The sequence below is a fragment of the Caretta caretta genome, chromosome 1 (genome assembly GCF_965140235.1).
Source record: "Caretta caretta isolate rCarCar2 chromosome 1, rCarCar1.hap1, whole genome shotgun sequence".
Classification (NCBI taxonomy): Eukaryota; Metazoa; Chordata; order Testudines; family Cheloniidae; genus Caretta; species Caretta caretta.
In genome coordinates, this window is record NC_134206.1 from 11,047,938 (window position 1) to 11,192,116 (window position 144,179).

The following is a 144,179-nucleotide window of genomic DNA, read 5'->3' on the forward strand; positions in this document are numbered from 1 at the left end:
TCACTAAGGGCTACTGTAGATTGAACCAGGCTCTTGTGTGAATGTGTAAGGGCATGGGGAAGGCACACGGAGCACCTGTGTTCTCCTGAGCACTGGAACTATTCCCTCCTAGCATGCTGGTGCCACAAGACACACCACAGGTAGAGGGAGGAAGAGATGGGAGAGGCCATCCCACAGAGAAAGGAGCAGGCCAGGCACAGAGAAAGGAGCAGGCTTCCTGAAGCTTGGCTATAGCTTGGAACTGGAACCCCTCCCCAAGCCCGAGGCTTTCACAGATGGGTGCAGGAAGCACCAACCCATGAAAGCAGGTATCTCAAATGAAAGCTCAGTCCCTGGAGCTGTTGTTTCATCAGGAGCCATTATGAAACAAGTTGCAACAAGCCTTAGAAAATCTGTATCTGCCAATATCATAATCTTTGGTAACATCACTGACCCAGATCTGATGGGACTCTTTTGATCTCAGCCACATCTGGTTCCAGCTGGGAGAGCGGATGAAGGAAAGGGGATGCCAGGTGCTGGCAGGAATGTGTCTCGGTGACAGACATGGCCAGCAGATGTAATAGTGTTTTGATCAGTGGATGTTCTTTGGCACAGATTTTGGAACCTATTGGTTTAGCAGATAAGGTCTGGTCCCATTTCTCACACAGATAGATCAAAGGGGTCGGATTCTTGCTCTATGGTCTGCTGCTAACCCTACCCTGCTATGTGTTTATGGTTTCCTCACCATTTTCTCCTGCAGATGCACCATAGAGAAGATTGTGACATTACGAGCCTATCGGAGCAAGGTACTTGCATTGTATATACATGGCCTTGATGTGTCAACATCTTGGAGTGAATCCCTAGGGGGAAAAAACCCTCATCTGCATACTGCAGCATGGGCCACATTCAACCTGGCTCTATCTCCCCTTTGCTTCAATGGCATTACAACAGGGCTTAGTTTGGCCCTATAAATGTAGCTGAATTCAGGCTTTGGTGGTGGAATTCCCCATTCAGCTTCCAGGGCACAGCTGCTATGCAGCCACTGAGTCAAGTTTTAAGGCCTTTCAGTATCTCCTGTCTCTGACAGTTAGACTCAGGGCTACATCATTATCTCCCAGTTAGAAACATCCATATTGGAACAGTCTCTCCCCTGGGATCTGGGGTCCTGGCTGCAACCCTGGCCTATACCAGCTGCTTCAACGAGAGGTACCACGCCTGCAGAGAGCACCCAGACAGCTGGAGATTGGGGGAGAAGGGACATTTGTATCTGATCCAAACTGAGGATCGGTTTGTGTCCTGAAGCCTGAGGACCAGAAGCCCTTGACATTTTTGTCCTAGCTAGTGTAGGGCCAGATGCTCAGCAGGTGTAATTGGTGTAGGTCCATTGAAATCAATGGAGTTACAGGGATTTGCATCAGCTGATGCTCTAGCCTGATGGCTCAACAGCGCAGGCTCAGAGGGAACTGGCAGGAGGGGAGTGCAATTGGCAATGGCAGCACAGCCAGCCCCCTTTAAAGGTTTTTCTTTGCCCGCTTGCCCTCCATCCAATATTTCCAGGCTTGAAACGATGGGTCTGACAAGATGCTGTGTCGCTCTGCGTGTCTCCAAGGGCTGATTGTGGCAAGTAGGGGAAATCAGATCATTAGAGGCTCTTATTTCCAGCCAGCCAGGCAGTTTCTGAAGCCCACAGTCCATGAGCAACATCTCACTTCTCCTGAGCCCTACAGGTAAGTGCACTGCTGTGACGTTCCCCTCTGGTGTTACTTGGACTGGTGATCTGCTACGTCACGCCAATCCTTGACTTCTGGGAGCCAGCCTTGCCCTGCTCTGCTGTGAGAACCCCCACTCCTGGGCTGTTCACGCACAGCCTCTGGCATGTAAGCTGCTCCTTGGATTGTGCAACCAAATGGCACTAGTCCCAAACACAACCTTAGGAACCTCCATCTTGCAGTGTCCAGTTATGCCTGCTGGACTCTGCAAGCTTATATGAGTTCATTAATTTAACAAAGAAATGTATATGTACCAGGCTTGTTATCCCAAGGGGAGTCTCTGACATGCTTCAAACCAAATGCCCTGCTTCAGGTAGAACAAACAAACAAATTTATTAACTATAAAGATAGATTTTAAGTGATTATAAGTCAAAGCATAACAAGTCAGATTTGGTCAAATGAAATAAAAGCAAAACACATTCTAAGCTGATCTTAACACTTTCAGTGCCCTTACAAACTTAGATGCTTCTCACCACAGGCTGGCTGGTTGCCCTTCAGCCAGGCTCTCCCCTTTGATCAGTGCTTCAGTCGCTTGGTGGTGATGTCTGTAGATGGAGGTGGAAGAGAGACCAAGAGCATGGCAAACGTCTCTCCCTTTTATCATGTTCTTTCTTCCTTCTTGGCTTCCCCCGCCCCCTTCAGAGTCAAGTGAGCATTACCTCATCGCAGTCCCAAACTGACCAAAGGAAGGGGGTTGACTCACTTGAGAGTCCAACAGATCCTTTTGTTGCTGCCTAAGCCAGTGTCCTTTGTTCTTGTGAGGCTGGGCTGGGTTTGTCCCATACATGCCCTGATGAGGTGTGAACTGCCCCTCTGCTCTTGGAGAGTTTTTGCCTGGGCTCATTTTAAGCCATGAGGATACATTTTCAGCCTCATAACTATGTACATGAAATTATAACCTATAATATTACTAGAACATTACTGTAACAACAATAACTATAACATCACTATAACAATACTCAGTGCATCATGAGCCTTCCGAAGACACCTGACATGACAAACTTTGAATTGGATACCACACAATCATTTTATAAGGATGAACATGGGGGCATAGGGCACTCCCATGAGGTACAGAATGTCACAACTGCATACTCTGTCTTGTTCATAGTTTGGAATGATGCTGCCCTCACTGTTTGCTCACCAATCCAGGATGGTTGATTCACCCTTTCCTGGTGCCGTTTGTTTCTTATGTGATTATTTTCCATGGGTCTGGTCTAGATAATACTTAGTCCTGCCATGGGTACAGGGGACTGGATTAAATGACTTCTCGAGGTTCCTTCCAGTCCTACGATTCTATAAGTGGTAAAGGTTCTCTTTTTTGGAGCATTTACATGCATCAGCAGATGCAATCAAGTGCATAGAGATATCTAGCAAGGAGCCAGCGCTGGCTGAAAGGAAGCCTTTCGGGGTTACCGAAGGAAGGGTATTCACAGTATCATGAAGGCCGTTCATCTAATCCCATCACTTCCTGGCACATATGCTCCAGGGCTTGGATCCAACCAATTTACAGGCAGCATGCCATTCAGGCAGATGGGTCAGAGGATGTGTCTTCGCTAATCCATCTCTGATCTGGATTATTTTTCAAAAAACTGCTTTCGTGGCCCCACTAAGCATGTTTTTTGCACATCTGGAACAGGTGGAATTCTGGGATATTGTGAGGACGGATCCTGAGAGAAAGAGGAAAATAATCTCCTGTCTGCAGGTATGCTTGTTGTTTTATTTCGGTTCCTCCAACCCTGTTCTGGAGACTCCATCAGGCGTGAGTTTTATTGTCCTCATCTGAAAGGGTCTAATTCTTTTTGAAGAGGGAGTTAAAGATGATTAGACGTAGTTGTGAGCTAAATTGTCACAAATGATGGGCATAAAAGTTAGTTGGATTTTCACAACTGCAGGGAGCAAGTTCCATTTGCCTTCGGGTTGCCAGGAGGTGGCTGGGTTTGTCCCCTCCCCCTCCTCCCCCCATTTCTATAGTGTTCACCTTGCTGCTGGCCTGTTGTGGCACGACTAATGTGTAGCATTAGTAACTCCCCTGCACCTCCATGACCTTTCAGTACATAAACAGAACAAAGCTAAATACAGATAAGACAATATACTTGGTTCACCCATACAGTGTTAGATATGAAAAGAACACCTTCCGTTCTCTCTAATTTGTCAGGCACTCAGATACCACAATGATGGGTTCAGAGGAAGAGCCTAGATGTAATAAATTAGATAGGGTAACTGGCAGTCTGGATAATGCATCTGTCAATGGATATTTGTAAGTTTGTGGCAGCTGTTTTTTACCTGACGTTTTCTGGTTTTCACCTCATGTTCAATTTTTGTTGATTTCTCAGACAGAGAGATCAGAGGTGTTCCGTCTTATTGTGATGGGTGTTCATATAAGAACATTACTGACAGATATGACTCTCTGAAAGGATTATCCTTCAGAACCATTCATTCAGATATATTCACATTTTCCAACAATTCACCAACTTGATTTTTATCAATATCTATTTTTAGAAGATCTTTGTCACTTCTAATTATTCAAACTCCTTATCGACTCAGTGGAACAGATTCTGATCTTAGCGGGACATAAATCCAGAGTAACTTCATTGGGATGCATTATCCCAGATTCATGCCAGTGTAACTGAGATTAGGATCTGACCCACTTCTATAGAGTTTTTCATTAGTAGATTCCAAAGTTCTTTAAAAAGGTAGGTAAATATCATTATCTCCATTTTATAGCTGGAGAAACTGAGGCACAGAGAAGCTAAGAGACTTGTCCAAGGTCATATAATAGGTCAACAGAGCCAGGAAAAAAACCCAGATCTGACTATTCCAGAGGTTTTTAAACTTTGGGTGCTCCCCTGTAGGGGGGCACGGAGGAACATTTTGGGGGGGAAGCAGCAACGACAGGTGGTCTCAGGCTTCAGCCCGGTAAAGCAGGGCTCAGACTCCAGCCTGGCACAACGGGACTCAGGATTGCCACCTCTACCTCCGACCCACCTCTTTTAGTCTGGCTTGGGGGACCGAGACCAAAAATTGTAACTCAAATGGGGGGCTCAGCTCAAAAAGTTTGAAAACCGCTGGACTATTCCATTGCAACAGCACATTGTTTAACATTGAAAAAGAGCTCTTTTGTTCAGCATCTTGGGATTCCACAATATGACAACCCCACGAGGTGTTTTCCATACAGCGTTCATTCTATTCGGGCAAATGTCCCTGTGAGCTGATTGACTTTCATTCAATAGGAGTCATGCATAAATGAGACGCAAAAGTTATAAGAAGCCCTTGCAACTCGAAACATGGATCAGGAACTTACTAAAGTTCTGAATTCTGCTATTAATATCGTGAACTTTATCAAGATGCAGCCCACAAAGGCATGTCTCTTTGCAATGCTTTGTGCAGAAACGGCAGTGCAGCACAATGCTTTGTTGTTTCACACAGAAGTCAGGTGGGTAGCCAGGGGAAAAGTGTTGCAATGTGTTTATGAACCGAGAAACGAAGTTCAACTTTTCCTAATGGATTTGAATTTCACCAACACAGAGACACCATGTGATTCCCCGCTGGCTTGTGCTTTTGGCTTACCTTGCTGATATTTTTGACAAACTGAATTCTCTAAATGTCTCACTGCAAGGAGCGGAAAGTACCATTTTTGACTTGCACAACAAGATATCAGCATTCAAGAGAGAGCGAGATCTCTGGAAAACAAAGATCGAAACTGTTTAAGCGTTACCTTCCCGTTGTTAACTTGACACTGTCAATGAAACAGATATTGAACTATTGAGTGTGGGAGAGCCAATCAAGAATCATTTGACTTCTCTCAGAGCCAGTTTGGATAGATATTTTCCCGAAGGAAATGTACCCCTGAATGACTGGATTATCCAACCTTTTGTAGCTGAGGCAGTGACCTGGCCCCATCTCTCTGACATTCAGGAGAAGCTGATTGAACTTCGGAGTGAGAGGAAACTGGGCATTCAATTTAAAAAACAGTCTTTGGGGGATTTTGGTTGAAAGTTGGCTCAGAACATCCTGCTTTGTCAAAGTGTGCGATCAAAGCTCTTTCACCATTCAGTTCAGCTTATTTGTGTGAGATTGGATTCTCTCCGCTGGATGTGCTAAAGACAAAGTACCGTTCGAGCCTGGAAATGGAGGCCGACCTCTGAAAGTCGGTTTCAAAAATCTATCCACACATTGATAAACTGTCTGCACAGAAAAAGCCACACCCTTCACATTAATTGGTAAGTATCTGTGTATTTGAAACCTACATGTGTAGGTAATGTAATTAAAGTTGTTTTAAGGTCTCTGTTAGGTTTATGAGTAGGCTATCAAGCACACTGTTGCATGTGTCTATTTTCATCTGGGTTGGGGGGGTGCAACCAAAAATTGTAACTCAAAGGGGGGCGTAGCTCAGAAAGTTTGAAAACTGCTGCATTAAGGCAATAGAGCAAAGCTCTGGACATGTCTGAAGTACGTAGCGTCTTTTCTCACGGTGTCATGTGTGGCTTCGGGAAGAAGACAGGCAAGTAAATTGACTGGGTCAGGTAAAATTCTGAGACCACTTTAGGGACCAACTTCAGGTGTGGTCTCAACACCACCTTGTATCTCTGGAAGGATGTGTAAGGAGGTCTGGTCACAAAAGTTTTGAACTCGATCCTTTGTGCTAAAGGTAATATATAGTCACTAGAAATACCATCTTGAGTGTCAGGTGGGGTACTGAGCAATCGACAGCAACTCAAAAGGAGAACTCCATGAGCATTAGGAGGACAATAGTAAGGTCCTACGTGGGAGTTGGGTCTGTTACCAGTGGGTGAGTATGCAGGAGGCTCTTGAGGAATTTTGATATTATTGGATGTGAAAAGATAGATCATGACTGTACCAGAGAAAACATGCCAATATTGCTGCAAGATGGATCTTGAGAGCTAAGTGCTAGTCCAGAATGTTTCAAGTGCAGCATGTAGTCAATGAACTTTGGTATCAGGCCCACTACTGGGTCTAGATTGTGTTGGGCTGCCTATTGGGAGAATCTTTTCCATTTCGAGGAGTAGGTCTTCTTAGTGGAAAGTTTCCTACTGGGTATGAGACTCTCTTGAACCTGTAGGGATCAGTCTGTTTCAGTAGTGCTCAACCAGCCATCATCCAAGCTGTCAAAAGTAATGACTACAGCTCTCGGTGCAGAATCTGGCTATGGTTCTGAAATATGATGTCTGGACAGGGTGGGATATGTATGGACAGCTGCCTGGACAGCTGCAACAGGTGTGACAGCCAAAATTGTCTCAGCCAGTAAGGAGCTATCAGGATCATTCTGGCCTTATCTCATCTGATCTGGGATATTTCACTGGGGATCAGAGGAATTGGATTTCTTCTAGTTAACGAGGAGGCTGAGCTTGGAGAAGACGTACTCCAGGGCTTTTGCAGTATCTTGATGGGATCTGCCACTGATCAGCCTGTCATTTAAGTACGGGTAGATGTGAATGACCTTTCTACTTATATGCACTGCCACCACCATCAGTGATGGGCGGGAGGAGTAGACTTTTCTGTAGGAGCAGTACCAAAGACTACCAGGCTCCACACCAATACCAGTATCCTCTTGGTACCAAGGTCATTGACAATTCTTTTGGAGATATGTCCAGCAGCACCAGCAAACTCTGCTGGCAGCACTGAGGTCAAAGGTTGCCTCTCCAGTGCTGGAGTCATTGCCAGGGACCTTTTTCTCTGTGCTGTGATGACAGATCATAGAATCATAGAATATCAGGGTTGGAAGGGACCTCAGGAGGTTATCTAGTCCAACACCCTGCTCAAAGCAGGACCAATCCCCAACTAAATCATCCCACCCAGGGCTTTGTCAAGCCAGGCCTTAAAAATATCTAAGGAAGGAGATTCCACCACCTCCCTAGGGAACCCATTCCTGTGCTTCACCACCCTCCTAGTGAAAAAGTTTTTCCTAATATCCAACCTAAATCTCCCCCATGGGAACTTGAGACCATTACTCCTCGTTCTGTCATCTGCCACCACTGAGAACAGCCTAGCTCCATCCTAGCTCCATCCACTTTGGAACCCGCTTTCAGGTAGTTGAAAGCAGCTATCAAATCCCCCCTCATTCTTCTCTTCTGCAGACTAAGTAATCCCAGTTCCCTCAGCCTCTCCTTATAAATCATGTGCTCCAGACCCCTAATCATTTTTGTCGCCCTCCGCTGGACTCTTTCCAATTTTTCCACATCCTTCTTGTAGTGTGGGGCCCAAAACTGGACACAGTACTCCAGATGAGGCTTCACCAATGCCAAATAGAGGGGATTGATCACATGCCTCGATCTGCTGGCAATGCTCCTGCTTATACAGCCCAAAATGCTGTTAGCCTTCTTGGCAACCAGGGCATACTGTTGACTCATATCCAGCTTCTCGTCCACTGTAACCCCTAGGTCCTTTTCTGCAGAACTGCTGCCGAGCCATTCGGTCCCTAGTCTGTAGCGGTACATGGGATTCTTCCGTCCTAAGTGCAGGACTCTGCACTTGTCCTTGTTGAACCTCATCAGATTTCTTTTGGCCCAATCCTCTAATTTGTCTAGTCCCTCTGTATCCTATCCCTCCCCTCCAGCATACCTACCACTCCTCCCAGTTTAGTGTCAACTGAAAACTTGCTGAGTGTGCAATCCACACCATCCTCCAGATCATTAATGAAGATATTGAACAAAACGGGCCCCAGGACCGACCCTTGGGGCACTCCACTTGATACTGGCTGCCAACTAGACATGGAGCCATTGATCACTCCCCACTGAGCCCGAAGAACTAGCCGGCTTTCTATCCACCTTATAGTCCATTCAGCCAATCCATATTTCTTTAACTTGCTGGCAAGAATAATGTGGGAGACCATATCAAAGCTTTGCTAAAGTGAAGGAATAACACGTCCACTGCTTTCCCCTCATCCACAGAGCCAGTTATCTCATCATAGAAGGCAATTAGATTAGTCAGGCATGACTTGCCCTTGATGAATCCATGCTGACTGTTTCTGATCACTTTCCTCTCCTCTAAATGCTTCAAAATGGATTCCTTGAGGACCTGCTCCATGATTTTTCCAGGGACTGAGGCGAGGCTGACTGGCCTGTAGTTTCCCAGATCCTCCTCCTTCCCTTTTTTAAAGATGGGCATTACATTAGCTTTTTTCCAGTCATCTGGGATCTCCCCCGATCGTCATGAGTTTTCAAAGATAATGGCCAATGGCTCTGCAATCATATCCACCAACTCCTTTAGCATCCTCGGATGCAGCGCATCTGGCCCCATGGGCTTGTGCTCATCCAGCTTTTCTAAATAGTCCTGAACCACTTCTTTCTCCACAGAGGGCTGGTCACTTCCTCCCTATACTGTGCTGCCCAGTGCAGTAGTCTGGGAGCTGACCTTGTTCGTGAAGACAGAGGCAAAAAAAGCATTGAGTACATTAGCTTCTTCCACATCCTCTGTCACTCGGTTGCCTCCCCTATTCAGTAAGGGGCCCACACTTTCCCTGACCACCTTCTTGTTTCTAACTTACCTGTAGAAACCCTTCTTGTTACTCTTAACATCCCTTGCTAGCTGCAACTCCATGTGTGATTTGGCCTTCCTGATTTCACTCCTGCATGCCCGAGCAATATTTTTATACTCCTCCCTAGTCATTTCTCCAATCTTCCACTTCTTGTAAGCTTCTTTTTTGTGTTTAAGATCAGCGAGGATTTCACTTGTAAGCCAAGCTGGTCACCTGGCATATTTACCATTCTTTCTACACATTGGAATGGTTTGTTCCTGCAACCTCAATAAGGATTCTTTAAAATACAGCCAGCTCTCCTGGACTCCTTTCCCCCTCATGTTATTCTCCCTGGGGATGCTGCCCAACAGTTTCCTGAGGGAGTCTAAGGCTGCTTTTCTTAAGTCCAGGGTCCATATTTTCTGCTGCTCTCCTTTTTTCCTCATGTCAGGATCCTGAACTCATCTATCTCATGGCCACTGCTGCCCAGGTTCCCATCCACTTTTGCTTCCCCTACTAATTCTTCCCTGTTTGTGAGCAGCATTGGTTCACTGCATTGCTTGGGGCTCAGTGGCTTTGTCCCTGGAGGCCTAACATGGCATGGTCTTTACAGGAGGGAAGGCACTGAGTTCCATCTCGAGTCTCTGACCCTGAATTCAGGGTGGCCTCTCTCGGTGTGGGGCTTCAGTACTGGAGATGTTGACATCTGCTTCAGTGAGGATGTTGTTGGTTTTAATAGCATTTATTTTGACACCTGGTCTTTCAGTGCAGGCTTCTCTGCACTGGTTTTTGGAATCGAGTGTCCACCAGACGTTGTCTTGTGTGGTACCTGGAGTCAAACTTGTCTCTTCAGGATCTGAAGACAGCTTCATAGATTGCTCCAGCAGGTGACGCTTCAGTGCAGCATCTTGTGACTTGCGGGTCCTGAAAGAGAACAACCAGCTTGTCAAGCATCTGTCCAGTACACGGCTCTCTGCTAAACAGAGCAAGCATCTGCTGCGCCCATCTTTTAATGGGATCAACTCGCCACAGAAAGGGTAGGGCTTAAAACCCACAGGTTTAGAATCAGCCATGTTGAGGCACCCTGAACAGGGGGGGTCTGTACAGAGAGGTCTGACTGTCAAAACCAGACCATACAGGTCAAGATCTTTGCATCTGCTGGGCCTCCGATAGGTTGTAGCAGACCTTCTGTAGGTTGAAATTGAGGAGTTCTGACCATTTTTGCGGGATTTAGAGATTAGCCAGTGCCAAGGACTAGCAGGTTGGCCACTCGCTAGGTTCCATCTCACTGCCACAGGCAGCAAGAGGGAACTGGAGAAAAGCAAGAGGGACCTGTTCTGCCCTTTATGCCCTCACGTGCGAGTACGAGGACGTACAGGGTGCGTGTGCAGCTCTGATGGCCGCTGCTATTGAAAAGCCTCCAATCTTGCGTGAACGAGACACATGTGCACCTATCACAGGATCCACACGGACATGCCCTCCAAGAACTCTCTCTACTGCAGGCATCAGGGGGTGAAATTATGCAGCCTGTGTTATGCAGGAGGTCAGGCTAGGGAATCATAATGGTTCCTTCTGGCCTTAAAAAGCTATGCGTTAACATGGATGGAGCTGGCAGATCAAATCGAATACAGCTCCTGGAGAACTGTTCATACCAAAATGCTTAACAAATTATGCCCACAAAGGACCATTACAAATATGACCCTCTTGAAGGCACAGTGCCCACTGGGCAAGCTCGTATCATGTGCAGCATGTCCCCCGCCCTCTCAGCAGCAGTCTGCACTCGCGATCGCCTGCGGAAATGGCCCTCTGCCCCTGCAGACTGCAAGCTCTGTGACGTTTAAAGGGGCACTGTGCAGAGCAAAAGTCACAGCAGACAAGCTACAGCCACCACAGTCTGAGACACCTCCTGACCCTGTCTGGATGGAGCCTGGCTCATCTGCCTTGGACTGATCTGATGCGGCCAGTAATTGAAGCCAAATGAGACGTACTGGGCCAGCTTCTCGGGCTTGTATTTTAGTGCTACTGTGTTGCTCACAACTGGCAGCTGACAGGCCTTCCACTTCAAGAACATTTACTGCATCTTCTGCTTCACACTGCCCCGTGCAGCTGTGTTCGTTCACCATGTCAGTGGATGCCAGCTGGGAGTGGACTGAGATCATGCTTGGCGCCGATACCCCAAAACTTTCTCCTCCCTCCCCCTTGGATGACAAGTAGACTGTGCCACGTACGCTGGCTGAATCAGAATCATGGGACTCCTAGCTACTGCCTGTCTGTGTCATTCTGTTCACCCATGTCAGGCGATGGATATAGCCTGAGTTAAAGGGGGCACCATGGACCCCCAAGTGACTCCTCTCCTCCCTAGATCTGGCACTGACAGCTGAGCAGTGACTCCTGCCCTGTTCCCCGCTGCTCATTGCTGTGCTGGTGCCCCTTCCGCCTCTGGGTCCTAGACCCCAAGGATCTTGCCTTGGTCCTCTCTTGGTCCCTCTGCTGGCTCATGACTGGGATGGAGAGTTGTAAGGCCTGGCCATGTGAATGAAGGTGGAGAGATTAGCATTCGATCAGCCCACGAGGCCAAGTGCCAGGGGTCGGGCTCTGGATTATGAAAGCACATAGCATGTGAGCACATGGCCAGACAGCTGGCCAGCAGGGCCCAGCTTCTGACAAGTAGCGACTGTAGGAATGAAACATTCCTATTTCATGAGGATGCCAACGCAGAATGAAAGCCTGTGACATCCTTCCCACTAGCTGGCATTAGGATAGCCCTAGACAGTGAGCCAGGAAGGATGGACACATGAATTGCACCTGCTGATTTACAGCATCTGTGCTGAACTTGGCCCATAATGTTCACCTGGTGATTTGGGTTCAGCTCTCAGTGCGAACAGGGCCAGCATGTCATTTCACCTCGTCACAGACCCAACCGATCACTCTAACCTTCTCGCCAGTCTCCCCCCTTCCCCCTACTCCTCCCATTCAAATCCTCTTCTGTTGCTCACACCAGACTCGTGCATCACTTTCATAGGCAGCACTGATATGGTTTTGTAAGAAAACAAGAATACATTTATGAACAAAGAACAGAGATTTAAGTGATACTAAGCAAGAGAAAAAGAGGCAGGTCTGGTTACAAACAAAACAAAACACACTTTCTAATGACTAAAACTGAATCTTAGCATGTTACAATCTTTTCTGAAGCAGTTTTCTGACTTACATTAAGTTACCAGCCTTCCCTAGTGCTACAGACTAGGGCAGCCAACTTTCCTAGGCTCAGAGGGTGCTGTACCCTATTGTCCCCTTAGTGATGGATAATTAATTTCTCCCCTTATATTATCCAAAGTCCATTGTCTCTGCTTCTAGAGCCAGGAAGGATTTCTGGGGTGCAGACTCTGTCCCCCAGTTTGATTGTTTAATGGTCTTCTCCCCTGCTTGTTTAGCCTGATGGCTTTGTTTATCTTGTATGTAAATGTACTTTCATTGTTCTCCGCCTGTAACCAAGCAGCTCAGAGAGGTAAATACACATTCCTTTATCTAGGGCAGGCTGGGTTTCTGCACTGCCTCCCAAACACATTTTAAGACACACACTTCCAGCACACATCTATAACGCTTGCTACACAACCCATGCATACATCACGCAATGATTTTTGGGACCAGCTTGTCACCACTTTACATATGACACCTTACATGACACCTTTGAGATTCATATTAGGACAACAGTGTGTTGGGGCAGTGAGTGTGTCAGGCCAGATGTGAGTGATATTATGGGGAGCCCTCTGCCAGCTGGCACTGAGGGGCTCCCTGGGTCACACCTCCAAGATCGTCCTGGTTCTGGCCTTGATAGAATCTTATCTACGTTAGACTGTAGATTCTTCAGTGCAGAGAACCGTGCTGGCATAAACAGTCCAGATCTTCTGCTGGCATCAACAAGCTCTGATCCATTGACTCTGACTTACACCCACTGAGGATTTGACCTTCTGTAAAATCTTGTATTAATTTACAATCCTTGTACGTGATTTGTAAAATCAATAATATCGTATCACCCTGCATTACCAAGACAGTCACGCAAGCCCTTTCTGAATCGCTTCCCTAGCCAATGCGGGTGGAGTTAAATGGCTTGATAAACCATTTTACAAACACTGTTGTAGAGTTCAGGCAGGGCCGAAATTGCTCCCTGCCTGCAGGTTACTTTTATTGCAATAATTGGGCAGCGCTGTGTATGAAAGGGTTTGAGAGTTCAGACACGGTTAAGTACCAGTGTCCTGTCCTCAGAATCATTAACCAACCCGTATGCAGTTACGCCTAGTGGATCCAGCACTGGACTAGGACACAGGAGATTTGGATTCAATGCCTGGCTCTAGCCTGCTGCGTGTCCTTGGGCATGTCACTTCCTTCCCTGTGCCTCAGTTTCCCCCTCTGTAAAATGGGGAGAATGGTACTGGCCTCCTTTGTAAAGCACTGTGAGATCTAAGGAAGAAAAGTCTGATATAAGAGCTAGGCGTGGTTATTTATTGTAAGTTGGGCTGATGACGTAATGTTTCCATCTTACGTTTCATTGGCTGAATGTACTGTCATTCAATATAAGAAACCCCGACTATTTCTGCTTTTTCCTATGCAGATAGTTGAACACAGTTTTTAACAGAGCCGGCCTTTTCCTAATTGGCCTCCACACTCCTGCTATTCATTCAGACCCACCAGGCAAGTCCCCTCTCCCTCCACATGACAGCACCCAGTTTGGCAGCAGGCCACTGGGCCCCAGTGCTGATGTGAAGAGGGGAGCGGATTGCCGTGCTCGTAAAATGCCCTTTGCAAATATAATTGCTCATCTGCTAAAGCAGATTTCCCTCAGTGATTTTAGACTCACTGGAAATGGAACGATTGAAGGGATTATTTCATTAACTAAAGCAGGCTTGCGGCATTTCAAAGCACATCTTCCCCCCACAGAGGACACGGGGAGCTGGAGAGAGCTCGAGGGGAGCTGCCCTTGCCAACCCCGCTGGCAAATGGAGATTACAATCTCCAGCGTTGTGGTTCTCCAATGGCCAGAGCCTGCATGGTGCTGAGCAGCCACGGCTCCCATTGGCTTGAGTGGGCTCCAGGTGCTCAGGCTCTGCTCCCAGCTCAGGAAGACAGGGTTATGCTTGCTGCATCACTACAGGCTGACGGAGTCATTTGCAAGTTGCCTGGTGAATGCAGGAGGCAAAACCATCACTGTAACTCCTTGCTCTCCAGTGGCATGTGGGAGAATCAGCTTGGTCCATACAGGTAGACATATGACCAGCAGGATCATACCCCAAAGCACCATCGGGGACCAGACTAAAAGCCATTCCTGGACCCTGCCAGTACAATCTAAAGGGAAAGTCTTGGCTCTTTGGAAATTCAGCCTCGAATTGGGCCACAGCAAAGCTGAGCCAGAGGGAGAGGCCACGCTGGCCAGAGTTGACCCAAAATTCATTTAGTTGCTAAATTAACACTTAAAATAATAAGGTCTGAATCCAGCTCTGGCCTCTGCCTCCAGCCTGCTGTAGTGTAATGCTTCCCACACCTGCGGGGCTCCGAGCGGCGCCCTGAGTTGTCTTTCAGCTGAACGGGAGAGTCCTCTAGGCTCCCCCTCTCCCTGGCCCAGGTAACCGCACATGCTGTAAAGATGGGCTTGAGGGGCGGTGGAAACACGGCCTGGTCTGGAGCCACGCCAGAGAAGAAGGGCTTGGAAGGTGGCTGGTTTTCACATGGACACAGTGGAAAGAAGCCTCGCCCGAGAGCAGCCCAGGACCCCTGTCGGGGCAGGGCGTGAATAGCCCCAGGCTGACTCCCTGCTCTGTGCACTTTCGAAGCATCCCCACATGGGCCCGTGCGACATTATCTGCTGCAGCCATTAATAGGAGACCTGAGCTTTCACTGCTTCCCTTGTAGGATTGTTATTGCAGTCCAGCCCCAGAGGTATGCCTGGCATGTACAGTCTAGGCATGATAGTGCCCTGCCCCAAGATGCTTCCACTTCAAGGGCCCAATCCCACTCGTCACATGATTTCAATGAGGCCACTCCCGTAAGTAAGGGCTGCAGGATCAGGTAGTAAGTTAGACATGACACCCCACAGGAGCCAGAGGGCAGCAAGGGGACTATAGGAACTGGTCCCCCAGGTATGGAACATCCCACCGGAGACTAGAGCGAGTCTGGCCCTAACAGATGCAAATGCTAGATTCCCCTTTCTGAGTCCTTCTCCCAGGAGCTGTCTCTCTTTCAGCCCGGCCCACAAGAGGGCCAAGAGGAAAGGAAAACCGGAAATCGTACCAGTGGGAGGAAGAGAAGAAGGAAGGGCAAAGGAATATACCAATGGCTGTGCTGCTTAATGGGTATATGGTATTTAGATCTATCTAGCTTACCATAGTATCTGGGGGCCTCACAAATCTTTAGTGTGTTTCTCCTCATAGTGTGCAGTAGGGAAGTGCTGTTAATCCCAATTGTCCAGAGGGGAAACTGAGACACGGACAGGCTAAGTGGCTTCAGGAGGGTCACGGAGGATGTTTGTGGCTGTGCAGCATTGACCCCAGGTCTCCTGCAGCCCAGTCCCCTAACCACTAGACTGTCCTTCCTCTGGCCACACAGGGGCTCTGATGTCCAGGGCACAGATTACTTACGCCAGTATCCTAGGCAGACACAGCAGAGCGGGGGGCAGAAGCTGGTGACTACAGGCTGTTTGTAACCCTTCTGCCAGGCAGAGCCGGCAGCAACCAGGGACAGGTTCAATATCTAGAGGTTTCTTTCCATTGATACAACACAGAACCGGCTCGAACCCCCACCCAGTAACCTGGGAAAATTACACACCACCCCGAGTGCCTCTGAGAGGCAATACTTCCCCACTCATCAGCACAGAGTGTAGAAAAGAAACTTTTAATAAAAGGAGGGAATTAACTCAGTGTTAATTTGGGGAAACACCGCAAACAAGGTTCATAAACATAAACCACGAGCAACAGACCCACCCCCAAGTAGTTTTTCCATCAGGGTCTTAAGTTCAGCAACTCAAAAGTCCCTTTAATGTGCCCATCCCTTCTCTGCACCCCACTCACAGTTGCTGTCCTTGGTCAGTGCAGACCCAGAGTTCAGAGGTTCATCCACAGAGATCACCTCCCACCCTGGGTGGAGGTAAGGAGGCACCTTGCTCCACTGCTCAGGCACTTGCTTGCTGCCCCTCTCTGCTAGCCCCGGGCAGTAGCCCCGAACCCCAGAGCCCCACCATGAGGGGCTGACTGGCTGCCCCAGAACTCCAGCAGCCCCAACCCCAGACACACAGCTGGGGCAGGGGATTGGTGTGTGGGAGGGGGTGAGGGGTGCAAGCTCTGGAAGGGAGTTTGGGCGTGGGAGGGGGCTCAGGGCTGGGGTAGGGGGTTGGGATGCAGGTGGGGGTGAAGGGTGTGGGCTCCAGCCAGGAGGCGCTTACTTCGGGCAACTCCCAGGTGACGGCACATTGGGGCTAAGGCCAAGGGCCGCAGAGACATGCCGACCACTTCCAGGAGCAGTGCGGGGTAAGGGCATGCAGGGAGCCTGCCTTAACCCCGCTGTGCTGCCGGACTTCTGGCAGCCTAAAATCTCCTGGTTTGGCTTCAGTAGCCTCTGGGAGATAGAGCCTGATTCCGGGAGACTCACAGCGAAACCAGGAAGGTTGGCAACCCTACCTACAATGAAAGACTGAAAAAAATTGGGTTCGTTTAGTGTGGAGACAAGAACACTAAGAGGGGACATGATAATGGTTTTCAAGTACATGAAAGGTTGTTACAAGGAAGAGGGAGAAGAATTGGTCTGTTTAACCTCTGAGGATAGGACAAGAGGCAATGGGCTTAAATTGCAGGCAGGCTAGTTTAGGTTGGACATTAGGAAAAACTTCCTAACTGTCAGGGTGGTTAAGCACTGGAATAAGTTGCCTAGGGAGGTTGTGGAATCTCCATCACTGGAGATTTTTAAGAGCACGTTAGACAAACACCTGTCAGGGATGGTCTTCATCACCGTTTCTCAAACTGGGGTCCGCAGACCCCTGGGGCTCCCCGAGGGGACCTCAGGCCCCACTGATCAACTCCCCCCCCCCATCCCTCCCAGCGCCTCCTGCATACTAAAAGCCTAGCGGCGCAGAGGGACTAAGGCTTCCTACCTACCCTGGCTCCACGCTGCTGGTACGTCTCTGCAGCTCCTGGGAGGGACAGGGGGTCGCCGCACGCTGCCCCTGCCCCATAGCGATGACTCAGCAGCTCCTATTGGCTCGGAACTGTGGCCAATGGCAGCTGCGGGTGCCGTGCCTGTGAGCAGGGGCAGCACACGGAGACCCCTTTCTCCCGTCCCCGACTGCGAGAGAGAGGTGCTTTCAGGAGCCGCCCAAGATAAGCGCCACCTGGCCGGAGCCCACACTCAAACTCCCTCCCAGAGCTCGCACCCCACACCCCCTCCTGCATCTAAACTCTCTCCCAGAGCCTGCACCCCACACCCAAACTCCCTCCCAGAGCCCACACCCCCACCCCCTCCTGCACCTCAACCCCAGTCTGGTAAAAGTGAGTGAGGGTGGAGGAGAGCAAGCAACGGAGGGAGGGGGGATGGAGTGAGTGGGGGCATGGCCTCGGGGAAAGGGGCAGGTCAAAGGCTGAGCAGGGGGACTTGGGGGTCCCTGAAAAAAAATAAAAATGGGGGTCCTCAGGTTACTAAAGTTTGAGAACCACTGATCTAGATAATACTTAGTCCTGCCATGAGTGCAGGGGACGGGACGGCACTAGACAATCTCTCGAGCTCCCTTCCAGACCTATGATTCTATCTAGACACACAGGAGCCAGCTGGTCTGCTGTCAGGCAGCATTGAGGGGAGAACTCAGCACCATCCGTTTCAAAAAGACAGGCTCCTGCAAGTTCAGAAGTGTTCAGTCCGTTTGCTGGAGGACATGATCACACACAGCTAGCAGGGTTGGCGTTCCATCCAGCAGCGACACACATGCCCCTTATTACCTAGCCCCTGCAAACTAGACCACGGCAGAGCACTGAGCAGAGGCAGTGAAGCAGACCCAACAACAAGGGGGAATCCAAGATGCTGTAGCAAAACCCAGTAAAATCCAGAACCAGGGGAAAACTCAAGAGAGCCAAGCGGCTTGATTAGAGAAGTGAAACCTCATTATCAGCAGAACTGTTTTAGGGGAAGCTCAGCAATAAATAAAGATTAACAGGAAAATGCTGGTTAAACGACTGCCCAGGGCTAGGAAACCTCATCTCATCTCTTCACTGAGAAATTCATTCTTGGGAGCAGAAGTAATTCTGTAGCTACTGGGGTGCCGGCCCTCAGAACCAGCAGTTGAGTTCCGGATGTGCCACTGAAAGCCCATAGGAACCAGAATGCCCTGGGGACATCCAGCCAGCATCCCTGGACTGTGGAAGAACCCCAGGAGAATTTGGCCTCAGAAGATCCAAACCATTTTACACAGCGCGCAGTGCAAGCTAGGACAGGCCTAAAGGGAGTGCTATGCAACTGCTTGTAGAGTGCAGACATGGGCAATTAACTACTCTGTGATGTATCTCACTCTGGGGTCCCAGTGCTTCGACTTACGGCGCTCCCAGTCAAGGGGGTCGCAACCAGTAGCATAGCTGGGGGGGAGCGGGGCAGCGGCCGCTCCCCCACCGAGCAGACGTGGCGCCTTGTTAATTACTTGGCGCCTTTTACATGTTTACTCCCCCGGCGGGGCTCCGGGTCTTGGGCGGCAGAGATGAAAGAAGGCCCCACCCCCTGGTACTCACCCGGCAGCGCTCACTTCAGCGTCGGGCCCTTCACTCGCTCCGGACTTCAGCGGCATTGTGGTGGTGGCGGCGGGGGAATGGATGGATCCTTCAGTGCCAAAGACGGGAGCGAGTGAAGGACCCGATGCCGAAGTGCTGCTGAAGACCCGGAGCGCCGCCGGGTGAGAAGTAGGAGGTGGCGGCTTTTTTAATCTTCGCTCCCCCTGTTTTTTCCACCTGGCTACGCTACTGGTCGCAACAGGAACGCGGTCATTAACTGGGAGGAGGGGCAGCATTAGAGGGGTATTTTGGTGGATGTACTTTGTGTTTTGGACACCAGCCGGGTGGCCAATGAATCCTATTGACACGGGTAGTTGCATTGTCAGGGTTCTTTCCAGTGCCCTCCCAGTGCAGCTTTGGGAAGAGACATGCAGAGGTGACAATTAAAAGGACACTGTCCACTGGGGGGTGGGAGGTTGGTCACACTTCTCTCTGAAAACCTTTACCTACAGTTGAGTGGATAATGACCATAAGAACGGCCATACTGGGTCAGACCAAAGGTCCATCTAGCCCAGGATCCTGTCTTCCGACAGTGGCCAACACCAGGTGCTCCAAAGGGAATGAACTATTAAACGTACCCATGGTGTCATCATAGTTTTCTGTATTTCGGTATATTCTCAGCGACTATGTACCGCTGATCTATGAGGAGATGGAACTAGGCCTTTAACAGGGACAGGGAGTGATCTCAGGAGAGACGGCTGGAGCCCTCTAGTGGCTGTAGTAGGGAAACAAATTGTAATCACGCCGGTGCTACGTTAGGGATTCTTTCACAGTGTGGCTACGACAAGTTCTCTTTGCTTGTGGCTCAGACCTGAGCTGGGTTCTCATGAACAAAAAATAATATGATCGGAGAGAAGTTAGAAATACACATTTCAGACACAACTCAAAGTAAAAGACACTCCCCCACCCCTTCAAGGAAAAAAGTGTTCTGAAAATGTGCCCCTTTATTTAATACCCACGTAAGCAGGGTCTGCATGAGCTCTCCCCTGACTGCTAGCTGGGAGTGGGGAGAGACTTCAGGAGCAAACTGTACTTACATGAACACACCTACTCTGCCAAGATATCCAGCAGGTAGAGCGGTATTGCTCAAAGTGATCGACTTTGGCTGGTGTCGGGTTACAAATCACTTTAGTACAGAATGCAGGGGTAGTGGATGCTCCCTACGGGTCCCTGGTCTGGTTTAACCTGCTCCTCCGCACTGTTCAAAGATAAAGCTAAATAGGCTTCATCAGGAGCCTTTTTGTTGTTTTAAATGTTCAACCAGAGTTGAGATCACTTGTGGTGGGGCGGTGTTTCTGCCCAGCCTGCTAGGAACTGACAACCACTAAGAGACTGACCTGCAGGGTCACAGCAGAGAAGCAGGGTGGCAGCAGCAGGTGGGAGCGGCAAGCAGGCGGCTGGGGAGCGGGCGGCCGGCCGGCGGGAGCAGCGAGTGGGCAGCTGGTGGGAGCCCAGCCGGCAGAGCAAACAAGGTGGCTTTCACCATCCCCCACCTGCCCACCTCTGAATTCTGAGTCTGCACTGACCAGGGACAACAGCTGTGAGTAGGGTGCTGAGGAGGGGGCATACTACAGAAACTTTGGTGTTGGATTCAAGAACCTGAAGCAAAGGATATCGCCCCGTGTACTCTGGGGTGGGTGTCTTGCTCATGCTTTTATGTTTATGAATAGCGCTTGTGCTGTTTTCCCAGATTAATGCTAGGTTACTTTTATTAAAGAAAAACTCTTTCTACCTCAGACTCTGTGCTTGCGATGGGGGAAGAATTGCCTCTTAGAGGCGCCCAGAAGATAGCGTGAAAATTTTCCCAGGTTACTGGGTGGGGGCTAGAGCCAGTTCTGTGTTGTTGAAAAGGAACCCGTAGGTATTGAACCCGGCTCTTCTTGCTGCCCACTCCACCTCGCAGAAGGGCTACACACAGTGTCACAGTACAAGAGATGCACATAAGGAATAGGAGAGGGCCACCTGCCCTCAATGCTAGCTTTTCAACTCACTAACCTTTGAGCTGTCGTTTCATGCACTGACTTTGTGTGTGACCGTCACAGCCACTCTATCTGCGGCACATGGGTTTGTTACAGCTTCACAAGCCCGAAGAAGGGTCTCTAGTACCCAGCCCCTTCTCAGGACATTGATGACTTCTGATGACGAGAACAGACTAAGGTCAGATTTACAGTCCCTGTCAGCCAGGAGACTCATGCCCAGCAGAGGTAGAAGTGGAGCAAGCTTCCCCCAAACTGTCCTTCCAAAGAGGAGTTCAGTCTTTCAGGCCCAGCCAATCTGGGCTTCTATCCTGAGACTCTCTGACTGAGACTCTGAGTCTTGTGAGAGGGAAACTTTCCATGAAGAACTACACTGAGACCCACCAAACTCATGTCACACAAGGCCTCTGAACAGTAACAAGTTTCATTCGCTGCCCACCTAAGCAGTGGAACCAGAAGTGAAAGGCCCTGTAGCTTGCTCCCAATCCTTTGGTTCATCCAGTCCTGCCTCCAACACAACACAACACCCTTACACCCACCAGGTGGCATTTCCACTGGTCTTCTCCATCCCTTCTTCCTGCAGAACCAGACTTTGGTATCTCTCGAACCTGTTTGTATTCTTTGCTCCAATCACTTGTTTCAAGCCTGAGCTTGATAAGTTTATGGAGGGGATGGTATGATAAGGTCGGCTGCAATCATAGAAATATAGCCCTGGAAGGGACCTTGATAGGTTGCCTAGTCTAGTCCCCTGCATTGAGACGGGCTAAGTATTATCTAGACCCTCCCTGACAGGTGTTTGTCTCACCTGTTCTCCACAACCCCCCAAGGCAATTTGTTCCAGTGCTTAACCATCCTGACAGTTAGGAAGTGTTTCCGACTGTCTAATGTAAATCTTTCTTGCTGCAATTTAAGCCCATTGCTTCTTGTCCTGTCCTCAGTAGCTAAAGAGAACAATTTATCACCCTCCTCTTTATAACAACCTTTTACATACTTGAAGACTGTTATGTCCCTCCTCAGTCTTCCCTTCTCCAGACTAAAGAAAAACAGTTTTTTCAATCTTCCCTCATAGGTGATGTTTTCTAGTCCTTTAATCATTTTTGTTGCTCTTCTCTGGACTTTCTCCAGTTCGTCCACATCTTTCCCCAAGCATGGTTCCCAGAACTGGACATAATATGCCAATTGAGGCCTTATCAGCGCGGAGTAGAGTGGAAGAATTACTTCTCACATCTTGCGTACAACACTCCTGCTGATATATCCCAGAATGTTCCCTTTTTTTGCAACAGTATTACAAGAGTTTATTTATATTTAGTTTGTGATCCACTATGACTCCCAGCTCCCTTTCTTCAGTACTCCTTCCTAGGCAGTCATTTTTCATTTTGTATGTGTGCAACTGATTGTTCCTTCCTAAGTGGAGTACTTTGCATTTGTCCTTAGTGAATTTCAGCCTATTTATTTCAGACCATTTCTCCAGTCTGTCAAGATCATTTTGCATCCTCCAAAGCGCTTGCAACCCCTTCCAGCTTGGTATCTTTCACTAAATGTAGGTGTACTTTCTATGCCATTATTCAATTAATTTATTAAGACATTGAATAGAACCAGACCCATGGCAGATCTCTGCAGGACCCGACACATCTTGACAGTAAACCATTAATAACTACTCTCTGAGTACACTTTTTCAACCAGTTGTGCACCCACCTTATAGTAACTCCATCTAGGTTGTATTTCCCTAGTTTTTTAGGAAAAGGTCATGTAGAATAGTATCAAAAGCCTTACTAAAGTCAAGATATACCACATCTACCGCTTCCACCCATTCACAAGGCTTGTTTCCCTGTCAAGGAGGATATTAGGTAAGTTTGACATGATCTGTTCTTGACAAATCCATATTGAATATTACTTATCACTTTATTTTCTTCTGCTGCTTACAAACTGATTGTTTGATTATTTTCTCTATTATCTTTCCAGGTACCGAAGTTAAGCTGACTGGTCTATAATTCCCTGGGTTGTCCTTATTCCCTTTTTCATAGGTAGGTACTATATTGCTCATTTCCAGTCCTCTGGGACCTCTTCTCATCTTCCATGAGTTCTCAAAGATAATCGCTAATGGTTCACAGATCTCATCAGCCAGTTCCTTAACTATTCAAGAATGTATTTCATCAGGCTCGGCCGACTTGAAGATATATAATTTGTAACTTGTTCTTTTCCTGTTTTAGCTTCAGACCCCACCCGATTTACACTGACGTTCACTATGGTAGTCATACAATCACCGCTAACTTTTCTGCTGAAAACTAAAACAAAAAAGGCATTTAACACTTCAGCTACTGCTGTGTCTTCTGTTATCTTTCCTCCTCGTGTAATGGTATGTGGCCCATCCACAACTGCTATTAGCAAATATCTCCAATGGCCCATGAGGGCCACTAGAGGTGGAGGGCTGAGTTAGTCTGAGTTTCTCTGAGTTACTACAAAGAATTCTTTCCCATGTGTCTGGCCGGCGGGTCTCGCCCACATGCTCAGGGTCTAAATGACTGCCAGATCTACAGACAGGAAGGAATTTCCCCCCAGTCAGATTGGCAGAGACTCTGGGGGTAGTTTCACTTTCCTCTGCAGCATGGGGCACGGGTCACTTGCAGGTTTAAACTAGTGTAAATGGCGGATTCTCTGTAACTTGAAGTCTTTAAATCATGATTTGAGGACTTCAGTAACTCAGCCAGGAGCGGTGAGGTTCTGTGGCCTGCAATGGGCAGGAGGTCAGACTACATGACACCGATGGCCCCTTCTTGCTATAAAGTCTATGAGTCTATTTGCCAACTAGACTGGGCAAAGCACTAAAGAGTGTCCTGTAGGGACAGGGACTGGCCCCAGGGAGATGTGCAGGGGATCCAAAGGGCCTTGTCCATATCTAACTTCTGCGGTATCACTGCTTCAGTGACTCTGTATTTGAGCTCTGATGGGTGCCCAGAAGAGCAAACAACAGACCCCCACCAGACATGGAGGGTTTACATTCAAATACAGGCAGCAAGTGCTTCCCAGCCAATCAGAGACGCACTGACAGGGTAGATTCTGGATCCCAGGTATTTTCTGCAGCTGTGGAATCCACCCTGGATGCTACACTGAGTCCTGGAATTTAAATGTACAGTTTAAAAAAAATACTACGGGCTGGAGTCTAATGCTAAATCATCAGCCTACTTGAGGAGTGAGGCTCTCCTGGGCGTGGGTATGGGGATCAGCATCCAGCCCTCTGTTTCCAACCCACACGATAGTGGAAAAAACACTGACAACATAACTCGAGTCTGCAGTGATGTAGCTCCCCGAGTCTGCAGACAGCCTGAAACAAATACCCAGGAGGGAGCTCTGCCTCCTTCAGCCCAATAGCTTGGTGACTCTGAAACCTAATGAGGACAATTTACCAGGAAATATCCAGAAACACCCAGCTAGTGCGCTTACCCCATAATCCCAACTGCCCCTCACACCTCCCCAGCAGCCAAATCCCCAGCCTGCCTTGAATAGCTTCTATGACACTGGTTCTCAAACTGGGGGTCGCGAGCCAGTTATGGGGGGGGTCGCAAGCCCCGACCCCAGTGTGCGGCTGCAAGTTGCGAGCCCCGACCCCTGTGCCGAGCCACGAGCCCCGACCGTGAGGCATGGCCGCGGGCCGCAAGCCCCAACCCCGGCGCTGGGCTGCGAGCCCCGATCCATGGAAAAGAAGCCCTTGAGGAATTCCACCATGATTTCAACAATGTCCATCCCACCATCAACCTCAGCCTGAACCAGTCCACACAAGAGATCCACTTCCTGGACACTACAGTGCTAATAAACGATGGTCACATAAACACCACCCTATACCGGAAACCTACTGACCGCTATTCCTACCTGCATGCCTCCAGCTTTCACCTGACCACACCACACGATCCATCGTCTACAGCCAAGCTCTGCGATGCAACCGCATTTGCTCCAACCCCTCAGACAGAGACAAACACCTACAAGATCTCTATCAAGCTTTCTTACAACTACAATACCCACCTGCGGAAGTGAAGAAACAGATTGATAGAGCCAGAAGAGTTCCCAGAAGTCACCTACTACAGGACAGGCCTAACAAAGAAAATAACAGAACGCCACTAGCCATCACCTTCAGCCCCCAACTAAAACCCCTCCAACGCATTATTAAGGATCTACAGCCTATCCTGAAGCATGACCCAACACTCTCACAAATCCTGGGAGACAGGCCAGTCCTTGCCTACAGACAGCCCCCCAACCTGAAGCAAATACTCACCAGCAACCACATACCACACAACAGAACCACTAACCCAGGAACCTATCCTTGCAACAAAGCCCGTTGCCAGCTGTGCCCACATATCTATTCAGGGGACACCATCACAGGGCCTAATAACATCAGCCACACTATCAGAGGCTCATTCACCTGCACATCCACCAATGTGATATATGCCATCATGTGCCAGCAATGACCCTCTGCCATGTACATTGGTCAAACTGGACAGTCTCTACGTAAAAGAATAAATGGACACAAATCAGATGTCAAGAATTATCACATTCATAAACCAGTCGGAGAACACTTCAATCTCTCTGGTCACGCGATTACAGACATGAAAGTTGTGATATTACAACAAAAAAACTTCAAATCCAGACTCCAGTGAGAAACTGTTGAATTGGAATTCATTTGCAAATTTGATACAATTAACTTAGGCTTGAATAGAGACTGGGAGTGGCTAAGTCATTATGCAAGGTAACCTATTTCCCCTTGTTTTTTCCTATCCCCGCCCCCCCCCAGACGTTCTTGTTAAACCCTGGATTTGTGCTGGAAATGGCCCACCTTGATTATCATACACATTGTAAGGAGAGTGGTCACTTTAGATAAGTTATTGCCAGCAGGAGAGTGGGGTGGGAGGAGGTATTTTTTCATGCTTTGTGTGTATATAAAAAGATCTTCTACACTTTCCACAGTATGCATCCGATGAAGTGAGCTGTAGCTCACGAAAGCTCATGCTCAGATAAATTGGTTAGTCTCTAAGGTGCCACAAGTCCTCCTTTTCTTTTTGCGAATACAGACTAACACGGCTGTTACTCTGAAACCTGTCAATATTAGAGCAGTTACACTTGTACATTTTATGGGGTTGTAGTGACACCCAGTGACCACCTTCGGTAATTACAGGTAAATATGGCCCATAGATGATCTGTTCCCACATCCTTTCCTACAGATTGCTGCCTCTCCAAGGTACTGTCTCTCTTGGTACCCTGCCTCTCCCGCGTTAGCCCAGGTGTATCAGAGTCACCTATTCCGAGAGATCAAGTGACCCCGCGAGCTTTGTATCATCTTCCTTTTTGCTCAGGTGATAATGTTCAATGAAAATGTTTCTGAAGACAAGAAAGCCTGCAGGTGTTTTTTTTACACATTTCCATTCTGACACATCCCCCATTAGTCATTCTAAGTAAGAAGTCACTCAGCACAGAGTCATTTCTAGCCATCTTGCTGCCTCTGGATTGTTGGGATATAGATATTCAGGCCTGTCTGTAAAGGCCTGTACTCTAAGAATTTAAGTGTATTCTTATCACTTAGCTAGTTAGAGAGGTATAAAAGAAAGAATCAAAATCACTGTCTGCCGGTGTAAGCTCCTTCTCTTACTGTGACAGTCTGAGGCCCTGTTCTTAGGCTGAGATCTCTGGCTAAGCAACAGAGGCAGCCATAAGCTGGGAAGCGAATGGTCACATCCTCACATTCCAACCTAGTCACATTGAAAGAAGGTGCTATTGGGCTGATAGGAATACAATCCTGTCCTGATAGTGCCTGTCACCTCCAGAGAAAGGGAAGTGCCTAGAAAATATAAAAGGAAACTTAGTTTGATAGCATCCTGTCTGGCAAGAACTCACTTATCAATAGCTGAGATGTGAAATCCTCACTTCTGTATTGTTTTGTCATTGTTTTGCTATTATTTGCATGGTCTCTCTCTGGTTCTGTGATTATTTCTGTCTGCTGTATAATTAATTTTGCTGGGTGTAAACTAATTAAGGTGGTGGGATATAATTGGTTACATAATCATGTTACAATATGTTAGGATTGGTTAGTTAAATTTCAGGAAAATGACTGGGTAAGGTATAGCTAAGCAGAACTCAAGTTTTACTATATAGTCTGCAGTCAATCAGGAGGTGGGTGACTGTGTGTGTGGGGGGGGGGGGGGAATGGGAACAGGGAATGAGGGTGGGGAAATTGGAATCATGTTTGGCTAAGGGCAGGAATGGGAACAAGGACACAGGTGTAAGGCTCCGTGGTGTCAGAGCTGGGAAGGGGGACACTACGGAAGGAAACTGGAATCATGCTTGCTGGAAGTTCACCCCAATAAACATCGAACTGTTTGCACCTTTGGATTGGGGTATTGTTGCTCTCTGTTTATGCAAGAAGGACCAGGGAAGTAAGTGGGTGAAGGAATAAGCCCCCTAACATGGATCATTAAGGTCCCTAGCAGAATGGGGCCCCATTCTTGGTTGCCCTTAGGCACTACCAAAATAATCATGTTTATTATTACCATTAATAATCATCATAAATCTCAAAACTGCTATTGACTTCTGCCGAAACAGGCTTAGGCCCAAAGCTCATAGCATTTATTCAGTTCCTTAGGAACTTCCTAATCTTTCAGGGTATGTTTTAGATCCCACTGATTATAGAACAGGTCCCTCTCCCCTAGCCAATTAGCCTAGAGATGGATGCAGGCATAATTAGGAGCCAAATCCTGATTTTTAGCTTTCACCTCAAAGCCTGGGGTATTACTGGGACATAGGCCTGTAGCTCTCCCCCCCCCCCCCCCCCCGACTAGATCATACAGTCCCCCTCTGGCTGTTTGTGTATCTGTTCAGGATAAATAGATGCTTTGCAGTGGGGTGGGGTGAGCACTTGCCCTCTCACACAGCATATCAGGTTTGGAAGGGACCTCAGGAGGTCATCTAGTCCAATCCCCTGCTCAAAGCAGGACCAGTCCCCAACTAAATCATCCCAGCCAGGACTTTGTCAAGCCGGGCCTTAAAAACCTCTAAGGAAGGAGATTCCACCACCTCCTTAAGCAACCAATTCCAGTGCTTCACCACCCTCCTAGTGAAAAAGATTTTCTTAATATTCAAACCTAAACCTTCCCCCACTGCAACTTGAGACCATTACTCCTCGTTCTGTCATCTGCCACCACTGAGAACAGCCGAGCTCCATCCTCTTTGGAACCCCCTTTCAGGTAGTTGAAAGCAGCTATCAAATCCCTCCTCATTCTTCTCTTCCGCAGACTAAACATCCCCAGTTCCCTCAGCCTCTCCTCATAAGTCATGTGCTCCAACACCCTAATCATCTATTAGTTGCCGTCATTACTTTGTCAATGGTAAACTAATATTGGTTTGAAATTTCGTTCTCACACGGAGCTGAGTTTCCAGGTGTAGGCAAGGCAGAGCCAGATTCAGGCAATACAGGGCCCTGGATACGCTGTGACTTGATTGAGGGCCGCCAAAGCTGCGCCTGTGGCTTGCCCCTGAGCCTTGGTCCCAGGCTATACGTGACTGACATTAGGAAATGGTCTCCCCTGCCCAAGGACTCTGAGGGGCAAGTGCAGCAGCAGAATGGGGTCCCCATTCCTCAGAAATGAGCAGCAGAGGTCCTCTTTCCCCACCAGAGAGCCAGGGATGGCAACACAGGTCCCTTCAGCCACCTGTCTCCAGAGATGAACGGACAATAACAGACGGGCTCTCCATACTTACTCCAACAACTGGGGTGTGCCTGCTTGAGTGGCACATCCAGAGTGATCGGCCTTGGCGTTAACACCCTGCTGAAGAGCATGAGGCATATCAGTCCCCTCCGAATGGTTGTTTCAAGCTGTCTCGAGACCCAGGGAGTTATCACTGCAGCGAGGACATGGGGGTTAGGGCAGGAGAATCCAGGTTTGAAAAAGAAGCGAAAACTACAGAGTCTAATGTAGTCCTGGGACAGCAAGAACTGAGGGTGTGACCCAAAGCTCCCCCATCTTCACACCCTGCACGCCAGTGTAATCATGTTTGTACAAAATATGCCTTGTGAGAGAGCATCTGAAAACGAATAATTCCCTGGTCAATGACATCGTGGTGATATGTACATAGCAACAGTATGCGTAAAGTTATGAATTTCCCCTGTATGATATTAGCACATGTTCAAAACCCACCCACCCCTGTCTAGGCAAAAGTTATTAAACAGGCCTATCCCAAACATAGAAACCTGTGTGCACCAAGCACAGGGCCTCCTTCACCCCAAGACTCCATGTGCCTTCCTCACTGCTTGAATAAACTTGGCTTTGAAGGTTACCTTCAGAAGAATCCACTTCAAAGTTTCACTGAACTATAAAAGAAAGGGAGCAGAGAATCGCAAGTCAACTCTTTCACCCAGGACGATACCTTTGGGACTCTGGGAGAGATCCTGGCCGAGAAGAGGGTCAGTCACCATCTTGTTGAAAGACTGTGGGATAGAAAGGCCATGACTTTTATTTACTTGTGTAACCGTTCTGCCACCCAGAGTTGGCAGCCACAAGGACCAGGTACAAACGCCTGCCCCTACCCTCTCTCAACTCACTGGGCTTCAGAACCCATGTCCCCTGCTTAGCGAGTGCCGTTTAGATGAGGGTGAGTCCCTCAATCGGGAAACACCAAGTATAGCTCTCCTGCCCTTGGTTCCCATAACAAAGATAACAACCCTATATTACACCTGCCCCGACAGCAAGGAGACTGGGGATCTCACGCCAGCCAAAAAATGACCATTTGGGCAAACAATCCCATCATGCTGAGCACCCCATGCAAACGAGATCAGCTCCTGAAGTCCTTTTCCACAGCTCACCACTAGATGTCTGGGGAAAGCTCATTCAGACTCTGTTTACCCTTGTAACCCTTTCTAACTTCATCTCTTATACTTGAATTCACTTACAATCCTATCATCTTGTGTTAATAAATGTGTTTTATTTTTAATCAAAAACTAATCCAGTGCTGTGCATAACTGGAGTTACCAAACAGTTCAGTTTCAAGTAACCAATTGTTGAATATTGACACCCTACAGGGGCAAAGAACCTTACTAGCTGAGCTGTCCAGGAGAGGGCTGACTAGGGCAGAATGCACATCGATGGGAAAATCTGGAATTGGGAATATGTTGGGGTCACCAAATAGTAACGAAGACAGGTGGAAGCCAGAGTGGGGCTGTAGACAGGCTGCTGGGGTCAGAGTTGCTGAACCAGAGCTGTCTAGCACACAGATACTCAGGGTATGACCCACAGGCTGGTTGTGAGTGGCATATCCTCTCCCCACTAAACATTTCAGGTCTGATCAAGCTTTCTTTCCATGCCCCTAATCATTCTCGGGGCCCATGTCTGAACCCCCTCTAGTTCTGTGTCTCCTCTTCGAGACCAAGCGACCAAATCTGAACATCATATAACAGAAGAGCCTGCAACATCAATGCCTGTAACCTTAGAACATTCTCCATGTTAGTCTCCATCCCATTGTGTTGGCTTTTAGGATCATGGTTACATGCTGTGAAGAGTCGTCATTGAGCTGCTGCCAGTAATGCCAGATCTCTTCCCTGAGCAGCTGCAGTTAATTTAGAGCCCAGGAAGGTGTACGAATAGTTCAAACTTTCCCTTCCAACGTGCATTCCTTTTCATGGATCAGCACTGAACTGCATCTTCCATGGTGCTGCCCATGCACCCAGCTCAGGTCCTCAAAGCCCTCTGGGCTTGACTCATTCTGAATCTCTCACCGTCTCTTGGACAACTCCTCTCCTTTCACATCTCCCAGTTCCTTGGCTGAACCCTTCTAAGCTTGTTGTGCTCACCAGGCATCTTTCCAGACCTAAACCATTCACCTGTGCTGTGTCTAATTTTGATGAGAGTGGAGTGGTTGCAAAGCCATAGTTAAGGTGGCATCAGAGACTTGTGTTTAATGAGGAAGAAAAACATCTGCTAAATATTTAGCTTCAATAAAAACACCAGACGATCCAAACTAGAGTGTAGGAGGGCTTTGCATTTCCTGCACTGTGGGGAGCTGTGCAGGAGTCAGACACTTACAAATATTTTGGAAACAAAAACAGATGGTTTTGGAAATTGGCTTCCTCAGGTCTCACTTTTTTCCTGAACCCGGGTACAATACGCTCACGGGGAGACTCCACAAAAAAGTGCATGGGTTAGGTGAGCTCTAGCTCTCTGAGTGTGCAGAACACCATGCTGGGATGTTTCCATTTGGGAATGTCTATGACAAAAATGACTGAGCTGCTTTGAGCTGCGCCCTTTGAAAGCGAGGCATTAACAACGTGATTACGTTAGTCGTAAGGAACAGTGGGGAGGAGCCAGCCAGAGACTAAGCCCTGGTCTACACCCCCTACTTACGTGGGTATAACTACTACCTAACCCCCAGTACAGACAGCGCCACATTCATGGGACTGGGAGAGCGTCTCCTGCCAACGGACCTACCGTCTCTGGGGGAGGTGGAGTCCCTGCGCTGACGAGAGAAGCCCTCCCGTTGGCATAGGTAGTGTCTTCACACAGTGCTACAGTGGCCCAGCTGTGCCGGGGCAGCTCTGTGAGTGCAGACGAGCCCTGAATCTGCAGAGCAGCAGCAGAAGCAGCTTAGCCAGGAACTGACAGACCCTGATCATACCTTCCACAGTTTTGACTGGACTTCCTCTCCCCTGGACTGATTGGCTGTTTGCTGCAATGCCCTTTAGGCCTTTATCGCATCCCCTCAGCCTCATGCCACACCTGACCCCGATACCGTCCTCTCACACCTCTTCTGCCCTGAGCCCCTCACCCACTGCAGTCCCTCGTCTTCCCGTTGAGCTACTCCCCTCCTCACTCGCCTCCCCACCCCCATGGCACTCAGGTATTTGCCATCATTGCTTTGTTCATGTGGCCGTGAGCTCAAACCCTTTCCCCGCCCTTCATCTATCCCGTCTATTTAGACTGTGAACTCGTCAGGGCAGGGACTGTCTCCTACTCTTTGGTTTTACAGCGCCTGGCACAACAGGGCTCTGATCTTGGCTGGTCGCTAGGCACTCCCGTAATAAACATGATCATAAGGTCACTTCTGCACATGTTGGCCCAGGTGTTTACATGTGAGGCTTCAGCACCTGTAGCTGTCATGTCAGGAACAGCAGCAGCCCCCTTAACGCTGCCCTGGCAGCGACTCTAGGCACTAACAGACCTGCTTTCAGAGCGCATGAGGGGAGTTGTTCGCCTTGCTCCTCTCTGTGCAGTGAGCTGAGTACAATGGGGCCAGATGCTAGGGTGAGAACCATTGACAGATCCATGGAGACTAGCGAGCCCTTTGGGCAGACACCCCCCGAACGCCTGGCTGTTGTTACATACCAACACCACGGTGCTCTACAGAAAGCTTCTCCAACCTGCCACAAGCCCTGCGATTGCTCCTAACGCCCACAAGCCCCTCCGCAGCCAAGCAGGGGGACTCGGCCGGACAGCTGGACTCTCTCCCCCTGCGGCAGCTGTTGATTTACTGCCAATCCCTTAGAACCAGACATTCAGACTCAGGAGGCTGCTCCCCTTCAAGGGGCAGGGCCTGGCCCAGGGAGCTGGTGGGGATGAGGGGGCTTGAAACAGGCCTGTCTGGTAATTGCTGTATTTCTGCCTGGTGTGCAGGACCAGGTGGGACAGCAGGCCTGCTTTTAAGGTGGGACAGCAGGCCTACTACCAGCTAGTTCTCCTGCCAGCTGAAGCCACCTTGCAGCTGATGAAATCATACCCGGTCCCCTACAGGCAGAGAAAGCAGAGCTTGGGTTGGATAGCGAGGAAGCACAGGAAAATGTGGCAGATCTACTACTACCAATGGGTGACAAGATCCAAGGCTATTGTGCCCCAGCCCCTCTGCCTTCAGTGAGCCTTGGCCTTACTCTTCAATCTTGGCCTCCTGACCCTTGAAACCTTCTCCTGTCCCCTTGCTTCTGATCCTCCTTAACAGGCCAGGACCCATTCTGTGCATATGCCAAAGCTACCTACGTATTCTCGTGCCTCTCTGAAACCTCCCCCTGGCCTTGCCTGTCAAACCGAGCCTCCCTGGCCATGCCGAAGCCTTCCAGTTACTCATCGAAAACTGCCCCTGCCCATCTCTCTCTCCTGCTCCCACTTCAAATGATTGATTGCAACAGATCTGGCTTTCTGAGGAGACTGTAAATGCCTGTGAATTTGACAGTCCCTGTGCTATGGGTCCTTGGGACCCTGTTCTTCCTTCTTCCTCATAGGCTTAAGAAATGACCATCTTGGGTCCTATGTGGAGATGAGGAGAATTGTGTCTCCACCTCATCCCTCCCCCTTGCTTCTGGCCTTCGAATGTGCAGGACCCCTCCACCACCCCCGCACCAGTCTTTTGTCAGGCCAGAGGGACTAGAAAGAGTAAATGCTTTACCTCTAGTTCTCTTCCATCTTGGGTTAGGTAATATGGTTAACAGGGGGGTGAAATCGCACTTTGACCAATCAGCAAGTCTCTCTTCACTAATGGCACTTCCCTGGAGGAAGAGTGACATGGAAACCATGAGTTAACTCCAGCTCTGCCTGCAGGGAGGTGGGGGCTAAAAAGAATGCCCTTGATTGTGTCACTGGCATTTATTGAACTTTAATTTACTTACATTCAGGGTTGCAAGAAACTAATCTTTTGTACTGATAATCAAGGTGGGCCGTTGACAAGAACGTCTGAGGAACAGTGGGGGGTGGGAGGGGGGCATAAACATGGGGAAATAGTTTTACTTTGTGTAATTACCCATCCACTCCCAGTCTCTATTCAAGCCTAAGTTAATTGTATCCAGTTTGCAAATTAATTCCAATTCAGCAGTCTCCCGTTGGAATCTGTTTTTGAAGTTTTTTTGTTGAAGAATTGCCACTTTTAGGTCTGTAATCGAGTGATCAGAGAGACTGAAGTGTTCTCCAACTGGTTTCTGAAAATAAGGTGTACATTTTTAAGTGAGGGTAACTAGCCCTTGGAACAATGTACCAAGGGTCACAGTGGATTCCCCATCACTAACAGTTTTTAAATCAAGACTTCATGTTTTTCTAAAAGATTTTCTCTAGACATTCTTTGGGGGAAGTCTCTGGCCTGTGATATACAGGTCAGTCTAGACAATCACAGTGATCCCTCATGGCCTTGGAAGCTATGAATAGCCAGCAGTTGTCTCTAGAGAAGCCTTGCAATTGTATCTTACCCTTTGAAAGCACATCAGCATTAGTTATTACCCTAAACCCTACCGTAACATTAGTGCAATGCACAGGGTTGCATTTGGATTTCGTTGGCATTGGTGAGTTAAGCTTATTGGAATTGCCCTGTTTACACTGGTAACAATGAAACCAGAATCCGTCTCACAGTGTTCCATTGTTATTGTAATACTTCGCTCAAGCTGTAAAAGGCATTTCACCATTGAAAGTGCCAACAGTCCTTGTCCTGAGGCACTTGCAGTTTAAATGGACAAATGGCAGGGCAGGGGCCCAGCAGAACATGCATGGCTGATGGTGGGATGGAGCAAGTGTATAAGCAACTCTGCATGTATTTGTGGGAACAGTGTCTCCTCTATGTTGAGACCACTCCTCTGAGGAGAGGAGCAGGCCTCCTTCCCCACCGGAGCAGTGTTTAAGGAAGGATTTGATGGAGGCCTGGCAGACGGGGGCCAGTAGGGGCTTCCAGATATAGCAGGCCAGAGAAGGGTGGCGTGTGGGGATAGGAGGACGGAGAGAAGAGCTGAGAGATTGATTAGCTAGGTCACGTAAGGCCTCGCAGCCCAGAATAGCATGTTGCCACAATGAAGCAAGCAGATATATCTGACCAGCCTTTCAGGGTGGGTTGGATTATGGGGTGGCAGAGATGAGCAGCTCATCTTTGAACAGGAGCCTAACCCTGAACCAGAGGTCAAGCCCACGGAATAAGGGTGGGTGACTGCAAGAGCTATTGAGTTGTCCCAGCATTCCAACCAAACTACGTTCCTATCACCTCCGCCAAAGCAGGAGGCAGCCCCGCTGGGCAACCACACAATCAGTCGCTTTACTCCAGCCTGCAGAGCATGGAGTACAGGGGGCATGAGCGCAGCCTAGCTATGACTCTGGAGGCCAGCCTGGCTGTAAAGGAAATCACCTCTGACCAGAGTCAAAAAAGCTCCAAACAGTGAAGAGAAGCATAAAATACAAGCTCTAGTAACTGCATCACCTTATGTTTGTAGCTTTCATCCCTGGCAGGACAGAGTTGGTTTCATTTTTACCCTGCACTTCTGTTTGCTTCCAGCAAAGCCTCTCCAAGTACCACATCTGGAGGGTTTTTAAACTCCAAAGCCCCAGAGGTTGGGGCCCACTCATACCAATGTTATTGAGGCTAGCGTATGCATGGTAGGCTATGATCTGTGTGATCATTGGTGGAACCATGTGACAAATTGTATTCACTACACATCTGCATCCGCCTCGCCTGCACTCAGCTCACCCAGCCAGCCCCACCCCCAGGGCCTCGTTCAAACATTCCAGCTCCTGGAGCAGCTTCAAGCAATTGCCATAAAAGAAATTAAACATCCAGCTTCCCAGAGAAGTTTCAGAGTAACAGCCGTGTTAATCTGTATTCGCAAAAAGGAGTACTTGTGGCACCTTAGAGACTAACCAATTTATTTGAGCATAAGTTTTCGTGAGCTACAGAGCTGTAGCTCACGAAAACTTATGCTCAAATAAATTGGTTAGTCTCTAAGGTGCCACAAGTACTCCTTTTCTTCTTCCCAGAGAAAAGTTTCTGCTTTTAGGCATTCCTCCTCCTTCCCCTCCCCCCAAAAAAGAACAGCCTCACTTCACAGAAGGGGAACTGAGGCACAGAAAGATTAAGTGACTCTCCCATGGTCATGAAGGAAATCTTAGGGCAACAGGAATTGAACTCAGAGCTCCCAATCCCAGTGCCCTGACCATAACATTATCCTTCCTTCCTTCCATCCATCCCCCAATAAACAACTGCTAACCTGCTGCCATGAGACCTTATAATTTACATTTAGGAACTCAGGGCAGAGGATCCCAAAAATCAATCAATCAGTTTTCTCCCTCCCCTGCCCTCACATATGATTGCATCTGACTGGGAAGAAACAAACATCTGTATACATACAGTAGTTCTGCTCTTTCTTGCTAATTCCAGCCGGTCAGCCCCTAAAGCACTTGTCTTTCCTCTTTAAATGCCCTCCATTTCTCAATGTCTCTTTGGTGTTGACCAAAATGCTTCCTGCTAATTCAAATTCAGCTCATTACAATTGGTGCGAGAGAAAGAGAGAAGTAAAGGAGAATGCAGATCACAAAGGGCAGAAGGATTCTCACTAGACGAGGCTCAGATGTGACGATACTCCTGGATCGCTGCTTTGCTTTTGGTCAAGGTGGTAAGCTTTGTACTTAATAGTCTTACATTTATTACAGCATTTTGCTCATCCCAAAGGGTGACACAAGAATCATTTCATCACGAAAAATTAAGAAACTTCTAGCACTAGCATACTATGTGCGTTAGCTAATATATATTAGGTGTAATATACGCCACATTAATATATACATATAAGTGTTGGGAAGTTATGCTAACAATGTATTACGCTTTCCCTGCAATTCTGTTCACCCATGTCAAGTATCCCTCAATACTGTGCAAAGCTGAAGTCAGCTTTGGCATTAGAAAATAGGAAACTTGTCCAAGGCAAAACACATTAGTGCTCTGCCCCAGTACAAGCTAGGGAGGTATATTTGCAGACCAGTATCCAGAATGTAGTATCAAAAAGAGATTAGAAAAGTGCAGAACAAAACAAGACAAGGGACTGTTATGAACTGGTTGGTTGGATTTTAGTGCGGTATCAGGAATTTCGTAACTTGTAAAACCATACCATAAATATAGCCAGTTTAAATGCATATTTCCAAAGTACACCTTCCATGTAAGAAACGCGCTGCAAGAATCTGCTTCCCGGAAGGAGAGTATTTATGTCCCCTTTTTGTATTAGCTCAAGACAAAACAGCACAATAAATTTGATTATTTGGTCTCTTCAACGTTTTAATGAGTGAACTGTGAGTGTAATCCACCAACTGGCTATGTCTGAGTCAGTACGTGTTACACAGCATTGTAAGAGAGGAAGACTCAATTGAGAACACTATGCAAATTTTTCCTATTTTGTATGTAAGCTCTTTGGGGCAGGGACTGCCTTCATTGGGTGCATGTAGTGCTTAGAACAATGAAACCCCCTGATTCTTGACTGTATTGCGGTAGTGCCCAGAAGTCCCAAATGAAAACACTTTTGCAAGAAGTGCCATAACAAACTACTGTCCCAAGACCTCAGTTTACAGTCTCTTATGAAATATCCTGCTATATTAAGATTCACAGAACAGGTTTTACCTTGATCAGAGGGGAGGATGTGTTGATTAGATCCTGTTGGGATTTAAACCAGTTGATCCTAGGAATCTAAATATTTCAAACCTGATGCTTAAGATCACTAAACCCTCCCCTTGGGTTGAGAATAAGACATCGTGTCAATTTTCCACTGTCTTCCCGTTTAAACTCAAATCAGAAGGCAGAAATGGAAGAGACCTGCTGGGGAAAATTTTCAAACATGCCTAAGTCTCACTGAATTTCAATGGGAGTTGCACACAATTTTACCCATCATGCTATCTAATGCAGCTCTCTGTTCCCTACACTTTTGCAGGGCTTTGTCCAGCCTACTGGAAAATGACCCAAATGATAGGGGTTTCCACCACTTCACATTACAAGCTATTCCAGTCTTAGATCTGAACCAGGAAATGATAGAGTATGTTCTCTTCCTTTCAGCCCACCTATTTCTAAAAAAAGGTCAACTATGTTTGTTATGTACGTTTGGTACTTGTTACCAAGAAAACAAAGCTTTTAAAATTACCTCCACTGATACAAAACAGATGTATCAAGAATAAATTCTATGTTTCCACCACTGTAAAAAATCTTGTATATCGTATCTCGGATTGGAGCTGGTCAAATATTTAGGAATTGTTTACATGACAATTTCCCCCCTCTATCAATTAAAAAGCATTTCTAAACATTTCTAAACCACACATTATTCAACCAGCTCTACACTGATTCACACGAGCGTTAAAGAAACGCTCCAATAAACACCAAAGGATCACACGGAGATTTGCTACTACGAAGAGAATGTTTTATTAGTTACAACACTTCATTCAGCTAAATCCACATAGTAATCCATACAGAAATACTTCAGAAAAAAAGTGCAAATTCTCAGTCTGTATTTATAATACACCCCAATTTCTTAAAAGGCATTCAAAGTAACAAATGGTACAAGAATAGGTAACAGATCTAAAACGTTCCTGGGTTCTAAATCGAGAGCAATGACTTCAGGTATTGTGGGTGCTATCATCTCGGAAGAATCAGCCATCGAACATTTGTGGGACATAGCTGCTATATTCACTGGGAATTTGAGATCAGAATTGGGCCCTGAATGCCCAGGCTTCCCCATGCAAAAAGCACCCCTCTCTTCTCTTGGGTGTGGTAAGACACGCTTACAAATGTTTGTGCCTTTTAGACGCTCTAGGTAAAAATCATGAAAGAAATATTCACCAGGAGCGCTGATTCAACTCTTTGCTTAATCTTTTAGGATCAATAGTTTCCTGAACAATGGCAAAAATCTTCCCCCTTGTGATGAGGCCAAGTAGCCGGGCTTGGTGTGGGGGACTGGAATCCTTCTGTCCCTCAGGCTGTGAAGTGACAGCAGACTCCCTGCAACCCAGACTTTGCAGTAGCCATCACTGCTTCTGTGCTACACGCTGGTGTGGGGAGCGGAGACCCTACTCACAGGTTCCGGACACCACCTCCCTCCCTGCCACGGAACAACACTGAGTTTGGGGCCTTCCATGGAGACAGGATTTGGCCCTTGATCTAAATGCAAAGGAATTGCTCCTGTGGTAGAAGAGCAGTGTCTTGGCAAATGCCTCTGCCACTTCAGGTTCGACATTGCCTAGATGGAGTCTCAAATACGTCTCAAAGTAAGAAGCCATAAACCCATAGGGCCCTGATCCTACAATGAGTGTGTGGGGGCTCATCTCACTTTAACGGGGCTGTGGGGGAGGAGCAGAGGTATGCCCACACACAGCCAGTTTTAGGGGCAGGCCCGTATCTTTACTCAGCAGGTTACTTTGTTCATTCCTTAGCACTAGAGGCTTTGCCCTGCCTGAAGCTAGCAGTGACCACCCTCTTACTTTCCATGCAAAAGTTTCAAGGAAGTTCCTTGAACTCAGGGTGCTTCATGAAACATCCCTTGCCCCCAGCTATAGGGAGCAAAAGCGAACACCGCTGGAAGGGCAGAGTTCAGGAATACTATGGGGGCACTGGCTGAGAACAGAAGAATTTCAGAGAAGGAGAGGGCATGTTCTGGCCCCCAGGTAGACACATGGCTGTTTGCTTCAACATTTCCAATCTCTTTGGCCTTATTTTTTCCCTTTTATTAAAAAAGAGAACTGAAGTTGCTGGTAACCTGGAAACCTGGTCTATGTGAGAGTGGGGGATAAAGGTGCTACCTGAGCATTGCAGTACCAGGGATAGCATTATCGCTGGCACCCCTGTGGGCAGGCACCCTGTGAACGGAGGAATGAGAAGCTTAAAGCCCAGTCCAGAGCTGCATGTTGCCAGTAAGGGGATGTTGCTGCTGTGTGTTATCACAGACTACCCCAGACTGCAAACCAAAGTTAGCCAGCATTTAACCAACCTGCGCCAATCACACTGAGGGAGGTGCCGTCTTCTCAACCCACAATGGGAAACTGGATATTTCATTACATACAAACGCAGAGCAATCTTGTCACTAATGGGTTACAAGATCAACCCAGTATAAGACTGGCTCCCCCCTCAGGTCGCTTCCCTTCACTGAAGTCCTCGGTCATAAACACAAAGACAAAAAGCCCTGGGAGTCCACAATTGGGCTTGCATTCTAAGGGCGCATTAGTATATGCCTTCTCTTGTAGGCTTCCCTCTGCCAAAACCCCAAGTTCCTTAATTCCCGTTCAAGTCTTATTGAATCAAATCATGATCAGTGAACCCTGCAGGTGAACTGTATCAGGCTCAGTAGTCAGCTCAGAAATATCATTTTAGTGTGTTCCATTTATTCAGTCCCATTTTAATGGGAAAACATCCTGACCCCAAAGACAGAAGAGGAAGTAATTGTACTTCTAACTACAGTAAGAGGTTCACTTAAGTTTTGCTTTAGGACATACCTGTAGTCATTCAGTGCTGCACTGCCAGGAAAGAGGGGAAGCATGCATTAACAGCTTTTGCTATCCACTCCTGCTGCAGCTCAATATCTCCTCCAGAGTTATGACGAGCTGTGATATTACCACAGAGGGAGGTGGGTAACAGCTGTTGATTTCCTTTTACTAACTGAACAGCAAGCACTTCACATTCTGAAGAAGATGGTGCTTATGCAAAACACAAATAGAAGAGGTGTATTATAAATAGTGTCAACTTGCCTGGCAAATTTTTTATCCTTTAAAGGATCATATCCTAGTCCCATGGAAGTTCTGCCACAGACTTGAATGGGATAGAGATTAGGCCTCTGTATGCAGCAGTACAAAAAAAACAACAAATGAAACTACTCAAATGCTAGACACAAATAATCACTGGCTCTATCATACCTGATGAATAGCTCCACACCAACCTTTAGAAATGCATCTTATAAACAGGAAGCGCCGTAAGTCAGTAAACATCCAGACGAAAAAAGAACTGGTTTGGTTTAGAATTAGTCACCTCCCCACACACAGTTTAAATATTTCTACAATGCAAACAAAACTATTAAAAAAGCCCATAACTGAAACCAGATTGTGCACGCGTTCAAAGTGCTGAGGCAGTAGGTACAGCAAAAAGGTACTCAGCAGTGAGGTAACAAGATGATCATCTTTCACAGTAACAAAAGTAGGGGAGGGAATGGAGAAAGAGGAAAGAAAACAACTTCTCCAAATGGAATAGTAGGGATACTTCAAGCATTACACACATCAATGGAAAACAATGGTAGCAGCAGATTAAACAGCAGTAATTATTATACCCTTAGAATACAGTCATTCTGGTGCCCCACTTCCAAAAGCACTTCATCCATGATGTACTGCTTAAGAACTAAGGGCCTAATGATCAGTTTAAGAAAACCACTGATACTCAGCTCCGCCAGATTCATCAAGTCTCAAAAGCATTTTGAAACCCGCATCTTTTAAGTGTTCAACGGCCTGGTGTGCATGTTAAGATTTATCTAATACTGGATTAGATTCAGACTAGGTATGTAAATAGTGTGTAAAAAAAAGTAATCGGTTAAACATTTAACTGGGGAACTAAGGATGTGGGGGGTGATGTAGCAACCCCATGTTTTACGCGGGGTCCCAACTGCCGGCTTTGCGCCTGGGGTCCCAGCTACGGCTGGTGCACGGCATTCGGGCACGCGGGATGACAGCTGGGACCCGGAGCCAGCAGCAGTGTTTAATCGTTAACTGAATTGATAAGCATCAAGCTTAACAGTTAATCGGTTAAACTTTTACATCCCTAATTCAGACCAGGCTCAGCTAACCAGCTACTAGGAAAACAGATCTGAAAGCCTTACACAATTCTATGCGCTACACCATACCTTTCCACAGACACAACTCCATACGCCTTTTACAATGTTTAGCTTTGTTCAAACCACGCACACAAAAAATGAATTGTTCTCTTCTGAATTACAAAAAAAGATTCAAAACCCCAAGGACTTGATCCTGCTGCCAATGAAATTAATGGCAATGCTTCCACTCACTTTAGTGGGACCAGAATCAAGTCTGAAGTTTAACTTCCATCATGAAAAAAAATGCAAAGTCCCAGCAGCAACTTAAAAAGACTTGCTCCGCATATCTTTGGATATCTTCCAACTGGTGCAATATTGTGAAAGCAGTCAAGCTTCATTGTTTTCACCCATTTCCCCCTCCCCCCCAACATCGCACTCACAAATATACAATAATCAAAGGAAAGAACCCCTTTTGGCATAAGAGAAATTTCACTCAATTGTGTGGACAACTTGGAAATCTCGTTTAAAATAAAAAAAATAAATAAACATTGCTTGTAAATAAGAATCTGTTCGACAACTTCCTGTAGTACATGTACATTCATATATAGCTAAAATACGTATTTATGGTCATAGTGCAAAGCCTCTGTCAGCATGACATATCCAATTTCTGCACAGAAACCAAAAACATTTTGTCTTTATATCTGCCTAGCTGAGATATGTACAGCACCGTTCTGCACTGTCCTACAGAACCTAGCTATAAGGGTATAATAGAGGACAAATTCAAAGGTTTAACAATAGTGGCAAACAATGGTTTAAACAAGTGCCTCTTGGGTTTTAGGAACTCAACTATATATTGATTTAGAGCAGATTAATCAAAAAAGATACTACTAGAGTCCTATAACCATGTTTAGGCATCAGACACCATAGTATGTACTTGTGTGTTCAACTGTCCTACTTAATTATTTTAGTACCATAGTGGCTAGATGTCCAGAGCATCACAGTTCCTATTTTAGAGATTTCTATCACCAGTTTAAAAGACAAAGTGTCAAGCATTATTCTGCACCCAGGGACATGAGCATCCAGAGGATGCTGAATAGGGAAGCAGTATGCTTTTTAAAATACAGTTTTCCCAGAACAGGTGCTAATAGCAACCTTCCAAAGACTTTCCACATTAAGAAAACCAGGTTCTAGTCAAAGAGAGTAAGGTACTAGTTAGGAATTATATCATTAGGAATAGCAGCTAAAAACTTACACGAACAGATAATTAAAGTGAGTTTAGAGGAAGGATCGAATATTTGCAGGCAGGCAACATCAGGAGCTAATTTGTAGATGCAACTGTAAGTGAAGAAAAGTGAGAGTAAAGGGGTGAATACCCAGAGCCCATGTCTCACCTCCATTAGCTTCCTCTCTCATAAGTGAGCAGAGAACATAGACACTGTCATTTCAAGAGGTTAGAGAAATATTAACTCGATTTCCACATAGTCCTCCCTGCATTCACAAGGCATCTATATTTTAGAACAGCCTGCTTTTAGATGTCTTAATTTGAGATAATGTAGAATGAGATCCAGAATATTTTGGGAGAGTTTTATAAAGTGAAAGAAAGCCAACTGATTAAACTATGCTCAATGGGCCTCTGGTGGTTAGAATCACTAATTTAAACAAGACACAGACAGATTATTTCCCCTGATTAGGTCATCCTGGAAAGGCACTGTTTGATCAGTAAAAAACCAAGCTGCGAATCAAATTGCATGGAGTTGCCACTATTGTTTCACTGTTAAGTAAACATCAGTATTTTAAGATACACAGGAAAAAATACAATGCACCAAGAGCCCCTCTAATACTAGGATATTTAAATGGCTGAAAACCATATACTGTAACAACTTGTCTAAACTAGACATTTTAAATACTAAACTCTATTTTATCATACTTGTAAATTAAGACCTGTAAAGGTAAATGATACCTACACACTCCACAGCAATTAAGAAGCCGGCTCATTTTGTCAGTCTTATGTGATTGCTAATTCCCTTCAAATACACTTATGACTAACAGAACTTTTTGAATTCAAGTCTGTTCAAATCAAAGGTGCTAGGTATTCGTTCATTCAACATGAAACCTAGGGAATTACGCTACAGCAGAGTTTAGCAGTCTTAACCCTTTGGAGTGCTAAATTTTGAACTATGGGAGTTGACTTCATTATGCTAATGTACATGTGTCTTCTGGTCAAAAGAACATGAAATTGTAGATATTAACTCCCCCAAATCCATTTGCCAGCCATAGCTTTTTGCTGGAAAACTGACAAAAAGATGCAGCCTCTTTATTGGTTTTAAGAATTTAGCCAGTTAGGTAACTGACACACACACGCACACATAATTAATGCTAAATGGAGTTCTGATCTTGGTTCCTTTGTTCCACATGATACAGCGCAAGGAGAGTCACTTCTACAACAAACTGCTGGAGGAGATCTACACGGAACGCCAAATCAGTCCATTCTTACTGGGCTCCAAAAAATTCTCAATCAAAGCTTCAATGACTTTCTGTAGTTGTTCTTCCAGAAAGGTTTTGTCACTAGAGGGAGAAATCAAATGGCTGAAGTTACAGTAATATCAAGTGATCTATCCCACAAAAGGCAGCTCCAACACTTCAATAAACTAAATTTGATTAGATTTCAAGAACCTCAGAAGTCCCTTAGACGTTTTCTTCCCATACAACTAATTGTAATGTTCATACTTGCTGAGCTTCTAGACTTAGAGCTCAATCTGTTTACTTTAGGAAAAAGATAATTGAGAGGTGACCTTGATTACAGTATACAAGTACCTTCATGGGGAGAAAATAGTGTGTGCTAAAGGGCTCTTTAATCTAGCAAGGAAAGGCATAATAAGAACTAATGGCTGGAAGCTGAAGCCAGACAAATTCAAATTAGGCACACATCTGAAACACAGAGGGATTAACCACTGGAACAAACTACCAGGGAAGTCTCTTTGAGTTTTCAAATCAAGAAGACCCTCTGGAAGATATGCTTTAGTTAGTCCAACAAGTTACTGGGCTCAACATAGTGGTAACTGGGTGAAATTTAAGGGCCTGTGATACACAGATGGTCGGACTAGATGATGTAATGATCTCCTTCTGGCCTTAACTCCTATGAAATCTAATTAATGAACGCAGCAAGGGAAGAAAATCAAGACCAACTCCATTAAACAGAACAACATGTCTCTAAAGACACATACCCCTCTCTCCTGCTACTCCCTGTTGTACAGTATATTTCCACTGGGCGCAAGAGGAACCGACTCACTCGATCTGATATTAAGTAGAAATAAACACATTTGACCTATGTCCTGTTTAGATCAGTTTTGGCCATTTTGACCCTGCCCAGGAACTGGCAAGAAGTTCGTTGCTCTTTAACCCGTGAAGACTTAAAATATAAACTAACAAGGAAACATTGAAACAGAAGAGCACCTCATCTAGCATAGTATAGTACTCCACTCCTGATAGAGACCAAAGAATAATGCTTCAGAGAGAAGTATTCAACCTCTATCATCCACCTAGCTGAGCAGTGCTATAACATCAGGGGAGGAAGTGCCTTTCTGATCTGCAGCTGCTGATCACGTTATGCTCTGGAGTAGAAGGGCTTGATAGTCCTTCTAATTTCTATCCTGGAGAGTAAATGCTGATACTCTTCTTATCCATTTGAATGTCTAATCCTTTAGAAAAAATTAAACTATTTCTTTGTATTGGTTACTAAAACAAAACAAACCAGCAAGATGTGCACACACTTTGTGGTCTGAGCCAAAGCCCAAACAAGCCAATGGAGTCTTGCCATTAACTGCAGTGAGTTTGAATCAGGCCTTTACTGAGGGTATGTCTATACTACCAGCCGTATCGGTCGGCAGCGATCGATCTGGCAAGAGCTGACATTCAGAAAATTAGTGTTCACAATACCTGCCACTTCGAGTTGCAATTGCCCAGGCTCCAGTCAAACAGAAAATCTATTCAAGGTCCTCAATATGGTAAACAGCTACTAACTGCAATGTGTAAACTGGAAGTTAAATATACTCAAACTAGGGAACCAACAAATACCTGCATAAATATGAATGAAGGTGCCTAAGTAACTGACCCAACTTTCCCAAGGGCAGAGCATCCATTGCTCTGATTGACTGTGTGGAATGAGCATGTTTGGCACCCTGAAAATAAGGCCAGTTGAACTGTCTGTCTTTAAGACCCTCCCAAGTTTGAAAAGTAAAATCTAGGTGCTGAGAGTGACTCTCACTTGGGAGTAGTGTGGCCACCCTAAAGCCCTTCCTTCCAAGAGCAACAAACACTGATGATACAGATGGTATGTGGTGGTATAAAATGCTTCTCCCCAAAAAAGGCACGTGGGACACTAAAGAGGAGTGGTGTTGTTTTTTTAAAGATCAGAGGGAGGAGAGTTTCACATATGCAACTCACGAATGCAAAGATTTCATCGCCAGATAACCTAGGGTGCAATAGTGTGATCCCTAAAAGGCGAGTGGGTGTTCATGGACCTCTCCGTATGAGCAGAGCTTGACGAGGAGTGAAAGAAAAGCCTTTGCTCCAGGATGAAAGGGGGGGGGAATGGGTTGCAACAGCAGACTTGTGAAATTCAACTCTTGTTCATTTTATCCACTGCTAACACAGTTCTAGCATTAAGCCTCATGAGCAGATCCATGCATGCCAGTGGCTGGGGAGGCAGTTTAACAGCCCGAAACCCTCAACACCTGTCCGTCAAGTCATGTGCATTGCACCCAGCAACTAGGGTGGGAAAGCTCTTATCTTTGGAAAATGTGTCTCGCCTAATGCATGTTCACCTATAGGTCTGTGGAAATATTTTGAATGATGAGGGTGTAGCTCCAATACTCACCAGTCAAAAGTACTGGCCGGTCAAGCAAAAGGTGTAAAGACTGTACAGAAAAGACACAAGATTCAGCCAACCTAGTGTTGACACAATGTGGAAAATGGAAACCCTCACCTCTGCTCAGGCCGCGCACACATCTCTGCATAGTACTTGATCTTTGGCTCAGTTCCACTTGTCCGGAGGGTGGCAACACACCCATTTTGAAAAGTGAAGGTGATCATTTGACTCTTTTTACTTGCAGGCAACACCTAATGGAACATCATCATCATTTTAATCTGTACAATCAACATGCATCTCCCCTCCCTGCTATCCTAAGTATTATGCACTGCATAGAAACTCTGACACAATGCAAACAAGTGATCAATATGAAAATTAGTTTCCGACGACCTAGTGCTGTCTATATGGGGACTTAAGCCAATTTAACAACACTGCTCCAGAGTGTGGATTTTTCACATCCCTCTGACTGATGTAGTTAAACCAATCTAATTTTGTAATACAGTCAAAGCCTTAATTACCCATGTGTAAAACTAATTTTAATTAAATTATGGATATTTTAGTGGAAACTTAAAAAAATCCTTTGGTGGATACTTCAATTGTTTAATTAATATTGAAGATTTATCCACTGATGGTATTTCCTTTAAATCAAAGGTGTTTAAAATTACCTTGAAGCTACTGGGCTCTTCTGTAACTTTAAAGGAAACTCATTTAATCAGCGTCTTGAATAAAAAATTGGCTGCAAACCTCTGCGTTTCATTTATAGCTATTTGCGTTTAAAACTTTGATAGGGAACATAGCTGAAAAACTTCACTGGATGGATGCTTGTTCATATCTCAAACATGGGGAGGGGAGGGATAGCTCAGTGGTTTGAGCACTGGCTGCTAAACCCAGGGATGTGAGTTCAATCCTTGAGGGGGGCTGTTTGGATCTGGGGCAAAAAATTGGGGATTGGTCCTGCTTTGAGCAGGGGGTTGGACTAGATGACCTCCTGAGGTCCCTTCCAACACTAATATTCTATGGTTCAGTTGCATCATAATAAAGTCAGTACTTTCGGCCAGTGGCCTTCTGCTAATGCTGATAGATATTCGCACTATTGCAAAAATTGTTTAAAGTTGTTCAAGTTTTTTATTTATGTGGAAAGGACATAGGACAGACTTTAATTAATGTGATAGATTAAAATTGTCTGCGTCACTGTATTTTCAAGAAAACATACAGTATATAAGAATTCTTCCATAGACATAGCTACCACCTCGTCGGGAGGTGGATTACCTCCACTGATGGGACAACCCCTCCTGTCAGCACAGGTAGCGTCTACACTGAAGTGCTACAGCCGTGCCGCTGTGATTTTTTAAACGTAGATAAGCCCTACATTTATATCCCAAATACTGGATGTTTGGCATCTTTCTGTATCATAAAATCAACTTAATGTACTCATTCACAGGCTCAGAAAACATCTTGTCAAAGGGTTAAAATGTTAGCCACTATACTAATTTTTTCTCCAAGTATTGCGTAACTCACCGATTTCTTATTAAGCTGGCTGCTATCATAGCCAGTGGTAACATCCCGTACGTGTAATATACCATAAGTGCCACAAGACTTTGGATAAGATTTTGGGGAATCAAAATTCCGAAGCTTTTCGAATACCCTTTTGATAGTAGGAGGTTCGTAGCACAAGAAATAGGAGGTCTTTGAAATGTGATATCCATACCTACAAGGAAAAATAATATTTTAATTACAAGAGTATCAGTCTTCTGCACACTAAGTCTACAGAGTGATCAGTTATCCAGAACAGTGACCATGATTCTCCATATTCATGAGCATACTTTAAGTCCAAGCTTACTTTTACTTACTGCTGATTTTAAAAGATAGCCTAGACAATGTAAAATGATGCACGAAGCCTGTTTGCAGACCCAAAACCACTGAACTTCACCAATTCACCCTAAAGTGAGGGTCAGTAATGAAGGACAAGAATGTACAGTAACCCTCCACAGTCACAGAAATGGACTGAATCCAGTTGAGAGAAGAACTTGAAATTCATGCCACTAAAAATATAGGATCCCTGTTTGGAGCCCGGAAAATTGTGCTTGGAGCAGAGAGCTGATCCAATGCCTACCTCCATGTCTCTATCCCTGGTCTGATCCATAAGCCTTCTCTATTCTTCCTTGGGCCCCCAGCCTCCACACACTCCTCTAACTGCTCCTTTCTGGATGCACAGAGCAGCCTAATTCTTGCCACACCCATCCTTTCTTGCCTTTTACTACATTCTCCTCCATTTTCCCCACTGTGCCTTTGGAAAGATATTGTAAATTTCATACCTCTGTGTTGCCCCTTGCCAGTATTAGATCTCCAGTCCTGCTCTGTGCTGAGTTCGTCCTGCCACAATCTACACGTGACAGAATGAACTCAGTTCAGCAGCAGTCAGAACAATGGCCAGAAGCAGCACTGCGATGGGAGATATTTAAAAGCAAAGGCTAATCCACAGGCCATAACAAAGACAGCAAATTTATTTTCAAACTAAACAGATTACTACTACTTCCTTTTTAGAAGCTAAGCTCTCTGGGGACCTGTGTTTATATATAGGATCTAACATAATAAAGCCTCAAGCAGAATTGGGTATATAGAAAAAGTAAGACACTCATGAAAAATAGTAGTGAACCAAAGACTGACACACTTTTGTTTCAAGATCTGAAATTCTGGGTTTGTATCAGTTTCCCTGCAAATTTCAAGGTTTTCAATTATTCCTTTAAGTGGCCACTGTATGTGATAAACCTAGCTCGTCACAGGGTAAAGCCTAACTAATCCAAATCAAGCTGCTTCAATCTGTTAACTATGAAACACTTCACATAAAGAGATATTTTCTTAGCACCCCCAGAGTATTTTATTTACATTTCTATAGCATCTTTAAACCCTGATAGGATGGGGAATTATGGAACAAAATGGAGATGGAGAGGATACACAGGGAGGAAAGAATCAAACAGCATAGCAAGACAGATGCTGAACTGGAATCCCAAGGGCAAAAAGACGATGAGGTAAACTAAGGACAACTTAGACAACTGAAGAGGAACCGAAAGCTATTAAAATGACATGGGCAGAAGCTACGCCTGCAGCAAGAGACTGTCAAAGATGGAAGGCAGCGATGAAGGCCCTGTGGTCTGCATAGAATAAAGAGGCACAAGTCAAGTTAGTTTACACTCCAAGCACTTTACAAAGATATACGCAGAGCAAAACTAAAATACAGAAGGGAGGATAACCAAAACAACCTAATAGTGGGAGAAGAAATCATTTTTTCTAGGGATAGATCCAGGGGAAACCTCTATTCTTACACAACTTTTTAAGATGCCAATTCAGAACTGACTAGGCCTCCTCCATTCTTAAGAACTATCCTCCAACGTGACCTGTATCTACCTCAAGGAGAAGAAGAGTTGAAGTGACCCAGAGAGGTTTTTAAACTGTGATTCCAGCACGTCAAGGCATTTTATATCTAATGCTTTTCACTAAAATCATCCTCCAGTAAGGTTAAAGGAACCCACACTGTAAAGACTAATCAGGTCTAATTACAAGTAGTTAACTTAAAAAAAAAAAAAAAAAAGCGTGTCCCAAACCCACTTATTTTTAAAATAAGTTTTCAGATGCAGATCTCATTGTTAAATTTAAAAAAAAACTTGTGATTTTCTGGAAATCACAAATATACCCTAAATATGCTATTGTCTTTAGTTCCTCCACACCTCTTGATTCTGCCTGGACTTCTATGCTTCACTTGCCCTCCCTCCTTAAACTCAACATGAAAAGAACCTCAACAAGAGGTCAGAACTTCTCTTGCAAGACATTTAAAAAAGCAAAAATTAGTAGGTAGAAGTGTATAATTTAACTCATTTAATAGTAGATTGATTATGACGACAATGAACTAAAAACACAATTCTTGCTAGTAGGACTCTTTCTGATATTTATTCTAGCAGCCAAGTTTTTATATCCTCCCCTCTTCCCCATCTCCTAATCACTATGTTATCTGTATCAAACACAGTTGACAGGCATCGTATTTCTCTGAACAATACATACACATTTAATGTATATTAATCCAGTTTACATTTATCTGGTATTAATGTTTTATATCGTACTTATTTTGTACAGAAGAAAGTGTGTCCTACTAGCAAGTGACAGATACTGTTCTGATTTTGATAGTGCTGAGGAAATTGTTGGATTACGCAAAACTCAGGAAAAAAAATCAAAAAGGAAAGTAGAGCATGTTAAAAAACAGAACTTACATTTCATATATTTCAGTTAGCTGCTGTGCCAATGTTAGGTTCTTGATTTCCAGATAAGATGCCATTTCAGCTATAACCACAGCTGCACTCACGCCATCCTTATCCAACACTGATGTGCCACACATGAAACCTGACAATCACAAGACTAGTGTTCAGAGCAGTTCTATCCAAGATTTCCATTTGTTTTACTCAGGTGACGTGTTAAACTTCAGATGCCCTTTGTGCACACAGAACTAAACACATGTCCAACTGCTGCCACTCTATCTATGCATATGCTACACCCATCTACCCAGTAAGCCAGCCACTCTAAGAGTTATGGGGGTGGGAAGATGTACTGAACAACTTATCAGTTTCAGGTAGACAGAAGCCTACAGCCCTACCATGCTATGGTACAATTCCCCTCAAATCTCACACACTAAGCAGGGCTGGTTTGAGCAAGTACACTTGTATGCTGCAGGGAGTGTTGCCAGTGATTTAGTACGCAGCACTAGTCCCACAAGTCAATCATGAATCAATGCCCCACCGTGCTGCCAGCTGTGTAGTCTTTTGAGGACATCTAAAATCAAGGTTTTGACTCCTTGCAGTTGTTAAAGATCCTTCTACGTTTTATGTAAGATCAGGGATGTTCAATCTAACTTGGATAATTGCAATCTGCTTCCCTAAAGTCCACTTTCACTTTTAATTGGATATACTTCCTGTGCTAAACTGATATGTTTCTATGTGCTGCTAATCAGCTGCCATGTTCCTGTGACATTGCACCCTATATGATTTTATAAAATATGCTAATGAGTGTGAATATAATGTAACTGGAATATGCTTCATGCAAAAGTTCTCTTGTAAGGTATCATTACGAAGCTTATAATCTACTGAGTGTGGTCATCCTTTTTGTATGAATGTATCATTCTTGCATCTGAAACTAGAAATATGAAATATAACTCTGAGGGTCTGTTGTAATTATGCAATGTGTGGGGCCATTAACGGTGGTTTGAAATCTTGATGGCTCCCATTAACCAGGACAATTGTCTGTAGATGGCTCTGTTTCTGTAAGTCTTCCTGTATACGTGCTGGCAAGTGGACAATGAAGTCTTACAGTGCCATGTGATCATGTCACTTGAACTGGAATCCTTCTTTAACCTGGTGCTTTTCCATTTAGGAGGGGTGGGACCCCAGAGAGGGATAAAGAATTTCCACCTTATGTAAAAGATATGTAAGTGGGTGGAACAGAAAAAAGGGGGCAGCAATCACGAGAAATCCCCTAGCTACCACCTAACCTGAAACAAGGGCTGTACCAGGGGAAAGGATTGTGCCCAGACTAGGAAGGCGTCCAGTCTGTGACAGAAGCATCTCTGAGGGTGAGATTTTATCGGTATTCCATTTTCTTACTGTACTAGACTTAGACTTGCGTGTTTTATTTTATTTTGCTTGGTAATTCACTTTGTTCTGTCTGTTATTACTTGGAACCACTTAAATCCTACTTTTTGTATTTAATAAAATCACTTTTTACTTATTAATTAACCCAGAATATGCATTAATACCTTGGGGGGCAAACAGCTGTGCATCTCTCTCTCTCTATCTGTATTATAGAGGGCAAACAATTTATGAGTTTATTCTGTATAAGCTTTATACAGGGTAAAAAAGGATTTATTTAGGGTTTGGACTCCATTGGGAGCTGGACACTTGAGTTTAGAGACAGGAACTCTTAAGGTGTTTTCAGTTAAGCCTGCAGTTGTTGGGGGATGTGGTTCAGACCTGGTTCTGGGTTTGTAGCAGGCTAGCGTGTCTGGCTCAAACTAGGCAAGGCACTGAAATCCCAAGCTGACAGGGAAAACCGGTTAGAAGTAGTCTCAGCACATCAGTTGGCAGTTCCTAAGGGGGTTTCTGTGAGCCAACCCGTCACAGTTCCATCTAAGAGGTGGATGAATTTCCATAGCTGAAGTGTACCCTGTGTAGTCCTTATCTACCTCTAAGGGTTGTCAAGAGGCTTTGTTTGTGAAGTGCTCAGAGAGCCTCAGATGAAAGGTACTATAGAATAACTGCTAACTATAAAGGTATTATAAATTACCTACAGAAAATTAACAGTGTTTTAGAGATGATGTAGCTCTGTTGGCCCCAGGATATTAGAGAGACAAGATGAAAGAGAAGCATTCGACACACAGAGTTTTCTTCAGGTCTGACTCCAAGTAACTTGAAAGCTTTTCTCTTTCACCAATAGAAGTAGGTCCAATAAAAGATATTATCTCACCCATCTTGTCTCTCTAGTATTTCCATGGAGGATAGGTCCATCAATGGCTATTACCCTGGATGGGTAGGGATGGTGTTCCAGCCTCTGTTTGCCAGAAGCTGGGAATGGCCGACAGGGGATGGATCACTTGATGATTACCTGTTCTGTTCATTCTCTCTGGGGCATCTGTCAGAAGACAGAATACTGGGCTAGATGGACCTTTGGTCTGACCCAGTATGGCCATCCTTAAGTTCTTACGTTTTAAAGAGTGCTTTCCAAACACCTGTTACTCTGCGATCTGCTATTCATTGGAACCTTAGATAAGACAAGCGGTTTTTGGAAGTAATACTCCCTTCAGCTTATTTGAAAATACGAGGCATTAACCAAACACTAAACAATTGTTGTGTAGAAAAAAAAATAAGCCACCTCTCCACCTGAATACCAAGAGCAGGCTACTTCATAACTGTACTCTACTGGATTTCTTGCACCTTGCTCTGAAGCATTTGGTACTGGCCACTGTTGGAGATGGGATACTAGACTACATGAATCACTAACATGAGCCAGTATGGAAATTCCTATGTCCATGATGTACAAAGTAAAGTGGACCTTGCAATGGAGACAGGAACTTAACACAAGGATGCACCGGTATGGAGCTTTAGTTGAGCTGGCAGTTGGTTATGTACTGTTGAGTACAGTTAGTTCTGGGAAGATACATCAACTGTCAGACACTACAAATTTCTGAAGTTCTCTCAGAAGACTGTGTTAAGTGACAGTATCTGAACGTATCTGGCAAGTAGATTAATTTACTTTTCAGTAAGGTGATCAAAAATAGAGTTAGTAAGTGGTTTGGTAAGCAAAAAGTTAAAAAAAAAAAGCAAAGCAAAGCAAAAATTCAACATCCATTACAGAGGATGTTATCAACTGAACTGAAGACTGGACATTAGCTCAGTCTGGTCCATCAGGACTCTGTATGGATGCTACAGATCTTCTTATTGTTTTGTTAGAAGTTCAAACAGTGTCACAGTCCTTCACTGTGACTCAACCAGTAGCATCCACACAGCATTTGATAGGACAGTGACTGCCATTCTGTTAACTAACGTTAACAAGGAGTTCAACAAAATGCAAAGAGGAAAACTAAAGAGAAACAAATCCTACGGGAGTCCTTGTCACGACCAAGGTACATTAGCACAGAAAATATTGTTTACTAGCTTTCCACATTAAGATATTTTAGAATACATTATTGTACATACCAATAGACTCTTCAAATGCAAAAAGAACTTCTTTCCCACTGTTTAGGAGATCTTTTACTCTACTTCCAATCCATTTAAAACCAGGCAGTGTTTCCTGAAAATGAAGAGGCCACCCAGTAAGAGCTATTTTTTTTTCCAATACAACAGTATCATGGAACAAGGGGAACATTTGCTGCTTTCACATAAAAATAACACATTTCACCCCCAGATGCATTCTTGTATGAAGTCTTAAGTACAAGGCCTGGAATGTCAGAAAACCGGAAAAAGTAAAATGATGCAAAAGGACTTCATGATCAACAGGACCAAAGAATGCTGATAAACCAAATAAACAGAAGAATGGCCATACTGGGTCAGACCAATGGTCTATCTAGCCCAGTGCAAGAGGCTTCAGAGGGAATGAACAGAACAGGGCAATTTATCAACTGACCCATCCCATTGATCAGTCCCAGCTTCTGGCTGTCAGAGGTTTAGGGACAACCAGAGCTTGGGGTTGCATCCCTGACCATCTTGGCTAATAGCCATTAATGGACCTATCCACCAGGAACTTATTTAATACTTTTTTGAACCCCATTATACTTTTGGCCTTCACAAAATCTCTTGGCAACAAGTTCCACAGTTGGCTCTGCGTTATGTGAAGAAGTACTTCCTTATGTTTGTTTTAAACCTGCTGCCAATTAATTTCCACTGGGTGACCCCTGGGTTCTTGTGTTATATGCTACTAACACTTCCTTATTCACTTTCTCCACACCAGTCATGATTTTATAGACCTCTGTCATACCCGCACCCTTAGTCATCACTTTTAGAAGATGAACAGTCCCAGTCTTTTTAACCTTTCCTCATACAGAAGCTCTTCAATACACCTAATCATTTTGGTTGCCTCTTTCTCTCCCTTTTCCAATTCTCATATCTTTTTTGAGATGGGCTGACCAGAACTGCACGCAGTATTCAAGGTGTGGATGTACCATGGATTTATATAGAGGCAATATGATATTTTCTGTCTTATTATCTACCCCTTTCCTAATGATTCCCAACGTTCTGTTTGCTTTTTTGACTGCTGCTGCAAATTGAGTAGATGTTTTCAGAGAACTATGCACAGTGAGTATTCACCCACGAAAGCTCATACTCCAATACGTCTGTTAGTCTATAAGGTGCCACAGAGGACTCTCTGCCGCTTTTACAGATCCAGACTAACACGGCTACCCCTCTGAAGCTATGCACAGTGACTCCTAGATCTCTTTCTTGAGTGGTAACAGCTAATCCAGACCCCATCATTTTGTATGTATAGTTGGGATTATGTTTTCCAATATGCATTACATTTCATTTATCAACATTGAATTTCATCCGTCATTTTATCACCTAGTCACCCATGTTAGTGAGATTCCTTGGCAGTCAGCAGTGGACTTAATTCTCTTGAATAATTTTGTATATTCTGCAAGCTTTGCCAACTCACTGTTTACCCCTTTTTTCAGATCATAATTATGAATATATTGACTGGCACAGGTCCCAGTATAGATCGTTGGGGGACCCTGCTGTTTACTTCTCTCCATTGTGAAACCTGACTATTTATTCCCACCTACCCATTTATTTCCTATCTTTTAACCAGTTATCAATCCATGAGAAGACCTTCTCTTTTATCCCAGCACTGCCTACTTTGCTTAAGAGCCTTGGTGAAGGACCCTGTCAAACGCTTTCTGGAAGTCCAATACACTATATCCACTCGATCACCCTTGTCCATGTTTGTTGACCCCTTCAAAGAATCCTAATAGATTGGTGAGGCAGGATTTCCCTTTACAAAAGCTGCACTGACTCTTCCAACACATTGTGTTCACCTGTGTGTCAGATAATTTTGTTCTTTACTATAGTTTCAACCAATTTGCCTGGTACTGAATTTAGGCTTATTGGCCTGTAATTGCCAGGATCACCTCTGGAGCTTTTTTTAAATTCAGTGTTACATTAGCTAACCCCTCAGTATCTGGTACATAGGCTGATTTAAGCAATAGGTTACATACCAGTTAGTAGTTCTGCAATTTCATATCTGAGTTCCTTCAGAACTCTTGGGTAAGCCATCTGGTCCTGATGATTGTTTAATTTATCAATTTGTTCCAAAACCCACTCTACTGACCCCTCAATCTGGAACAGGTCCTCAAATTTGTCACCTAAAAAGAATGGCTGAGGTGTGGGAATCCCTCTCATATCTTTGGCTTTAAATGCAGATGCAAAGAATTCATTTAGCTTCTCCGTAACAGCCTTGTTTTCTTTGAGTGCTCTCCTTTAGCACCTCCATCATCCAATGGCCCCACTGACTGGCAAGATTCCTGCTTCTGATGTACTTAAAGTTTTTGCTGTTAGTTTTTATCCTTAGCTAGTTGCTCTTCAAACTCTCTCTTGGCCAGCTTTATTATACTTTTACACTTGACTTGCCAGAGTTTATGCTCCTTTCTAAAGCCAAGAGTAAGATCAATAAGAGACCCCATTCCAAGCTGTTTTGTCAATTAACCACGCTTAAACCCAGCAAAATCTGTTTAAAGCCAGCAAACAAAGAGGCCAACACACTCAGTTTAGACTATGAATCTAAGGCACAGTGTTTCAGAATAGCATTCACTACTGCATACGTAAGCAACACAAAATAAATACTTGTTATAGCCTCCCAAAAAAAGATTTAGCTCTTATGAGGAGCCCGATGGAACAGGAGCTGGCAAATATTCACAGCAGAAAGCTAAAATCTCCTTTTAAGAGATCTGACAGAAGTACAAGATTAACAGAAGGACAAGTGGTAATGATATAGTAGCAGTCCCGAGTGAGAGAAATATTACTCTCTACCTACAAAAAGGGGAAATTCTGTATCATGACTGATATTTAAGGATAGAAATTTCAAACCAGATTAGTATTTTTGAACTCTCGAAAGAAATTATAAAGGCTGGTCATATATATTTCTATAATCAATATTTTCCAACTCAAAAATACAGTATTTAGTAACAGACACCAGAATTTTCACTAGAGGGCAACAACACTTAAGTTGATTAATAGCACAATAGTACAGTCATTTTATACATTTTTTTAGCTCTTCATTGTTTGGCAAAATAGACAGAAAAAACCTCCCAGAGTTCTCATCTGGTCTCAACTGACAACTATATTAAACAAGACTTGAATCTTATTTAGTATATTATGTCAAACATGTTTTTTATGTTCTTGTCTCAGCTGCGGATATTCACAGAGCTCTAGGAAACTGAGCAAGATCTATTGTTGGTGTAGGATCAACAAGAAAAGTTGTTCCCTTCACAGCACCCCCGCATTTTTTTATTTAGAACTCGAAGGGCACAAAGTAAAAGGTATTTACAGTGTAGAAGAATTCTGATCAAGTTATGACAATTTTTAACTAAAATCTAGTTCAAAAACCTCACGTGCCAAATTAAAATACAAGTACTGTTCAAGTTAATTTAAACCCCACTGAGTAGCTTTCATGTCATTGATCTAAGAGAGCAACAGTTTCTGCATTATGCACTCTGGAAATTGCATAGCTTCTCTCCTTCCTCCCTCCCCCCCCCCCCAATCAAAAGGGATTCCCTTCCTCAAGGCAAAGTTTTGAGTTATTAGTCCCATTTGAGGATACTGGACCTAAAATTAACCTTGCAATTCTTTAGGGGTGGGGGGGCATCACACTGCCTCACAAGACCACCTCCCAGCTCTTCACAGACAGAGATTACAGTCTGCATACTCTGCAACATGGATTAGCAAGTAATACATATGCTAATCTTCAAGGTAGACAAATGAGATCTAATGGGTAAACTGGCAGTGCCAAAAGAAACACTGAGTAAAAATCCTCAGTCAACAGCAGCAAAAGAGTAATTTGTGTCTGGACTTTTTGGAGGTGTAGGTAATGAGGCAACCACAAAAACCTGTGGCAATCAGTTATGATAGCAATGGCTATTATATTCTTCCTGAATATAACACCTGGGGATTATAAGACACACAAGCCACCCTTACTTCAAAGTGAAACCCTTCTTGAAGTGCAATCGCCTTCAGAATTTTAGAGGAGACTGTGGTTGCTAACATGTAAATGTTCTTCACATCAGCTTCTTTGGAATGGTTCACCTTCCAGCTCCTGAACATCCACCACCCAAACAAAGCTGCCAGCTCGTTGCCGGTAAACACCTTCCAACGACCACTGCAAACAGGATGGAAACAACATCAAACAGTTCCTTCAAGTTTCTCAGAAACATGCATTAAGAGTCAAAGACTGTACAACATATTCTGCAACCACTGGAACAGTGAACAATTGAATATGTCATTCTACCTTGAAAAGTAGCGCCACGAACAGCACACTAACAGGGTTCTGTTACCTTGTCTCAATGTTTCCAGACCAAATTTTCTGTTTACAAGTGTGGTCTCCCTGTTACCAACCCTTCAAGCAAGATAAATGAACCAGAAAGACCCTATCAGCAATTCACACTCCACCCTCAATTACACCTGTGCAACCCCTTTGTCTTCAACTGGGTTCCACAAGCGAAGGGGTGGCCCAGGATTTGGCCCTGCTGTTGGAACAAAGTTAACAATTCTGTTGAGAATTCAGCGCGGTATACAGGAGTCAAAAGGTAGTAAAAGTATATGGTCATCAAAGGCGCTACGCTTACAATCACTCTTCGTAACAGATCTTTAGTGAAACGTTTTAACTAATCTTGCTTAAAATGCATCATTAAGATAAAAATGTAAAAAAAAATGAAGACTAAAAATAAATCTCAATATGATCAAACATCACGTTGTTAGGGATGATGGAATAAACTGGGAAATCTAAGTGACAATCAACATCAGAGGATGGAGTAGTTAGTTCCCCTTCCCCTTTTCTCTCAAAGGCAAGGTTAAAAAGAAAGGTCCCATTTCTTACTTCTCTTGTAGTTCTGCCACCGCCAATCTGTCTGCATCAGGATCAGTGGCCACAACCACTCTGGCGCTTTCTTTCTCCGCAAGCCTCAGAGACAACTCCTGAAAAAGGCGATTTAGCCATTATATGCAAATAGTCAAATTCATTTGTGGTCCTCAAGTGTATTAACTCTGCTGAAATTCACACACACACCCAGGTCTCTGACTTTATTGCATTACCATTTCAAAACAAGTGGAAACCCAACTGAAAAACAAAGTGACTGAACTAAAAAACTAAATACCAGCACAGATTCTCCTTCTTCAGGATTTGGACATTTAACGGTAGAAAAATCTGGATCTGGATCTTTTTGTTCAGGTACTGGAATGGGAGGCTTAAAGCCAAATGCTTTAAAAGCCAGCTGGACATAGTCATGTCCAACGCCATGGAAAGATGTATGAATGAACTTCAAGTTGGTCTTTGTGTTCAGTTCCCTGAAAAAGAAAAGCAGACTTCAATTAACAATATAGGTTATTTCACAAAATGCTGTGACATCATGAACCATAGTGAAATGCCAAGACAACATGACTGAAGTTTATGATAAAGTTGCTCTTTCTCCAGATGTCTAATGTGTCTTCAAAAAAATGTGAAAAAGGAAAGTTTCAACTGTAGGCATTCAATAAAGATTGCTGGCTCAATTCTTCCTCACTCTGGAAACTGGGATCTCTGCTGCTTGGCTGGTTGAAAGTCCCTAAAAATGAGACACTTACTTCCCTCTGCATGAGACTCGTGCTCTATCAGAAAGAGTGATCAGCCTGCTGTGCATGGCAAAAGCAGAAGGCAAGGGCTAAATCACCTAGTTTAAGGTAATGAAATCACCTACATATGGGGCACAAAAATATACCACAAAAGACGTACAAAATCCCCTTAATTTAGTCCATCCCTTACCCACGCTCCAAGTTGATTGCATATAGTACTTTTCCAACCCTTATTTTTTAAAGTTTGACCTACATTTGTCATTGCTGGTCAGAAACCATTACACTTTGACAAGTTTCTGAAGTGAACCCTGCATTAGAGTGTGGGAGTTGTTATATTCTTCTCATACACCACCTGTGATAGCAGATCTTTTTTAGATCTTCCATATAGCTTTTAGAAATTTCCTCCAGAGGATCTCGTGTAAGAGGACTGGTGTCTACTAGATTCTCATTCCAGGAACCATTCCATGGTTCAACACATTCTTCTATACATTTCAGGATCTCTTTGTCATGAGGAGATGTGATCTGAGCTCCATTTTCCCAATAAACCTGGCATAAAAAAAACTGACACTTAGAACTGTGTGTTACATGGGCAAGAAACTTGTAGCAAAGCACAGTATCAGACTGGTTTAGTTCTCCAGAACTTTTTTGGGATCGCTCAGGCCAAAGGTTTCAAGTATCTAATTTTAGATACGTAAATTCATAATTAGGTGACCTGATTTCAGAGTTCTTGAACACCCAGGCCCCCAACTGAAATCAGACTACGGATGCCTAAAATCAGGTACCTATGTTTTAAAATTAGGGCTGTCAAGCTATTAAAAAACTTAACCGTGATTAATCGCACGATTAATCACGCTGTTAAACCCTAATAAAAGTACTGTAGTGCATCTCTTTACCGTGTAAGTTGAATTTACAAATGTAAATTATGTACAGAAACCCCTGCAATCAAAAATAAAACTATGTAAAATTTTAGAGCCTGAAAGTCCACTCAGTCCTACTACTTCTTCAGCCAATTGCTCAGACAAACAAGAAGGTTGATTTTCTTTTTTTGGTGATTTGGGTTCTGTAGTTTCCGCTTGGGAGTGTTGCTCTTAAGTGAAATCTGCAGTGAAAGTGTTCTTAAAATTAACATGTGCTGGGTCATCATCCGAGGCTGCTCTAACATGAAATATATGGCAGAATGTGAGTAAAACAGAGCAGTGGACATGTAATTCTCTCCAAAGGAGTTTAATCACAAATTTAATTAACGCATTATTTTTTTAACGAGCGTCATCAGCATAAAATCACGTCCTCTGGAATGGTGGCCAAAGCATGAAGGGGCATGCGAGTGTTTAGCATATCTGGCACGTACATACCTTGCAGTGCTGACTACAAAAGAGCCATACAAATGCCTACACTCACTTTCTGCTGACATTGTAAATAAGAGCATTATATCCTGTAAATGTAAACAAGCTTGTTGGTCTTAGCAATTGGCTGAACAAGAAGTAGGACTGAGTGGACTTGTAGGCTCTGAAGTTTTACACTGTTTTGTTTTTGAGTACAGTTATGTAACAAAAAAAATCTATATTTGTACGCTGCTCTTTCAAGACAAGGAGATTGCACTACAGTACTTGTAAGAGGTGAATTGAAAATTACTATTTCTTTTGTTTATCATTTTTACAGAGCAAATGTTTGTAATCAAAAATAATATACACTTGGATTTCAGTTACAATACAGAATACAATATATTTGAAAATGTAGAAAAACGTAAAATATTTAATAAATTTCAATTGGTATTCTATTGTTTAACAGTGCGATTAAAACTGTGATTAATCGCAATTCATTTTTTTTAATTGTGATTAATTTTTGAGTTAATCACGTGAGTTAACTGCGATTAATCGACATCCCTATTTAAAATATTAACCTCGAAGTCCTATATGAAGAAAATCAACCACCACTTTTATAAAATCCTACTTCCTTTAAAAAAGCACCACTCCCACCCAGGGCCACATTTTTAGATTAGAAATGAATGAGATCAAGATAGACAAGCAACGTCCAAGATGTGATGCTTTGTTCCATAACTGAATCCAGTTGAAGGGTCACACTGTCATCCAACCAAGTCAAATCCTCAAAAAATACTGACACAAGTAGCTGCTCTTTGTACCACACATGTGAATGCAGTGGGAGCTTAAAAAACAAAGCAACTGGGAAACCCAAGGATAAGGAGCCTGGGTGATGATAAATACAATGCAGGTCTACTTCTTTTGGAAAATAGGCAAATCAAGTACTTCATATGGACAGCAGCACTGAGGCCAACACCCCAAATGCTGACTTCAACTCTTATTTTGAATTGCTCCATGTAACCCCTGCTCATTATCTTGTGTATTAAGTTTTCAAAGGTTAAATGCATATTTTTAAATGTACAGTCAAGTTCAAACCCTGATACGTTGGACAGGCTTCCACAAAGAATTACAAAAAGAGGAAATACAGCATGCATTGTTTGAGCAATATGTAATATTGTGGCTGAATACAGTGCTCCAAATTAATCAAAGATGGAAGTGACAAATGGAGCCACCAATTAAACAGAACAGAATCTCAAATGTAACTCCAGTATACAACGTATTTTAAGTAAGTCCTCCCAGTACTGATCTTTTTTTAGACTACGTTCTAGACAAAATTCTCTAGAAAGGTTGGGCTCAGTTCTAACCTAATTTTCAGACTATCAGCTTGGGGAGGGAAAGTACTTTACTTCAGATGCTTGCGTCATCTATGTGTAATGAATGGCAGAGGAACAGAGTTGCAAACTTTCCCCTCATCTGTATTCAAGACCTATAGTGGACTTGAAGTGGAAACTTCCTTGCTTCTGTTCTCAGAAAACTGGGGGTATAATTCAGAAGCCAATAAAATAGAGCAATTATGTGAAACTATTTTTCCTTCTAATGGGTATAGACAGAAAAACTCCAGAAGAAGTCTCATATATTAGATGTTTACAAAGTGCCAGTTGCTGTAGCATCTCAGTGTTTCTCAAATGCAGCCACCAGGGCCTTTTCTTGCGGCCACAGCCTCCTGGGCTGAGTGTGGCACAGAGCAGTGGCCCCAGTCCCAGGGCCACCAGCAGCGGGTTGGGCCCTGTCCCCCTCCAGAGACACAAATGCTGGAGGTGCAGGCAGCTGGTGAATTCCAAATTTTCCTGGGGGTAGGGGAGGCAGGCTTCGTCCAGGGGCTCCAGGCTCTCTCCACGCGCTGGCAGGCTCTGGTTCCAGGCTCTGGCCCCAGGCTCACCACGCCCATCATCGTTCCTGGGCCCCGCTGCCTCCCTCCCCATCCAGGGCTTAATTTGTCCCAGGGCTTGCTGGGGCTGAGTAAGTCTGCTGTGAAAAGTGATATTAAACATACAAAGATCACTTTTCACAGCAGAAGACTTACCAGCTAGCAAGTTTTAGAATTAAAAAAAGTGCAACCTAAAAAGCAAAAGAAACAACAACAAAAAGACAAGAACATCCAAAGCACTTTCTATGTGTTTCTATTTTGTTTAGATCCAATAAAGAACAGAGACAACTGTAAATTATTTTTACTACTGAGTCTGAAAAAACCCTACATGAATAAATTACAATAATTTGGATATGTGCATATTTATTTGTTTTTTCTAAAGTTAATTAAGTATTTTAGGAAAAATTGTCAGCATGGCCACCAGCAAGAGTTGGCCACACTCTGAGGCCATCAAAAAATGTGTTGGGAGATCCCTTGATCTAGGTGACATACACTGTATACTTGGTAAATCAACTTCTGTCACAAATTTGCAAAAATAGGAGCACAGGGCTTACCTTGTATCCATTGTCCTCCTTACGGTTATGTGATGCTGTGATCATCACACCAGCTGCAGCTTTGAGTTGCTGAACAGCATAGGGCTGAAAGACAAAAGCAATTTAAGTTCACTATTTCTGAGCTGACATAAATACATAAAGGTATAAAGTCAGTTAAGGGGTAAGTATTATAGGTTCTTAAAATTTCACAGGCTGATTTCAAAGATATCATTTGAACAGTTGGACAACCAGCACACTGTGTCTCTTGTGATAAGCGATGGGTTGTGTGAGAGAAAGCATGATCAGAGTTACTCTGCTAAATTAACATTCCCATAATAAACTTCCAAAACAGATAATCTCCCGCAGGTACTCCAAGGCACACAACTTTTTAATGTCTTATGGTGAAGAAAAGCCTCCACTTTAGATTACACATATTAGAGGAGGACAGAAAAGACTGGCGCAACTATCAAGAAGTCAAAAATCATTCGTATCCATGAAGGATTTCACCAAAACACTTGGTAAGCTAATAAATACAGCTAAAAATAGATTTTAAAAGTTATAGAAATAAAAATCACAATCCAGAAGGCAGAGAAGCCATCCATCATGGATCAATAGTAATTTTGTTCTTCAATATGGAGGAATGAATTCAGAGGTTCTTAAACTGTGGTCCGCGGAACACCAGTAGTCCACGAGCTCCATTCAGGTAGTCCGCGGATAGTTTCCTCCAAGGCACCCACCTGGGTGGCTGCACATGAGAGAGTGAAGGGCCACCCACCTAATTAGTGGAGCCACGCCTGTGTGGCTCCACTAATTAGATGCCTGCACCCTGGAGAAGACGCACATGTAAGGTGAGGTGGTGGCCTTGGGGGAATAGGTGATAGGTGGGAGGGGGTAGTGGGGTGAGAAGAGGGGGTGGGGGGAATTTGGGACATGCAGGGCTGCAGCAGCCAGAGAAAGAGGCAACTTTCCGCAGCTCCAGGACTGTGGCTGCCAGGGAGAGACCCCCTCTTCTCCAGCTCCAGCTCAGGGGCTGCTGTGATTGGGGAGAGACCCCTCCCTCCTTCCCAGCCCCAGCTTGGGGGTGCCACAGAGGGGGAGAGAGGGCATATCCATCACATTAGAAAGGTAAGACTACTGATTTTAAAATATGAGTTGTGTGCATTTATTTGTAGAACAAAAAACGTTAATTAAGTTTTTTTTAATAGCACTTTTATCCAAAGCGCTTTATAATAGTTAGCTAATGGTACAAACAACATTTGGAAAGATCACTAAGTGGTCCGCTGAGACCCTCAGTAATTTTCAAGTGGTCCACGGAAAAAAAAGAGCTTGAGAACCACTGAATAAATTGAGAATACCAAGGTTATAGATACACAGGTGGTAGCAACCACAAGCAACCTAATTTCAATATACTAGGAATGGAGTTCATAAAAAACACACTAGCAAAATTCAGGAAACTGAGAAACCTAATGAGATTATTTCTTCCCATAGTACCAGTCATACCCACAACTGGGGCCAACTCACTAAAACAACTGGCATATTGCAAATGCTGATCCAAGTGGAAGCCCCAGTGCTGGAGATATTTAGAAGTTTAAAATTAAAAATACACTACAGAGAACAATCCTTCATTTCCTCTACCTACCCCTGGGAAGAGTCTACAGGTCCCAATCCTGCGAATGCTCAAACACAAGTAGACCCACTGAACTCAACAGAACTACTTACGTTTTTAATAATTTGAACAATAAAATTACAAGGGATCGGTTTTCCATCTTGAATTATGGGCCAAATTTTGCTAAGTTATACATTTCTCACTACAGTTACTATGCTTAAATCAATGGAATTACTATGGATTTAATACTAGCGTAACAAAACCGAATTCAGCCCTATGATTTCTTAAGTCTTCCTAAGGAGTCAAATGTTCCACCTCTAGACTATTTTTCCATTTACGTTCTGGCCTTCTGACAAGAAAAATATTTAGCTAAAATTAAGATGACAGCCTTGATGAAATGCTAAAAACATTAGCTGTAATAGAATGAAGTGTAAAAGACTTACCACAAAGGGCGTAGGAACGTATTTTGAAAACAAGTACACAGGTACGCCTTTCGCAAGCAGGACTGCTGCAGTAAGCTTTGCAAGTCTATTGAACAAGAAAAAACATTCAGTGAATCCTATTATCCGCAATACTGCTCTAAAAGCCCCAATCCAAAGAACAAGTTCTTTTTCTGCTTTCTCTCAAGATGTTCTTATTATAGAATCACAGAAATGTAGGGCTGGAAGGGACCGTGAAAGGTCATCTAGTCCAGCCCCCTGCACTGGGGCAGGACCAAGTATATCTAGCCAACCCTGAGAGGTGCTTTGTCTAACCTGTTCTTAAAAAGCTTGAATGACAGTGAGTGTGTAAGGAGCTGCTAGAGAGACAAGGCAGGTGGAGTAATATATCTTTTATTGGACCAACTTCTGTTGGTGAAAGAGACCAGCTTTTGAGCTTATACAGAGCTCTTCTTCAGGTCTGGAAAAGGTACTGTCACAGCTAAACACAAGGTAGAACAGATTGTTTCACATAAAAGAGTTAGGGTGAAGTGGGCAGTTAACACCTCAAAAAAAAAAAAAGACAAAAGAGGGTTAGTAGGTTACACATTGTAGTAATAAACCATTCATCCAGTGCCTTTATTCAGTCCATGATTATTCTTGTCTAGCAAAGTTATGAATTTAAGCTCCCAGGCTTAAATTTTGAAGGTGTTGTGAAGGTTTACTTTGAGGATGAGGACTGATAGGTCAGATATAGTGTGTTCATTTTGTGACAGTTGTTCACCCACAGGTGATATGGTGTTTTTGTCTTAACATTTTTCAGTGTGAGTTCATTTGAAAAAGTACTTGTCTGGTTTCACCCACATAGTTGCTACTGGGGCATTTAGTGCACTGGATGAGATATACCATATTGTGAAGGACTCATGGATCTTGAAAGGTGTGTTGGGAGGGGGAGGAGGGTGGCGGCAGCAGAGAATTGATTGTTGTAGGGATGGAGATCTGTCTACAGGTTTTGCATCTGTTCTGTCAGTGTCTAATGCCACTGAGATGACGTGTCTCGGTCTGTGGAGAGCTTGCTTCTGATGAGCTTAGCAAGGTTGAGGGGGTTGATTGAAGGACACAAAAGGTGGTTTGAGAAAGATTTCTTTCACGATGTGGTCATCATCAAGTATGGGCTGCAACTTTTTGACGACACCTGGATGTGTTCCTGTGTGAGGTGGTAGGTGACAACTCAGACAGAGGGATGTGGTCTGAGGGTTTTTTCCATATCCAAGTAAGTTCCCATAGACTATTTGGGTGGCCTTTCTATGATGCTATCTACTTCTCTGTGGAGTGTCCTTGTGTGACAGTGTCCCGGGGCGCAACCTGGACTGCAGGACCACTGATGTCCTCCAAACCCACCAAGCTGGGATGCCCCTCACATTGTGATGCTGATGTCAAGCTACAAACTTCTGAAAGGCACTGCACTTACAGAGACATCCACAGGCAGGGACACACCCAACTACAGGGATACATGAATGATCTCACAGCCACTAATGAACCAATAGAGAGGCGCCAGCCAATTCCTCCCAGCTCCAGTCCTACACTCCAGAACCATACTGTCTTGCAATTAGTTAGCCACTTCTTCATAGGGAAGTGGACATGCACCTTTGTAACCTGAGGAGATTTCCTAAGCACTTTAGACAAACTCACTGGTAAGAATAAAACATTAAAATAAGTTTGCTAACTACAGAAAGATAGATTTTTAAGTGATTATAAGCGGTAGACATAAAGACCAGAAATAGTTACCTCAAGAAAATAAAAAATAAACATGCTTCCTAAACCCTCAACTTTTAGTCTAAGCAAGTGTTGAGGCAAACAGCTTTTCTCACCCTGACAGATGGTACAAGCAGGTTACAGTTCCTCAATACCCAGGCTGGGACTACCTTCCAGCCTGGAGCCAAATTTCCCCAGTTCAAAGTCTTTGTCCTTCACACGTTCTTCTAGGTGTTGAGCTGGGGAGGGGGAGGGGAGAGAGAGAGAGGCCAAGTGATGATGTCACTGTCTCTCTTTTATACTTTCTTCCAGCTTGGTGGAATGATCTTTGCTGTGACATGGGTTAGTCCACCCCCATGGCATACATGTCTTCTCCGAGAAGTCTTTGGATACTGGATTGTGTGTTGATGAGCCATTAATGCCATCTGGCTATTGATGGCTTCTCCTTAGTTACAACAAAGGCTGGCTGTGCGTGTTCCCAACCTCACAACATATGTCAGTAACCTATATAGTAATACTTCATAAATTCACAATGATAATACATAAAACCCAATAGTTATTATTGTTCAGCAGACCAAGACTTACAAAATGATATCTCACAAAGTATACTTTGTATAAAACATACCATAATAATATCACAGTGGTGAATATGGGGATTCCAGGGTGATACTTTGAGGTACAAAGTGTCATACCTTGTTTGGAGAAGGTGGTTTAAGGGCGTGGCTTGGACTTTCTCCTTGGAGCATATTCTGGGGTACTTAACTACCTGGCTGTAGAGAACATTTCTTGGTGTGGGTGGATGGTTATTAGATCTGTGAAGGTAAGTGTGGTGATCCATAGGTTTCTTGTATATAGCGTCTGTAGGGTTCCATTGCTGAAGTTGATCATGGTCTCCAGGAAGTTGACAGTGCTTTAGGAGTGTTGTAGAGAGTTTGACAGATGGTTGGTGAAGTTATGGAGGAAATTTAGATCATCTGTCCAGAGGATGAACACATCAAGTATATATCTCATGGTGCATTTGTCCATAAATTCTTCCTTAAGGTGACCCATTAAGTGGCTGGCGTATTTGGGAACCATCCCAGCACCCATGATTTGGGCAAAGTGTCTGTTGAATGTAAAATGATTATAAGTGAGGATGAAATGGATAAGTTTGGCAATGTGTTTGAGGTGGATATCTGAGAGTTGTTCATTAGTCTTGTAGATATTTGAGGCAGGCAGAAATGCAGTCAGGGTGACAGACGCTGATGGATAGGGAGGTGACATCCATGGTGACAAGGACAGTGTTCTGAAGGAGGCTGTTAATGTTATGGAGCTTCTGGTGGAAGTCGTCATGTCCTGGAGAAAACCGGCCCTTTGTGTGGTGAACTGTTTGAGGATGTTTTCTGAGAGTCCTGATATTCCTTCAGTAGGAGCATTGTAGCTAGATAAGGAAACCCAGGCAGATCCGTCTTATTTGTGTATCTTGGGAAGCATGTAATAGGTCCCTGGAGGGGGCAGGGTTCACGAAGGGTGAGGTTGTAGAGTTTCTCTTGAAGTTGTTTCGAGAAGGAAGGATTTGATGATATCCTTAAACTCCTGGGTGAATTGTAGTGTGCAATCTTCTTTGATTTCTTTATGGCAGGTGATGTCAGAGTTGTTGGTTGGCCTTGTTGATGTAGTCATTGAGGTTGAGAACTACGACAGCACCTCTTATCTACTGGTTTGATCACTATCTTGTGGTTGGATTTCATGGACTGTGTACCTGTCCTCTCGGCAGTGGCGAGATTGTGGTGGATGTGATGTTAATGATTTCAGAGTCATTTTTTTTTCCTGAAGCAATCAACATAATGATCCAGTGTGTTGTTTCGTTCTCTGTGAGGAGTCCAGCCAGATGTTTCTTTTTTCTTATGACTAATTGGCGGAAACGTGGTAGTTGTGGGTGGTATAGTCTTTGTTGTGAAAGAATTCTTCTAGTTCTCCACATTAGTATGGTATCAGGTTCTGTGGTGGAGCAGAAGATCAGTCCCTTGGCGAGTACAGAGAATGTGGCTCTAGTTAAGGGTTTTCTTGATAAGTTGAAATTCACACAGGTCATTAGTTTTACTGCCAGACAAACAACTTATTTTAAAATAATCTTTTCATTAGGGCTAGGGGGAACTTTAGTTCAATTTCATCGACAGTTTCTTATCTCTGAAACTACAACTTCACAGGTATTTATAACCAGAAAATTATTTGCACTTTGATCATTAAAAGTGATGGGGCGTGGGGTGGTCATTGTAAGTGAACAAGCAGGCTATGAAAATTAAGGATCCATACCATGTTCACTTTGTTCACTTTTTTAACAGTGAAGTGGAATTTTTTAATCACATGATAGTGTAATAGTAAGTGTACTGTAACATACTGTAAAGCAAGAGTTGCAGTAATAAAGTGAGAATTAATGAAGTTACAGGAATGCTTTCTCTGCATTTCAAACCATATATTACCCAAGGGGGGGCGGGGGGACACACACCCAAAAAACGGGCAAGGATACTAAAAGAGATTTTTTTAAAGTAGTATACCAGCCTGGCTGAGCTAAATCAGCAGCATCAAGCACCTTTATATTTGTAGAAGTTTGGATTTTTTTAAGCATGAAATTAGAAAAGACTCCTAATTTGTGAGAGTGTGTTAATGCCTGCATACTGCTGAGACAAATCAGTGTATGAGGCTACAAGAGGTATCGCAATAGTTACATAGGATTGAAGGAGGAATTACTCCTTTTCCACCATGAAAGTTTAAATCACATGTGCAGTTTGACAGAGTTGGGACTACAGTTTTGCACTAAAACTCAATACAGACACATCGATAACCAGTCGTGCACTTTTTTGATGTATTCAAGCTAAGGGCTTAGCATTTTAAGTTTGCTTTCACACTTAAGTCCCACACAGATATCGTGATTTCTGCATCATGGGACTGTCTTGCTCTTTAGAGTGCTTGTGCATTTAGATGGTATACTCTTTTGGGGCAAGGACCGTCTTTGTTATGCGTCTGTACAGCGCCTAGCATGAGGGGTCCATGACTAAGATGCTTAGGCACTACAGAAATTTAAATAGATAATACACTAAATTCCTGATAAATTCCCCATATGAAGAGACACATTCTAAGCCACACTTCAAATTCTAGTCTTTCAAATGGAATCAATCCTCATACCTCTTACTGCTGCAGCTGCTGGTCACCTGACCTCGCGTGTCATATCCAACAACGAAGCCTCTCTGCCTGAAGTCTGAAAAACACCTCTCAAGGTATTTGTACATTCCCTGCAGCAAAACAGAAGCATGAAGAGTTAGCTCCATTATACTGCACATACAGCTCAAAGATTACTCTGTTCAGAATTCATTATGCCACAATAATGGGGAAAAGGACTTTTGTTTCACTAGAGCTGGGTTAATGATAAAAAACGATAAACACTGGTTCAAATAGACAGAAAATCTGCTTTAATGGCGTTTGAAGTACGAGTACATTTTTGTTCCTAGAGTGTTCACAGGAAGAGAAAGGTTGCAAATACCCATGAGAATCTAGTCAGGGAGCAGAAACAGATAACCAGGCAGAATGGACAGAAAATTAGGTAACAAATCCTTGAAGCAGCAAATACTTGAGATTAATCCACAGGATACAACATTAATTGTAAATAATGAACCAATTCATAAAAGAAAAATCTGAATAATTCACACACACTTTGTTATATAAGTTTCAGAGTAACAGCCGTGTTAGTCTGTATTCGCAAAAAGAAAAGGAGGACTTGTGGCACCTTAGAGACTAACCAATTTATTTGAGCATAAGCTTTCGTGAGCTACAGCTCACTTCATCGGATGCATACTGTGGAAAGTGTAGAAGATCTTTTTATATACACACAAAGCATGAAAAAATACCTCCTCCCATCCCACTCTCCTGCTGCTAATAGCTTATCTAAAGTGACCACTCTCCTTACAATGTGTATGATAATCAAGGTGCGCCATTTCCAGCACAAATCCAGGGTTTAACAAGAACGTCGGGCAGGAGAGGGGGGGTAAGGAAAAAACAAGGGAAAATAGGTTACCTTGCATAATGACTTAGCCACTCCCAGTTTCTATTCAAGCCTAAGTTAATGGTATCCAATTTGCAAATGAATTCCAATTCAGCAGTCTCTCGCTGGAGTCTGGATTTGAAGTTTTTTTGTTGTAATATCACAACTTTCATGCCTGTAATCGCGTGACCAGAGAGATTGAAGTGTTCTCCGACTGGTTTATGAATGTTAAAATTCTTGACATCTGATTTGTGTCCATTTATTCTTTTATGTAGAGACTGTCCAGTTTGACCAATGTACATGGCAGAGGGGCTTTGCTGGCACATGATGGCATATATCACATTGGTGGATGTGCAGGTGAACGAGCCTCTGATAGGTCACGCGATTACAGGCATGAAATTTGTGATATCACAGCAAAAAAAACGTCAAATCCAGACTCCAGCGAGAAACTGTTGAATTGGAATTCATTTGCAAATTGGATACCATTAACTTAGGCTTGAATAGAGACTGGGAGTGGCTAAGTCATTATGCAAGGTAACCTATTTCCCCTTGTTTTTTCCTACCTCCCCCCCCAGACGTTTTTGTCAAACCCTGGATTTGTGCTGGAAATGGCCCACCTTGATTATCATACACATTGTAAGGAGAGTGGTCACTTTAGATAAGCTATTACCAGCAGGAGAGTGGGGTGGGAGGAGGTATTTTTTCATGCTTTGTGTGCATATAAAAAGATCTTCTACACTTTCCACAGTATGCATCCGATGAAGTGAGCTGTAGCTCATGAAAGCTTATGCTCAAATAAATTGGTTAGTCTCTAAGGTGCCACAAGTACTCCTTTTCTTATAGTAACTGTGGTTCTTCCAGATGTCAGCTAAGATACATCTCCAATTCTAAATGACCGATAAGCAGAGTCCCATCTGGAAGATAGGATTGAGGAGTCCTGCTTGCCACTAACTGCCTTACAAAATTCAGCTATGTGGCTGTTTCTAAAGCACAGGAGAGGCAGTCTGCCCTCTTGTGGAATAAGCTTTGATACCAGCCATGTGATAGCAGCCTGAAATGCACTGTAATCCATTTAGGTTCAGTTATTATCTGGGAAACTACACGTCCCTTAGAAGCATGAGAAATGGCAAACCCCCCGCCGCCCCCTCCCCCCAGGCAAAAAAAAAAAAAGACTGGAAGTGTCTGAAGGGCTCCATCCTATCACAGTCTGAAAAACATCTAAAGCAGGGGAATTTCTACTCCACTGGAGAGGAATGGGGTTTTGGAATAAAGACAAGTAGATTGGTTCAAATAAGTGTGACAAGTTCAGGAATAAATTTGGGATGAGGTCTCAACAACCACCTTATCTTTACAGAATATTGTGGGAAGGGTCAGTCATGACAGCTTGCAATTTGTTGGCGGGGGGGGGGGGGGGGGGGGTTAATTTGGAGGATTAGCAGTTGACTCCTGGAGAGAGGGAGAGAAGATTCTTTGGGTAGTTTCTGTGAGGAGAGAAATCTCCACTAGGTTCTCAAAAGCTTAGTATATCCCTTTCAGTGTAAGAACTAGAAAGGTTACTGACCATTGTTTTGTTTGTGTTATGTCTATTCGGGTTAAATAAATTTACTGTTTATCAAACCAAGCAGTTGGAAGTGTAGTCAGTTGGTGGGTTTTGGAAGGGAGCTGCAGGGCCCTCGAAAACAGAATTAGGAAAAGTAGCCAAGACAGGATACGTGCCTATAAATATTAGGCTAAGACAACTAGGAAGGTAAAAAGGCTGCACTAGTGATCCAGAGACCCTGATAAATATGGGGTGTGCCCAGAAAGGGGTAGATCATGACAAGATTTTATGCGTAGCCTCATGCCCTTTTGGGACCAAGGTCCTTGTATATGGAGGTGGGTCCAGGTATGCACTGCACCCTGTTCCTGATGCATCTGTGATCAATGTCTTTGTAGGCAGTAGTGTGGAGAAGGGTAACAAGCTGGTCTGACCACCTGTTTGGTACTGACAGACTGGGAGCTCGGAGTAGAACTGGCATGCTTATTTGATGTTTTGCAGTGTGATACATTGACCTTAGCCAGCCTTTAATGCATGTAGGTGAAGTCTGATTAGTAATGTCACATATGTGCAAGTTTGTCGCAGGTTTTTTCTGTGATGTCAACCACCTGGATAGAGCAAAATCTGTACTTGGGAAAATATATTTTTGCTGATTTTGAATAGATTAGTGTTTCTAAAAGCTCTGATAGGTAGGCAGATTTTTCATAGTTTACCATGCGGCTCAGCTGTCTGAATTCAGCCAATCATCCAGATATGGAAAATGTGAATGCCGTATCTCCTTAGATGTGTTGCCACAACCATTAGGCATTTTATAAAATATTTTTGCTGTGGAGAGACCAAATAACAGCACTTCATATTGGTAATGACTGGGCCCTACTGTGAATTCTAGATCATCCACCGTAGGTTGGATGGATTGAGATATAAAATTGAGTGCTGTGAAGGCAGAGAGCCACAAACCAATCTTGAGCATGAAGAGAACATATGGCGGCAAACATTACCATTCTGAATCTCAAAACTGGATCGGACAAGGCCCCCCTTTCTTCTTTGGAATAAGGAAATATCAAGAACAAAAAATTTCCACTGAATTCCAAAAAGGTAGCTCTCCTAGAGGCACCAGAGAAGCCACTTTTAGTTTATTTTCATCAGAAGGATCTCTGAAGAGAGATGGGTAGGAGGCAAGGACAAACTGGATGGAATAGCCTCATGAGACAACTTTCAGCACTTCTTTTACTGCAGACCAAGCCTGATGGAAGAAAGCAAGCCAGCATCCAAAAGGTAGCATTTGTGGATTGCTTGTCTGATGGGTATCAAACCTACTGTCTGAAAAGCAGATGAAAGTTAACCAGACACCGAGAAAGATGGTCTCCTCCAAGAAAAGCTCTACCTCTTTCCAGGTGGGTATGCAGAAAACCATTGTTGAGGGTATGCAGGTGTCTTCTGTATGGATTTCCCTTGGTATTTAAAGCTTGCAATTTGGGGTAGAGATGTAGAGACCCAATGAGCAAAGCATAGCCCAGGTGCCTTTTAGGGAATGTAACTGCACATCATCTGTATGTGCGATACATAAGGGTCTGTACCCTTAAGTAAGTCCTTAACTTTGTTTTGCAGCTCCCAAGGGATTCCAGAGGCCTGTAATCATGACTCTCTGCACATAGTCTCCACCATGGCCAGGGATCTATGGCTGCCTGTAAAGATGCTTTTGCCACAAGCTGGCCTTCAGCAATGATGGCTTTTAACTCTGGATTCCTGAAGTTCAGCCAAGAAGGGGGTACAATTATCTCATTTAGCATAGGGTATTTTGTAAATAAGGCTTGATAACTGCGATGAGCAAACAGTGTTGCTGACAAATAAGCCTCTCTTTCAATGGCAGCTAATTTACTTGCGTGTTTGCACACTGGTCTTGTCCTGGACTGCAGAGACCTCTAAAGAATCCAGTGTTGGACAGATGCAAAGATGCTCCAGCCATTTGATACTTCATTTCTGCCTCTAGCTGTTGGTGGTAAAGTTGCTGATATCTGCCACAAGGGTCTAGGTTGGTTCTAAGATGCCTTCATTAATTCACAGTGCGATTCTTCAAGGAGTGTTTCAAAGCTCACAAGCTTTTGCTTCAATTACTAGGTCTCTATTTTGAGTGTCTCTGCAACATGAGAGTAGCAGCTTCATGGAATGCTCTAAAGTCATCAGAAATCAGTCCAGGAGTTGAAGAAACTTGTCAGGAGAGGACAGTGACGTGTCTCTGAGAGAAGATTAAGGAGGGTGTTGCTCAGGATGCTTTAGACCTGCCTGTTCCTCCAGCAGAAGAGGAATGTGACCTATATTTGCTTAAGTGGTAGGAGGGAGATTGGCTCCTGGCTGCTCTAGATTTAGATCCCCAGTATATGCCTATTGCTAAGGTGGAGCATTGTAGCGATAAAGCTGGTTCTGTCTGGTAAGGCTGACCAGACCATTACCATGGCTAAGACAGATGAGTCAAGGCTCTGCAGTAAGTGTCCCTGTGTTTAGACAGAGACCTTCCGAGAAGACTCCCTACTAGACAGCGGAGAGAAGGTATGTCCCTGGTGATGGATATGAGCGATAAGTCTCCTCCAGAGGTGGTGCCAATCTTTGAGGTGACTTCTGTACCCTAATGCTGGAGAGCCAAGTGTAGTGTCATCGGTGCTGAGGGTGATGTCAGAGACATGACATATCTTCCTCTAACATTGAATTGGCCAGTACCATTAATGTATCCATTGTCTGTATTGGTGACAGTATAGTGTCTATGCAGGTGCCAATGGCTGATTGCCAACAGTATTGTCAGGTGTAGGCACCAAGTGACTTGTGCCTCTTCAATGGGGAGCTGGAGACAGAGCCAGCATCATCTGCCCCTATTGAACAAGCGGGATTAGTGCTCTGTTTCTGGGAGGAGAGAAAGGGTTTGAACTTCTTGTGGGAAGAAGGGGGGGGGTCAGTGCAAGGAGCCATATCTATCCCGATGTTCAGAATTTCCCTTGCCTCAGTGAGGTGATAGTACTAGTCCTCTATGCCCAAGTGGCTGTTGGTACCAAGGTTGTCTTCAGAGGTCCCATATCAGGGGCACCAGTAGACTGGGACATAGAAGAGATTAGATCCATTTGGAGGTTGATCCTTGATTGTGTCTGAATTCCCTTACTGATTGTTTGAGAAAGCATAGCTTAAGCTGAGTGTCCCTGGACTTTGCTGCTCGGTATAACCCAATTCCTTTTCAACCAGGACAATCTGGCACATGGATCTCACCAAGAGAGAGACAGTTGCTGTGGCAGTCTGTAACAGGAATGACTCCTTGGCAGAATAGACAGTTTGAAACCAAAGGATTTTGAATCTACCATTTTAGGCCCAGACAAGGATGCAAAGAGCTGAGGAAAAGTTTTAAATTTAAATCTTTTGTGGGTTTTTCGTAACTCAAATCAAAGGGGGGGGCTATGCGAAGGGAATTAATCCCAATGTATCAGAGTAGTTCTGCTAAGGGGTTTTGGGCTGACACAGGTGTTAAGAGAAGAGAGGAATGGATGCAGCTGCTTTGCCCTTTAAGTAACATTCACTGCCAGGCATGGCCCAATTGACACTGCTATTCACAGATCCCAATCCTGTGCACATAATGTGCAGGTGCACCTAGAGTGGGATTCACACAAACACATACCCTAAGAAGAAAGTTATGTTCTTTCTGCATACTGATGGAATCATAGGCCATGGCATCTCTTAGTCACCCTCTGAAGCTTCACAAATGCTGAATAGAAGCAATGTCAAGATTGAGCCCCATTCGACTTCTGTAAAGGATTTTCACTTAGCTGTGAATGGGGTGATCATGAACCACTGGAAAATGTCAAAGAGAAATGAGCAAAGCTTATTTAACCCTGACTCCATCCACCCAAGCTAGATCGCATAGGCAGGTCAGCAGCACCATGTATTATTGCTTACATTATATTAAAATAGCTCGTACAGGCCCCAACAGATTGAAAGACTAATGCAGAGACAAAGTCTAACATTTATTTTAGTCAAACTGAGAGGTAAAATTTTGCCCATCTTTGCATAAATGATACAACGATGTATAATTTCCATTTCACACTTATAAATCCTGAGATTCTTGCCTCTGCAGTCTTTGGACTGAGATTTCCCTTGAACTTTTCAAAAACCCTGATATGTTCAGGGTTCTGTATATCAGCTTCCCTCCCTCCCCCATACAGAAACTGGCACAGCACAGATGCTAACAAGCTCAGGATAGTTCAAGCCAGCACAAATTTCAGGCACAGGATTTCTGACTGGCTAGTTAACACGCTTATCTGATGCTCAGTATGTTCTGTTCACACAGCTTTTATCTTTCTCATCCTCTTGACTGCAGTGTGAATTTAGGTGGAATATCCATGTTCTCTCACAAAGGTGGTTTCATTTTTTAAATTGCTTTGGTTAAGGGACAATTGCATTCATCTATTTCAGTGCTGCCAACTCTTGTGATTTTATCATGAGCCTCTATGTTCTGGGTTTTCTTAAAGCCCCAGCTCCTGGAGTCATGGGATTGTGAGAATCTCAGCTTCCATGCAAGTAACAGTTTTAAAAAGAAAAGGAGTACTTGTGGCACCTTAGAGACTAACAAATTTATTGGAGCATAAGGTTTCGTGAGCTACAGCTCACTTCATCGGATGCATTCAGTGGAAAATACAGTGGGGAGATTTATATACATAGAGAACATGAAACAATGGGTGTTACGATACACACTGTAACGAGAGTGATCCAGTAAGGTGAGCTATTACCAGCAGCAGAGCAGGGGGGGAAAAACCTTTTGTAGTAATTATCAAGGTGGGCCATTTCCAACAGTTCACAAGAACATCTGAGGAACAGTGGGGGGGGGGGGAAGGGAGGAATAAACATAGGGAAATAGTTTTACTTTGTGTAATGACCCATCCACTTCCAGTCTCTATTCAAGCCTAAGTTAATTGTATCCAGTTTGCAAATTAATTCCAATTCAGCAGTCTCTCACTGGAGTCTGTTTTTGAAGTTTTTTTGTTGAAGTATTGCTACTTTTAGGTCTGTAATCGAGTGACCAGAGAAATTGAAGTGTTCTCCAACTGGTTTTTGAATGTTATAATTCTTGACATCTGATTTGTGTCCATTTATTCTTTTATGTAGAGACTGTCCAGTTTGACCAGTGTACATGGCAGAGGGGCATTGCTGACACAGATCACATTGGTAGATGTGCAGGTGAACGAGCCTTTATGGTGTGGCTGATGTGATTAGGCCCTATGATGGTGTCCCCTGAATAGATATGTGGACACCACATAAAAAGTGAACCCTACAGGTGCAAAAGCCCAGAAGGCAATTTTTTTCTTATAATTTTGGGGGACTGATTCATTTTTGAATGCTTGGGATTGACAGTGCTGCTACTCTATAGTAGTGGGAGAACGTATATTAGGCAATTTCTTGGCCCCTAGCAGAAGTGGTGCAGCTGCTCACTTCCATTTAGGTAATCTCTAAATTAATTTACATGAATTAATCCGATGAATTAGATCCAATGAAGTGAGTCGTAGCTCACAAAAGCTTATACTCAAATAAATTGGTTAGTCTCTAAGGTGCCACAAGTACTCCTTTTCTTTTTGCAAATACAGACTAACACGGCTGCTACTCCGAAACCTAAATTAACTGAATTTACCACTAACAATTGTCCTGAGTTCCTCTCCTCCACCTTCATCTCGGATTCCCTCCTTCCCCCAAATGTGACTTGTTAGTTACAAGATTGGTCAATGTTGTTTGCGTAATTTAAATTAACCACTTAGGAGAAGTTCTCCTGCTGACATAGCGCTATGCATGCTACCGCTTATACTGGTGAAACTTGTCATTCAGGGAGGTGGTTTTTTTCCCACACTCCTGAGTGACATAGGTTTTGCTGACATAAGCAGTAGCCTAGAAATGGCCTAAATTCCCCTCCCTGTCCTTCATGCCACCATTTATCCCTTTTGCTTCCTTCCCCACAGCAATGCCCAGCTCCAGCATCCTTAGGCCACTCCCAGCTTTCAAATCCTTCTTTGCACATAAATGAGCAGTTAACTGCTCATTCTTGGGGCAGAATGATGGGGGCCTATCACTAGCCTGGTCACACTGTTAATATGTTATATCCCCTCTCCTCTCTCCAACAACTGCCTGAGGCTGTGTCTACATTGCCAAGTTTTTCCGCCAAAAGTTAGACCACTTTTATTAAATCGCTTTAAAACAAGCTGCCGTTGCATGCCCACACTGTGCTCCTCATGTCACTGGAGCCAGAGCCATCCCCTGAGTAGGGCGAATCAGGGCAACTGCCCTGGGTCCTGCGCTTTGGGGGGCCCCCGCGCTTTGATAAAATAGGGATTGTCCCGATATTTAGCCCTTTGTCCTGCATCCCAACCGATGTGTGATCAGGACACCATTTGTCCCGATATTCAGGTGAAGAGGCAGGCAGGGAGGTGGGTGGGTGGGCAAGCAGGGTGAGGAGGTGAGTGTGGAGGCGAGCGGCAGACAGGCAGGTGGGAGGGGGATGAGGCTGCGGGTGGGCAGATGGACTGCGAGTAGAGCGGCGGACAGGTGGCACACCGGGTGGATGGCGGGGCGGTAAGCGGCAGGCAGGCGGGTGGGCAGACAGCAAGGAGGAAAGCGGCAGGTGAGGGGCGAGGAGGCTGATTTGTCCTAGGCCCCACACCCCTAGGGACAACCCTGGCTGGAGCGCATCCACACTAGCAGCTCTTGCAATGACAAAGAAAGCAGTGCACTGTGGTAGCTATCCCACTGTGCAACTGGCTGCAGGGTGCTTTGGGAACGGTTTGCAATTGTTGGGGATTGGTCCTGCTTTGAGCAGGGGGTTGGACTAGATGACCTCCTGAGGTCCCTTCCAACCCTGATATTCTATGATTCTATGAATGCCTCATGGGGCAGGTTTCTCAATCCCATTGTTCCATGGGCATCCTACTAGATTACCATCTGCTTTTCAACTGAAGTATGTGGGGGGAAGAATGTGTGACAGGGAGCGTGTGTGTATGAAGGTGGAGAGAGAGACTGTGTGTTGGGGGAGAGTGAGTGTGTTGGCATGCTGTGTCCTAAGTTCAGACAGCCACCAAAAGCAATCTGTCCTGAGGCAGAGTGAAGAGAGAAACCCAGACATCAGCCCCCAGCTCCCTCTCTGGCTCTGCACAGCACAGAGTCTCTCTCTCACACACACACACCCCTCTACCCCTGCGTGTTCGTAGTGTGGGAGACAGCAGGAACGTTCCATGTTGAAGATTTGCTCTGTTTCCCAGCACAGAGCAGAATGCCAGCTGCCAGAAGGGAGCTTTGAACGGGAAGAAGCACATGCATGCAAGGTTGCTGGGTTCAAAACAATGAGCAGTGCTGTCACGGCAGGCACTGTTGGCCATCTCCCGAGGCCAATGACAGCGATAAAAGAAAGCAAGGTGTTTACACTGGCACTTTGGCAATAAAACATTTGCACAAAAAGTCTCATCACCCTCGTGGTGGTGGTTTTATTACAGCGCTGCTACTGAGGAGTTTCGTCGCAAAAAATGGCTTTGCAGTGTGTACACCTCTGCTGTTTCATCGCCAAAAGCTGCCTTTTAGCGAAAAAACTTGGCAGTGTAAACCAGGCCTTAGTCTTTGCGGAGTGTGAGCTCTCTAGGGCAGAGAGCTCATCTCCGTCTGTGTTTAGAAAGTCCCTTGCACGGTTGGGTGCTACCACAATCTAAATGATAATACTCTCCTCCAAAGTGTGGCAGGTTTTTCATACTGCACCTACTTCTACAGACTAGGGATTAAACCTACAAAAACTGTTTACGTACGAAAATTGTTCATATGGAGCATATTCACTGTGTGGGAAAACAACAGTTGTTTTATATCTTTAAAAGTCATGTGGGAGTTTTACCTGGCACTTATGACATGTTACAATATCCACGATAAGGGAATTCTTTTCACCACCTCATTTAAATATCAGTTAGCCAGCAAGAGACCCCAAATCTGAGATGTGAGTGGGCTGAATTACTCCCAGCTTGTCAACATTTGTACTTTGTGCCAGTGCTACAGGAGAAAGCTGACAAGGAGAGCCCAGAGTATTGCCAATATTTAAACTACAAGAATTACTTGAAATCCCATTTCCTTTTGGAACTTCTCTCTGCTTTCAATTCCCAGCATCACCACTGACCGCTTTCAAACACTTCCATAATAATTATATGGACCATTAACCATTTAGTTATTATACACCACTTTGTGGTACACTGAGAACTTTAGAAAGTTCAGACACCACTGAAACCTTTAGAGCACCAAAGCCACTTGATCATACATGAGGGCAGGTAGCTTTAGAAAAATATCAATTTGCTGAATATCTGATGTTTAGCCAGACATACACAGGCTAGAATTTTCTCCTACTCTGACCCAACCCCGATTTGGCTCAGGATTTTGTGTTTCTGATATTAATTTTAAAAGAGCAATAGTGTTTCTAGCACTGTTAGAAGAATCTTTGGAGGTAGATTTCAGTAACATACTAAATGTAATTAGAATGCCTAGAAACTAATGCTTGCTGCAGATTTATACTGCATTCCTGGGCCTAATCCAGAAAAGTGCTAAGCATTCACAATCCCCCAAGAGAGCGAATATTAGTGGCTGCTGGGCACTTCTCTGGATCAGGCCTTTGTGAGTGAGCTGTAGCTCACGAAAGCTCATGCTCAAATAAATTGGTTAGTCTCTAAGGTGCCACAAGTACTCCTTTTCTTTTTGTATGACCTCCAGTTCAATCACAAAACTTTGGTGCCAAGGAGTACAGGGTATATTTAGAATAAAGACTTCAATGGAACACCTTAAAAGGAAACAAATTTAAAATTACACTAAAGACCATTTAAAGTACTGCTTTGGGAATGAAGCAGTTAACACTTTTTAGTAAATCAGGATTACCCATTTAACATACTCCCACTATACCTTATCTCTAATGTAGTTAAAATCCCAGAACAAAGAAGATTGAAAGTACTCAACGAACAGAGATTAAATCAAAAGCCTTTCTGCTTCAGAAGTAAGCTTTAGCTGGCTCCTCGAGATCATCACAGTAGCATGCCTAACCACAGAAAGTAAACAACCAAAAATAGAGCCTTTACAGAGTAAATACCAACCAGTTTGACTTTCAATAACCCACACACAAAAAATAATTCACATGATACAGCACTAGGAAAGACTGATTCCCTAGTGCATAAAATGAAACTTCCTGCCAAGAACGTTTATTCTGTCAGCCAGTCCAAGCTCACTCACACTTTCAGCAGACCCAAAACACAAAGGCAGCATGCAGTTTTCAGGCGTTTGGAGCATGAACAGCTCCGAACTCAACACCACACAGGTCAAAAAGCCAAGTGACTGACTATAACTTCCTTTACAGCAAAACATTTATTAGCAAACAAGGCCACTAGACTTTTTTCCTTCAGAAGTTCCATCATCACTATCACTACTGTAGCTAAACCAAGTGCCAACACTGATTCTGTACTACGGAAGTTTTTATACTGCACTCATTGCCATAGTATCTGAGCACCTTCCAGTAAGCGTGTTAAGCAACATACCTATTTATTGGTCATGTGTTTGTTCGCTCATCCTCTCCGCTGAAGAAAGGCAAAAAGAAGGTGGGGGAAATTAAGGCAGAAGTTGCTGCAGAGCCAAATACAGCCAAGGAGTGGGTCTGTTGGGGCAGCAATTTTTCCAGAGTCCCCCAGAGAATTAGCAGGTGCCATGCAAAACCTGAGATCAGAACTGACTGAGACCATTTTGACCTGCATCACAACAACAGTTTGATCTCTACCTCAGGGCAAAAAAACCAAACATAACCAAAAAACCCAAAAAACAAAAACCACCAATTTTTTGAAAAATGGCTATTTTTTTTCTCCCAGATTATATCTCTGGAAACCCTAGCTCATATGACCCAACTTTGAATCACCAACCCTACTCTGCTCTGCACTCACCTGAGTCATAGCTAATTTCAAAAAGAAAAGGAGTACTAGTGGCACCTTAGAGACTAACCAATTTATTTGAGCATAAGCTTTTGTGAGCTACAGCTTGAAGTGAGCTGTAGCTCACGAAAGCTTATGCTCAAATAAATTGGTTAGTCTCTAAGGTGCCACTAGTACGCCTTTTCTTTTTGAGAATACAGACTAACACGGCTGCTACTCTGAAACCAGCTAATTTCAAGAAAATCAGGGCAAGCATGCAGATTTTAGAGCAGTCAGAAGTGTCCTTTAAACAGGAAGTGAGGATGGGAAGGACTCCTTTACACATCCACTGACAGCACAGGAGGGTCTGAAAAGGTGTGAAGTGGCCTATTCATTTCAATGTGATGTTTTCAGCATGCAAACACCCCATGAAGATTAACATAATCTAAAACAGGTTTCAAAGTAGCAGCCGTGTTAGTCTGTATCCGCAAAAAGAAAAGGAGGACTTGTGGCACCATAGAGACTAAAATTTATTTGCGCATAAACTTCATGAGCTACAGCTCACTTCATCGGATGCATGTAGTGGAAAATACAGCGGGGAGATTTTATATACACAGAGAACATGAAACAATGGGTGTTACCAAACAGACTGTAACAAGAGTGATCAGGTAAGGTGAGCTATTACCAGCAGGTGAGCCGGGGGTGGGAGGGAACGGGGGGGAATAAACATGGGGAAATAGTTTTACTGTGTGTAATGACCCCCAAAATCATAAGAAAAAAATTGCCTTCTGGGCTTTTGCACCTGTACGGTTCACTTTTTATGTGGTGTCCACATATCTATTCAGGGGACACCATCAGTTGGCAACGGGCTTTGTTGCAAGGATAGGTTCCTGGCCTGACAGACAGCCCCCCAACCTGAAGCAAGTACTCACCAGCAACCACACACCACACAACAAAAACACTAACCCAGGAACCTATCCTTGCAACAAAGCCCGTTGCCAATTGTGTCCACATATCTATTCAGGGGACACCATCATAGGGCCTAATCACCTCAGCCACACTATCAGAGACTCGTTCACCTGCACATCTACCAATGTGGTATGTGCCAGCAATGCCCCTCTGCCATGTACATTGGTCAAACTGGACAGTCTCTACGTAAAAGAATAAATGGACACAAATCAGACATCAAGAATTATCACATTCAAAAACCAGTCGGAGAACACTTCACTCTCTCTGGTTACTCGATTACAGACCTAAAAGTGGCAATTCTTCAACAAAAAGACTTCAAAAACAGACTCCAATAAGAGACTGCTGAATTGAAATTAATTTGCAAACTGGATACAATTAACTTTGGCTTGAATAAAGACTGGGAGTGGATGGGTCATTACACAAAGTAAAACTATTTCCCCATGTTTATTTCTTCCCCTCCCTCCCCCCACTGTTCCTCACATGTTCTGGTCAACTGCTGGAAATGGCCCACCTTGATTATCACTACAAAAGGTTCCCCCCCCCCCCCGCCCCAGCTCTCCTGCTGGTAATAGCTCACCTGATGAAGCGAGCTGTAACTCACGAAAGCTTATGCTCAAATAAATTTGTTAGTCTCTAAGGTGCCACAAGTACTCATAATCTAAAACACTAGATCTGAGACAAGTGAACTGCTCCATGCATCTCAACGTGTGCTCCCTATCTGTGATGTGCATGAAGTATGCATGTTCTCAGCACCCCATCCAAAGGGGCAGGACTTTTCCAGATGCTGGCTCAAATTGAGGGGCAGAGAGAGAGAGACTCAATGTTACGGAGCCACAGGTCTGGTGCTCTTGCACAGCTCTGTAACAGTCCCTGGGAGGAGCCCTTTAGAGTATTAACCCCCTAGGGTCACATTCTCTCACTGGAGTAAACCCTGTAGCTTCACTGCCTCCTGAGTCCAAACTTCAGAGCCTTCAGCACCCATTTCACTCAGTGAGCCCACTCGAATACTTGCATACCCAAAGGAAGCAATGTACCCCCAACCTCAGTGACTCAGACAGCATTGGAAAAGAAGGGTGTATTAGATGTCTGGAACAGCATAGAAACGTCTTAGTTAGCACTGAGAATAGAACAAAAATTACAGCATAGTCCACCTGGGTCAGTCCTGCCCCTCCTCTTTGTCCCCAGTCCAGAAGCGTGTTTCCTACTTCCAACAGCCCACACTATACTACCCTAAGGGTCTCTCCTCTATTGTTTGTTTCTCTTCCTGGTCTGAACAAGATCACCTGGCTATCTACTTAAGTTCTCAGTCCCCTAGCTGGACAAAAACAGCTGGCTTCCTGCAGGGGGTGGGGGCAGTCCAAGGTCATTAGTTGCCAGGCACCATGCCCAGCCATCAGAGTGGCCATATTCTGCTGAGACTTTAGCAGAGCAAAACAACCCTTCCCACCACCTATTTCAACATGCAGCACATAGGGGAAACTGAGGTATGCACAGTAATCATACAAAATATTAAGAAACATTCCCACTTCATCACATTCAGACCCTCTCAAAAGGGCAAGCACCCTCCCTCCCACCCCCACCACCAGATTGCCACTCACATGGGGGGGGGGCGGGAGGATAGAAACCCTGAAAATAGAGAATATAGAAAATTCCTTCTCAGTATTTACTTCTTTCAAATACTTGCAAACAAGAGCATTTTGTTTGCTCATGTAATGTCAGATGAGTCCCCTGAAGTTAACACAAAAAGCTTTAACTCACTGGCAAAATTCCACTTTAGGTAATTACATCCGGCCTACCGAAGATGCCTTGGGTGGGTTTAGCTGGATGAGTAGTTTTACACTTCTTGTCCTTTTGGTATTGCTGTGTACTGTTGAACAGCTGCCACATTCCACCCATGAGGCTGGATTTCAGTGATGGGTGACAATTCCTATATATAGCTTCAAGTAAGTTTAAATGTGTTGTGAATTTTGAAGATGAAAGGCACAATTTTAAGTGATCAAGATGATTACTATGAAATCATTATCAAGAAGTCTGCCTGTATAATACTACCCAAGTTACCTGTGTTGACTGGATCACTGTAAGGTCATTAATGTAGCAAAAGCCTGCCCCCATGGCAGAACGAAGTCCAGCAGTCCCGAAGGTTAGCCTGCAACAGAGACGATCCCGCAGCTCTTTATTCATCCCATTCCGTACCAGGTTTTCAATCTGCTCTTTTGTTTTAGGGTTCTGCAAAAGAAAAACAAAGGTTCTGTTCCCATTGCTCAAGGAGAATCTGATGGAACAATTACTGCTGCAGTGCAGTTAGTGAGAGAATTATTTTAACACAAATTCACAGGATAGGAAGAAGTGGTCTCCGTATCCACAACCCAAGCTCTTTTATAATACAAGTTCTATGTTGGTGTAAGAAAGGATCACTCTTTGCTCTAACCTGTGTCATTTCTAGCATGATCTCTCCTCAAACATATTTAATTATGCATAGGCTTGGAAACAGCAGATTTTTATTGGTAAATGTCAATTTCACCATATACACATAAATCAACACAAACATTCCCATCTATAATCATCAAAGTTTACATATAGGCAAAGAAAGAAAAGTGCTGTTTGAGAACTTGCTAGAATTTGAGTTAAGGCTCAAATTTACTTTGTATATTTTGACAAGTGATGTTGACTGTGTTTTAGTGGTTACAAAGCTTTAACTTTCTAAATCTCAACATCTACTGTGATTAAATAATTATTCTCTGACCTTCCTATTGTCTGAAATACCCCATAATTTCCTGCAACTGTGAAAAGTTAAATAGATAAAAGTCAGCAAAATCCTTAAAAACAAACATTTTTTATATTATCCATCAAACTGATCGAGTCAAATTCTGCCAAGCCTAATTATGTATGACTCAATAATTAAAGAAGTGCATTGTACTCCAGAAGATGTTCCTTTCCAAAGTTAAGGCCCAGAACCAGATATCTTGGAGTAGTTTACATTGCAAAGAGTCGTAACAAAATTGCTTGTCAGCTGCACTAGGAATTGGGGATTTTAAAAGGCTTATGGGTAAATTTCAAAGGCACCGTTAGTCAATGGGAGTTGGGCTCCACGGGTGCCTTTCAAAAATCTACCCCCTACAGTATTACGTAATCTTATTTGTTTCTAGCAGCTCATGCAGAACCATTCCCTAGTGCTTTGTCCAGTTTAGCTTTAAGTTACTCAAACAGATGATATGCTGTTGTTGTAGCAGTGTTCGTCCCAGGATATTAGAGACACAAGGTGGGTGAGATATTGTTTACTGGACCAACTTCTGTTGGTGAGAGAGACAAGCAGAGGAGTCAAGCAACAATTAAGTTGGTGTCACAGTCAGGACGTGTGAGGGATATTCAAGTTACATTCAGCCTCAGAAATGTGTTTGGATCTGTGAGCACCCACAGTAGTAAAAAAAAAAAAAAAAAGGTTAGGGCAAGATTTGTTTTAATTTAGGAGAATGTAAATATGAATGCACAAGCAGCTTCAGTGTCTCTAAGCAGGGACAAAAATATTACTGTGGTGTACCAATAATTTAATCAGAACTGTAAAAAATATTTTAAAATATAAAACCCAGCATTCATGCCATGTGAAGACTGCATAGATAATGATAAAGTCTGGCAATGCAAAGCAGAAACTGCAGTTCCAACAGCAACTTTTATTGCTTGATGTGAAGCAAGGCCGAATTATATAAATTAGAGGTTTATCCAGAAGAATACAAGAGCGTACACGGTATTTGCACTACATGGTACATATGAACCATTTTCTATTCCTCTTTGGGGTACAGTATTACTACTTATTACAAAAGGCATATCTTGATGTCTTATGCTGCACAACTGCTGATTAACATTGAAGTTGGAACCTTTTTATTTCTAACTGTGCAACCTCAGCATGTTTTCTGCACTGAATTTCCTAGTGTTTTCTGGGGGAAGCTGGAAGCGTGGAGGCTGGTTTTAGAAAACATTTCTCCTTGTGGAACTTACAGGCTCATTACTCCATAGCTATTCTATTTGCAAGCCTTACAAATTCTGCCTTCACCACTGCTGAATTCCACAAACCAATACATGTGCACTTCCGTATTTGTATTGCACTTGTATACATAGCTATATTCAAGTGTGCATGTGTAAACTTTAGTTTTCTACTGCACATATTCAACAAACAATTTTGAATGATTAAATCAAAACAGATTTTGTTCAACCTAAGCGATGGAAGTCATCCTCGGTAAGCACAAGGTCCATATCAACTTTTACGCTTCAGAGCTCAGCTGTTTCTTTTTACAACTGGGAATGGGAAGGAATGCTTCACTCTCACCCAACAGTCAGACTGTCAAATACAATTTGACTTTGGATAGAGATCAGTATCATAGAATCATAGAATATAAGGGTTGGAAGGGACCCCAGAAGGTCATCTAGTCCAACCCCCTGCTCGAAGCAGGACCAATTCCCAGTTAAATCATCCCAGCCAGGGCTTTGTCAAGCCTGACCTTAAAAACCTCTAAGGAAGGAGATTCTACCACCTCCCTAGGTAACGCATTCCAGTGTTTCACCACCCTCTTAGTGAAAAAGTTTTTCCTAATATCCAATCTAAACCTCCCCCACTGCAACTTGAGACCATTACTCCTCGTTCTGTCATCTGCTACCATTGAGAACAGTCTAGAGCCATCCTCTTTGGAACCCCCTTTCAGGTAGTTGAAAGCAGCTATCAAATCCCCCCTCATTCTTCTCTTCTGCAGGCTAAACAATCCCAGCTCCCTCAGCCTCTCCTCATAACTCATGTGTTCCAGACCCCTAATCATTTTGGTTGCCCTTCGCTGGACTCTCTCCAATTTATCCACATCCTTCTTGTAGTGTGGGGCCCAAAACTGGACACAGTACTCCAGATGAGGCCTCACCAATGTCGAATAGAGGGGAACGATCACGTCCCTCGATCTGCTCGCTATGCCCCTACTTATACATCCCAAAATGCCATTGGCCTTCTTGGCAACAAGGGCACACTGCTGACTCATATCCAGCTTCTCGTCCACTGTCACCCCTAGGTCCTTTTCCGCAGAACTGCTGCCTAGCCATTCGGTCCCTAGTCTGTAGCTGTGCATTGGGTTCTTCCGTCCTAAGTGCAGGACCCTGCACTTATCCTTATTGAACCTCATCAGATTTCTTTTGGCCCAATCCTCCAATTTGTCTAGGTCCTTCTGTATCCTATCCCTCCCCTCCAGCGTATCTACCACTCCTCCCAGTTTAGTATGGGAAGTTTACAAGAATGCTGCCAATTTAAATTCTCTAAAACAGACTTAAACAACATGCTCTGATTTTGTCTCCAGTTCCTTTTATAGGGTATTTCTTCTCCACTGTTTACATTTATGCAAATCTTTTCTGCAAGGGAGAAGTTTTGCAGAGGAACGATGAAACTGACTAGACACAAAATAAAAAAGATTCAGAATTTTTTTGCTAGCTTTTAAACCACAGTACTTCTAGATGTCACTATAGTCGGTACAACATTCAGACAAATGATCTTTCAAATCATGTCCCTTTAAGCCTACAATGAGAAAATTCTATGTAAAAAAAGGTTTCAGAGTAACAGCCGTGTTAGTCTGTATTCGCAAAAAGAAAAGGAGTACTTGTGGCACCTTAGAGACTAACCAATTTATTTGAGCATAAGCTTTCGTGAGCTACAGCTCACTTCATCGGATGCATACTGTGGAATGCACAATATGCATCCGATGAAGTGAGCTGTAGCTCACGAAAGCTTATGCTCAAATAAATTGGTTAGTCTCTAAGATGCCACAAGTCCTCCTTTTCTTTATGTAAAAAAAGATGCGATTGAAACTAGTATGTAACCTTAGAGTCCAGTCACACACTTATGCACATGAGTAACTTTTCCAAAGAGTAGTCCCACCAAACTTCAAATGTTTGCAGAATTGGGCCCATAGCCATTATTTGTATTATAGTAGCATCCAGAGGCCCCAATAAGAATCAGGGTGCTATCTGAACATATAGAAAAAGGTGGTTCCCACAATGAGGAGCTTACAAACTAGCTTAAGAAAAGATGCAACAAGTCGGCCTAAAAGAAGGAATGAACTGGATAACAATGACAGGGGTATATGGTCACAGACTAACCATATGCACAATTTAATAGCTCCAAATCATTGTGCTGAAGTATTGTCTTTTTTTTTTAATTCAGAGATCGAAAAAATAAATACGATAATTAGCAATCCCCACTGGCCATGAATCCAGTGAACTATAATAGATACACACAGTACCCAGACAATAGCTTAATATTTTTTAAATATCAGGTCAGAAAATCCAGGTCAGAATTAGAGATTGTATGCAAATATCTGCCATTTATAATACAAGAGACACAAGGTCTGAGAGCTCTGTGTAAGCTCGAAACTTCTCACAGAAGTTGGTCCGATTACCTCATGCACCTTGTCTCTCTAGGATCGGCACTGACACTTAACCAGAAGAATGGCTCAGATGTCCTTGTATGTAACCATCATATGTAACTGAAGACAGTATCAAACTCTCTCTCATGGTCAAGAGCCTCCAATCCATTATCCAACCTATTATTTGGAAAAATCCCATTTGATTGAGGCTGAACTGACTCATCATTATGCCTGCCAACAAGTGGTCCATTATTTCAAAGATTCATGTTGATGTTCAATAGGGCTATTGAACTATAATTGACATGCCTCATTGAATATACATGCTGAGAGGATATTTCCTTCAAAATACTTTCCTTCCATGACAGAAAAATCCAGTTAGATCTAAATAATTTAACTGGTCTTAGATATGTTCCCTACCTGATCCCTCAAACCCAGTGCAAATCTACCCCAGGAAAGCTGAAACTGCTTTTATTTGGTCAAGGTCCCCACTGCTGTTTTTAAACTTCTGGCAGTAACTGTTTCTGCCTCTGCTATTTTTATTTTTAATTGCCATTCAAATAATCCTTTCTAGTTTGTTGCTTCTTTATTATGGAATTAGATTAGACCCAAATCCTGGAGTGACTGGGGATATGAGTGAAATTAAATGAAGCGCATTTTACCAAGGACTCTTTGGTATGTCTACAGCTGCCGGGAGCGAATCTCGACAGACTCACACTTGCAGGGCTTAGGCTAGCGTGCTACAAGCTGTGTAGGCACTGCTTTGACATTTAGACTCCCTAGGTGCCACAGACCAAACCTGAACATCCACACGGCTATTTTTAAGCGTGCTAATGTAAGCCCCACTAAAACAAGTCTGTCCACGCGGGCTACAAGACTTGGCCCCAGCAGCTGTGTAGACACACCCTCAGAGGTCTATGTCAACTAGAAAGGCTTGCAATAAAATTAATGGCAAATCAGACTAAAAGCTGATTTTTTTAATGGCCTAATCTTTAAGAGGCCAAGTATCCATGAGTTATATGTGGATGGCGAGTCAGTGTGTGACTCTCTCTGCTAGCATACTTCTACAGATATCACCAGAATGCAGAAACAACTGACCTATAAACAAACAGTAGTTGGATGAAGTCAGCTGCCGAGCATGTTTTGCAACTAATTATTTTAAATTTAAGTTTGATTCAGTTGGGGTTGGTCCTGCTTTGAGCAGGGGGTTGGTCTAGCTGACCTCCTGAGGTCGCTTCCATCCTAATCTTCTATGAGTCTAGGATTACAAGTAAAGGAGTACTTGTGGCACCTTAGAGACTAACCAATTTATTTGAGCATAAGCTTTCGTGAGCTACAGCTCACTTCATCGGATGCATACTGTGGAAAGTGTAGAAGATCTTTTTATATACACACAAAGCATGAAAAAATACCTCCTCCCATCCCACTCTCCTGCTGCTAATAGCTTATCTAAAGTGATCACTCTCCTCACAATGTGTATGATAATCAAGTTGGGCCATTTCCAGCACAAATCCAGGGTTTAACAAGAATGTCGAGGGGGAGGGGGGGTTAGGAAAAAACAAGGGGAAATAGGTTACCTTGCATAATGACTTAGCCACTCCCAGTTTCTATTCAAGCCTAAGTTAATTGTATCAAATTTGCAAATGAATTCCAATTCAACAGTTTCTCGCTGGAGTCTGGATTTGAAGTTTTTTTGTTGTAATATCACAACTTTCATGTCTGTAATCGCGTGACCAGAGAGACTGAAGTGTTCTCCAACTGGTTTATGAATGTTATAATTCTTGACATCTGATTTGTGTCCATTTATTCTTTTACAAGTGAATTTGATGACAGAGAAGTAGGTTTGTTGCCTTGTTACTATGGCAAGTCAGCAACAAAAGCCTCTTTCTTAAAGAGGCATTAATTTGGATTTATCAAAAGCATCATTTAAGTACTATACCTAACCTGCAGTTGTACCCTCACAGGCAGGCCTTTTTACCCACATGGAGCCCTACTAGTTCAATGGACTCTAAAAGTGATCTGATAGCAGATCTATTTGTTAGCTTTAGCCAGTATAATTGTTACTCAAGAAGCTTTCTGCTTTGTGCACATTAGAGCAAGGCAACAGTAATGAAAGACTTAAATTACAGGATGACGGAACTTAATAGCAGCGGAAGTTTGAAGAAATCTGCTACATTCTCAAGTAGACCACGCAACCTGCCTACATAGCTTCATAGCAACTTTGCGATTTGTGGTTCTGGATACCCAGTTAAAGAGCAACCTCTTGTTTCATTCTCCAGAATGAGGAAGCTCCCGACTTTCACTGAGATAATCCACAAAGTCTCAGAGACCAACTGTCACTTACTACACAATTAGGTCTGACTCAAGTTATGTTTGTTTGTTTTGTCTGCAAGCCAAGGTTTAAGACAAACAAGTTATGGTTGTGCAACATTATGGCCGTGGTAGAACTGAAGTTAGGAAAGTCAAAGTCATGGTTCCAATGTCAACAATAAAGCAACTGCACTTCACACAAGTCAGGTATGAATAGGTAAGCTATACAAAGCAATGCTACCAAGATTACCCAAAATGCTGCTTTCTGAAATAGGTATCACAGGGCATGGCCCTATAACATTGACCATTCCCTCTATTATCCAAAAATTAGATTCACTGTCCTGCACTGTAATCAAACAATGGATGTTATATACATGTATGCAAGGGGACTAAATTGTTGATGCTGTGGGATAAGATCCCAACCATAACACTGAACATGAAAAAATTCTACAAGTAATTATATTGAGCTTAGCTGCCTTTAAGCATTTGATACACAGCATGTTTACTACAGAGCACCCATTCACCGTGACTCACACAGACAGCAACATCTTTCTCAAAAACTGATGTTCTGCCTGGAGCAGCTGTTCAGACTAAGCACTCTGACAACAAGAAGTAGGGTGGTATTAATTAACTGGAGACTTCCATTTTTATTAGTTGTCAACCAAGAGTACAACTTTGTTAACACTTGGTACAATTTTTAATAGGCATTTAGCAAAGTGAATTTTCAAGTTAAGACTGCATTTTCCCCCTACCTCCATTATAAATTGAAAACAATTCAGAAAGATGTTAAAGGTCAGAAACATTAAATACAAATTAAAGTGGATGCAGTGACCTGGGTACATTATACTTTAAACAAACTACAGGGAGGAGCCAGCCAGAGACTCTAGCTAGTAAAAGCAACTAAAGAAGGGACCCACAGACGCTGATATCATCAGAATTTTCTAGTTTTGACTGGACCTTCTCCACTCCGTGCTAACTTGCTATTTGTTCCAATGCTTCCCCCACCCCCGCAGTTTTCATCTCAGCCTTACACTGGCCCTTCTTGGCCTTCATTTCTCCCCTGCCACACACATACACCATTTGTTCTTGAAAGTTATTCTGTGCACAAGATAAATATGGATGGCCCCATTTTCAGAGCTGCTACAACTGACTTCAATGGGAGCTGCAGGTTCTTGGAACACCTTTAAACTTACGCCAAGAAGCTACTGCCTTGGTGAACCTTGATGTAAAATTTGGGCCCCTTTAACAGACTTTTCAAGAATGTCAATAAGGCATTCTGAATAGACTTCAGCCGAAAAATTAACTGCTCTATTTCCTTGACGTTCCCTAAGACTTTCTTAAAGACTTCTCCCCATCTCCTGAGGTTTGGCAGCAAAGATACTGAAGAAATACCATGATTGGTGAATAGGGAAAATTCTTTGGGGTTGCCTCTCTCTCCAAGAGAAGAGTTTAAACCTCTCCCCACAAGGTCATATGCTCTACAAGATCATCAGGAACTCGTCCTGGCTGATTTCCTCTAGGTCACTATGATATAGCAGTATGAACAGTGCTTAAGTACACATCCTCTGGAATTCTTAATTAGGATCAGTGTGCTTACAGTACATTTGGTTACATTTGCTTACACTTGGTATAGTCAAAATACATGTATGAAAGGGGGTGAGGATTGGACAGTTTCAGCTTTGTTATCTATAACAGACAAACTAAGAGAAGATGGTCACATTCATCCCCATCATGCTATCTTGGACAGACTGCAGATAAAGTATAACAAACACAAAGTGAAGGAAACAGGTGAACAAAATGGGTTAAAAGGGAAAAAATAGCCGGGAGCCATGGTCAAAACAGAAGAGCTGAATGAACACTACTAGAAGGGCAGTTCCAGGGTTGTGAAAGGGTGGAAGTCAGACTGGAAGTGATCCAAGTACAGTAGGTTATTTTGGGAGAAGTGGCTGGATAAAAATAACTGATGTGCTTCAGCGCCCACCTATACTGAAGGTTCTACAGAGAGTAGGAGGAGACGCAATACGTGCATCTATTTCTGATTTTTGGAAACATGGTTAAATTCATCCCAGTTGTAAGTACACTGAAATCGGTAGTGCTGGTCCAAGGATGAATTCACACCAAGGAGCTTCTGGGCTTACCCCTGAATTCCATGAATAATGTTACACCTGTATTGGATTTCACTTGCCAGCACTAGTCTCATCCTCTTTACCACCATCTTTCAGGATATCAGATAAATCACCTGTATGAGAGACCAGAGAGTGCTGAACTGTCAGGGCTCAGCCCTGCAGGGTGTAACGTATACAAAGACCAGCTTCTAGTGGAGACAAGTTTAATACAGAGCCCATGGCTAGAGAGACAGTCAGTCAGCGAGTCTAGACACCATGTGTGATGCCTTAATAATTGCTGATGTTTAACTCTAGACATCAGTTGGCAGACAAGACCTGGCATAACTCAAACACTGGTTTTAACTGACCTCTGGTTAGTGCTCACCCAAGCTGTACTATTGCAAAGTCTGCACATGTGTGACGTTTCCCTGGTGTTATCCGGACCGGTGATCTGCTAGGTCCCTCCAATCTTTGACTCTAGGAGCCAGCATTACACAGCTCTGCTGTGAGACCCCCACTCCTGGGCTGTTCACGCACAGGCTCCGGCATGTAAGCTGCTCCTTGGATTGTGTAACTGAATGACACTAGCCAATATCTCCGGTCCCAAACAACCCTAGAAACCTCCATCTTGCAGTGTCTGGTTATGCCCGCTGGACACTGCAAGCTTAAATGAGTTCGTCAAGTTAACAAAGAAATTGATATGCACCAGGCTTCTTATCCCAAGGGGAGCCTATGACACGCTTCAAACCAAATGCACTGCTTCAGGTAGAACAAACAAATGAATTTATTAACTATAAAGATCAAATTTATGTGATTATAAGTCAAAACATAAGTCAGATTTGGTCAAATGAAATAAAAGCAAAACGCATTCTAAGCTGATCTTAACACTTTCAGTGTCCTTACAAACTTAGGTTTCAGAGTAGCTGCCGTGTTACTCTGTATTTGCAAAAAGAAAAGGAGTACTTGTGGCACCTTAGAGACTAACAAATTTATTTGAGCATAAGCTTTCGTGAGCTACAGCTACTCCTTTTCTTCTTACAAACTTAGATGCGTCTCACCACAGGCTGGCTGGCCGCCCTTCAGCCAGGCTCTCCCCTTTGATCAGCGCTTCAGTCGCTTGGTGGTGATGTCTGTAGATGGAAGTGGAAGAGAGACCAAGAGCATGGCAAACGTCTCTCTCTTTTATCATGTTCTTTCTTCCCTCTTGGCTTTGCCCCCTCCCCCCTTCAGAGTCAGATGAGCATTACCTCATCGCAGTCCCAAACTGACCAAAGAAGGAGGGGTGACAGAGTCCAACAGATCCTTTGTTGTTGCCTGGCTTGTCCTTTGTTACTGTAAGGCTGGGCTGGGTTTGTCCCATACATGCCCTGATGAGGTGTGAACTGCCTCTCTGCTCTTGGAGAGTTTTTGCCTGGGCTTATTTTAAGCCATGAAGACACATTTTCAGCCTCATAACTATATACATGAAATTATAACCTATAACATTACTATAACAACAATTACTATAACATCACTTTAACAACAATGCTCAGTTCATCATGACCCAACATGACAAACTTTGCATTGGATACCACACAATCTTATTATCAGGATGAAAATAGGGGTGCAGAGTGTTCCCTCGAGATACAGAATGTCACAACATGTATTCAAGAATTTGAGATATCTGGGTGTGCATGCAGTGCATAGTACATTTTTAAATGTAAAAAAGAATTTTAATTTCCTGCAATTACATTGACCAGTTTAAATGAAATATAATGGCCCTCCCCTATCCTCCCTTGATTACATTAAACTAGGCAATCTAAGCCCTCTAGTTATTTCACTGATCACTGTTAAGAATTCTTTCCCTCTGGCTGTCTATCCACTGTGGCCCCCACACTGAGATCAGTGGACAAGTACCTTGAAAGGAGAGAGAGTTGAACACTGTTTAAGGCTGAATCTTAATTTGATATGTGGAGGAGTCTCTGCAAGTTTTTGGGTATAGAAAGGGTATGTGATGGGGGGGCGGAGGGAGGGCAGATGCTATGGAAAGCCCTCAACTTGCTCAGAATATCAACAGTAGAACCTCAGAGTTACCGACACCTTGGGAATGGAGGTTGTCTGTAACTCTGAATAAAGCACAGTTCGGGCTCCATATCCAGCAGCCGACACTCCAGGCCACGTTTCAGTGGCAGCTGAGCTGCTCCCTACTCAGCCCCTGCATGAGTTTGCAAGCTTGTCCCCCTATCTGCAGAGGTGTGTGTGAAAGTAATGGGCGGTGGGGGTGAAAGCAATGAAGACCTCAAGGCTGCTCCTGCTCTGCTAGCTGGCTCCAGCTGCCTTGGTCTGGCACCCCAGTGTCTTGCTGTAAGTGGCTGCCCCGTGCGCAGGGATGGGAGCGGGGTGGAGACAGGCAGCCCAAATGTGCCTACCTTTAAGATGCAATACAGGTACAGTACTTGCTTTTTTTTTTTTGAAGCAGGTGGGGTCTCTGCTGCTGCCCGATTGATTACTTACGACTTCACCTGATGTCCGGTTGACCCATCAGTCTGTAACTCTGGTGTTCACATCTTTGAGGTTCTACTGTATTGAAAAGTCCAGTGACACATTCTGTTCAATAAATTGAGGTACTGTATAGAATATGTTGGCAAGATGACCAGAAGTCTACTTCAGGGGGGCCTTCTGCCTGAAATATGGAAGTGTGTTTGCTTGTGGTTTGTTATTTCAGTTATTACAGAAAATAAGCGGGGAGGGGGAATTTTTTTTAAATGCTCCTTCTCCAGCCCTCTGCAAATAACTCTGCAGGTAAGAAGGGACGGTCAAGGCTGTTGGGGAAGCCCCATCCATTCAGAAACTCAGCACAAGGACAGTGTTGAGGCAGATGATCAAAGAAGAGGCAAAGGATATGATCCTCAAGCACTCCTCCTCCCCCACATCTTATGCTGGCAGAGGGCGGGATGACATGTACATGCGTATGTATTAAGAGCCCTGTCCCACAAAACTCATATTCAGCAACAGCAGCAAGAGGCAAAATCTGCCATTTCCCTAGGTGGCACTCCCTCTTTTACATCAGCAGGGGACAAAGCTATCTGAAAAAAGTAAAGGCTCAGTTAGAGAAATATGCTGAAGAGAAGGCTGAAGGACAAAATGATCACAGAGCATTCTCACCCAGCATGTCCTTAGATTAATATGATATGGACAGTCAGGGCAGAAAGAAGGTTGAAAACATTTTTTAAATTAACTGATCAAAATTCTGTGTTTCCTACTGTTGTAAATGTGGATATAGTGACAACACAGGAAGCAGATCTGTGGAGTAAGAAGATGAGACTCTGAAAAGAACACCAGCCCATTTACTTAGGGCAGAATTGCCCCATACACGAGAATAACCTCCATAAGCTATAGGAAACCGCGTTTGTACTTCCGGTTTTCATCTACTCATATGCCATGGCAAGGAGAGGGCAGGACTGTTCTCCCTGAGAGTCTGGAAGGGGGCTCAGTCCTTTAATCTACAGATTGGCAGCAAGGAGGCTCAGTACCTGTGCACTGCCTCCTAGAGCTCACTACAGGAGCCATGCCACCAAAGTGGCCCTTATTATTGCTAAACATCCACTCAGTAGCAGTGCCTCACATCACACTGGGGAACTACTAGCTTGCTATTACTAATTATATACTGTTTAATAGCTTATAAAGTTATATTTATTATAACACCATCAATTTGTATGATACTACCTAGAAAAGGTTCTACCCCATGGAGTCTAGCATTTACCCAAACAAAAACTACAGATCATCAGACCCTTAGATTATAAAATACTTAAAGCAGAAAACTGGTCTTCTTACTTTTATGGCACTGTTCAGACTTACTAGTTTATATAGTGTTGTGAGGATCCTTCTATTTTATGAGGCACCTTGCAAAGCTTTTTAGTCCTCAAACACAGAGGAGAACCAGTTTAAGAGATAGAAATGAAAGTTCCTTCCAGGCATCTTGTAAAGAGATCATGGAGTAATGAAGCCTTTTCATTTCATTCACACAGTTGAGCAGAGAACACCCTGAACTGGGGGTGGTGATGTAACTTTTGATAGCTATTTCTCTCAAGCTGGAAGAAAACAACAGTCACTGAAAATTTGCAGATGGTAAACAATGAAGAGAACAGGTCCCTGATACAGAGTCATCTGGATTGCTTAGTAAACTGGGTGCAAGCAAACAGTGTTTTTAATATGGCTAAATGTAAATGTTGAACATGAGCTCCCACTGTGATGCTGTGGCCAAAAGGGCTAATGGAATCCTGGAATGCACGAACGGGAATCTCAAGTAGGAGTAGAGAGGTTATTTTATCTCTATAGCTGGCAACAGTGCAACCACTCCTGCAATACGGTGTCCAGTTCTGATGCACGCTATTCAAGAAGGATGTTGATACACTGCAGAGGGTTCAGAGACTTGATTACAGACTATAAGAATCTACCTGGGGAATAAATATTTAATAAAGGCTCCTCAATCTATCAGAGAAAGGTATAACATGATCCAATGGCTAGAAGTTGAAGATAAATACAGACTGGAAATAAGGCATACCTTTTAATGGTTGGAGCAATTAACCACTGGAACAACTTACTAAGGATTGTGGTGGATTCTCCATCACTGACTATGTTTAAATCACAACTGGATGTTTTTCTAAAAGATCTGCTCTAGGAATCATTTTGGGGAAGTTCTATGGTCTGTATTATACAGCTCAGACTAGATGATTACAGTGGTCCATTCTGGCCTTGGAATCTATCAGTCTATGAAAGCTGTAACCAAGGCCTGGTTTACCTAAAACTTCAGTCGACCTAGCTATATTGCTTAGGGGGTGTGAAAAATTCACACCCGAGAGACATAGTTAAGCGAACCTTAGTCAGGGTACAGACACTGCTAGGTTGATGGAAAAATTCTTCCATCAACCTAGCTACCACTTCTCAAGACGTACCTGAGGGTATTCATTACTATTGCAATGACAGGGGTTTTCCCATTGCTGTAGTAAAGGTCTACACTACAGCAATAAGTAAAGGAGTACTTGTGGCACCTTAGAGACTAACAAATTTATTCGAGCACAAGCTTTCGTGAGCTACAGCTCACTTCATCGGATGCATTCAGTAATACAGCAGCATAGTGCACCACTGCAGCACTTGTAGCATAGACCCAATCCAAGACTCAAAGCTGACTCACCAACAATGCAGATGGATCTGTAATACAATTAATAAACAGCTATAACACAGTTAACTCTTGTGATAATCAGACAGCGCAATTGTATGTATACACTGGGTACAGTATGGCTTAGACTAGAGAAGCGGTTCTTCAGAGAGTAGCTTAAGGCAGTGTCTTAAGCACAGGTTAAAAAAGGCAACTGGAATCTGAAAGACTGAGTGAGCACCGCTGACATTTACCACACAAAGGTCAGCCAGTTCCTAGAGCTAGCACTGCCTGGCACTGCTCGGCTTCTGCTACACTTAAGAGAAACGCAGTAGAGAGGATTAAAATGATAGCCTAACATCATTTTTCTCCAATCAAAACCAATGACCCTTCATTAGAAAAGGAAAAATATAAGCAATTTAGGCCCAAAAGTCTGACCTACTTTAAAACTGTTCAACCAATGGGAAATAAGCCCTGAATGGTAGAGAATAATGTAACATTTAGTTTAAATGCACAAAAAGACCAATACCACAGTGTGCAAGTTCTCTCAGCTGACTGTGCAGCAACAGCTAGTTTCCCTCAAACCAATAATGCTGGTGCATCAAAAAGGAATTTAATCTAGTTTAGATTCATTTTTCCTATTTGAACTGGTTGCTGGGACAGAACCAATACTGGCCGAAGAGCAGGTGTACCGAAGAAGAGGGTTTCAAAGAGAATTTCCTTTCACACTAACTGAAAGACTCATTGCAGATTACCACATTTTTGCTTGCTTAAGCAAATCTTCCTGCAATCTCCCAAGCAAGTGAACAGCCCATTGTTCCAGTCCCTGATCACACCTGGCTCAGTTTGCAATTGAAACAGGTTTTTGCCCTTCTCCTTTGTCTGGAAAAAAGCCTGGCTTGCCTCCTTTGTCTGTTTACAGTCTCCAAAACACAATATTAGAGTATCCATAATTTCACACACAATGTTTTTACATACATTTCCCAGTGATATCAGAAACCAATGTGTTATTAGTTTTCAAATGATATATTACAAGACAACTTTTAAATGAATATCATGGCAACAGTGTGAGGTGCACTGAGCTGGTCAGGCCAGCTGAGATTTACTGTTACATACCAGGGAGCCCTTTCCCATCTGGCATGGAGGTGCTCGTTTACAGTCACGAGTACATTTGGCAAAAATAATTAGGTTTTAGTATTGCATCCTAAACCCTAGCAGAATGCATATTTTACCAGTATGAATGTGCCATTCCCACAAAACAGTGCTAACACCAATAATGCTGGTGTACCACAAAGGAATTATCCGATGTGTATTGCAGAGGAAGAAAAGCAGCCAAGAATTCCCTAAATGAATTCTAGTTTGTTAGGGTCTTGTTCAATAGCGAGGTGATTACTAGAATCTTTTTTATTTACCAAAGTTATGAGTAAAAATTAGTAAATCCCAAAGCTTTTAACAGATGTTTATCGTAGAAATGTTTAGCTGGAAGCAGGGCTGTCCCTAGGGGGGTACGGGGCCAAGGACATAGGTCCCGAGTTTCTATCTGCCGGGGGGTGGGTGCTCTCCCACGGCTCCACCCAAGGCCCCAACCCCCACCTCACCCCTTTCCCGCCCAGTTCTGGCCCCCCCAGTGCGCTGCACCCTCGCTCCTCCCCATCCCCCTCCCCCCAGTGCCTCCAGGCACAGTAAAACAGCTGATCCGCAGTAGGTGCTGGGAGGGAAGGGGAAGATGCTGATCGGCGGGACCACCGACAGGCAGCAGGAGGTTGGTAGGCGGGCTCCTCCTCACCTATCGCCTCACCTCCCCGCCCACTGCCTCCTCACAAAGCATGGGGCCCCTCAAACAGCGGGGCCCGGGGCAGTCGCCCCAATTTGCCATACCGTAGGGACGGCTCTGGCTGGAAGGGACCTCAAGAGAGTATCTAATCCAGCCCCTTGTGCTGAAGCAGGGCCAAGAAAACCATTCTCGACCATCCGTGACAGGTGTTTGTCCAAACTGTTCTTTAAAACCTCCAGCAAGGAGGATTCCACAGCCTCCCTTCGTAACCGATTCCAGTGCTTAACTACCCTGACAGATACACAGGTTTTCCTAATATCTAATCTAAACCTCCCTTACGCAGATGAAGACTTTGTTCATGTCCATTGGAGGTAGGACAAGTTCTATTGATCACTGTCCTCTTTATAACGTATTTGAAGACTTACCAGGTCCCCCCTCAGCCTTCTTTTCTCGAGACTAAACATGCCTAGGTGTTTTTTCGTTTGTTTTTAAACTTTCCTCATAGGTCACATCTTCTAAACTTTTTCTCATCATCATCATCTCCTCCTCCTCCTCTGGGCTTTCTCCACTTTGTCCCCATCTTTCTTGGAGCGTGGCGCTCCAAACTGGACACAATGTTAGGATATAGATATTCAGGCCTGTCTGTAAAGGCCTGTACTTTAAGAATTTAGGTGCATTCTTATCACTTGGCTAGTTAGAGGTATAAAAGAAAGAATCAAAATCACTGTCTGCCAGTGTAAGGTCCTTCTCTTACCGTGACAGTCTGAGGCCCTGTTCTTAGGCTAAGGCCTTTGGCTAAGGGACAGAGGCAGCCATAAACTGGGAAGCGACCGGTCACATCCTCACATTCCAAAGTAGTCACATTGAAAGAAGGTGCTATTGGGCTGTTAGGAATACAATCCTGTCCTCATAGAATCATAGAATATAAGGGTTGGAAGGGACCCCAGAAGGTCATCTAGTCCAACCCCCTGCCCGAAGCAGGACCAATTCCCAGTTAAATCATCCCAGCCAGGGCTTTGTCAAGCCTGACCTTAAAAACCTCTAAGGAAGGAGATTCTACCACCTCCCTAGGTAACGCATTCCAGTGTTTCACCACCCTCTTAGTGAAAAAGTTTTTCCTAATATCCAATCTAAACCTCCCCCACTGCAGCTTGAGACCATTACTCCTCGTTCTGTCATCTGATACCATTGAGAACAGTCTAGAGCCATCCTCTTTGGAACCCCCTTTCAGGTAGTTGAAAGCAGCTATCAAATCCCCCCTCATTCTTCTCTTCTGCAGGCTAAACAATCCCAGCTCCCTCAGCCTCTCCTCATAACTCATGTGTTCTAGACCCCTAATCATTTTGGTTGCCCTTCGCTGGACTCTCTCCAATTTATCCACATCCTTCTTGTAGTGTGGGGCCCAAAACTGGACACAGTACTCCAGATGAGGCCTCACCAATGTCGAATAGAGGGGAACGATCACGTCCCTCGATCTGCTCGCTATGCCCCTACTTATACATCCCAAAATGCCATTGGCCTTCTTGGCAACAAGGGCACACTGCTGACTCATATCCAGCTTCTCGTCCACTGTCACCCCTAGGTCCTTTTCCGCAGAACTGCTGCCTAGCCATTCGGTCCCTAGTCTGTAGCTGTGCATTGGGTTCTTCCGTCCTAAGTGCAGGACCCTGCACTTATCCTTATTGAACCTCATCAGATTTCTTTTGGCCCAATCCTCCAATTTGTCTAGGTCCTTCTGTATCCTATCCCTCCCCTCCAGCGTATCTACCACTCCTCCCAGTTTAGTATCATCCGCAAATTTGCTGAGAGTGCAATCCACACCATCCTCCAGATCATTTATGAAGATACTGAACAAAACCGGCCCCAGGACCGACCCTTGGGGCACTCCACTTGATACCGGCTGCCAACTAGACATGGAGCCATTGATCACTACCCGTTGAGCCCGACAATCTAGCCAGCTTTCTACCCACCTTGTAGTGCATTCATCCAGCCCATACTTCCTTAACTTGCTGACAAGAATACTGTGGGAGACCGTGTCAAAAGCTTTGCTAAAGTCAAGAAACAATACATCCACTGCTTTCCCTTCATCCACAGAACCAGTAATCTCATCATAAAAGGCGATTAGATTAGTCAGGCATGACCTTCCCTTGGTGAATCCATGCTGGCTGTTCCTGATCACTTTCCTCTCATGCAAGTGCTTCAGGATTGATTCTTTGAGGACCTGCTCCATGATTTTTCCAGGGACTGAAGTGAGGCTGACTGGCCTGTAGTTCCCAGGATCCTCCTTCTTCCCTTTTTTAAAGATTGGCACTACATTAGCCTTTTTCCAGTCATCCGGCACTTCCCCGGTTCGCCACGAGTTTTCAAAGATAATGGCCAATGGCTCTGCAATCACAGCCGCCAATTCCTTCAGCACTCTCGGATGCAACTCGTCCGGCCCCATGGACTTGTGCACGTCCAGCTTTTCTAAATAGTCCCTAACCACCTCTATCTCCACAGAGGGCTGGCCATCTCTTCCCCATTTTGTGATGCCCAGCGTAGCAGTCTGGGAGCTGACCTTGTTAGTGAAAACAGAGGCAAAAAAAGCATTGAGTACATTAGCTTTTTCCACATCCTCTGTCACTAGTTTGCCTCCCTCATTCAGTAAGGGGCCCACACATTCCTTGGCTTTCTTCTTGTTGCCAACATACCTGAAGAAACCCTTCTTGTTACTCTTGACATCTCTGGCTAGCTGCAGCTCCAGGTGCGATTTGGCCCTCCTGATAACATTCCTACATGCCCGAGCAATATTTTTATACTCTTCCCTGGTCATATGTCCAACCTTCCACTTCTTGTAAGCTTCTTTTTTATGTTTAAGATCCGCTAAGATTTCACCATTAAGCCAAGCTGGTCGCCTGCCATATTTACTATTCTTTCGACTCATCGGGATGGTTTGTCCCTGTAACCTCAACAGGGATTCCTTGAAATACAGCCAGCTCTCCTGGACTCCTTTCCCCTTCAAGTTAGTCCCCCAGGGGATCCTGGCCATCCGTTCCCTGAGGGAGTCGAAGTCTGCTTTCCTGAAGTCCAGGGTCCGTATCGTGCTGCTTACCTTTCTTCCCTGTGTCAGGATCCTGAACTCAACCAACTCATGGTCACTGCCTCCCAGATTCCCATCCACTTTTGCTTCCCCCACTAATTCTACCCGGTTTGTGAGCAGCAGGTCAAGAAAAGCGCCCCCCCTAGTTGGCTCCTCTAGCACTTGCGCCAGGAAATTGTCCCCTACGCTTTCCAAAAACTTCCTGGATTGTCTATGCACCTCTGTATTGCTCTCCCAGCAGATATCAGGAAAATTAAAGTCACCCATGAGAATCAGGGCATGCGATCTAGTAGCTTCCGTGAGCTGCCGGAAGAAAGCTTCATCTACCTCATCCCCCTGGTCCGGTGGTCTATAGCAGACTCCCACCACTACATCACTCTTGTTGCACACACTTCTAAACTTAATCCAGAGACACTCAGGTTTTTCTGCAGACTGGGAGTGCACGAAGTAAAGGAAAAAACTGACACACCCTATTTCAAATACACTGTATTGTGCAGGAAAGCTTTCAGCATCACTGCACCATTACGCTTCCCACTGAGAGTAACTGTAGCACTGGCTGAAAATGAATGAAAATGAATATAGGGCTGAAAATGAATATAGGGCTCAGGAACGATGCAGGGGATTAGTAAAACTATGCAGCATTCGATTATATTTCTGGGGTCAAGAGTAAATCTTAACTCAGACTAGACACACAGCTGAGAGATGCTTGGATGAAAACCAAACCCTTTGTACAACAGACCTGTTTCAGTAACAACCTTTATTAAGTTCATTTAATGTAAATTAGACAATACCTTTTACTCAACTAACCAAAAACATAGAGGATGTTGCTACATAGAATCATGCTCTTCAGGCTACAGAAAACAAGCATGGTAGAAACAGACACAGGCATGAATTCAAACCAAATTCAATTCATATAAAAATAGAAGGGTCAGAAAAGAATAGTTAAAATAAATCAAATATAGATGTAGACTGACATGCCTCCTCTTGACAGCTGCCAGAATTACTATGACAGGCGGCTTTACTGAAACCCTTTAAGGTTAAAAAACCTGGGTTGTTTTGATATAAAATAGCAGTGCTCCTCAATGATTTTTAAGTTTTCTTTGTTTTATAAAACAGACGCTCCGGGACGCTCTAGCATCCTTAAAGGCCCCAACATTGAATTGTTTGCACCTTTGGACTTTGGGTATTGTTGCTCTCTGTTCATGCGAGAAGGACCAGGGAAGTAAGTGGGTGAAGGAATAAGCTCCCTAACATCTTGGTGCCGATGACTCACTCGGATGCATCGCATCAGATAGGTGAGTGGCAGCCTGTAAGTCCCCTTCCTCAACAGTCCGCACAGCTGCTTGGAGGGGGTATTGCGAACTCTCGTGATGGTAGTTGCGGGTTCTGGCAAGCCAGGGTAAAGGATTTTTTGGATAAATGGATAAGGAAGAACCAGGGCCCATACCAGGTGCAGGGGTCAACCTGGGATGAGATTAAAAAAGAAAATGGAGTAAGTGTTCGGGGACCCAGAGGGATGGGGGTGGCTAAGGAGCCCACCCTCCTTGATATATGGGTAGTGGAAGAAGGTTCCTGCCCATGGGGACTGAATGCCTTCCAGGGAAAGGAGACACTTCAGTCTGCTTCTGAGAGGTTTGAAGTAAGGGCAGCATTATGGGAAGCTGCCAGTAATCTTTCAAGTTTGGTGCTGCTTCAGCAAGGGCTGCTGAAGGGTTGTAAATTAGTTAGGGGTGGTTAAAGATGATTCGGCACAACAGGGTTTAAGGTCAAAAGCAGAGTTAACAGACTACCTTTAGAGACTGGAGCTGGGACTTGGTCCTAGGGGAGTGGAGAGAAAGAAGGCGAAGGAGCCTACTCTTGGCTCAGAGCTAACTATATCCTTTTCTTCCTTCTGTTCTCGGTTTACTTAATTTGCTGCTGGTAGCCTATACTTTAAACTGACCTGACAGGCTTAATTGGTTTCTTTCCACCTCTCCCCCCTGCCTTTCCACACTTTTGTTTTTCTGAAGTTTTAATGGAGAGTACTTTGGATACTTATGTGAGATGTTTTGGGGTTTTTTGGACAAAGCATAAGGGAGGTCTGCTGTATTCCACTGGAATTTTTGGAGTAAAAGATCCATGGGCATCCATGGAGACAAATGTTTTACTGCCTCTTTGAACAGTCTCAAAGTAAAGACAGCACAGGTTAAGGCAGCTGTGTGGCAATAATTGTACTTGGTGGCTAAGTTGTTACAGACAAATTGCACTACCTTAAAGAACTAAATGTAGGAGTAAGTGATTTAAAGAAGTGAGTGAAAAGTTACAAATAGCTTTTGCAAAAATTGATGATACAGGGTTTGCAGGAAAGTAAACATTTGGGAGTTGTGGAAATGGTAAAGAGTAACAGTTGCGGTGTTACAAGAAGGTTTCAGAGTAACAGCCGTGTCAGTCTGTATTCGCAAAAAGAAAAGGAGTACTTGTGGCACCTTAGAGACTAACCAATTTATTTGAGCATGAGCTTTCGTGAGCTACAGCTCACTTCATCGGATGCATACCGTGGAAACTGCAGCTGACTTTATATACACACACAGAGAATATGAAACAATACCTCCTCCCACCCCACTGTCCTGCTGCTACGTAAAAGAATAAATGGACACAAATCAGATGTCAAGAATTCTAACATTCATAAACCAGTCGGAGAACACTTCAATCTCTCTGGTCACGCAATCACAGACATGAAGGTCACTATCTTAAAACAAAAAAACTTCAAATCCAGACTCCAGCGAAAAACTGCTGAATTGGAATTCATTTGCAAATTGGATACTATTAATTTAGGCTTAAATAGAGACTGGGAGTGGCTAAGTCATTATGCAAGGTAGCCTGTTTCCTCTTGTTTTTTCCTACCCCCCCCCCCCCCCAGATGTTCTGGTTTAACTTGGATTTAAACTTGGAGAGTGGTCAGTTTAGATGAGCTATTACCAGCAGGAGAGTGAGTTTGTGTGTGTATGGGGGTGGGGGGGTGAGAAAACCTGGATTTGTGCTGGAAATGGCCCACCTTGATTATCATGCACATTGTAGGGAGAGTGGTCACTTTGGATGAGCTATTACCAGCAGGATAGTGAGTTTGTGTGTGTGGTTTTTGGGAGGGGGGTGAGAGAACCTGGATTTGTGCAGGAAATGGCCCAACTTGATTATCATGCACATTGTGTAGAGAGTTGTCACTTTGGATGGGCTATCACCAGCAGGAGAGTGAATTTGTGTGGGGGGGTGGAGGGTGAGAAAACCTGGATTTGTGCTGGAAATGGCCCAACTTGATGATCACTTTAGATAAGCTATTACCAGCAGGACAGTGGGGTGGGAGGAGGTATTGTTTCATATTCTCTGTGTGTATATAAAGTCAGCTGCAGTTTCCACGGTATGCATCCGATGAAGTGAGCTGTAGCTCACGAAAGCTCATGCTCAAATAAATTGGTTAGTCTCTAAGGTGCCACAAGTACTCCTTTTCTTTTTGGTGTTACAAGAAGGAAGTTTTTGTTTAATGATAAAACCCAGTTATATAAATGTAACTGTATGTGCAACTCCGTGCAGTCACATTGGATGGAAGCTTGGTAATTAAATTATCCAAGGGGGTCAGGCAGAGTGGCTAATACCACCACTTTGCTTCTGTCCCCAGAAGCCTTTACAGCTATTCTGAAGGAAAATAGGCCCTTTTCCCACAGAAATGGTCTATAAGGGACTGCTGCAGGCAGCAGGCGGAGAGAGAATCTGATCAAAATTATTTGACTATTGGGTAATGTAATCAAAATCACTAAAGGATGTAAAAAGAAAAGGAGTACTTGTGGCACCTTAGAGACTAACCAATTTATTTGAGCATGAGCTTTCGTGAGCTACAGCTCACTTCATCAGGATGTAAGGGGTTTCTATTGGAACTTAACTTGGCTGCCCCTGGTTGTGTCTACTTGTACAAGATGGAAGTGTAATCGGGGTACAGTTGTGTAAAAAAGAGTAATCACAGTGCAAGGAATGTTAGGCAAAAGAGAATTTTGTGTGTGTGTTTGTACAGTGCTCAAATCTGAAGCTGTGTCTCAGCTATTACCTGAGAATAAATTTAAAGCTTGGTACAGCAGAGAAACTATTGCAAACATGGTCTGTTGCACAAGAGGGGAAACTGAGGTATACCACCTCATGAATTTCATAAATGACCAGTGAGTGGGGTAATTCACTAGCCTGACTGTAGAACAAAATAAGGACAGCCTGGAGGTAATTCTTCTGTTTTTCCGGCAATTAGCAAGGAAATTTGTAAAAGAAAGTGGTATTATTATTATTATTAAGCAATAATCTGTCCCCACCAGGGGGGTGGGGATTGTTTCTTTTGTTTTTCAGACACTCTACAAGCAAGCTGGCGCCAGTGGAAAAATAACCCACAATACCATGGATCTGTGTTTTGTGTTTGTCTGTGGTGTTTATCTTGTTGCTAGCATTGTAGTGTTTTAATGAACAGAAAATCTCATGATACGGGTGGGGGATGGCTTCAAAAGGCTGACCGGGGGAGGGGGGGAGATGTGTATGGGAATGCAAAATGCTCAACTAGGAGGCCAGCACCTGTGTAATCGCTACCATGATACCTGGAAATGGAACAGCAACTAAGGTGGTCCCTACAAGCCCTATGGAAATAATGAGAAGGGGAGGAGCTCACTGGGAATCAATGGAGCGGTGTGTAAAATAGTGTAAATCAACAGAAGATGTTTGGATGTGCCCCTCTCCTATGACTATAGAGGAGCAGGATCAACGGCCTATGCAAGGAGTGGACAATTGGGTGTCCTGTGTATAAGGTGTTTTGCTGGGAATGTACATATTACCGGGGGCACAATTACACCAGCCCATAACCAAACTACATCCATCTATATGCTGCTATCTGGACTTTGGTGCACAAATGGATCTGTGAATATTATTGCTGTGAATAATCAAACCAGGGCATACTGCCAGATTCCATGCCAAGTGGTTAAGCTGGTTTGGACAATATCCCATTTCTCTGGAACATTCAATGGACTTATGATATGGACAAAAGCAAGCAAAGCCTGCAGGGGCAGCTTGTTGCAACTGCCAGCAACTGGACACATAAGACCGTGACCCTGTCAAAGGAGGAGAGGCAGTGTTTTGGGGGTGTCTCGGATGTTGGACCATACTGCAGTGGTCAGGACTCGGTGTCACTGTGGATTTTGTATTGTTAACTGTACTTGTGTTATGTTGCATATGGAGACAACCTATAAGTAGTGCAATAAGCCCTCCAAACCCTGCAGTGCACTAGACAACCTGGACCCAACCTTCTCGGGCCCACTATAATGGGAAGTCTGGAACACTAATTGGAATAGGTGTGATATGCCCGTACGAGAGAAGGTGCAGGGCACTATACTACACAAGGGGCAGTGGGACAAATGGAATATCGACACCTTCCACCTTGATGCCTGGCCCTATCAGGAAATGTGTTGCTATATGTCCTAAGCTTTTCCAGGGATACCTGGGCAGGAGGATCCCAAAAGAAAAAGAAAAAGAAAGGGGTGGAGTGTTAGGATATAGATATTCAGGCCTGTCTGTAAAGGCCCATACTCTAAGAATTTAGGTGTATTCTTATCACTTATCTAGTTATAGAGGTATAGAAGACAGAATCAAAATCACTGTCTGCCGGTGTAAGCTCCTTCTCTTACTGTGACAGTCTGAGGCCCTGTTCTTAGGCTGAGATCTCTGGCTAAGCAACAGAGGCAGCCATAAGCTGGGAAGCGAATGGTCACATCCTCACATTCCAACCTAGTCACATTGAAAGAAGGTGCTATTGGGCTGTTAGGAATACAATCCTGTCCTGATTGTGCCTGTCACCTCCAGAGAAAGGGAAGTGCCTAGAAGATGTAAAAGGAAATTGAGGTTGATAGTTTAATTTAATTGAGGTTGTAGGAGTAAGTGATTTAAACTTAGTCTGATAGCATCCTGTCTGGCAAGAACTCACTTATCAATAGCTGGGATGTGAAATCCTCACTTCTGTATTGTTTTGTCATTATAGTTCCCACTTTGCCATTGTTTGTCTGTATAATCTCTCTGTCTGGTTCTGTGATTGTTTCTGTCTGCTGTATAATTAATTTTGCTGGATGTAAACTAATTAAGGTGGTGGGATATAATTGGTTACATAATCATGTTACAATATGTTAGGATTGGTTAGTTAAATTTCAGGAAAATGACTGGTTAAGGCATAGCTAAGCAGAACTCAAGTTTTACTATATAGTCTGCAGTCAATCAGGAAGTGGGTGGGTGTGTGGGGGTGGGGGGAATGGGAACAGGGAATGGGGGTGGGGAAATTGGAATCATGTTTGGCTAAGGGCAGGAATGGGAACAAGGACACAGGTGTAAGGCTCTGTGGTGTCAGAGCTGGGAAGGGGGACACTACGGAAGGAAACTGGAATCATGCTTGCTTGAAGTTCAGCCCAATAAACACCGAATTGTTTGCACCTTTGGACTTGGGGTATTGTTGCTCTCTGTTCATGTGAGAAGGACCAGAGAATAAGCCCCCTAACAGTCTCTAAGGTGCCACAAGTACTTTTCTTTTCTTTTTGCAGATACAGACTAACACGGCCGCTATTCTGAAATCTGTATACTCCAGTGTGCAATAGAACATAGTAATGCACTTTTCAAGCCTCTCCACAACTCTGGCTCTAACATAGCACCAAGGATTCTTCATTAACATAAATACTAACAGTGTAGCGGTTTTTAATTTTCTGAAGATTGGTTGCCAATATATCTTGGGTTCAGTTTTAATAAATAAATAAATACAAAAGTACTGCCTTACCTTACCGCCTCTTATTTAATTGAACTGCTAATTCTCTATGGCCTTATTTGCACTTGGAGATTCTTTTGCTATCCCCAAAATCCACCTGCAGTGAGTTATGGCTAGGATTTTCACTTTTGTCCTTCAACTTTATAATCTACCTTTGGCCACTGAAATGCACATGGAGTGATTTCAGAATATTTCTTCTCTTTGGCTTCTGACAATCAGTTGTGCTCAATTTGTCGTTGCTTGGAGAAGCTTGCTTTAAAGATTTTGTAAGGAGAAAGTGTAGTAATGTAAAATCTGTCAGCCTTTAGAAAATTTCATCAATGCACCTATTTCAGTTTTATCTTTAAATGCAACTTTACAACAACAATATGAAAACCAGAGTACAGATGCACTGCAGCATCTTTTCAAAGTGAAACAGCTCATCTGTCATAATCTTTCGTGTATACACAGCCACCACTACCAGTCCACATCAAGGATCATAGCCACCAACCAAGACACAATTCTGCAGTAAGCTCTGTGCAAGTGCACCACTGTGCTGGCAGAGCCAGTGGTTTGAGCATTAGCCTGCTAAACCCAGGATTGAGAGTTCAATCCTTGAGGGGGCCATTTAGGGATCTGGGGCGAAAATTGGGGATTGGTCCTGCTTTGACCAGGGTGTTGGACTAGATGACCTCCTGAGGTCCCTTCCAACCCTGATATTCTATGAAAACAATAAGTCAATGGGATTCCTCACATAGGTCAGCACATCCAGAATTACTGCAGTACCACAAGTCAAACAAGTTTTCTCCATTTGCTGTTCAGATAGAAGCTTTGCAGTCTTCTGCTGCTTGACGCCAGTATAATAATCCCTCTTCTCAGGCACAGAATGACACCCAGATTCCCATTATGAAAACTCTCCACTTACCCACCCGAGAACTTAATATCACATATAGCCAACACCGATAAAGTTAGGACTCCTCCACTGAGCATGCTCAAGTAATCAGACATCCATTAGAGCAGGGGTGGGCAAACTTTTTGGCCCGAGGGCCACAACTGGGTATGGAAATTGTATGGCGGGCCATGAATGAGCGGCTGGTGTTGCGGGTTCTGGGGTAGGGCTGGTGATGAGGGTGCAGGAGGGCTGGGACTGAGGGGTTTGGAGAGTGGGAGAGGGATCAGGGCTGGGGCAGGGGTGCAGGAAGGGATCGGGGTGCAGGCTCCGGGTGGCGCTTACCTCAAGCAGCTCCCGGACGCAGCAGCATGTCCTTCCTCCGGCTCCTATGCGGAGGCGCAGCCAGGCGGCTCTACACACTGCCCTGTCCACAGGCACTGCCCCTGCAGCTCCCACTGGCTGTGGTTGCTGGCCAATGGGAGCTGTGAGGGCAGTGTGTGGAGCCCCCTCGCTGCCCCTACGTGTAGAAAGGACGTGCCGCTGCTTCCAGGAGCCACACAAAGCCCCGGCATGCGCGGAGCGGGGCAAGCCCCCGACCCCACTACCCAGCTGGAGCAGGGCAGGCCCCAGATCCCGCTCCCCGGCTTGAGCTTGAGGGCTGGATTAAAATGTCTGAAGGGCTGGATGCCGCCCTCAGGACGTAGCTTGCCCACCTCCGCATTAGAGGGTGTAGGCTTTGCAGGAGCTAACTAGCAACAAACGTGCAGCTGGCCAATAGGAGTATAAGCATTTATTTTTAAATGCTGATTGAGAATTTACCTCCCAGACAGATACCCGCTCATTATGCACATTACTATGTCTTTCCAGACAGAGAGATAAATCCCTCCCTTTAGGCCCACATTTTTTTATTTAGTTGCTCCAAACCTTAACTAGATGTACTGTCGCCCTGGAAAATTCCTCAGGTGTGAAGCCAGTATTTGATCCTCCAGGTTCATATTAAATGCCTTCTGCATTGCTCTCCACAACAGGTTCTCAGACACTATGGTGGTAGGGGCCTTATAAAAGGATATCATATCTTCAGTGAAAGAATCTTGTTTTCATACCACTATATAAAGTCACCTAATGAAAACAGGCAGCCCACCTACTCACAATTGAGGTTGGGACCCTATAGTGAGCTCCCTGTGGGAGATGTTCTGCTCAAAAAAATCCTGTTCTGGGACCCCTTTTTGAGAAGTCTGTACATGCCCAAACTCAATCTTAGGAGATCAAAGGGAAAATAAAAAGAATTCAGAAATCAAAAATGGGAACAAGGAGAGAGGGGAAATGCCCATAGCAGAATAGGCTAGTGTTTCATTTGGTCAAGTATGTGGTCTACAGATGAGGAGGAGTGAAGACCAAAAAAACCCAGAATGCTGTTGTATCTTGTAAACTTGAAAGAGCTAATTTCTCAGCAGTAGAAAAATGAGACTGGGATCAACAACAAAAAAATGATAAGAAAGAGGAAACTGAGAAAAAGTACACGAGAAGAAAAGGAAACAAATGGAAAAACATGATGGAAACAGAATTTAGATTAGTGAAAGTTTCCTTTGTACAAATGCCAATGTGTTATGTTATCTTTGGGAACCATCCTACAGCTCTTAATCTGAGAGGAAAAAGGAAAAGACAATATTAGCAAGCTAGTGCTATTTAGCCTGGAGTCAAATGGTTGCCTATTGTTCCTCTTGGGCACTGCAGATTCACGGCTAAGGTGGATGTTTCTGTTGGCCACAGGCAGTTGCAGATACAATAAAAAGCCTAAAATGATAAGAGTCCAAAAGGCTGAGGGTTTTTAGGGCTCCAGGAAACTGGTTTTAAAATGGAGACAGCAAGTATCTGTTTACCATGACAATGCTATGGGATGACAGCTTCACAGAAGTAAATTAATCATGTATGCGCAAGCATGTTTTGCTTTGTCTTTGGCCAAAGGAAAGAAATCATAATTAAGGAGTTTAAAATCACAACAAACCACAAAAAAAGACATACACACACACACACATAAAGATTCTGATTAATTAGATTTTTTAATTCATTATATTCATTTTGATAAAGATGTCATACTACATCTTTTTTGCTTTTGCAGCTCTTATCCAAATATTTTTCCATTAAAATTTAGTATTTAAGAAACCTGTTTTTAATGTTCTTCTATCTAGCATCATTTCAGGAGGGAAGAACCAAAATCCTTCACATTTTACCTTCATGCTTTGTTCAAATACATTCATTCAATGAGATGTTTGCTGAATAAGGCCTGATGTTTGGATTTTACGATGTTGCACTTCGGGCTGCAGTTGCATAAGAATTCTGGAAATCAGGCACTAGCACAAAGTGTAAACAAAAGTAATTTTGACACTTTATTTCGACGGTCTAAAATTAAAAGTGAAAACTTTGTAAATTAGAGGTTTTAAAAATTCATTATTAATCTAAGGTGTTTAGTAACACAGGTCAGGAAGCTTTTTAAAAAGCAAACAAACAATTTTTAACCTGACAATGTATCTAGGAATTACTCTGTGGAAGTTCTATGCCCTGTGTTATACAGGAGGTCAGATTAGATGATCACAATGGTCCCTTTTGGCTTTAGAATCGAATCTTTACATGAAAAATTATTAGCCAGATAATCCACAATACTGGATCCTGACTACATCCTAGAATTAAATTTTAGTGTTTTGTGAAAACTAGGATAATTGTGCAGCCCTTTTGGTGCCTCGTTCTATTTTTAAAATTGCATGCTGAACTCCAATCTCTATGTTTAATGTTGAAGAAATGACATAAGTCTATCTTTACACATTAGTTTTCTAGATTCAGAAAGTCAAGACAAATAAGAAGTTACAATGGCCTCACATAATGCAGTGTAAATATACTTTAGGAACATGGATAATTATATTGTTTTTAAACTCCTTTAATGCCAATACAGGTATTCGCAAAAAGAAAAGGAGTACTTGTGGCACCTTAGAGACTAACCAATTTATTTGAGCATGAGCTTTCGTGAGCTACAGCTCACTTCATCAGATGTTTACCGTGGAAACTGCAGCAGACTTTATATACACACAGAAATCATGAAACAATACCTCCTCCCACCCCACTGTCCTGCTGGTAATAGCTTATCTAAAGTGATCATCAAGTTGGGCCATTTCCAGCACAAATCCAGATTTTCTCACCCTCCACCCCCCCACACAAATTCACTCTCCTGCTGGTGCTAGCCCATCCAAAGTGACAACTCTTTACATAATCAAGTCGGGCTATTTCCTGCATAGATCAAAGTGACAACTCTTTACATAATCAAGTCGGGCTATTTCCTGCATAGATCAAGGTTTGATCTATGCAGGAAATAGCCCGACTTGATTATGTAAAGAGTTGTCACTTTGGATGGGCTAGCACCAGCAGGAGAGTGAATTTGTGTGGGGGGGTGGAGGGTGAGAAAACCTGGATTTGTGCTGGAAATGGCCCACCTGTTGATCACTTTAGATAAGCTATTACCAGCAGGACAGTGGGGTGGGAGGAGGTATTGTTTCATGATTTCTGTGTGTATATGAAGTCTGCTGCAGTTTCCACGGTAAACATCTGATGAAGTGAGCTGTAGCTCATGAAAGCTCATGCTCAAATAAATTGGTTAGTCTCTAAGGTGCCACAAGTACTCCTTTTCTTTTTGCAATTTATTTGAGCATAAGCTTTCGTGAGCTACAGCTCACTTCATCCGATGAAGTGAGCTGAAGCTCACGAAAGCTTATGCTCAAATAAATTGGTTAGTCTCTAAGGTGCCACAAATACTCCTTTTCTTTTTGCGAATACAGACTAACACGGCTGTTACTCTGAATACAGGTATTCTTCATTTCTTGTCCCAAGCAGCTGTGCATGTGCTATTAAGTAGTTGCTAGGTTTCAGGTGACTGCATTCAGTACTAGCCAACATATTCGCTTTACAAAGAGTTCTTACAATCAGTGAAATTTGTAAGAGCTTTGATATCCCAAAATGGCCAAATCCTGCAAAAGTTTTTCTCATGTAAGTAATTCTGGCTTCAGCGGGAGACAAGTCTTTGCAGGATCAAGCCTAACAATGGAACTCTCATACCAAAACAAATTAATAAGCCATTTAGTCTGTTATCACAGACAACAGCGAATACTCAATACTTCAGATGAAAGCATTTGTACACTATAAGGCATCTAATTATTTGATACCCTTGGATACTCTGGCTCATTAACCTCAGCTGGTGGTGAGCTTGTGCCATGAAGTATTATAGCCTTTATTTTTTTTCTTTACAACACAATATTCTACAGTAGTGTATTCCTTTAGGTTAGTTACGCATTGCATTAAAAATATGTTTGCCATTTAAAATTTTTGCCTTTTTCATACTGAATGCCCCCCTCAGAACCCGTCAATCACCACAAAGAGTTTCTTATGTTGCTCATCTACATTAGGGCCAGATTAATTCCATCTGGGATTTAACTGAAAAGAGAAACCACTGAAGTGTTCGCTTCTCCACATAACGCAATGCATTCAGTAATTTATCGGTCAATCAATGCATCTTCCCCTTAATATCTTCTCATAGGCTACATTATGTGCTAAACAGATTACAACACAACATAGTGTTTACTCCCATCTGTGATTCCAGGACCTTCACATGCCACATTCCTCCTCCCATATATTTTTCAAATGACTTCTCTCACCCTGACCCCTTGTTGCATGAGAGCTCAGCTCACCACCACCTGAGCAGTGGGACAACCTCACAGAAGGAGCATCGGTTACTGGGCAAGGGATAGAGGGAGAACTGGAATGAGATGTCATGAGACCAGATCTGACACTTATTGGTAAAAAACAAGAGAGATGAGGAAGAGAAACATAACCAAGTGAAAAGCCAACTAATGCCAAATTAATGTGTCCTCAGAGGGAACAGAGACACATCCCCCCCACCACCACCCCACACACACACTGTGGTCGTGTTTGTTTGTTTTTTAAATGTCTTAAGACAGCAGTGGCCAGGGGTGACTAATATACACTTTTTAAGGAACAGCAAAGTGCACCTTAGTGGGATAAAATCTGCACGGGGTGGGAGGATGTAGCCCTCCATCGGAGAGCTATCGGCCAGTACTGCCAGCTATCTGACAACACTGCCTGATGCCCTTTTGCGCAATCCAGTGGCTCCCGGAAGGCAGACACGCCGTCGAGAGCACACAAGAAGTCTGCTCCTACGGGCTGTGATACTTGGGTCTAAGCCTGGATGGTGGGGTTTAGTGCGGTCTGCTTGGTGGGGTCGGTGACTTTTGATTTACAGGGGTCAGGCGAGACATTATATTTTCCACTGAATGCATCTGATGAAGTGAGCTGTAGCTTACGAAAGCTTATGCTCCAATAAATTGGTTAGTCTCTAAGGTGCCACAAGCCCCCTTTTCTTTTTGCGGATACAGAGTAACACGGCTGCTACTCTGAAGCCTTCTGGTAAGAAGCCCACCCCCCCCCCAGCAGCCCCCCGGCGCACACACCCGCCCCCCAACAGCTCCCAGGGGCGCGCGCGCGCGCACCCGCCCCCCAGCAGCCCCCCGGCAGCCCCCCGGCGCACACACCCGCCCCCCAACAGCTCCCAGGGGCGCGCGCGCGCGCACCCGCCCCCCAGCAGCCCCCCGGCGCACACACCCGCCCCCCAACAGCTCCCAGGGGCGCGCGCGCGCGCACCCGCCCCCCAGCAGCCCCCCGGCGCGCGCACCCGCGCACACACACACACCCGCCCCCCAGCAGCCCCCCGGCGCGCGCACCCGCGCACACACACACACCCGCCCCCCAGCAGCCCCCCGGCGCGCGGACACCACGGCTCAGCCCCGGCCGCGCCCGGGCAGGGCACACGCGCACACACACCCACACACACACCCCCGTCAGGGGGCTGCCCGGCTGCCCCCCGGAGGCCGGCGGGGCGGTGTACCCACCTTGTCCCAGCTGAGCCACTGCCCGACCGCCTCGTCCAGCTGCGCGTCCCCGGTGCTGCGGGCGATGAGCAGGTTGGAGTTGACATCCCCGTCCCCCATGGCGGCGGGTCGCACGAGCGGCGGACGCTGGGGACTCACCTGCCGGCGGCCAGCACGGCCCAGGGCATCGCCCGGGACGGGGTCGCGGCTCGGTGCCTCAGCCGGGGACTAGGCGGCGATGGCGCAGGGGCCGGGCAGGGCTCAGGCGGCGCGCGGACAGACCCTCGAGCGCCCTCCCGCCGCCAGGCTGCGCCGCCTCAGAATAACGGTCCCTCCGCTGCGCACTCCGCGAGCCCGGCACCCCCGCCCGCAACGGGCGCCGCAGCCGCGTTCCGGGCCACGCCCACCCCGAGCCAGCGGCACCGCCCCGGCGCGCGCGCGCGCGCGCTCCTGGCCCCGCGCCCCGCCCGCCTCCGACTGCGGCTCGCGGGGCAGCGTGCCCGTCCCTGTGCTGCCCCTCTCGCGGTGCCCCACGGGAAATGTAGTTCTCCCTCCCTTCTTTGGTCGAGATGTGGGAGGAGCATAGGGAGAGTAAGGGACTCCAGTTCCCGGCAGTCCCTGCGCGCTCGCTCTCTCCCGGGGTTGGGCGCTGCCGGTGTGGAGGCGGCTAGGGCTGACCCCGAGTGGGTGCCCACCACGTGTTCCGCTCTCGGTCAGAGACCGTCTCTCCAGGGCCCCGAGGCCCCTCGCGCAGCCGTGGCCTACTCCGGCTCCCACTGACGCCAGTGGCAAACCCCACCTTGGTGGCAGCCGGATGGAGCCCAGCGCACACACCTCCAATGATGTGCGGCCACCTCTGGGGCGGGGAGCAGCTGCTCTGAGCGCTAGCGAAGAGTTTAGGACAGGAAGTGTAGGTCACAGAGCACCTGAGTGGGCTCAGCGCTTGGCAGGCAGGATTCCAAGAGCCCAGCTGTGGAACTCGCTGTCAGGGAATGTTGTGAAAGCCAAAAGAACAACCAGGTTCAAAAAAGAATTTGATAAATTCCTGGAGCATAGAGCCTTTAATGGCTATTAGCCAAAATAGTCAGCGCTCTGGGTGTTCCTAAACCTTCAACTGCCAGAAGCTGGGGCTGGATAACAGGGGGTAGGTCACTTGATAAATTGCCCTGTTCTGTTCATTCCTTCTGGACCATCCAGCACCAGCAACTGTTGGAAGACAGGATACAGGACCATGGGTCTGACCCAGTAGGCCATTCTTATGTCCGGAAAAGCCACATCTTGAGCAAAGAAAATCCTCTCCAGTTGTTTCATCATTCCTTCTTTTTATGTTGGCTCAGAACACTCAGTAGCCAGCTAAGGAAAATGAGCATTTATTGCCAGTTACACTGTCATCTGTCCTACTTGCAAACCCCTAGAACATCTCTGTGATCCAAATAGACTGTTCTCATCCACCTCCCAGCAAGTGAGGAAAAAGCCCTTCATCTAAGGAATAAACCCTTTGTTCAGCAGCATTTCCAGCTCTGCCTCAGCTGGAGTTAAACCACCACAAAAAGAAAATTATAACTCACTGATGTCCCCCCCGCTCAGATTGAGTTTGTTCACATGCCCTATCAATTCCGCACTAAGCCATTGTAGTGATCACATCTCTGCAGCACATCCTTGCTTCTGTTTCCATAGTGATAGGAGGCACTGACTGCAGAGAAATGTGATGGTTTCAGTCTCTGGCCAAACCATCAGTACAGGAGGCGGGGATTGCGGTTTATGAGCTGTGCAGGGAAACAAAAGCCTGACCTGGTAATGTCAGTCTAGGGACTGGTTGAAATCAAGGGAGATAAAATACAACGGGGATATCACAGTTGTGGGTGTAAGAAATTCATGTGTGGGGGTGGGGCTAGAGAATGAGAGGACCAGGGAGGAGAGACAATGGAGGGATGCAGTGTGGGTGGAAGAAGAAGGGAACAGGCCCAAAGAAATGTGGGAGACAACTCAAATGGGAGGCAGGCAGCTTCAGTTAAATAATATGTGCCAGGATAACAACAGAGGCTATTTAAAAGCTTAAGATATAGGAGGGAGCTATCCATCCCATGAAAAATGTTGATCTAATTTTACAGTGGTTTGGACCAGTCTCAAGGATTTTGAGTCAGCTTCCTGAGACACCCTGTTTTCTGGCTGCAGGGTGAATTGATTCTCATTCAAGGCAATGGGAGTTGGTACTCTGTGGCCTGAGGATTTTGGTCAGCAGAAGTCATAAATCCCAGGGGAAGCCATCACACGCACGCTACAACCAACTTGACAACAGTTAGGCTGCTGGTGTGCTGAGAACATTGCCTGTCATTCTGACTTCTTGTGCTCCTCATCTGTTTATATCTATCTGTTGTCTCTTGTCTTGTAGTTAGACTGTAAGCTCCTTGGGGCAGGGATTGTCTTTTTGTTCTGTGTACTACAGTGGGGTCCTGGTATGTTACTAGGACTCCTAGATGCTACAGTAATATAAATAATAATAATAATAATAAAACGTTTTCCACTGTAGGAAACTCCAGAAATCTAAACTATCCCTTTCCCTTGATTTCTTGCTCACAGAGCCTGGGGTGACACACCTGCACGTGACAATCACCTGGAAAACAGAATGTCATTTATAAATAAAACGACTCAATGGAAGAGGAAAACTCCGGTTTATTTTTACTTGCTCCGTGGACATCTGGGTCTCACAGCACTTACCCACAGCACTGGATCTAGGGTCATGTTTGGAACTCATAGGACCCGTGCAAGTGTCTCTGATACTAGAATATGGCCCTTGGCTTTGTTAATAGAGCAATGGTTTCTTTTTTGAGAGCTTTGGATGTGAAGTACTGTGCACAGTTTGAGGCTCGTTGGTAGAAAACAGATGAAAGCCATCTGGAGGGACTCCAGAGAAGGGCAATAAAATAAAAGGATTACAGGCTGTAGCGCTTGGAAGGGATTAAGGGGATTTTATATGTTCATCCTAGAGAAAAGAAGACAATGTGGGATATGACAACTGGCCTGATATGTGTCAGGGTTAATAGCACCAAAAGAGGGAGGAATTGCTGAAGCTGGTTAAGAGGAGTAATGCAAAGAAGCTAACCTAAGGCCAGATTGCATCTGTCCCTGTGTAGATGTGCAAGAGAGGCAGAGTATGTAGCATGCCCGCTGTCTGGCTTACCCTGCATAGGGGCCAGACACAATCACAGTCCTTGCACTCAAACAGGACAAGGGCTGCCTCAGGCTAGTGATCACATTGGTATTAGCCTCCCCAAGCAGGGAAGAGATGGCCCCTGATCCTTCTCCACGCTAGCCAGGGACTGACCCCATTCAGGACAGAGCGTATGCTGCACCCTGCAAAAAGTGTAATAGAGGGAGCCTGGAATCCCTGAAAGAATTATTCCTATAAGAGGGGGAGGGGTCAGCCAGAGGGGACCAGTGCTGCCCAAAAAGGGCGATGCTGGCCAGGTAGGGCATGTGGCTGAGGGGGCTAGGATTATGCTGCTTCAGTATATCTCTGCCACAGCCCCCACCAATGGAGCTTCAGCAATAGAAACACCCCCTGCCCCTCCCCCAGTGTGGTGGGTGAGGTCAGTGGTGCAGAGAGATGCAACTGACTCTCATTTTAACCCAGTGCTACAACCTCTCACGGTTTTAGCTGAAAAAAGTGAACGCTAAATGCTCAGAAACCAAAAGGCAAGTAAAAAGAACCCAGCTTTTATTATTTTTGTAAATTTGATGGTTTTTAACCTAATCTTACAATGTTTGGAGTCAGACACATGGTTCTGAATGTCTGAGATTGTCAATACTGTAAACTTGTAGAGCTGAATCAAGCCTGAAGGGGAAAATGTAACAGTAAAGTCAATTGTCCAATGGGACAATTAGCTGAGAAAGGCCAAGGAAGCAACATCACTAGAGACAAACATGAGCAGACTAATTGGTGTGAAATGGTATGTACAGCCTGCCTGGTGGTTGGGAAAGTAAAGGTTAATTGACTCTCTGTCCCAGAGCAGAATGCCTACTCTCATTCACCAGGAATTGCAAAGGAGCAAAGCCACAGGAACTGTAAAAAGAGTGTATGTGTGACATCTTCCTTTCTGTGGGTTTGGATCACTGGTACCAGGCACCCTATTGCTAGCTACTCGGATAAAAAGGGAGACTGGCTGGCTGAAAAGGGCCTTGTATGGATGCTCAGCACCTCTAAAGCTTCTCCTTCCACTTGAATAGCAAGTGGTTTGCATTTTTGGAATAGGAGGATGTGACCTCTGTCCTTGTTGTCATGAAGCTAGGAGTGGCCATGCTGTGAAGCATAATGACAGCGGCAAAGAGGTAGGTGACCATTGTTTAGGCCAAAAAAACTTGTTTGTTTTAAAATGCAGAGAAAATAATATCTTTGAAAAATGAAAGCTAACATATCGTTTAAAATAATAAACTTCAGGACTTGCAAGTATATGATCTAGTGAACAAGATCTTACTGCTGTTCCTCACTCAATGGGAATTTTATCATGACTTCAGTGGGACTACAATTAGGCCAAAAGGTATCAGTATCATATAACTAAAAGCATGAGTTTTCGTGAGCTACAGCTCACTTCATCGGATGCATACCGATGAAATGAGCTGTAGCTCACGAAAGCTCATGCTCAAATAAATTGGTTCGTCTCTAAGGTGCCACAAATACTCCTTTTCTTTTTGCGAATACAGACTAACACGGCTGTTACTCTGAAACCTATCATATAACTAAACATTCTGAATTGTGATGCATCATTTTTTAACTTTTTTAAATATATTTTACTTTTCAATAAATGTAATACATATTAGCGACCCAGTGATATGGTCACTAGTCAAAATTCAGTTGTACATGCAAAATCAGTTAGTGTAATCCCGCAAATTATTATTATGGGCTGGATCCCTACATCATCTGGTATAAATTGGGATAGCACCATTGACTTTAATGAAGCTGCTCTGATTTACATTTACAGCTGAAAATCTGGTCCTGAATTTACTAGGCACTTTTTTTTAGTATGACAGGTTTCAGAGGAACAGCCGTGTTAGTCTGTATTCGCAAAAAGAAAAGGAGTACTTGTGGCACCTTAGAGACTAACCAATTTATTTGAGCATGAGCTTTCGTGAGCCACAGCGAATACAGACTAACACGGCTGTTCCTCTGAAACCTGTCATTATGCAAGGCACTGCATTTAGCCGTATGGAGTGGAAATCTATCACATCTGATGAAGTGAGCTGTGGCTCACGAAAGCTCATGCTCAAATAAATTGGTTAGTCTCTAAGGTGCCACAAGTACTCCTTTTCTTTTTTAGTATGGCCAGTGTTTTCAGTATAATCAGTCTGCATGTCATTTATTCCAGATTCTTTAAATCCTATTCAGTATTGGTCTCCCATAATGTTTCCATTTACTTCCTTTCCCACCTTCAGATTTCTTAGCAATCAAGATCATGCAAAATAAACACAGTGCGTCTCTTGAGAGGTTACATGCCAGCAGAGTCAGCAGTACTGTACATATCTATGCCCTTGTTCTGCAGTGCTCTTTTTATCTCATCATTATTTATTTAACCTGCATGCCCCATGCTCTTTCTGTGCCTCTCAGTTTACACGGTAATGATACTGTGGTAACACAGTTCCTTTCTTTGTCTCTCTAACAGTAATGTGTTTCCAGAAATCCAGTACAACCTTAAACCCAGGCTGTAACAGCATCTCAGCCAAATGAATAGCATGCTTCAGGGAGGAATGATGTCACTTGGTTTCTGAATGAAGCTTCCAATCTGATCTGGGGTCAGATAATCTGTACTTTGTCTCAATGAAACAGCAAAGGCCTGGAGGGTGCATTGCAAACAAAAGGAGGAGGCAGGGAAATGAGAAGGACTCTATAGTAATGGGCAGAGGGATTAGGAAACCGCTTTAGAGTTCTGCAACTTAATTCTGATGGGCTATTGATGTCAGTCTAGTAAAGAACTAGTCCTGCCCCCATACTGCAGCTAATGACAAAATACCCACTGATTTTACTGAAAGCAGGATGTGGGCCCTAAATACACAGATCCAATAGAATATCTGAGGTCTTGTTTGGATCCAGCAGTTAATATTCTGCCACCATATTGCAGGAGGGTTGGGATGATTTCCCAGCCTCTGAGTCAGTCGCATCCACTTTCTAGATACTTTTCAGAGTAGCAGCCATGTTAGTCTGTATTCGCAAAAAGAAAAGGAGTACTTGTGGCACCTTAGAGACTAACCAATTTATTTGAGCATAAGCTTTCGTGAGCTACAGCTCACTTTCCACAGTATGCATCCGATGAAGTGAGCTGTAGCTCACGAAAGCTTATGCTCAAATAAATTGGTTAGTCTCTAAGGTGCACAAGTACTCCTTTTCTTTTTTCTAGATACTGGTAATTACCCTGCCAGAGAGGATGTCTCCTGACAGCTCATACCAATTCTTCTCAGGAGAATTGGGGTTTGTTGTTTTTTCTGTCAAGTGATTTGCCAGAGAAAAGACGCCGTGAGTTACATTCTGCTCTTGTGTACAGACCTCCAACCCTGCCAGCAACAGAATGTGACCCTGACTCATCAGGTTAAAGGAATTTAGGACTCAGGATCTCCCTGCCTCCTAGTCCTGTGCTCTAGCCATTAGTGTAAATGCATTTATGGGCTAGTGTGACTGAGTATTTAATGAGTACTTGTGGCACCTTAGAGACTAACCAATTTATTTGAGCATGAGCTTTCGTGAGCTACAGCTCACTTCATCGGTACTCCTTTTCTTTTTGCGAATACAGACTAACACGGCTGTTACTCTGAAACCTGAGTATTTAATCTCGGCTTTAATCAGCGGCTGCATACATGGACTAGAAGTATTTACAGGGAGTTCAGTAGTGCAGTAGGGTAGTGTGCTAGCCTTTCACCTCTGGAGACCTGAAAGAAGACTTGGTTTAGGTCACAAATGAGTCACACTCTTACTAGCAACCTAGTTCTTAATGGCTGTTTTGTCCGCATCACAAATACCACACAAAGAAAAGGAGTACTTGTGGCACCTTAGAGACTAACCAATTTATTTGAGCATAAGCTTTCGTGAGCTACAGCTTACTGTAAGCTGTAGCTCACGAAAGCTTATGCTCAAATAAATTGGTTAGTCTCTAAGGTGCCACAAGTACTCCTTTTCTTTTTGCGAAAACAGACTAACACGGCTGTTACTCTGAAAAAAATACCACACAGTTCAGCGAGAGGCCCAGTCTCTGCTGAAGAGGCCGAGAAGTGGAATGGCTGGGGGCGGGGGTAACATAGGTTGTATGACTGAAGTGCACAGACAGAGCAAGGTGGAGATTCATAGCTGGTTGTTACAGATCATGGCACAATGACGTGGAAAGATGACACAATACTTTTTCCCTTCCCCTCACTCTTGGCAGTGTGCCTTTTGCCAGACTGCCCCTGTGCACAGAGCAGTCTCCTTGCATTCATCTGACTAGAAGTCTCTTTTCTTTTGCAAATTCCTCCTTAAAATCCAGCTCTCCACATAATCCCTCCCATCTCCTTGTCATCACCAATAACCCTCACACCCTCCCTCACCTGTATTGTTGTCCAATGTCTTCCCCTCTCCCAGGGCAATCAGACGGGGTGGGGAGGCAGACAGCACTCCCTCCTGGGATTCTCTGCAATCCCCGACTTATGGGAAGTGTTCTGGGGTCCATAGCTAGGCTCCTCTTTTTGTCACTGGAGGAGATGATGTAAAGGAGAAAAGAAACCACCCAGTTGGGGAGGGATTCACATAGAGGGGTGTATGAGAGGGCAAAGCCACACTGCTGAAATAGTGGCAATGCATAATGGCTTGGAACCAAATACTTTACCTCACTGCCCAAGTCAAGAGGGCAAGAAATGCTACTGAGAAAGCACACTCAGCTTCAGCTTAGCCACTCCATGCATCAACTCCCTGGGGAAGCCTGCTTCACTAAGTTTCTTTGACAGCTTTAGATGTCAGTAGAAATGCTCTGTCAGGCATTTCCAGCGTCACTGATTTCCCAGTGCAGGCTATTCCATGGACAAGCTTCTGGCAATATTACACACCGTGGGGCGGGGGAGACACCTGACATACAGGCATAGAAAGCTTGATTTTCATAATTATATTTTCCATCATGCATTTAGAAACACTTTGACAGCCCTAGCTGTGATGTGGCTTGACCATATTAGTGCAAGAGTGTGTCCTAGATTAGAGGGGGTGAGGAGAATGACCAAGGGCCTGGAAAAATTCTCATATGAAGAGAGATTGAAAACGCTGGGCTTGGTACCTTAGAAAGGAGACGAATATGGGTGGGCATGATAAAAGTCTATTAAACAATGAATGGCCTAGTGAAGGTAGATCAGGAACTTCTTTCCCCTATCTCCATAACACAAGGACAAGAGGATATTCAATTAAATTAAAAGATGGGAAATCTAAAGCTGATAAAAGGAAATAGTTTTGCACACACTGTGTAATTAGACTGTGGAACTCCTTGCCACAGGAAGTCATTGAGGCCAAGAATTTAACAGGATTCAAAAAAGGACTGGATATTTATATGGATAACAAGAATAGCCAGAGTTATCTTGATTAATTATAATTTTTGGAGGAGATAGCAAAGCTCATAATCCAGGATCTAAAGCAATCTCTAACTATTAGAGACTAAGACAAGGCCTAATTTGGGTAGGGCCCTACCAAATTCACAGGCCATTATGGTCGATTTCATGGTTATAGGATTTCAAAAATCGTAAATTTCATGATTTCAGCTATTTAAATCTGAAATTTCAAGGGGTTATAATTGTAGGGGTCCTGACCCAAAAAGGATTTGTTGGGGAAGGGGGGTTGGGTTTGCAAGGTTATTGTAGTGGGGCTGTCGTACTGCTACTCTTATTTCTGCGCTGCTGCTGGCCGCGGCGCTGCCTTCAGAGCTGGGCACCTGGCCAACAGCCGCCGCTCTCTGGCCACCCAGCTCTAAAGGCAGCGCAGAAGTAAGGGTGGCAATACCACGACCCTTCTAAAATAACTTTGTGACACACACACACCCCGCGCAACTCCCTTTTTGGCAGGACCCCCAGTTTGAGAAATGCAGGTCTCCCCCATGAAATCTGTATAGTATAGGGTAAACGCACACAAGGAGCTCCTGGCCATTAGAGATCATGTACCGGCTATAGAGACCAGAGTGGCTGAACTGGAGGAACTAAGGAAGACAGAGAAGTACATAGATGAGACTTTCCAGGGCACAGTAGAACAGTCACCCCCGCACCGCACCCCCCGTCTGACAGCCTCTGTGCTGTTGCGGAAGATGAAAGTCTCAGGGAAGGAGAACATTCAACTGGAGCAGAGGGAAACAATCCCATAGTTGGGAACCTCCTTCCAGATGATGTCATCGTATCCTCTCGCTCTGAGGATACCTCTCCAGGGAATGGAACTCCAGTTATTAGGAAGAGACAGGTAATAGTAACGCAGGATTTGATCATTAGAAACATAGATAGCTGGGTTTGCGATGACCGTGAGAACTGTATGGTGACTTGCCTGCCTGGTGCGAAGGTTGAAGATCTCTCGAGACATCTAGATAGACTTATGTGTAATGCTGGGGAGGAGTCGGTGGTCATCGTACATGTAGGTACCAATGATATAGGGAAGGATAGGAGAGAGGTCCTGGAGGCCAAATTTAGGCTGCTAGGTAAGAGATTGAAGTCCAGGACCTCCATAGGAGCATTCTCTGCAATGCTTCCAGTTCCATGTGCAGGGCCAGTTAGACAGGCAGAACTGCAGGGTCTCAATGCGTGGATGAGACGATGGTGTAGTGAGGAGGGATTTAGATTTATTAGGAACTGGGGAAACTTTTGGGAAAGGGGGAGCCTATACCGGAAGGATGGGCTCCACCTAAACCAAAATGGAACCAGATTGCTGGCACTTAGTTTAAAAACTGCTCTATGATCTTTTTAATTTTAAGGGCTGGGGAAAAGTCGACAGGTGCGGAGGAGCACGTGGTTCGGACAGAGACATTGCTTAGGGTAGGATCTATTCATGGAGATTCTCTATGTCCTACGAAGGAAGAAAGGATGGAACATGATAAAATACAGGTAGGATCTGATGAGAAAAAGTCAAATGAAAAAGAGTCCCATTCAATGACATCATGTAATGGCAGACAGCTAAAAAATGACAATTTTTTTAAAGTGCTTATATACAAATGCTAGAAGTCTAAATAATAAGATGGGCGAACTAGAGTGCCTCTTGTATGAGGATAGCGATGTAATAGGCGTCACAGAAACTTGGTGGCATGAGGCTAATCAATAGGACAGAGTAGTACCAGGGTACAAAATATACTGGAAGGACAGAACAGGTCGTGCTGGTTGGGGTGTGGAACTATATGTGAAAGAAAGTGTAGTCAAATGAAGTAAAAAAAAATGACCCAAACTGTATCATAGAATCTCTTTTGGATAGAAATTCCATGCTCTAATAATAAGAATCTAGCAGTAGGGATATATTACCACCCACCTGACCAGGATGGTGATAGTGACTGAAATGCTCAGGGAGATTAGAGAGGCTATTAAAATAAAAAACTCAATAATAATGGAGAATTTCAACTATCCCATACTGACTGGGTACATGTTACCTCAGGACTGGATGCAGAGATAAAGTTTCTTGACACTTTAAATGACTGCTTCTTGGAGCAGCTAGTCCTGGAACCCACAAGAGGGGAGGCAATTCTTGATTTAGTCCTAAGGGTAGCACAGGATCAGGTCCAAGAGATGAATATAGCTGGACCTCTTGGTGATAGTGACCATAATATAATTAAATATAACATCCCTTTGGCGGGAAAAACACCACAGCATCCCGACATGGTAGCATTTCATTTCAGAAAAGGGCACTACACAAAAATGAAGAAGTTAATTAAACAGAAATTAAAAGGTACAGTGCCAAAAGTGAAATCACTGCAAGCTGAATGGAAGCATTTTAAAGACACCAGTATAGAGGCTCAACTTAAATGTATACCCCAAATTAAAAAACATAGTAAGAGAACCAAAAAAGTTTCTCAGTGGCTAAACAACAAAGTAAAAGAAGCAGTGAGAGGCAACAAGGCATCCTTTAAAAAGTGGAAGTTAAATCCTAGTGAGGAAAATAGAAAGCAGCATAAACTCTGGCAAGTGAAATGTAAAAATATAATTAGGAAGGACAAAAAAGAATTGAAGAACAGTTAGCCAAAGACTCAAAAAGTAATAGCAAAAAAAATTTGTTAAGTACATCAGAAGCAGAAAGCTTGCTAAACAACCGGTGGTGCCTCTGGACGATTGAGATGCTAAAGGAGCACTCAAGGACGATAAGGACGATTGCGGAGAAACTAAATGCATCGGTCTTCACAGCTGAGGATGTGAGGGAGATTCCCAAACCTGAGCCATTCTTTTTAGGTGACAAATCTGAGGAATTGTCCCAGATTGATGTGTCATTAGAGGAGGTTTTGGAACAAATTGATAAATTAAACAGCAATAACTCACCAGGATCAGATGGGATTCACCCAAGAGTTCTGAAGGAACTCAAATGTGAAATTGCAGAACTACTAACTGTAGTCTGTAACCTATCATTTAAATCCGCTTCTGTAACAGATGACTGGAGGATAGCTAATGAGAAGCCAATTTTTAAAAGGGCTCTAGAGGTGATCCCAGCAATTAGAGGCCGGTAAGCCTGAGTTCAATACCGGGAAAACTGGTTGAAACTATAGTAAAGAACAGAATTGTCAGACACATAGATGAATATAATTTGTTGGGGAAAAGTCAACATGGTTTTGGAGTCTTTCCAGTTACTTCAATGAGCTTTGAATCAGGCCCCCCAGGGCTTCTTGCAGAGTAATTTACTACTTAATGTAATAAATTAGCTGTAGTACAGCGTGGCATAATTGGGCTCTTTGTGAGGACAGGAGATGATAAAAGCCCTGATATGAGCAGAAAAGGATACATGGGAAAATACATATGAAACAGAAATAAAATAATAACAATGGGCCACACCTTCAGCTTCAATGGAACAGCACTGATCTGAAGGTCTGAGTCATAATCTCTTAGGCAGGAGCATGCCTTTTTTGCAGCTGTTTGTTCAGTGCCTGGTACATTGAGGGGGCTACTAGACACGTAATGTCAGACATACCCATATACCCTGAGTGTTGTGCCATTCCAGCCACACACGGCAGCTGTAAACCTGGTTTAACCAGCCACTGGAGGGTTCTCCATGTGTAGGAGAACACTTGGGTCATGCAAATGGACCACAGAGGCTCCTAGTCCTCTGCTTGATGTACAGAAATAGGCTGCCTCACTAAGAACCACCCTCTACTGGGTGAACAGGCTGATGCTCCCACAGCAGGTTCAACAGACCCCAAGTTTGTTGACCTTCCAAGCACACTGCAAGCCCCATCTGTTTTCTAATTGCAGACCTATTTGCTGGAAGTGATGGTGATCAGAGGAAAGGATCTTTATTGTAGATTTAGATTTTATTGAGACATTTACTAGGTTTTTAGATAAGTCCTTTAACTAACATTGGATTGACTTGTTATTTGCTATTTTAGCTAATGTGTTTCAATTTTGTACTCTCAGAAGTCTGAGTGCCTTTTATGAACCTATATAAATAAATAAAAGGACAGGATGTTGGGATTAATTCATCGCAACAAAGGAAAAATGGATATTATTAATATTGTTACACCATCTGTGTGCCTGGCTCTTTCTAGAGGTGGAGTGCTGATTTAAAGGGCCAGCCAGACAAGCTGGCATCATAACCAGTTCATCCAAGACAAAGTATCAGCCAACATCAAGAAACATGAGGGCAGGCATGGAATGGATAATGGACATCGGCCTGGGAGACTTCAGAAAAACAGTAAGAGTGCGTGGCAGAGAGAAGGATGAGAACCAAGGGCCATGACTGATGAGAAATATTAATCTTGACCATTAACATGACTCCACCTGAGGTCTGTGAGGATGGGTCTGAGCAAGGAGTTAAAAATATGAAACAATTGCACTTAGCTACAATCTGAACTCTCAGCCAATGACAAATAAAACTGCTATAAGGAGACCAGTTGTGCTGCCCTTACTCACAGTGATGGTGTCGTACTAAACAAGTATCAGAGGGGTAGCCGTGGTAGTCTGTATCCACAAAAGCAATGAGGAGTCCGGTGGCACCTTCAAGACTAACAGATTTATTTGGGCATAAGCTTTTGTGGGTAAAAAACCCACTTCTTCAGATGCATCCATGCATATGCATCTGAAGAAGTCGGTTTTTTACCCACAAAAGCTCATGCTCAAAGAAATCTGTTCGTCTTGAAGGTGCCACTGGACTCCTCATTGTTTTTGTACTAAACAAGTTGTCTTGCTGAAACAAGTGGGACTCTGGGTAGTGAGGAACTAATCCAGAAGACTCCATGTCTTCTAGGGACTCTGCAGTTGCTATTGATTTTTCATGGAAGCCACTCAGATACTATGGTGATGGGCAGCAGTGTAAAAGCAATCGTTAGCTAGATAATCAGCGTGAGTGAGGGTTTTACAGTTAGACCATAGTTAAGGCCAAACTTTCCTTATAGCGGATGCTGGAAACTTCTGGTGGAAAATGAAAGATCAGATTTAAAACCAAACAATTTGTCTGAAGACCAGCTAGGATTTTCACTACTAAGCTTCCTCCTGAATCACCCCTCTGATATACGGCCTGTATTGCCATATATCTCCAGAGGTGTGTGGAGGGTCTTCTATAGTTTCAAGGAAAACCCAGCTATATAAAGATGCTTAACACTGGGAGTCCATTAACTTATCAGTTATATCAAAGACGAATAGAGCTATTTATGTTTGTATGCGGCACTCATACAGCACACATGCATCTGTTATATAATAAATATTACATGAAGATACAATCTAGTATTGCAATAACTTTGCTTGACATCCTGTTTTGTCTTCTCTCTTTCTTTTGTAATAATGATCTCATTCAGTTCTACGTGATGTCTGTTTTTATAAAAGCTGTGATGGGGTGTGTGACATTCCCCTGGTGTTATCTGGACCAGTGATCTGCTAGGTCACTCCAATCCTCGACTCTGGGAGCCAGCCTTACCCTGCTCTGCTGTGAGAACCCCCACTCCCGGACTGTTCACGCACAGCCTCTGGCATGTAAGCTGTTCCTAGCTACATGAATGAGCACTTTTGGCCAGCCGCTGCTTGGATTGTGCAACCAAATGACACTAGCCAATATCTCTGGTCCCAGACACAACCCTAGGAACTTCCGTCTCGCAGTGTCCAGTTATGCCCGCTGGACACTGCAAGCTTATATGAGTTCGTCAATTTAACAAAGAAATTTATATGCACCAGGCTTGTCTCTGACACACTTCAAACCAAATGCACTGCTTCATGTAGAACAAACAAATTTATTAACTACAAAAGATAGATTTTGAGTGATTATAAGTCAAAGCACAATAAGTCAGATTTGGTCAAATGAAATAAAAGCAAAACGCATTCTAAGCTGATCTTAACACTTTCAATGCCCTTACAAACTTAGATGCTTCTCACCACAGGCTGGCTGGTTGCCCTTGTGCCAGGCTCTCCGCTTTGATCAGTGCTTCAGTTGGTTGGTGGTGATGTCTGTAGATGGAGGTGGAAGAGAGAGCAAGAGCATGGCAAACGTCTCTCTCTTTTATCATGTTCTTTCTTCCCTCTTGGCTTTGCCTCCCTCCTCCCCCATTCAGAGTCAGGTGAGCATTACCTCACCGTAGTCCCAAACTGACCAAGGGAAGGTGGGGTGTCTCACTTGAGAGTCCAACAGATCCTTTGTTGCTGCCTAGGCCAGTGTCCTTTGTTCCTGTGAGGCTGGGCTGGGTTTGTCCCATACATGCCCTGATGAAGTGTGAACTGCCCCTCTGCTTTTGGAGAGTTTTTGTCTGGGCCTCTGCTCCTGGAGAGTTTTGCCTGGGCTTTTTTTAACAGATGAAGACACATTTTCAGCCTCATAACTATATACATGAAATTACAACCTATAACATTATTATAACAACAATGCACCATGCATCATGAGCCTTCCGAAGACACCCGACATGACAAACTTTGCACTGTATACCACACAAACATATTATAAGGATGAACATGGGGGTGCAGAGTGTTCCCCCAAGGTATAGAGCATCACAGGGTGTCCACCCCCTACAAGGCCTGAAGGGGTAAATTAGGCCAATTAACCTATAGGCCACATCTGGAGGAGAGTCAGGGAGTGCTGAGGCTTAATTTGCTGATAAAGTCCAGCTGGAGGAGGAGCTGGACCAGGTTTATAAAGCCAGGAAGTTGGCAGCAGAAAGTGGCTACAGGGAAGGAGTCCCTGGGAGTAGGGAGGTCTGTCTGAGGTCAGAGGGTTCAGTAGTCTGTAGTTACTCCCTGGGAGGAGGGAGTTTGAGCTGTTACACCCACAGTGGGAGGAACCAGAAACTGTTGAAAGGAGTCCAGGGGAAGATTAACAGGGTCTGAGGGAAAGCAGACCGCAGTTGCCCAGTGCAGGGTTCCTGGACTGGAATCTGGAGTCCTGGGCAGGCCAGGGTTCCCCTGCTAGCCACGGGGGAAATAGCACCCTCAGGGGAGTGCCAGAGAAGACTGCCTGAGACCGTTCGTGTGGAAGAACTTTGGTACCCTGCAGGGGAAAACTGCTGAGTGACCTGGCTGGAGTGCTAAGTCACCAAGAGCGGGCTGCAGCTCATGGAGCTAGAGAGGGGCCAGAGACCCACAGAGAGAGGTGGAGAGACCACATGCGACCATGGGAAGGGGCATTGACCTCGTGAAGCTAATCCCCAGAAAGGCCAGAGGAGGCGCCATTCTAGTGGTGAGTCGAGCACCTCGTCACAGAAGCATTGAAAGTGACTGGCCGATCTGGTTATTTCTGAGAAGTACGGACTGAGCTGCTCCTGGAGATGGGTTCTCTCTCCCCTCGCTCCTGGGGAAGGTAATAAATAATACACGAATAACATAAATACTCTTTTGAACTTCTATAGCAACTTCCACCAGCAGGTTTACAAACAGCATGGAATGCAGTCACCTGCTCTTGGTGACTTAGCACTCCAGCCAGGTCACATAGCAAAGTATTATCCCTAAGTCACAGATGGGGCATCTAAGGCACAGAGGCACTTTGTGGCTTACCTACGATCTCCTAGCAAATGTGAGGCAGACTCAGGAATAGACGCTGCATCTCCTAACTCCTGCATGTGCTTTGCCATAAAACCACCCATATCCCAGGGAGGTTTTTTAGTGGTCTTTGGTCAAAAGTTGAGCTCAGCTCATTGGCCATCCTGGAGAAACCCAGCTGATATAGACTGTGGGCACAGAGTGATATTACTGTAAGGTGAAATGCCTGGTGTCACGTTCTAGCTTGTAGTGCCAGCTAGAGGTACTCTACGGAGCTGAGCTTCTGAAAGACAAAAGCTGAACCCTGAGATTCTCTGCAAACAGAATTTTGCATCCATTGGGAAATGCTGCCTTTGGGCTGCTTTAATATTTCATTTGATCACTACTGACCAAACTGTAGCCCACCCTTACATGGCTATGCAGGGATGTACTGGGAAGCAAGACCCTGGCCACATTCCCACTCCTCTCTGCTGCCTCTCCACATTGCAGTTGCAGGCATGGGAGAAGGAGAAGAGTTGCACACCTGGCATTCCACCTCCACCCCCAGCCCATGCAGGTGGATGGGAGGAGGTAGAGAGGGGTAGGAAATGGGTGGAATCTTGGCTTTGCTTCCCCCGCTTCCTCCAATACAACGTGCTTAATTATTTGCTCCATTTATCTTTCTGGGTACTGAACTTAAGATGGCCTCTTCAGTGTGTACAGGAGAGATTAGGGTTACACTTTTTTCTGAGAAAACCTTGTACTCCACTATGTCTTCCAGAGAAGTCTGCAGCTCCATCAAATGCACAAGCAGACATCTTGGGGTCCAATTTACGAGCATTTAACTCTTCTAAGACGTGGGTTGTCACACATGCAGCCGATGGGTCTTCTATAACCTGAACATCTAGAAATGCATCTACTGGCCTACCCCTAACATCAAGATAATACACGCAATGATTTAATACTCGATGCCCATTTGCATCGGTGCATTCATCAGCCATGTATGCACATTTTTTGAATGTGATGAGAGAGTTCTTCACTTTTCCAGCTGCTGAGTCTTTCAATGTTGCAACGCATGAGTCTAACCAATCCATTGAGTTTCTTGCAGAAAGATAGTGAGCATTTGCTGGTCTTGGTCAGAACCTGTGTCCAACTTCAGGGTTAACAAGTGACAATGCACTTAACATTGGTCTCCAGTTTGTAGTATGTGGTATCTTTTGCTTAAATAGAAAGTATGATACGACAGCCATGTTTGTTCGTATAAACTGTGTCGTATCTCCAGCATTTTTAGCAGCCTCATTAAATACTTCTGACAGTGACTGGCTTATTCTGGCAACACTTGATCTAGTCCTAGGTGAAGCACAGGATCTGGTCCAAGAGGTGAATATAGCTGGACTGCTTGGTAATAGTGACCATAATATAATTAAATTTAATATCCCTGTGGCAGGAAAAACACCACAGCAGCCCAACACTGTAGCACTTAATATCAGAAAGGGGAACTACACAAAAATGAGGAGCTTAGTTAAACAGAAATTAAAGGGTACAGGGCCAAAAGTGAAATCCCTGCAAGCTGCATGGAAACTTTGTAAAGACACCATAACAGAGGCTCAACTTAAATGTATACCCCTAATTAAAAATCATATTAAGAGAACCAAAAAAGAGCCACCATGGCTATAAAACAAAGTAAAAGAAGCAGTAAGAGGCCAAAACGCATCCTTAAAAAAGTGGAAGTTAAATCCTAGTGAGGAAAATAGAAAGGAGCATAAAAACTGGCAAATGAAGTGTAAAAATACAATTAGGAAGGCCAAAAAAGAATTTGAGGAACAGTTAGCCAAAGACTCAAAAAGTAATAGCAAAGAAATTTTTAAGTACATCAGAAGCAGGAAGCCTGCTAAACAGCCAGTGGGGCCACTATAAGATTGAGGTGCTAAAGGAGCACTCAAGGACGATAAGGCGATTGCGGAGAAACTAAATGAATTCTTTGCATCAGTCTTCACGACTGAGGATGTGAGGGAAATTCCCAAACCTGAGCCATTCTTTTTAGGTGACAGATCTGAGGAATTGTCCCAGACTGAGGTGTCATTTAGAGGAGGTTTTGGAACAAATTGATAAACTAAACAGTAATAAGTCACCAGGACCAAATGGGATTTACCCAAGCATTCTGAAGGAATTCAAATGTGAAATTGCAGAACTACTAACTGCAGTCTGTAACCTATCATTTAAATCAGCTTCTGTACCAGATGACTGGAGGATAGCTAATGGACCACACTTTTTAAAAAGTGGTGATCCCGGCAATTAGTGGCCAGTAAGCCTGAGTTCAGTACCGGAAAAACTGGTTGAAACTATACTAAAGAACAATATTGTCAGACATATAGATGAACATAATTTGTTGAGGAAGAGTCAACACGGTTTTAGTAAAGGGAAATCATGCCTCACCAATCTACTAGAATTCTTTGAGGGGGTCAACAATCATGTGGACAAGAGGAATCCAGTGGATATAGTGTACTTAGATTTTCAGAAAACCTTTGACAAGGTCCCTCACCAGAGGCTCTTAAGCAAAGTAAGCTGTCATAGGATAAAAGGGAAGATCCTCTCATGGATCAGTAACTGGTTAAAAGACAGGAAACAAAGGGTAGGAATAAATGGTCAGTTTTCAGAATGAAGAGAGGTAAATAGTGGTGTCCCCCGCAGGTCCTGGGACCAGTGCTATTCAACATATTCATAAATGATCTGGGAAAAGGGGTAAACAGTGAGGTGGCAAAATTTGCAGATGATACAAAATTACTAAAGGTAGTTAAGACCCGGGCAGACTGCAAAGAGCTACAAAAGGATCTCCCAAAACTGGGTGACTGGGCAACAAAAAGGCAGATGAAATTTAATGTTGATAAATGCAAAGTAATGCACATTGGAAAACATAATCCCAACTATACATATAAAATGATGGGGTCTAAATTAGCTGTTACCACTCAAGAAAGAGATCTTGGAGTCATTGTGGATAGTTCTCTGAAAACATCCACTCAGCATGCAGTGGCAGTCAAAAAAGCAAACAGAATGTTGGAAATAATTAAGAAAGGGATAGATAATAGGATAGTAAATATCATGTTGCCTCTATATAAATCCATGGTACACCCACATCTTGAATATTGTGTGCAGATGTGGTCACCCCATCTCAAAAAAGATATATTGGAATTGGAAAAGATTCAGAAAAAGGCAACAAAAATTATTAGGGGTATGGAATGGCTGCCGTATGAGGAGAGATTAATAAGACTGGGACTTTTCAGCTTGGAAAATAGACGGCTAAGGGGAGATATGATTGAGGTTTATAAAATCATGACCAGTGAAGAGAAAGTAGATAAGGAAATGTTATTTACTCCTTGTCATAACACAAGAACTAGGGGTCACCAAATGAAATGAATAGGCAGCAGGTTTAAAACAAATAAAAGGAAGTATTTCTTCACAGAATGCACAATCAACCTGTGGAACTTCTTGCCAGTGGATGTTGTGAAGGCCAAGACCATAACAGGGTTAAAAAAAGAACTAGATAAATTCATGGAGGATAGGTCCAACAATAGCTATTAGCCAGGATGGGCAGGAATGGTGTCCCTAGCCTCTGTTTGCCAGAAGCTGGGAATGAGCAACAGGGGATGGATCACTTGATGATTACCTGGTTCTGTTCATTCCCTCTGGTGCACCTGGCACTGGCCACTTTTGGAAGACAGGATACTGGGCTAGATGGACCTTTGGTCTGACCCAATAGGGCCATTCTTATGTTCTTATGTTATGTTCATGCCGGGAGCCTGGGTAGCTGAGGTACAATCTATCCTTCCTGCAGAAGGAGGAGGATCAACTCAGTACTTACAACAACTAGCAGAGTGTGGGGGTCAACTAGCTGCACCAGCAGATGCTGCTTCAATTCCCCAGCAACCACAAAGAGGGTGAGAAAAAAAGTCTCTTGCTATATATGGTCACAGATGGACCATTTATTACAGTGTGACTGCAGGGCTACGAATAATGCCTGGAAGCCATCAGGAAATTAGGGGTGAGGGCTGGGCTTATTGGCCAGACCCTCTTTTATCGTGGTGTTGGATACGGTGTAAGAATCAGAATAGAATAGGGACTAACTGAAGCAGAGCAAAGGCCAGAGGTAATTTATTGAAGTTGCATTACCTCCGTTGCTAGTGTTGTATGGGTCACTGTGAATCAGACAGCTGCTGCCTGGTTTAGTGGCTATGGGAGCTCCTGTTTCTTCAGTGACTGAGAACTTTGAACAAATACCCCCGGGACCTCTCCTCATTGGCTTCCTGTCAACAGAACTGAGGGCCAAGAATTGTCCGCTAAAGGCAAGGCAGATCTCACTGTACATATTGGTGCCTAGGCAGGGGACACCCCTTTGTGGGCGCTGATATGGTTCACTTTGGGAGTAGATTTCTGTAAACTGGAATCAGATAGCGATTCCATGTGGGTAATCAAACATCAGGGTGAGAAGAAGATTTTGCCAAATTATACCACCAATACCATTGCCACCAATGTATCAGCTTCATGTTTTGTGACTGATACAACAATGCCCTTGGAGGATGTGAATATCCGTTTGTTCAGTTACAAAGACATCTTAGCCCGGGTCTACACTACGGGGTGGGGGGATTGATTTAAGTTATGCAACTTCAGCTAAGTGAATAACGTAGCTGAAGTCGACGTACTTAGATTGACTTACCGTGGTGTCTTCACCATTGTGAGTCGACTGCTGCCACTCCCCCGTCGACTCCGTCCGTGCCTCTCACGGCGATGGAGTACAGGAGTAGATGGGAGAGCGCTAGGGGGGTCAATTTATCCCATCTAGACTAGACGCGAAAAATTGATCCCCGCTGGATTGATCACTGCCCACCAATCCGGCGGGTAGTGTAGACATACCCTTAATTATAGGACTCACTCACTCAAGCTGGGATGGGCTCATTTGACAGCACTATATCAGTACATCGAGATTTGCACCCCAGCAAACAGAGACCCTCTGGCACAGCTGTAACAGTAGAAAATCTGTTACAGGTTAAAAAGAGAGTGATTTGGCCATCTCATGGACATTACCAGTTATTCTAGTCACAAGGGAAGATAAAGTACACCACTTTTGTGGGGTTGTTAGACATCTAAATACTGTTACCAAAAACATACACAGCCAATCCTACAGAATGATGATGTTCTGGACCAATTTGGGGTGCTCAGCAATTCATTACTCTGGATTTGCCCAGTGGATATTGCCAGGTTCTCTTACAGAAGGAGTTCTGCGTAAAGAGAACCTTCACTATTGGGCTGCATCATTATAATTCAGTTATGCTTTTTAGGATAACCAAGGGGCCTGCTGCCTCTCAGAGATTAATGAGTTAAGTAGATGTTTCTTCTACTTGGATGGTATCATTGTGTACACCATCCAGCTGGATGCAGCATCTCCAATGTCTATGAGCAGCACTGTAGAGAAGCCACGAGGCTGGGTTGTGCCTGGGTCATAAGTGTCCATTTGCAGAACATGCTAAGAAATTTTGGGGACAGATTTTATCAAGTAGCATGATTACTCCAGATCCTGGAAAGCTCAAAGCATTCAAAATTCCCATCCCACATGGTATCATCATGGCAATCCCAAAGGAACGTAGCCTCCTTATAAATTGAGCACCACCCAGCTTGATGTATAGCTAAGTCCGTAGGATGGTTTGCCTAGATGTTCAGTTTACATCCATCACTGGCACTCTTATTGCGCCACCCAAGGCTTTTGGCGATCGTGTGATCACCGGCCGTATCACAGCATTCCTTGGCCCTTTGTCATTCGTTGATGTTCTATCTTAATAGCATGTCCCTACCAAGAAAGCTGCCCGATAGCGAATCAGTGATGATGGAGGTGGTTGATGGGTTCAGCTATGAATATCCTCATTTCTGATCTTATCCTGCCACTTAATATGGAGCGGCTACTGAAGGCAACAAGAATCGAAAATGTCAATCTGCTGTTCTTCAGCCTTCCTCAGCAGCCATAGCCATACAACAGAGTTGGTATAACACGACGTCCCCACAGAGGTCACTGAAGGGCCCAAAACATGGCATTAGTATTGCTGTACAACTGTCCACATCTTTCGAGCATGCCCACAAGGTAACAGGGATGTTAAGTCCTTCCGGGGGCTGGATTTTTATTACCAAAGATTTATACCATGCCTCAGGCACTTCACAAAGCCAAGACACTGGACAGAACATCATACAAATTATGTTTAATTTCAGAAAGGTGAACTACACAAAAATGAGGAGGCTAGCTTAACAGAAATTAAAGGGTACAGGGCCAAAAGTGAAATCCCAGCAAGCTGCATGGAAACTTTGTAAAGACATCATAATAGAGGCTCAACTTAAATGTATAACCCTAATTAAAAAACATACTAAGATAACCAAAAAAGTGCCACCGCGGCTAAACAACAAAGTAAAAGAAGCAGTGAGAGGCAACAAGGTATCCTTTAAAAAGTGGAAGTTAAATCCTAGTGAAGAAAATAGAAAGGAGCATAAACTCTGTCAAGTGAAGTGTAAAAATCATAATTAGGAAGGCCAAAAAAGAATCTGAAGAACAGCCAAAGACTCCAAAAGTAATAGCAAAGAAATTTTTAAGTACATCAGAAGCAGGAAGCCTGCTAACAGCCAGTGGGGCCACCGTACGATTGAGGTGCTAGAGGAGCACTGAAGGACGATAAGGCGATTGCGGAGAAACGGAATGAATTCTTTGCATCAGTCTTCATGGCTGAGGATGTGAGGGAAATTCCCAAACCTGAACCATTCTTTTTAGGTGACAGATTTGAGGAACTGTCCCAGATTGAGGTGTCATTAGAGGAGGTTTTGAAACAAACTGATGAACTAAACAGGAATAAATCTCTAGGACCAGGTGGGATTCACCCAAGAGTTCTGAAGGAACGCAAATGTGACATTGCAGAACTACTAACTGTCATCTGCAACCTATCATTTAAATCAGCCTCTGTACCTAATCACAGAATAATAGAATCATAGAATATCAGGGTTGGAAGGGACCTCAGGAGGTCATCTAGTCCAACCCCCTGCTCAAAAGCAGGACCAATCCCCAATTAAATCATCCCAGCCAGGGCTTTGTCAAGCCTGACCTTAAAAACTTCTAAGGAAGGAGATTCTACCACCTCCCTAGGTAACGCATTCCAGTGTTTCACCACCCTCCTAGTGAAAAAGTTTTTCCTACTATCCAACCTAAACCTTCCCCACTGCAACTTGAGACCATTACTCCTTGTCCTGTCCTCTTCTACCACTGAGAATAGTCTAGAACCATCCTCTCTGGAACCACCTCTCAGGTAGTTGAAAGCAGCTATCAAATCCCCCCTCATTCTTCTCTTCCGCAGACTAAACAATCCCAGTTCCCTCAGCCTCTCCTCATAAGTCATGTGTTCCAGTTCCCAAATCATTTTTGTTGCCCTCCGCTGGACGCTTTCCAATTTTTTTGCACCCAAAACTGGACACAGTACTCCAGATGAGGCCTCACCAATGTCGAATAGAGGGGGACGATCACATCCCTCGATCTGCTCGCTATGCCCCTACTTATACATCCCAAAATGCCATTGGCCTTCTTGGCAACAAGGGCACACTGCTGACTCATATCCAGCTTCTCGTCCACTGTCACCCCTAGGTCCTTTTCCGCAGAACTGCTACCTAGCCATTCGGTCCCTAGTCTGTAGCTGTGCATTGGGTTCTTCCATCCTAAGTGCAGGACCCTGCACTTATCCTTATTGAACCTCATCAGATTTCTTTTGGCCCAATCCTCCAATTTGTCTAGGTCCCTCTGTATCCTATCCCTGCCCTCCAGCATATCTACCACTCCTCCCAGTTTAGTGTCACTTGTGAAGCCTTTATTTTTTTAAAGGGCTCCAGAGGTGATCCTGGCAATTACAAGCCGGTAAGCCTGACTTCAAAACTGGGCAAACTGGTTGAAACTATAATAAAGAACAATATTGTCAGACATATAGATGAACATAATTTGTTGGGGAAGAGTTAACACAGTTTTAGTAAAGGGAAATCATGCCTCACCAATCTACTAGAATTCTTTGAGGGGGTCAACAAGCATGTGGACAAGGGGGATCCAGTGGACATAGTGTACTTAGATTTTCAGAAAACCTTTGACAAGGTCCCTCACCAGAGGCTCTTAAGCAAAGTAAGCTGTCATAGGATAAAAGGGAAGATCCTCTCATGGATCAGTAACTGGTTAAAAGACAGGAAACAAAGGGTAGGAATAAATGGTCAGTTTTCAGAATGAAGAGAGGTAAATAGTGGTGTCCCCCGCAGGTCCTGGGACCAGTGCTATTCAACATATTCATAAATGATCTGGGAAAAGGGGTAAACAGTGAGGTGGCAAAATTTGCAGATGATACAAAATTACTAAAGGTAGTTAAGACCCGGGCAGACTGCAAAGAGCTACAAAAGGATCTCCCAAAACTGGGTGACTGGGCAACAAAAAGGCAGATGAAATTTAATGTTGATAAATGCAAAGTAATGCACATTGGAAAACATAATCCCAACTATACATATAAAATGATGGGGTCTAAATTAGCTGTTACCACTCAAGAAAGAGATCTTGGAGTCATTGTGGATAGTTCTCTGAAAACATCCACTCAGCATGCAGTGGCAGTCAAAAAAGCAAACAGAATGTTGGAAATAATTAAGAAAGGGATAGATAATAGGATAGTAAATATCATGTTGCCTCTATATAAATCCATGGTACACCCACATCTTGAATATTGTGTGCAGATGTGGTCACCCCATCTCAAAAAAGATATATTGGAATTGGAAAAGATTCAGAAAAAGGCAACAAAAATTATTAGGGGTATGGAATGGCTGCCGTATGAGGAGAGATTAATAAGACTGGGACTTTTCAGCTTGGAAAATAGACGGCTAAGGGGAGATATGATTGAGGTTTATAAAATCATGACCAGTGAAGAGAAAGTAGATAAGGAAATGTTATTTACTCCTTGTCATAACACAAGAACTAGGGGTCACCAAATGAAATGAATAGGCAGCAGGTTTAAAACAAATAAAAGGAAGTATTTCTTCACAGAATGCACAATCAACCTGTGGAACTTCTTGCCAGTGGATGTTGTGAAGGCCAAGACCATAACAGGGTTAAAAAAAGAACTAGATAAATTCATGGAGGATAGGTCCAACAATAGCTATTAGCCAGGATGGGCAGGAATGGTGTCCCTAGCCTCTGTTTGCCAGAAGCTGGGAATGAGCAACAGGGGATGGATCACTTGATGATTACCTGGTTCTGTTCATTCCCTCTGGTGCACCTGGCACTGGCCACTTTTGGAAGACAGGATACTGGGCTAGATGGACCTTTGGTCTGACCCAATAGGGCCATTCTTATGTTCTTATGTTATGTTCATGCCGGGAGCCTGGGTAGCTGAGGTACAATCTATCCTTCCTGCAGAAGGAGGAGGATCAACTCAGTACTTACAACAACTAGCAGAGTGTGGGGGTCAACTAGCTGCACCAGCAGATGCTGCTTCAATTCCCCAGCAACCACAAAGAGGGTGAGAAAAAAAGTCTCTTGCTATATATGGTCACAGATGGACCATTTATTACAGTATGACTGCAGGGCTACGAATAATGCCTGGAAGCCATCAGGAAATTAGGGGTGAGGGCTGGGCTTATTGGCCAGACCCTCTTTTATCGTGGTGTTGGATACGGTGTAAGAATCAGAATAGAATAGGGACTAACTGAAGCAGAGCAAAGGCCAGAGGTAATTTATTGAAGTTGCATTACCTCCGTTGCTAGTGTTGTATGGGTCACTGTGAATCAGACAGCTGCTGCCTGGTTTAGTGGCTATGGGAGCTCCTGTTTCTTCAGTGACTGAGAACTTTGAACAAATACCCCCGGGACCTCTCCTCATTGGCTTCCTGTCAACAGAACTGAGGGCCAAGAATTGTCCGCTAAAGGC

At 44.3% G+C, this 144,179-nt stretch overlaps 1 protein-coding gene and 1 long non-coding RNA gene across 3 annotated transcripts; one reads left to right on the forward strand and one right to left on the reverse strand.

Moving 5' to 3' along the window:
* The first annotated feature begins 5,353 nt into the window (after positions 1-5,353).
* On the forward strand, positions 5,354-97,202 carry LOC142071192 (uncharacterized). Its single transcript, XR_012667236.1, has 3 exons — positions 5,354-5,968; positions 22,952-23,013; positions 96,986-97,202. It is a non-coding gene; the product is annotated as an uncharacterized LOC142071192 (long non-coding RNA).
* On the reverse strand, positions 38,120-118,509 carry PGM2L1 (phosphoglucomutase 2 like 1). Of its 2 annotated transcripts, none has more exons than XM_048838834.2 (14): positions 118,142-118,509; positions 85,788-85,955; positions 70,445-70,551; positions 65,549-65,633; positions 63,521-63,604; positions 60,073-60,266; positions 59,267-59,456; positions 58,990-59,087; positions 58,092-58,272; positions 54,108-54,201; positions 50,637-50,766; positions 47,893-48,082; positions 46,492-46,625; positions 38,120-44,072 (listed from the first exon to the last, which is right to left on the reverse strand). In XM_048838834.2, exons 1-14 carry the CDS (start codon positions 118,238-118,240, stop codon positions 43,970-43,972), a joined length of 1,857 nt encoding a protein of 618 aa, XP_048694791.1. In that variant the 5' UTR covers positions 118,241-118,509; the 3' UTR covers positions 38,120-43,969. The 2 variants fall into 2 exon arrangements, with proteins under 2 accessions (XP_048694791.1, XP_048694800.1); XM_048838843.2 differs by having other exon boundaries at positions 118,280-118,508.
* Positions 118,510-144,179: the final 25,670 nt, after the last annotated feature.

Bases quoted from the DNA above. Each gene is read 5' to 3' on its own strand.
- PGM2L1 (XM_048838834.2), bottom strand. From the start codon at position 118,240: ATGGGGGACGGGGATGTCAACTCCAACCTGCTCATCGCCCGCAGCACC. The intron at 85,956-118,141 runs GTGGGTACACCG...TTTCTTTTGCAG, and splicing joins AGTGGCTCAGCTGGGACAAG to AACCCTAAAACAAAAGAGCA. The intron at 48,083-50,636 runs GTAAGTTCTGTT...TTTTCCTTGTAG, and splicing joins CTAACTGAAATATATGAAAT to GTATGGATATCACATTTCAA.